At 36.8% G+C, this 144,179-nt stretch overlaps 2 protein-coding genes and 1 long non-coding RNA gene across 7 annotated transcripts; all 3 read left to right on the plus strand.

The window, feature by feature from the left end:
- Window positions 1–7,525: 7,525 nt before the first annotated feature.
- TMX3 (thioredoxin related transmembrane protein 3) lies at window positions 7,526–33,539 on the plus strand. Of its 3 annotated transcripts, XM_080581581.1 has the most exons (16): window positions 7,584–8,242; window positions 8,415–8,475; window positions 12,331–12,370; window positions 13,438–13,561; window positions 15,092–15,137; window positions 17,285–17,365; window positions 18,213–18,312; window positions 18,549–18,626; window positions 20,041–20,107; window positions 22,313–22,411; window positions 23,232–23,289; window positions 24,057–24,110; window positions 24,412–24,468; window positions 27,214–27,343; window positions 29,538–29,606; window positions 30,607–33,539. In XM_080581581.1, exons 1-16 carry the CDS (start codon window positions 7,810–7,812, stop codon window positions 30,862–30,864), a joined length of 1,755 nt encoding a protein of 584 aa, XP_080437707.1. In that variant the 5' UTR covers window positions 7,584–7,809; the 3' UTR covers window positions 30,865–33,539. The 3 variants fall into 3 exon arrangements, with proteins under 3 accessions (XP_080437709.1, XP_080437708.1, XP_080437707.1); XM_080581582.1 differs by lacking the exon at window positions 30,607–33,539 and having other exon boundaries at window positions 7,535–8,242; window positions 29,446–29,586; XM_080581583.1 differs by lacking the exons at window positions 27,214–27,343; window positions 29,538–29,606; window positions 30,607–33,539 and adding an exon at window positions 26,790–27,196 and having other exon boundaries at window positions 7,526–8,242.
- Window positions 33,540–55,838: 22,299 nt separating this feature from the next.
- LOC308189381 (protein-glutamine gamma-glutamyltransferase 5-like) lies at window positions 55,839–72,052 on the plus strand. 2 transcript variants are annotated; one of them, XM_080579356.1, is made up of 13 exons: window positions 55,839–57,369; window positions 59,858–60,082; window positions 60,338–60,580; window positions 61,497–61,615; window positions 62,117–62,245; window positions 62,481–62,658; window positions 63,577–63,709; window positions 64,757–64,860; window positions 64,972–65,214; window positions 66,237–66,563; window positions 67,482–67,639; window positions 67,955–68,088; window positions 69,073–72,052. In XM_080579356.1, the coding sequence occupies exons 1-13, from the start codon at window positions 57,363–57,365 to the stop codon at window positions 70,763–70,765; spliced, it is 3,693 nt and encodes a 1,230-aa protein (XP_080435482.1). In that variant the 5' UTR covers window positions 55,839–57,362; the 3' UTR covers window positions 70,766–72,052. The 2 variants fall into 2 exon arrangements, with proteins under 2 accessions (XP_080435482.1, XP_080435483.1); XM_080579357.1 differs by having other exon boundaries at window positions 55,841–57,369; window positions 59,858–60,037.
- A 22,556-nt stretch (window positions 72,053–94,608) lies between these two features.
- Window positions 94,609–121,572, plus strand: LOC308189383. 2 transcript variants are annotated; one of them, XR_013946337.1, is made up of 5 exons: window positions 94,609–94,778; window positions 95,502–95,539; window positions 115,694–115,775; window positions 117,606–117,633; window positions 119,591–121,572. It is a non-coding gene; the product is annotated as an uncharacterized lncRNA (long non-coding RNA). The 2 variants fall into 2 exon arrangements; XR_013946338.1 differs by lacking the exons at window positions 94,609–94,778; window positions 95,502–95,539 and adding exons at window positions 109,305–110,799; window positions 112,410–112,538 and having other exon boundaries at window positions 115,697–115,775.
- Window positions 121,573–144,179: the final 22,607 nt, after the last annotated feature.

A 144,179-nucleotide genomic window follows, 5' to 3' on the forward strand; every position in this document is an offset into this window, starting at 1 on the left:
CTGATTCGTTCCGGGGCTGTAGGATAAATGGGCTGGAATCTTTACATAATCTTCAGTGCACCAAATTTAGTCTGTTTGTTGCTTGACCAGCAATATCTGATCAGCAGATATGGCTCCACTCGAGTGTTATTTGTGATACTTGCTGATACAGGGTACTGCTATCAGAAGCAGCCAACAGCCACAGCGGTTACCACCGAAGGGCATACAGAAAGGGCCGGAAGGGCTGAGAAGAGTATCCCTGGGCTTGGCACTAGTGATGACTCCCCACAGGACACAGTCCCTACCACCCATTAGAAGAACTACCCCGGCACAGCAGAGACTCACCTGGAGCGAGCTCCCAGAGAAACTGCAGGACTGTGGATGCAGGGATGCGGCTGCAGGGATGCCTGGGACCTCTTGCTGAGGCTGGGGCAGAAAAGCACCTTGCCTGCCTGCTGTCTTCTTGTGCATGGGGGAGAATGCTGGTACTTCGGGATCTACGACTGTACATGTGCATTCTCTGTGGCAGTCTCTGTGGCCAGCTGTGTCAGCGTCTTTGGATGTCTGTGTGGGTCTCTGGGACCCACATTCAGTTTTGCTGCTGGTAGAACATGGAAATGGGAAAGCAGCAGCCACATCCATCAGCTCAGAACAGAGATCCATGGCAGTCTGGGCACAATGGGCTAGGCTCCAGCGGTCAGGCAGGAGGAACCCCTCTGCTGGTGGAGGTGATGGTCATTTACAACATTTCTTAACTATTGGGTCTTCTCCGAGACTCTCCAGCTTCGAGAGTCTGAACGTTCAACAGAAATGATGGAGGTGCATGTAGAGTCTGTCCTTATCGGGTTGGAAAATGGAGACTACTGTTTCAGGGCCTGTGTCATGCTTACATTTGTGTACTAGAATTAAATGAAGAGATACCGAATGATTGTTCCTGGGTATTTTTGTTTGTCTGATTGATTTATAGTACTGCTGTCATCACATGAGATTGTCCAATCAGGTGGTCATCAGAATGACAGAAAAAAGACACAAAATGTTGTTTATCATCCAGGAACCATCGTTTTAATAACTTCATCATGTCAACTGCTGAGCTACTGACATAACTGCTTTACTTACTAGTGCTAAGGAACAGTAGAACTTTTTGTTTGTTTGTTTGCTTGTTTGTTTTTTAACTGATACAATCTAATGGGAAAAGTGCATTCTAGTTTAACTAGGCTAAATGGTGTGGGTTCAGAGGGTATGGAACTTATACATCATTTACTCTGTACTGTTGGAAACCCTCCCCTGAGTAAGTGAGTGCTGATAATGCAAGCTCACTCTCAGAACATGGAGTCTGCAGAGTAACATCAAGTTAAAGAAGAATGTCTTGCCAAATGAGTGAATGTAAATTCCAAAGGCATTATTTCCTTGGCTGCAACTGTTTTTCTGTTATTGAAAAACAAATACAGATCTTCAGTTTTCCAGACAAGGTTTCAAAATCATCAAGATAAAAACGTAATCTTTGTTTTAATTACTGTGAACCAGGTCTTTAAGAATTCACTAATAGCTTTGTCTGTGTGTCATTTCAACTTGTTGCCTGTCTTCTAACCCAAACTATAAGGTTTCTATTTGCTGGGCAGCATCTGCTGCATAGGAAGAGTAGTTCAAAATTTATCTGACCACACTATTACTAATATGTTTTGACTTAAATTACACCATCAGCTATGTTAACTAACATTAATTCAAAGCATATACTCCTTTGTTTTCTTGTTCTTTCATCTGTTATTTTGAATATTTTTGCTAGAAAATGATGTTACTAAGTTGGGGAATAAATAGTATTGAGTAATGCTTTATATTTCCTGTGTATCTCCAAAAACACCACAAATCTGTTTTGTTCCTATAGTCAGAGTGACGGGCACGTTTTCTGGCAGCCAGCAGAAGAGTGAAGGTTAAAGATAAATAGAAATCTTGCTTAAGACAGCTCCCTGGAGTTTTATAACTGCGAACCATATACTTTTTTTTTTTTTTCCATGAATTATTCACTTGGAATTTCAAACTGTATCAAATCAGTGTTGCAATATACAGGAAATCACTGCATTAAGAAAAAAAAAAATCAGATGTGAAAACCATTCCTCAACTGAACTGCAGTAATTGTTAACATTGCATCAATCACCTCAAAGTGTCTGTAAACTTTTATTTTACAAAAGACTGCATTAATTAGCCCTTAAAGACTGTAAAATGACATCAAGGGCATGGGCTTGATGCATGCAAAATTAAAAAAAAAAAAAGTAAACATAATTTCCAATAAAAATAACCTCAATGCCAATTCTGTTGCAATAATGTAGAAGCCGTAAAACAACATTCTAAATTTGATTTAGAATGTTCCTATTTTACTTTTATTTCTGGAAGTGAATAACACCCATTTTAACTGCAAATATTCAGCTTGTTTCCCACCCACTCACACCCTATGTCAAATAAAGATACCTAGCATTTAAAACTTACTTTTGCATTTGTCCACATTGAAAGAGTGGGCAGGAATTCTGTGCCTTTTACCTAAAAGCCAGCCGACCTGGTTGCTGGTTAAGAAGGCTGTGGCTGGAGGGCACTGCCTGTGTTGTGCTTGTGTTGGAGGCAGTAACTCTGCCAGAGCTGTGGGTATGTGCTGGCAGGGTGACTACAGGGGTGGAAACTGGAAGGAGCTGCTGCAACACCGGACACACGGCTCTGGGATCTGATTGACAGCCTGGGCATGCTGTAAGGAGGGATCTAACATCAGTATCCTGTGTGATTATCTATTATGCTGTGGAATTACCTGTAATTGCCTATTATTTATGAAATACCACATTCATGGAGTATTATTAAAGCTTTTCTATGGTAGCAGAATTTGTCTTTTAGTGCTATTCTTTCCTAGTGTAGAAAGCACTTCCTTCTCTTTTATATATGTACACCTAGACATTACACTGGTTCTGGCATAACTTTTTGGTCATCATTTTAGTCTCTTAGAACAGACATATCAGGAACAAAACACATAAACTGAATACTGAAAACATGAAAAACAAATACTGATTACTTTAACATGAAAATTTTAAACAATGTATTTTTACTTCATGTAGTCAGCCAACAATATGCCCAAATATCTCCTCCATATACAGATGAAAGTGAAGACAAATGAAAAATATCCATGATCATGAGAAAAAATATCAGGAATATACTGATATATATTTATACATATATTTATATTCTAAATGTAATTTTAAAATGACACAGTAGCATAATATGGCAGGGTCTATACATGAGTGATATATTATAAATTACAAAGTAAAGGCAGACAAAATAAGGAGAAAAAATTTGTAAATACACTCAAAGACCACCAGATGTCTCTGTAATAAAAGTAATGCAAAAATGTAGTAAAATAAATTTTTCAGCCCACCAAAACCACACAGACAAATGGAAAGCCTAATGAACAGTTCAAACTGTTATAAAAACTAAAGCTATATGGAGGTGAAATGTTAATACAGCCTAGCCAAATTCTGTTGCCAGTGTCAACACTTGAATGCCATAAATGAATGCCATAAAAAAATCAAGGTTTTAATTCAGATTCTACTTCATGTTGCAGCTTGCAAAGTCTGTATTCGTGCAAAGCATGCAAGGAAAGTGGAAAGGTGCATGCAATTGTCTATTCTTCTAATTAGACAAAAAATTATTTCACTACAGTTATCACTACTTTGAGTTGAACTCAGATTAATGACAACCATACTAGCAATTTAGTTCATTCTACGAAACAGAGTAAAGCGGTACAAAACTACTATCATAGATTCAGTTACTATGGAAAGATATTACATATCAGTAAAGCTTATTCCTGCAATGGAAGAAATAAACAACAGTAATGTAAACTCTGTAGCAATATAACTTTGCATATTGTCTGTTACAAAAATCAGTACTGAATTATACAGATACTGCTATTGTTTTTTATAATAGTAGTTGTAATAGTATTACACATGAAGACAAATATTCTCTGTAGCTTGTATGTAGTTGCAACAGTGCATAGATGTTTTGCAAAAGTGTAATGTCTTTTTGTTCACAAATGTGCACTTATAACTTCAAATTAAAGCATATGTCCTCCTTTCCTCTTTGGTGCTACAGTGCATCTGGTTTATGTGGAAAAGCCACTTGAGTAGCATTTGTTTTGAATTTTGTTTTGCTTGATGTGTCTTTGACAGCAATTCTTAAGTGTGAGTGAACACTGTAATCTTAACTGTTTGATAAAAAGTAAATACAAAGCAGGTGAATATCCTCCAAGTACAAACTACCTGTGCATTATTAAGGAATAAAAAATACATACATTTCTCTATACTTTCAATAAGAAACATATTTTCATTTTGAAATTACTGTTAGTTCTGCGAATACTTCTACTGAAATTAAAATATTTTTCTAAACAGTCTCATATTTCACACAATGGCAAGTAAAACGTGAAGAGCTAGAAAACACGTTTTATAAAAACCTCATATAAATGTTTAGAAATTGTATTTTTGGAAAACATTTTTATATTCACACAAGTTTTATGTTATTATATAATAGCAAATATATTTAGCAAAAAATGTAAAATGAAATAAAAATATACAGTAGCATTTATATTAAATATAGTGAAATATACACAAATGCAGTAGCAACATCTAGAGATATTACTCATGGCAAAATTAGAAGACGTGAATTTTTCAGTTTGTCTTCTTCATTAGATAAAACTGATTCTCTCTTCAGCATCTCAGCTTCATGGCTTTTCAGAGCCTAAAACTTCATCTGTCCGATCATAAACTTTTGATATGGGCTGCATTGTCATCTCACCACTGAATCCAGCTCCAAAACTCTTCAAATGCTCTTCTGTCTTCTTCTATGCCTCTTTTCCTTGTCCAAAGTCTCATTTTGCTTTCTTTCCTGTTTAATTCCCATCGTCCTCTCTACACTTTCATTCTGAAGCTTCCCTATGACCTTTCATGCCTAGCCTGGCAGTTCTCAGAAGTCTGTTTTAGCATGGTGTCACAGATACATTGTTTGCCCATATAAACCCTGTTCACTGTATGATAACGTGCACATAAGATGTGCATAAACAACTTTAATATTCTATGTAATTTATTTATGCCTTCATGTATTGAAACAGATCTTCATAATCTGTTTACAGTGTTAATGAATCCTGGGCAGAAAATTGTTTGAAAGAGATTATTGCTGTTAAGATAAAATAGAACTATTCTGCACATTCCAGTAAAAATAAATCTGTCTTGTTTCATTTAGACAAAGTTACAGATAAGTGCTTTTCAGCACTTCACAAAGGGCAAGAATGGACAACCTGTACAAACAGCCTGAAAAGCTCATAGCAGCAAAAAAGCTCTGAAAAAGTAGCCTTTACCAGGCCAAGACACAAAGCTTATATCTTGCCTTCGTTGAACCTATCTATCAGATTCAAAAACCTTCCTAGAAAACCTTCTATGAAAATTGTCTTTTAAATTTCCAATGCTTCATTGATTGCCAACCTCAAAACAGTATTCTCTGTGCTTTTTGTTTCTTATTCTTCTCTCCTCTTTTTTTTCATACCTCCTGCTCAGTTTCCTTATTTTCCAGACTTCCCTTTTCTTATTATCTTTCTCACACTAATCTCCAGTGAGTTTAGTAATCTACAAATAGTCGTCTATTAATCCTGTCTTTTTTTCAAATGAACATTTCATTTCAAATGAAATTTCATTTCAAATGAAATGAATTCAATTCAATTCAAGTGAAATTTTCATTTCAAATGAAATGTTCATAGTAGATATAAGACAAAGATTAAAAAACTTGATTTTTCTCTAGAACTCACCTATCATTGTCTTCTTTCTTTCTTTCACATGTTGCATGCATTTCCCATAATACATTGTTTCTTGTCTTCAGTGCAAGACCTTTTATATGCAAATCCCATTTTGGGCAGTAAACCCCCACTATGAATTGTATAAATAGATACAGTGTAATATTGTGCATGTGGGTGTATACAAATTTAGTTAAGAAGTAAACATACAGTGACTCCTTAAATCTCAAAATAATCTAGTTCAAGAACAGTGTACGTGCTTGCCGAAGAAGAATTTAGCTCTTAAAATGCAAAAGACAGAACAATCATATTCTAATATTTGCAGAGAGAGTAAACTTCAAAGCTTGATAAACAGGCCTTAAAGGATGTGCAAATAGTTTTCATCAACTCTATACCAAACTACACAAAATGTTCCTTTCAGTTTAAAAGTTATTTAAAGCAAACTGTGTCTGACTAAGAGAACAGGATTATATTAATTTAACAGTTATCTGGCTAGTCGAGTTTTCTCCTGTAAGGATTTTTTTTTTTTTTTGCTAAAGGATTGATAGGGTAAATTGTTTTCATTGTCTCAGTCTAGACAGCAGCTAGATTAGGATCAAGACAGATGCCAGTTCTCATTTGGTTGAGCATACACTGACACCACTTAGCTAACAGTGGTATACAGAAAGTGAAATGCTGTGGAACAGAAAATCTACGTATTCAGGGAATAATTTTCACAGTTTATTCATTACAGATGTTGGCAACTCATTAGTTCTCCCACTGCCTGTGAAAAAAATAAAGTGTGAAACAGTCTTATTAAAGTGCATAATACTGTGTAATTTTTCAGAAAAACTTGAGTAAGAAAAAGATGCCTATTGTAGGCCAGAGTCAGATAATTTAAATACTAATGTGAGCTATGACATGCACTTACAGGTCTTGACCTATTTCTCAACCAATAAACTTATGACATGGTAACTGGCCTTTCCAAAGGGCTGTAAAATTCTTGGTATTATTTGATGAGTCCAATATGCTACAGCCACAGAGCATTATTTTATTTTTTATGATAGAGAAGTAGCGCATGTATCTACATATGCACCTGGCTTACACACAGAGGAGCCCAAACATGAGGCAACTGTAATATTTGCTGCTTGTAGACCCTGCCATTAGAAAAAGAGACTTGAAGGCTGAAGTCAGAGGAACTGAATTCTCACTGGAAGGGATTTATCCTTCTCCCCATCATAACCTCAAACGTTTTCTCGTATGGCTGAGGAAAGTAACCCCAGAATGGGGGAGAAAAGCATGTTAGCAGTTATCCACAAGGAGGCAAAAGTGAAAAGCAACAATAAAACAGAATCACAGAATGGCTGAGGTTGGCAAGGATCTCTGGAGGTCATCTGGTCCAGCCCCACTGCTCAAGCAGGGACATCCAGAGACCAGGACCACGTCCAGGTAGCCTTTGAAGACAGAGGATTGATTGATGGTCACCTGCACAGCACAGAAGTGCTTCCTAATGTTCAGAGGGAACCTCCTGACCTGTCTTCCAGTCTGTGCCCACTGCCTCTTGACCTGGCACTGGGCACCACAGGAAAGAGCCTTGCTCAATTCCCTTTAAACCTTCAGCTGTTTATATACATTAATAAGCTTCCGTCTGAGTCTTGTCTTATGTAGACTGAGCAGTCAAAGATCAAAAACCTGCCTTTTTTTTTTTTTTTAAACAAAAGAAGTGGTATGGAAGGTATGAAAAAGATGCCTTTTTAAAGAGGTTTCTTAGCTGGATTGCTTGCCCTTCCAGGACTTGCAAATCTGTACTGAAAGCAAGCTAGCTGAGGATACGACAACCTGTAACAGGTTTCAAAGGATGAAGAAAATTAAAATGAATGACATAAATAAGCAGTAAGAGAGCCTGTGTTTTTCATGAATGTGATGAAGGAGGGCTGCTGATATATCAGTAAGCAGTACAGTATGACCTTCTACCGCTCAAAGACATGGTAGAGATCAGTTGAAACTCACTTTTCAAGGAATTGGAACATAGTTTTTATTTAATGCGAGGGTATGGAGGCCCCCAACTCTGCAAACCGTGGGTGAGATCACAATGCCGGGTTCTCGGCAGGCTCTGCACCGTGCAGCCTCAGAAACGAGGGCAAGCCTTCCACCTGCAACCGAAGGCAGAGACCGTGGGGATGCTTCAAGGCCTGAAGAACCAGTTTTCGAGTGCCCCAGCTCTCTGCGTTCCCAAACACAGCTACCCAAACCCGGCGACACCCTCAAGAAAGACAGGAACCAGCCCTACGGCTGCCAGGGCCGGGGCCGCCGCTACCCCCTCAGGCAGCAGCCTCCGCCCGCCTCCTGCGCCCATGCGCGGCGGTGAGAGGTCGGTGCCGCCGCCCGCCGCTTCCCCTTCCGGCCCTGCCGGGGCTCCTCGCAACATGGCAGCGGCGGCGGGCGGCCGGCTGGGCAGCCCCCTCTGGGCGGCAGGTGGAGGCGGGGGTCTGCGCAGGGAGCCGGGGCTTGGGGAGGGTTTTGGGGGCTGCGAGAGGGTCCCGCGGGAGGGTCCCGGAGGCGCAGGGGGAGAGGGAGGAAGGAGGCGGCTGCGGGAGCTCGCAGAGCTCGGCGGGGATTACTGACGGTACGCTTTTCCTTTGCCTAGCGGTGGTTGCGTTCGCGCTGGCATCGTCAGGTGCGGTTTTTGTAGAGGACCTGGATGAATCGTAAGTGCTGGGGGGGTCTTGAATTAAGTGTTGGATGGCTTTTGGGGGCGGGGTGGAAAAAACGTACCTGGACACATACCCAGGATCGATGGTTCTGTGCAGCGTGTGGTAGTCCAGAAAATTACACCGCAAAAGTTCATTTATTCCTTAAAATGAATAGCAGAAAGGCTGTGGCTTGCATTTAGTAGCTGTCATCAACTAAGCTGGGGAATGTTTTAGTTTTAAGGGTTTGTTTTGAGGTATTGTTACGGGTGCCGTGTAAAAGTGTTCTCAGGCTTTCTTGTATTTATTCCACTAGAAAAGAAAGAATGCTGGTGACCCGATAGCCATCCCAAATTAAAGCTGATTATGCTTCACTAAATTCTGCATTTGCCTTTGCCATGTGGCTGCCACAGGGAGTTGGAAGGAAGGGTAAATGTGTGTTCATGCATGGCCAGAAACGGAAGAGGAAAAAAGCAGGCTCGCTCAACTGGCCCATGGCTGCTTGAAGTGCCAGTTGTGTTCCAGTGTAAAAACATGCTTTTACAGCAAATGTAGCCCTAACGTGGTGAAAGTGTTGAAGCGGGTACTCTGCTCTTAGCCTAGTTGTGTACTGCCTTTATTTGCTTCACTGTAGTAGTTCTGTGGCGATGTACTTGCTGTTCCCGCTAAAAACTAACTTTCTGAAAATGAATATAACTTTTTTTGGTCAGATCAGCAAGTTGGTCTGAAGTACTAGAAAGCAGCGTGATTATTAGGGTGGAAATAGAAAGTATAGGAAGTATTTTCTGTCAGAGAAGGCATTAGATAGCAGCTCTGTAATAAACTTAAGTCAGTCACAGGCAATTTCATGAGGCTTCAGTCCATGATAAATTGCCCCATTTAGCTATGGGGTCAAAAACCATTCACTTGTGTTTTAAATGTACTGCTGATTCAGCTAGAGCAGATAATCATAGGATCAAATGAGTTGCAATGAAGTTATGGGGGAGGGAGTGGGAATGTATTGAAAGGGCATCAAAGAGAGATAGATACCTCAGTATCTCTGACTGGGGTTTAAAGTGTTATGAAAGAGTAGCTGGAGCGCAGGAACCACTTGGAGTTGATTTTCAAAGCTTGTTTTTGTTCCATACCTCATATTTTCATATCTCATACTGAAGGTAAAGAGACTAAGTGAATAAAGTAATGTGCATCTGCTCCCACATCATGTTCCCGTATCATGTTTCCACAGGTGTAAATTTAAATGTAATTGTTTGGAGTAAAGAAGCATAATTCTGTAGTCATGTAACTTTTGTGAAATAGCTGATTAAAGAAAATCCTGTTTTAGAACTCTTTTCAACTATTTAACTATAGCAATGCCAGAGTTTACAGTTGGGAATAGGAATTAAGTAGTAAGTTGTTCAGGATAGCTTTTGCTTTTTAGCTAACTGGCAAATTGTGGGGGGGAAGAAAAAAAAGAAGAAATTGTGAGCAGTGACTGGTAAAAGTTTCTAGTTTCCCAATTTTACGGATACCCAAAATATATGTAGTTTTTGCTGCTAATGAAAGCTCTTTAAAAAAAAATAAAATGGATGGTTCCTATCAATTTATTCTAACCTTACTGCTGGCTGCCTCAGATCAGTACTCATCCTGCAATACTTGCTGAGTTGTTGCAATGTGATAATGAAGCGGTAGTGACCTGACTGAAAAGGAAGTATTTTTCACTGTTTGTGAGGATGCTGTCGGAGCTTGGCCCAGGATCAGAATCATCAGAAATGGTGCAAGAGAAGTGAGAAGGGAGAGGGGGGAGTGGAAGCAGCAGCTGGGTTGGTTTTAAGTCCCTTGAAATTTTGACGGTCTTCTTTATGGGGTATGTATTTAAATGGCGGTGAGGGAACATTTGATTACATAGTATTCCTCCAAATGTTGGGAGGTTGTATGTTTTTGAGACAAATCATTTTGTTTCAAGGATATGCAACACCTGTATCATCTTTCCACCACTATGACTATACCTGTGTCTACTGACTGCAAGAGGATTACATAGGACAGTTAACAAGGAAACACTAAAATTTTGTTCTTGGGAATGTATTTACAGGGCCTAGAAACAGCACCTGTAGAAAATGCTGAAATACCTGTTTGTACAGATAATTTTTTCTTCAACAGTGTGTATAGCTGCTTTGATATGGTCTAATAATTTAATCATTGACAAAAACAACTGTCAGGCTAGTTTTGGTAATGTTATGCTTTGGATTTTAATTTCTGTGGATGTTGATGTTTTAACTAAATAGATGCTGTTAAATCAGCTGTACAACTTGTACTACAATTCTAATAATGATTAGTTTTTTCTTAGGCCCAGTGAATGTGTTGGCAAAATTACTAAATTCCATTGGAATGTACAGTCTTCAGGTGGTCCCTTTCTTTCATTTTCTTGCTGTATACTAGTTTTGTAAGACTTCAGCCTACCTTTCCAAGTGCTTTAGTGTTCTGTACAATTTCAATACAGTTTCTTGGAATATAGTCATACTGTGACAGGGAGAACAACTCATTGTAAATTCTTGTTTTTACATGCTAAAGGTGATGCTCTAAATGCAAGTTTAGCCCAGTACCTGATGCTTCAGTAGCTGCTTTCTGCCTCTTGCATCATGAGCAATTATTTGTATTCATAATTGGAAGGTAGCTGGAGCTTCATTAGAGTTCTCAAGAGATGCTAGGCTCTAACTAGTTCTCACTAGCTCTGTAGCACGTTTTTAGTGAGATAATGTACTAAAGTAATCATGACTTTAAAATGTTGCTTTACTGTAGCTATTAGTCACTAAAAATACCTTTTCCACTTTAAGTGTTGCAACCTTGATATGCCATCAATAAAACAAAAAAGGGTTCAAATTACCACCGTAAGTTTGTAATTAAAAGTTTCAAACGGCTCTGTAATTTCTCCCAATTCTAGTCACTTTTATGAAAGCCCATCTTTTTATAACAAGAAACAACCTTACATAAAAAATGTAGTTTATTTAATTCTCAAAATAGAAATAGTTAAGTAATGAGAGAATTTCCATGATTTTTTTGTAGTGACAACAGTGCAGTGAAATGTGTAAATAACGTTTCAAGAGGTACCCTGGGATTTTGACGCATCATGTTCTATTTTTGTTTGGAGTTTTTTGCATTTAGCGACAGATTTGTTGTTAGTAAAGATAGTCAGTCAGTTCACTAAGATGTCATTGCTCTATCATTAGAGTATTCAATAGTACCAGTGTATCCATGGTTTTCATCAGTTTTATTTTCAAATTATTTATTTTCCATTAAGTTTTTTCATTTAACTTTTATAAAAACTTAAACTGATAACACCTGTAGTGGATGAAAAGGAGTAGAGAGGTAGAATGTTGAAGGATGTTGAATTAAAATTGCTCTGCATGTAACACAAAAATAATTTACTGTACATTCAGTAAAGCTAAGATTAACAGTGTAAACCAATGTCTAGGAAAGTGAATTAGTTCATCTACAAAAGTGTTATGTATTCTGAATAGTTAACAGTATGCAGTGTTTAATATAACAAGAATAGCAAGAAAACACTTTTCCTGCTTAGCTTACATATCGTAATCAAATTTTTTTTGAGGTTTTGATATGTTTTTTGGGTTCTAGTTTGCTTTTGGTCTTGGCAAACGGTCATAAAAGCATAATTGATTTAAAAAATAGTTGTGCACATGCAGAAGCTGTTATAATGAAAAAAAACTTTCCTCCTTTTCCACACCTTCTCCCCATTCCAAGAAAGAAACAAAACAGAAATCTAGTATCTGTAGTTTTATAATGGATTAATTGTAGACTTTTACTTCTTTGCACATACAGTTCATATATTTATTTCCAGATATATTAATATATTCAGATATATTTTTTCTTCCCTTCTAGGTTTAAAGAAAACCGTAAAGATGACATTTGGCTTGTAGATGTGAGTATATGAGGAAAAAATTGAAGACTTGCTCTTCATTTCATACCAAGCTAGTAAAAATCAAAGCATAAAATGTATGATGTTACTCTGTAGTAAGGGTGCTTCATCATCTGGAAATTCATTTGTATGTGGTGCAGAAAAATTACGTGACTATTCTTCTGGCAGGATGGATAAGCAATCTTCCTGCATTATTCAGAATGAAACAGGATTTAGACTGAGTATTGAATGCAGACAGGCTTCATCCTATATTTTACAGTCCTTAAAAAGGAAAGCAGATTGTCTAACACAGTGAGGAGGTAATTAATAACCTGCATGCAGATTTTTTTTACAATTCCATTCTAGCTACATCAGCTAATTTGTGCTAGATATTTAGCGCTACAACATCAAATATACGAAAGGTTTCTTTCTTTCCAACACACTTGGAAAGATAATAAAGATATGATATTTGAGTGGTGAAAACCATATATGCTGCTTCAGGATTGATTAGACAAAATCCAACTTCATCTGCTTGCCACCTGATCTTGTTATACATTGAAATTTACATTGGAATCTTCCCTGTTAATTTTACTGAGGTGTTGCAGGAAGGCATAGGCAGAAAGATAAAGTGAAGTCTCCCAGATCTGCTTGGCCTTGACAAAATGGGATTGATTTTACACTATGTTTGTATAAAGGTGGTTCCTGAAAAAAATGAAATCCAGAGGGACAGCTTTGGGAAGTATGCATATCCTCTTACATTTGGCAAATAAGTTCATATTCCTGGATAGATTGATTACATGATGTTTTAACTTTCCAGAAATAGAGGAAAGTATTTTGAGAGTTTTTTTTAAATAGTTGCTACACAAGTTTCTTTTTATAAAGAAGAAATGGTATAATAGTGCAGCAACTGAGTGCATTCTTTTCAAACTTCTGCTTTCATATTAAAAGCATCACCAAATCGTAAAAGCTCAGTTTGTCACTTCAGCCTTGTAAGTAACGTGCAGGCTTAAAAATAAATCTTTCTACTGTATCTGAGGGCTAATTAACTTCTCTCCTTTTTTTTTTTTTAATGCAATGTATTTCCTTCTCAGTTTTATGCACCTTGGTGTGGCCACTGCAAGAAATTGGAGCCAGTGTGGAATGAAGTGGGTATAGAAATGAAAAACATGGGCTCTCCAGTAAGAGTTGGGAAGATGGATGCAACTTCCTTTTCTAGTAAGTATTGTTTGGTTGGGGGTAATGTTTTCCCAATCTAAAGGCTTTATGAAATCAAGGTAATTCAACCTTGAGAATATCAGAAGGAAATGCAGCTGGGCGCACACACATGACTGTGAAGGAACATGAGTGGTTAGCTGTAAATAATTTGTATTCCCAATGGGAATGTGAAGCATCGTGAACTATCTGAACTTTGGGTAGCTTGTCATCAAATGTTGAGTTGGAAACTAAATATATATAACGCATTCAATAAATTTTGCCTCTGGTAGCTATATGGAATGAGGATACAGCAGTTATACCTTACCAGGCGACTATTCTGTTGCTATCACTTGAATTTTTGTGCAGGTTTGCCTTAGAAGTCCACTGAATGCAATCAAAGGTAAAATAAATCATGCTTGGGAGTAGCATAGTTGCTACTTTTTGCCTATACTGCATTCTTCGTATCACCAGAAGATGATGAGGGTGTAAATAAATCTCTTCTGTGATGCTAAGAAAATTTTAGCAATCTCCATGGCTGGAATCTTTTGAAAACCCAAACAAAAATCAAACCTGTCTATTCTGTAGTTTTTTCAACTGTGCTTTAAGATCTCTGCAAGGGGAAATAATCTACCTAACGACAGCTCTTGTGATTGAATATTTTAATACACATAATGTGTTCTAGTTTTTTTACAAAACAAATATGAGAGGAAAGGATCAGAATGAAATTGAGCATAGTCTGTGTGTTTCTTAGATCGGTCTTCTTTGAGTTAGATGCAAGTATGTGAATTGCTAGTTTAATTTGTTGTTCTGTGCAGTTAGGTTTTTGACCCAGGCAAACAATCTTAAGACACAATTTCTGAATTGTTATGCATAGCCCTGCACACAGGTCCTCCCATATTTGCTCCTCTGGCATCTGGTTGGTAGCTTCAGAATGTTTATGCTTAAAAGTATGGAATTTTTGTGCATTTTTAGTGCAGGTTTTTGGTGTTTCCTGCCCCCACACTCGGCAGGGAATTGCAGAGGCATTGTTAGAAGTTAGACTTATTCTAGATTTTTTTTTTATTTTAAGAGTGCTTATTTTAACTTCTGGAAAACACTGAATTGACTGGAAGGTATTGTTTAAGGTGGCAGTTTGCGTTCACAACTGGAGAGGATATTGCAAATTATATTGTAAATGACAAATGTGAGGCAGGGTGGGGTCTGGAAAAGTGCTGCTATAGTCTTTTTTTCTTTTTTTTATCAATTAGCAAGCAGCAGGTAAGTGACTGATTGTTTAGAAAGCCTCTATTTCTGGTGAAGTTGGTTCTCATGCAATTTTACTTATGGCATCTAAATCTGGAGTCTATGCTGGGAGCCTGCAGTACCACAGAAGGAGGTCCCAAATGTAATGAAGTTTTCTAACAGCAAATTTTGAAAGGAAATAATTAATATTGAACTCATTGGTAGGCTTTTTGTTTATTTATGTGGCTTGAATAGTAAGCACTGTTTAAGCCTGAAGTTAGGAGAGCAGGAAACATTTGGTTCAGTTTGGCATTAATGCATGTATTTCAGGTATTGCTTCTGAATTTGGAGTGCGAGGCTATCCAACAATTAAGCTGTAAGTTGATGCTTCCCATTAAATTATTTTTAAGTTACCTTTCCTAAAACTGATCTCATAAAAGAAAGTGTTCTCTATTTAAAAACAAACAAAAAAAACACAAAACAAAAAAAGCACCATCCCCTTTTGATGATATCAGTGATTTTGGCTGGACTGTGTTTTGCTTTGAAATTCTAATCAAGATGCTTGATATTACTGAATTGTTTTTTTAAAAAAATAGTTTAGCAGATTTGGAATTCATTTGCTTTCTATTTTATATGCAACTTTAAAAGTGTCTATAAATATATATTTCATATATATGATAAGAATGAAATATTAAAATGAATGTTATGTGCCAATTTTTTTTTTTGCCTTAAGAGTGATTCAGGCAGTAAGTGCATACCTAAGTCTTCGCATTTATTTCTATAAGTTGCTGATTACACTTTCTTATTTTTATTTACGACTCCCTTCCCTTAAGTGTTCCTGAAAATCTTATGTAATTGACAGTAGTGGTTACTGTGTAGGGTAAAATGTGAGAGCAGTTTGGCAAAGGGCATATATGTGGCATTTTTTTCTTGCTTCACTAACTGAAAAACTGATGGAGGATAATATTATGGCGTTTTTTTCTTTAATGTTATTATATGTACTTATAATATGTGGAGTGTATAGTCTAGTACAAGGTCATGTCAAATAAAGAGTTATTAATTTTGGCTACTTTTCACTGAATATGTTGGGCTTTAGCAGTTCATTGTTTAAGGAAATAGTATTTATAATATATTTTTTCAACTTAGGTTTCTCAAAAATGGGTCAGACGTTTCGCATATTAATCTTTAGGGATGAAAACTTTATTGACGTATAGAATCATAGAAAATTGGTTTAACGGTTGCTTTCTTTATGTGGATTTTCTAAAGTTATTTGGATTCAAATAAAACCCTGTTAGAATGTAGTAAATCTTACTTGAATACACTTACAGTGCAAACACATTGCATTCCCTGCCAGCAAAGAATAATAAACTGACCAACACTTCATGGAAGTGCTTAGTTTAGTAGATATATTTAGAAGGTTTTGCAGATCATTTGGTACTTTTCAGTTATTAACAACAACAAAAAAAGTGATGCTGAAGTTTTGGTGTTTGTTTTTGTTATTGTATTACAAGCAAATGTTCCTAATGACGGGTGTCTTTACAAAGTAAACGACTGCTGTGCACTAGGAAAAAAATAGTAATTACTTTTAGAAATCAGTAAGTTAGGTATTCTATAAATAAATTTTTACTCCATGATTCCATTAACGAGTTTTGGTTTTTTGCTGATAACTTGTTTTGGCTGATTATTTGACAAATAAACTTGTTTATCACTTGCTAACAGATGACTAATAAAAGTGTGAAGATCGAGTAATTCTACATAGAATAGAAGCATGGAATGGTTTGGGTTGGAAGGGACCTTAAAGATCATCCAGTTCCAACCCCACTGCCATGGGTAGGGACACTTCCCAGTAGACCAAGTTGCTCAAAGCCCCATCCAGCCTGGCCTTGAACACTTTGAGGGATGGGGCATCCACAGCTTCTCTGTGCAAACTTTTCCTCACCACCCTCAGAGTAAAGAATCCATATCTCCCTTCTTTCATTCAAAACTGATCCCCCTTGTCCTAGCACTATCTGCCTATGTAAAAAAGTCACTCTCCATCTTTTCTTAAGCCCCCTTTAAGTAGTGAAAGGCCTCAGTGAGGTCTTCCCAGAGCCTTCCCTTCTGAAGGCTGAGAGAACATCCCCAACTCTCAGCCTAGGAGAGGCGCTTCAGCCGTCTGATCAACTTGGTGGCCCTCCTTTGGACCTGCTCTACCAGGTCCACATCCTTCTTGCGCTGGGGGCCCCAAACCTGAACACAGCACTCCAGGTGGGGCCTCAGAAGGGCAGAGTAGAAGGGGACTATCACCTCCCTTGACCTGCTGGGCTCTTCTGATGCAGCCTAGGACGCACTTGGCCTTCTGGGCTGCAAGCACACACTGCTGGCTCATAACGAGTTTTTTTGTCCACCAGAACCCCCAGGTCCTTCTCTGCAGGGCTACATGTGCAGCTACAGCTTTGTTGGTTTTACTCTGTTATTCAGAATTTGTGGCTTCTTAATATGTGCTCGTTCTTTACATTTTTTTTTCCTTTCCTGTTTATCCAGCTTAAAAGGTGATTTGGCATACAACTATAGAGGACCTAGAACAAAAGATGATATAATTGAATTTGCTAATAGAGTAGCAGGGTAAGTATAGAATTCTGTGAGACTACTTCTTGTGACTTCTGTAGGATTTTGAGGTGGGCCAGAAATGCAATTAATTAAAAAAAAAAAAAGTCATTGGCATGAAAAGTTATGTGCAATATACACGTGGTTGCATGTGAGGTTGTTGTTGAGTGGCATGGAGAAGGCAAATAGAGACTGACTAGTCATACTTGCACTTCTTTATGGTGCAAGAACTAAGAACTAGGGCTTTTCAAAGTAGTGAAAAATATGGATAAAGGAAACTCATGGAAGCCAGAGACAAGGATACTGACCTAAATGTTGGCTAATACATAGAGACATTACTAAGACAGAATCATTTTAATACTCATACTGAGAGGCCTTTGGGGAGAAAAAAGAATCAAGTTACTTCCTTTCATCCTTAGATATCAAGTGACATTCATATGAATTTAAAGTTTTAATTACTGTTGAGAATTCTGTAGTTTAGGAGTGTCTGTGATCTCTAATAACTAGAAGCTTTAAAGAATATTTATTTAGAAGACTATGTCCTCTGCCTGCTGTCCTTACATTCAGAAATTTTTCTCTCAAATGATTGTACAGTTGGTAAATGGCTTGGATGTTAACATCGTGACAGCGTTTTGTACAAAGATACTGACTTGAAATTTGTGTGTTATTTGAGGAACGTAGCAAGGTAATCGGGGGGGTGTTTTCAGTTTTTAATAGAAACTGAAATAATAAATTAAATAAAATGAATTTGAATAGGGAAATTTAGAAAAAGAAACCACCTGTGCATTTTCTTGGGGATTTCTATTTGGGTTTTTGCAGCTTGCAGAAACTAAGATTTTTTTTTTCTTTTCTTTTTTCTTCCCAGACCTCTTATCAGGCCACTTCCTAGCCAGCATATGTTCGAGCATGTGCAAAAGAGGCATCGTGTACTTTTTGTGTATGTTGGTGGGGAATCTCCTTTAAAGGTTTGAAACTTGATTAAATAAAGTTATTTATTTTGGCTCTCCACAGACATAGTTTAAAATAATGTCTAAAAAGTTTAGAGACTGGAGAAAGTACATGCTTGTAATAAGTGTTTTCACAATCTTTTGTCCTAACCATATTTTCTAATGAGTCCTTGAAGATAAGGTAAGTTGCAAAGCATTCCTTTAAAGCATACTCAAAGTTGAGACATTAAAAAAAAATGTTTGTATTTTTGCAGGAAAAATACATTGAAGTTGCTTCAGAACTAATTGTTTATACATACTTTTTTTCTGCCTCAGAAGATGTGCTACCTGAGGTAAGCTGTTCAGCTCCTACTATTTCCATAGAAATGGTACAGCTCTCCTGTGCAGGTTTTGGTAGCAAGAGATTGCTTACTGCAGTATATTTGTCTTTGATAAATTTCAAACTAATTACACTAACATTCCATTTTTTTGTCTGTATGAGAAAAAAAAAAACAAAGTTTGTTTACTTACATTTTATTGCACAAATGGCTTGTTCGGTAATATTACTGAACCAGTTAATATAAAACCAGTTAATAAACTGGTTAAATCACATTTATGTTAAACCACAAACCTACTCAAAAATATGTATAGTTCATTTCTGAGCTGATGCAAAGCCCTTGTTGCTCCTGGAAGCCCTTTCACCAGCCACTTTTATAACTAGTTTGAGTGTCTGGAGTGTGGGATGCCACTGGTAACCATGAGTATCAGGGAGTTCAGTGAAAAATAAGTTCTTCACAGTGTGTGCAATACAGCTGATCAAAACACTAGTCTGTCCAGTCTGATGGCTGCAGAATCCTACTATAGCTCTTGGAAGATTGGGTTCTTTGATGGAAAGGAAATAATTTTGCATTTAATCACAAGGATGAAAAAATGCTACCACTGTTGTTAGTCTAATCATTGTTACTTAAGTGCTGAAGCAAAATCAAGAGGCTTTTTCATTTCTAGTTATCTCCAAATGGGATATATGTCTGCTCAGAATCTGACAACGTATAACCTTGAAATTACTTTCAGATTAGCAGAGTGTGAACTAGCATATTTTTTTATAGCCATCTATGTATTCCAATGTCTAGAATTAACCTTCTTGCTCATTAATATGAGCTATTACATAACAGGCTGATTAGTTTTTACATTTTGTTCCAAGAAAGATAATGCAGAATGATTACAGAACATGTGTCAATTAGAAAAGTACTCATGATACTGTTCTTATATTTCCCAGAAACAACAAATGTCTTTGTATTTCCATTAGCCTGAACCACAGGAAATATAGCCCAGATTTAGTGGGACATGTTATCAATGTTACTCTTTTACTATTCAGTATTGTTGACTGACCATTTAGTAGAAGCAACTGTATGACAGGTATACTGACAACAGCACAAATTGAGATCAGAGAACAGTACAGGATTGATGGAACCCTCATGTTGCGAGCTGTCTAAAGTTAATGTCAAACTTTAATAAAACTTTCTTCATGCTGTTGCAGATACTATTAAAAATCCTGCTTGGTTTCTAGTTTGTGAGACCTACCTGTCAAAACTAGGTTTATGTTGCACTACTTTGTGATAGTGGAAAATTGGGGGCGTTTATGTTTATAAATGTACACAGAGAATGTTTCAAAATTTTCCACTGGGCTACATTTCCACACTTCTGAGATGCTTGTTTAAAAAAAATTCTACTCTTCCGTGGATTAATTGAAGAACATCCCTCTTTCAGTATGTGATCTTGCCTGAATTGCCTGCTGTTGTTGTTTTCAAAGATGGAACTTACTTTGTATATGATGGTAAGTAAAAGTGTACACTACCTTAAGGCAAGATACTGAAAACATATATGGAGAAACTGGAAGAAGCGGAATTTTTATGAAGGTCAAGTTGGGATGGTGGGAAATTCCCCAATTTTGTGATAAATAACAGCTATTTCATGAAGGAATAGAGAAAAAATTACTTACGGAACAAAATGCATTTGAGAAGGAATTGGTTTTTATCCATACTGAAGTAGAAGTTAAAGGGGTTACTTTGTGTTATTCAGTGAGACACAGCTTCTAATATTATTGCTTTGCTGGCATTAAAACACATTAAAATGGCATTAAAATGTTTTCCATCACTCACTGTCCAAATCAATTACATGAAAAGTAGAAGAAAACTCTTGCTGAAGAGGAGTCACTTAACACAGGCTTTGGGAAATCCAGATACAAAGAAAAACAGTATCATATCTAATAGATGAGTTTACTGTTCCAAACATTTAATCAGATTATCTCTAAATAGTCTTTCTGACCATCATATCTTTCTCTTGAACTTAATTTGATTTGTACTTTACTCCAGTAAAGTAGCTTTTTGTGTATTGATAATACAGGCTGTATAGTTAGTACAGCAATTCTTCCTTTAAAAACTGTGAAGGAAACTGATCCTGCCTTTATTCTCAATATTAAAATTTAGAGAGACTTAAATGACAGCTTTGAGCATATGTGACTTTTGTATTTGTGTTACTTATATATTGGTAGCGGGAAAGGATTAGGCAGCATAACTTCTCCCTAGATAACTGATCAAGCGTGCACAGAACAGTTGAACTTTCAATCTGTGATTTTTTCCATTTCTGAAAATGTGCCTCCCAAAAAGAGGTGAAGGCGATGTGAACTGTTACTGCAACAGTTGATGCATGATTTTAGGTGGCATAAACTATTCTGACTGGCTTGTTCAGCTTGTAGACTCTAGAACGTCCACATGAGAATAGTACTGTTTCTGAAATGCCACTGACAGAATGCCTATCATATAGATAAAAAGAGGATATGCGTTTTAAGCTTGCTTTTTCTAATGTATTTTGTAAAAATTTTACTCATAAAGGACTAAAAATATACTGTTTGCATAATTTGATTTATACTATAACAGATTGGATAAAGTTATACGTGTAACATGTTATGAGAGGCTGGATAAGGTTGTATGTGTAATTGTTACAATTGAGAAAAAAGTTGAAAATCTCATAAAGGAAATGGTTTAGCAAAATTCATTTCTCAGTTCTGGCCTCATCTGTATTTTTTCCACAGTAAGGGATGTAGCTCCGTGGGAAGCTTTATACTTGAAATTGCATGCTACAATCTTATGACAGTTCAGCGTTAACCTAAAATTAGTGATGATTCACTCTACCCAATGTTAGGATTTAATGCAAATTTATTTAATATACATTTATATATGTATGTATATATACGTGCATCATATGTTTCTTTATGGGTCAGAACATCTAGCATTTGAAATTACAGTCTTCAGTATAACTGATTGTGAATTATACATAAATATTTGTGTTTACATTCACAATGCTGTTAATGAATCTACCTTTTCTGGACTCCTCTGTTCTATTTAATGTTCACAAACATTGCTTTGTGTATTTTTGTATCTCTTCTCTTAGTCTGAAACTCTTCTTAGGGTTTTAAACTGTTCCTTTCTGTAGTGGGTCACACTTGTCTCCTAGAACAGTATTGTTTATCCTTGACGTGATAAAAAGGAGTCATCAAATCAATTTTTCATACTTTTTATTTAATAATTGAAAATAGCATGAGAAGTTTTAAAATTGATATGTCTAGTAATGTGTCTAACAACAACAAAAAGAAGCGGGGGGAATGCTGTTTGCATCTGAAGTGCTGACATTATTTCCATGAATAAAACTTTGACATTTAATGTGCGGAGTTACAGCCTAAATCTTTGGTAGAGTATAGGAAATACTTAATTATTTCTCTGCCTTTCACTGCTTTTGGAATCTTTGGGAGGGAACAGGGGGGCAGTTGAGGTAAAGTCAGCTGGTCATGCAATTGGAGCATTTTAGCAATGAAAGTAGTTTACTATAAACTTAGCATTCTGCCTAATACTAATATTTTAGGAATGAGAGCATACTGCTCACTGGACATTAATAAATCCAATTGCTCACCTTACAAAAAAAAAAAAAAGGTATTTGTTAATTCATGATGTGTCTTTAACTTCTAACGTTCTTTGTTTTTTAGAATATGAAGATGGTGACTTGTCATCCTGGATAAATCGAGAAAGATTTCAAGGTTACCTTAATGTAGATGGCTTCACGTTATATGAACTTGGAGATACAGGTGAGATGCTGTTACGTTTGAAGTCTGTGATCTCTGAAACTGAACTTAAGCATTAAGGAAAAATAAAGAACGCTAAGAAACAGCACTAAAACGAAAAACTGCTTGTTCTGAAAGTTAGAGTTAATGATGTCTGCTGTTTTTTGAAGTTAGTTAGACCTTTTCTACCAACTAGAGTCTTCATCCAAAGCCTGCACTAGTCCTTTACTCACAACATAAAGATAAGTATGTCTAATCCTGTGGTATTCACAAAAGCTAAGTAAGGCTTTTAATTGAACAGCAGTGTAGGTTTTGCTTGAATTATATGTTAACTCTTGGAATACTGATGGTTTTATGAACATACTTTAAAATTTTGTATGTGGATGAACTTAAATGTATGTCTGATTCAGATACCTTTAGAGTAGATATGGTGAGGAAGGAAGACTACCAAGTGCCAAAATGGACCTCTGTTTCAGAATACTTTAGCATTTCTTTGGTAGATTTTTTTTTTCAAGTTAAATGAGAGCTTTGCATGCAAGTGACTTCTGGAATGATTTCTACTGCTTTTAAAGGCATGCATATACTGAAGTAGCAGAAGAAATGCTATCCCTGTTGATTCTTTCCAGGTCAGGATACCTTATAATTTACCTCCCATTTAAAAAGAAGTTTATATTCAGTGCATGCATTGACTTGTTTGAGGTTTTAAAGGTTATAAAATGTCTGTGTTCTTACATGGTTGTGAAAAAAATAGTTATACCTATATTTCATAGAGTATTTGCAGAAATGTTGCAGTATTTGCGTGTTCATTTTTAAACGGTTTCAAGCATTCTATTCCTTATTTTAGGAAAACTTGTGGCTATTGCAGTTATTGATGATAAAAACTCTTCACTGGAACATACCAGGTACAGAATTCAGTATTGGTGACACTGTGGGAGAAATGTGCTCATATGGTGGAAAACTACTTCACTGATTTACAGAATTTTGGAAGTTTAAGTATTCAGAAATGCTAGGCTAAGTGGAAGGTTTTAACTTGTGAATGTTCTCTAGATTATGACTTCAGCATACTGACTTGACTCAATTTATGGCTCTGAAGCTCATGTGAATTTTCAGGGGGGTGATGCATGTTTCTGGATCACTCTTCTCCCACTTACCAGTGAAATCACAGGAACAAACAGTGATTGCATAACTTTTTAACATGGAAGACAGTACTTGAATGCACATAATTTTGAGATAAACTTGGTAAAGTTAAACAAAAGACTTCATCTCAGTTGCATTAAAATGAATTTAGTGATGGTTGACAATTAACTTGCAGAACTTGCATAAAAAAAGTATTTTCGATTGAGTTAGAACTTGCTGAAGAGACTGGGAGGAACAAGACTTTCCTCTGTCTCTTTCTGATTGCACACAGAAGTAAGCTAAGAAAATACTCAAATACCATATATACTATTTTCCCAGATCATCTGGTTTTTTTTTTTTTTGGTTGTTTGTTTGTTTTTTCAAGTTTGGTAAAGGCAAGATGAACAAGGTGTTTTTTTGTTTGAGGGGTAGCGAATCCTAAGTGCTGTTGAGATACTATTCCCCACTTACTGGGGAAATCTAAATGTTTGGATTTTAATGGAGTATATACTGGATTTTCAGTGTTGTTCTTTTTATTTTTTCCCCCCTCCAGACTAAAATCTATTATTCAGGAAGTTGCTAGAGATTATCGGGATCACTTTCACAGGTATGCAGACGTTTCTACAATATCTTAATTTAACTTCTGCATTAACCCTTCCAAGACGGTTATTTTTTCACCTGAGAAATGTTACAGTATCTGTTTTTTGAATTTGTATGCTGATTTTAATAAGACCATTCCATTAACAGTGTTTTTAGGCGGCTGACTGTCCTGCAGCATTGTCAGTTTTTTCTGTTATATTGCCGAGTGTTTGCTCTCATCTTCAGTTGCAGTTATTTAAACGCAAATTTACTTTGATGCTGAAATCCATTATTCTGTTTTGTTTCTTTTTATTATGCATTTCTTATAGGGATTTCCAGTTTGGCCATATGGATGGAAATGATTACATTAATAGCTTACTAATGGAGTAAGTAAATTCTTATTTCAGTATTCCTTCTGCTTGTATTTGTTGCTAATTAAATATAATTTAAAACAGCCTTCTGAAGAAGTCCTGCCTTTCATGGATTAAAAAAATTCTGTCCTCAGAAGTCAGTATATAACATAGTATCAGTTGTTTGTTAAATTAAAGCTGTGTAATTTAATGTTAGAAGTTTGGCCTTCTGGTAGTGCTGATTGTCGGTGTTCATCTTTCAGGTTTACTTTCGTAAATTAACTACTCTATTAGAACTTTTTTTTCCCCCTTGGTTAAATTTACAGGACACTAGCAAAATCAAAAGTTATGTCATGTTGTAACAGGACATACAAATGTTTATTCATTAGCTATGTTTTTTATTTCTGGAGAGGCACGTTTGTTCTTATTGGTGCATTTTTAAGGCTGATGTTTAAGTGGCTCTTGCTTTATGAGCCATCGTTTTCTGAAAAGCAGTTGAACAATGAAGTACAGGATTTGCCTGAGATTGTATAAGATGTCTTCCTAAACCCAGAGATAGGTGTCTTAGCTGTTCAGAAGCTGGCACTGGAGTATCAATTAACAGATATCATTAATTCCTGGTTTCACCATGGATTTGAGAGTTGAAATGGCACACAAACATGTACATGTAGGCAAGCAGTATAAAATGCATAAATGATTCTGTATGCACCTGGTATGTACTTTTTACGTTTTGAAATATCTAAATAGCTTAACAAGATGCTTCACATTTGACCTTATTTTCCAAAAATACATAATTGGAGAGTTAGGTTGCTTGGCATTTATTGTTTACCACTTGTTCTACTCTGGCCTTCTGAGTGAAGGAAGAGGGTAATGGATTGATACACCAGCTCTGTAATGGGAGAGTATTCCAAGCCCCACTCTGAGAGATCAAAGCACAGAGCCTGAGTATCTGCACTAGTATACAGTGTCTGTCTTCGTGTATCTGTCTGATCTTGCAGCTGTTGCGGATGCTAGATCTAAGACCACAAGAGGACTACAAGGTCAGAATAACAAACTGAGATAGATATGCAAATATTCCATTCTAAACTGTGCAAATGTGTTTGTGCTACTAAAAGTTCTAGGAGATACATGGAGAGTCTGGAGGCACTAAGTCTGTATTTCTGTGTAATGCGTGTAGATTCAGATTAGTACCTGAATAAAAGTAATTTGAAAACAGCTGTGTCTAAATTGAAGTTAAATGGTATGATTATTGATATAGTGCTTTCTAGTTGTCAAAAATGAGACCCTCCTCACTTCATTATTGCCTTGTCTGTGCAGGCTCTGATATCTGACTGTCTGCTAAGATGTGTCAGCTTGTTTACCTGGTATAAAAGCATTTGTTTTTCTGGCAAGGAGATATGGGGGGTTATTTTGTTGATTCAAAAAAAAAAAAAAAAGAAAAAAAAGTCTTACTATGTAGTCTGCTGAGTACCAGAACTGATGTGCAAAGGAGCTAGAGAAGGAGATGAGACCCCTAGGAACAATCAAATGAAGGGAAAGAAGACAGAACTGCTATTTACAGCAGTAGTGATCTGGTAATAATTGCTAGATCTGTTCAACTGGATTGTCGAACTTAATCTACAAAATGCGTGAATTTATAATTTGTTGTGTTTTTTGGGGGAAGTTGCTGTTAACAGGCTTTTACTTTATTTTTGAATGAAACACATGCATTTCCAGCATAATTTAACAGCACTAAAAGAAAGCAGCAAAATCTGTTCAGTGATAGAAGTGGTTCACATGGTTACCTGAATAATTTGAGTAAAAGGTTATTGCCAGTCCTTCAATTTTCCACTAGATGGCAGCAAGTGGAAACAGGTAGAAAAAGCCTCTGGAAGCACAAGGAATCTATTGCAGAATACGTTTTATTCTTGTAGATGTGCATAGCAACAAATTCCCTTTCTTCACAAAGGACAGAATAATTCCACCAGTAGTCCCTGGTAGAAATACACTTATTGATTTGCCTGTAACTCCACTAGTAGATACTATCATTTATCTCTGTCTTCAGCAGTGGATGAGAATGCTTCTGTTGAGTTAAATGATAGTACTTAAAGCTGTGCACAAAAGAAGAAAGCAGAATATTAGGTATTTTACTGAAAGAAAAGATGCATCTTTGTGGAAGCTGAGGTACGCAGCATCATTGTAATGTCAGCTGTAGGTGTCTTGGAATCCTCACCTCCCTTCCTGATTCTGTGATCGTTAGCAATGATTATGCATGTGAATGTCAACTGATGACTAATAATGGTTTAAAAAAATCTGTAGTTTGTCTGCTATATCTAAAAACTATGTAATAGAACTTCAGTTGGTATGTCTTCCTCTCTTGACTTGACACACACAAGTTGATTGATTAGAGCTGATCAACTGGGACTGAATTTTTGGATTAAAGTTTTGCCTTTGTGCACTAATGTAGTGTGTTGTACTAATAGTACATTTCAAATGCAAAGCTACTGTGAGATCTTACTAATGGGCAAGTCACAAGCTATCTGATTTACAGTCACTATGGGCATGTAAAATACAGTAAGCTTCAGTAGCTTCACTGGCACAGATGAGAAGGAAAATATTAATGAGAAACATTCTTGTACCATTAAGTTCCTTCTTCCTTCTTGTCTTTAAGGAACTGGTATAAGGAACACACGAAGAGAGTATTAATGATGTAGAATGCCATTAAATGCTGTAGAAATTTGAATTGCAATGTTGTAGGCAGTATTTCTTTAAATCTCTAACCTTTCTGTTTTATGTTTCTAGTGACTTGACAATCCCTACTATTGTTGTTTTGAATACTTCCAATCAGCAGTATTTTCTACCAGATAGGCACATTGAGAATACAGAAGACATGGTTCAGTTTATTAACAGTATCTTGGATGGCACGGCTGAAGTAAGTCTTCATTGTGACTTCAAATGTGTAGCTGGTGTTTATTTAATTAGATGTTAAAGTAGGAAAAGAATTTGGTTACTCTAGTTGCCATGTCGTGTTTTTTCTTCCTGTTCTGCCTTCTTGTCTTGGGTACTGTCAATAAATGCATGATTCTTAGTTCTTGAGGAGTGCCTTTGCTCATAGTTCTGACTGTAGTACCTCAGGTAGAAAGCAAGAGTGGCTTTATTGCGTAGAGCATAATGTTAACTTCTCTTGATTTCTTTTACTGTTGTCACTGGTAAATGGTGAGCTTTTTATTCTCCTGTTTTGCCTTAAATATTTGTTTAAAATTTCTCTGGAGTACATAATTGAACTTCTTTTTTTTGGCAATGAATTAATAAATCCAGTAGCTTGATGAATGGTAGGTTCAAATTCAAAAACAGTGGTATACTTCCTTTGCATATTTCAGACACAAGTTTACTACTATCTAACTGCTCTAAATAATCTTTTAACAAACCTCATCAATCCCCATGGAATTGATGGCTTGGTCAATTTTTTCTTTTAATGTTGGCAAAACAAACTCAGGTTTGCTTGTACATTCAGTGGACTGTAAATTGGGCAGAAGGCTATGTTATGTGGATGAGTAAAGATTGTGGATCAGAGCTCTCATTTGTGCTTACAGAACAAGACAGCCTGCAATGAAGGGAGGCAGTGCTAACAAATCATTCGGCTGACTTCTGGAAGAAGAAGCCTGTGTTGGTTTAAGACAGTTCACTTTGTATTGAATGCTTACTGTGTTAGCTGAATCACACAATCACATTGTGTTATAAAAGTAGTTTTAGGTTACTAGATGGTGTAATGACAAGCAAGGCTGTAGGTTGTTTCAGTCATATGGAGTAGTTTGGTTTACTCAGTCTGACAAATTGATGTAGCAACATAAAATATGGGTAGACTTATAATATGCTTGCTGTTCATGACTTTACTGGCCATGTTTCCAGTTGCAAGGCGAGGAGTTTTCTAGTAACTTATTTGGTGGCTCTTTGTTCTTCAGTTCTCACTTCTTTAATATTTTTATTACACTTTAAAATTCTGAGTTATGTTTTTATTACATTTATTTAACTCTATTTAAATATCGTTATGGTGAGAACAACAAATTAAACCAGTTTTTTTAACTTCGAGAAATTCTGTATTTGTGATGTCTTGTGTTTTTGTCATAATATCCCTTATGTCTTGTTTACCATATTTCAGCTAGAATGATTAAAGTTGTCTGAATTCACATCTTGTACATGTATGTGAGAGGGCTCATATAGGATGTGATTTCATTTAAGCTGGTGTCTGTAGACAGAAATGGTATTACTTCAGCCATGTTGAGGCCCAAGAGATTGTATAGCTTTTGAGGAATGACAGTCTTTAAAGTACGCTGGTAAACTAGTATAGAAAACAAACTTTCTGAACCACAGTGAAATTTTGGAGGAGTATAACATTCCCTATCTCCCTTTCTTGGGAGGTGTTGGATTATTCACCTTGTTCCTTTCTGTATGGTCCTAGGTAGCTTTGAGTCTTTCATTTTTATTTGTAGTTTTGGAGGGCTTGGGTCAGGGTCATGCTCTGATTAGTTGACTTCCTCCAAAATGTAAATTTTCGTCCTATTTGTTTCTTCAGCATGTTGAGAAAGGTGAAGACTCATCCTGTTCAATACACAAATTACCTTCAGACCTGTATAGTATTTTGAAGGCTCTTCTAAGTTAGATGGTAACACAGGTAGAGTCTATCATTGCTAGACAAAAGCTTTTTTTTTTTTATTATACCTATATATCTTTTTATTGCTTCGTAGATTTTTCTTACTGCTTCTGTCATTATCCATAAATACATATCATTCAGCTGCAGGAAAGTTCAGAAGATCTCTGCAATTCTGTAATTGTTGCATTGGAACAGTTGGTAATTTCTTCTAGTGTTTCTCTATGTTGAGATGTGTTAGAGTGACAGTTGACTTGGAACCTATTGTCTAAACCAATTGTGAGAGAATTTTTTGAGGCTGTTGAAATGTTTATCCACGCTTGAGAAGTTGGAGTGTCTGGGCAGCATGAGATGCAAGAGTAATTACTTTTCATTTCCTTCTAAAGGGACTTAACATTGCAAGGTCTGAAGAATGAACTTTTGGAATCATAACTGCAAAGTGTCAGCAGTTTTGACATGGTTCCATTTAAAATTTCAGGCACAGGGTGGTGATGGAGTTCTGCAACGAATCAAGAGAATAATCTATGATGCCAAGTCTACTGTAGTGGTAAGTTTTATTTTTTGTAAACAAGATGATAACCTTGCCAGTAAAGATGCAAACCTTTTTCAGAGAGTTTAGAAATACTTTATAGAAACATGTTCCTATATGCACATGTGCGTGCACACGTAATATATGTGAAGTTTAAGCCTAATTAACTTGGTTAAAGTCTGAATAATATTTTTCAGTGTGTTAGATGTTGAATATATGTAGTTTCTTTATTTTTTTCACTCCCTTTCTGTATTAAAGTATGACATTTTAAAGGATAGAACAAGAAGAATTCAAAATCTTCTCCTTGACCTTCTTGTCTTCCTTAGACTGAAAGTAATAGCACTTTAATGTTCTGAGAAATGTTATGGTTTCAATTTAATTAGTTAAGGCACAGGGGAATTAAACACTATACTTGATGTGGTTTTGAAACAAATATTTTTATAATTCTTCTTAGAGGTTAGCAATGCTTAACAGAATTTTATTGGGAAAATGTACGTAAATTTGTTCATTTGTCCTACACAAACAAATGTGCTGTGAATCTAAATTGAAACTTGCATGTTTCTTTGTGTAACTTCCAAACTTCTGTCAGCGTGTAGTGTTCAGACACTAGTTTCTGAAACCAAAAGTCCTTCCTCTTGTTCAGTGAAGTCTTTCAAGCTACTCTTTAATAGGAAGTTCTCTAATAACAGTGTTTCTCAAGATCATTTGTGATGACTCAAACTAATTTTTGAGAATGAGGCACAAATAAGAGTTAAAACTGAATGTTTTAAAGTGTTATTTTAATGCTATTAAAACAATTGTTTATCGAGCTTCAAACAATAAAATATGTAGTTGGCGTGTTAACATTAACCATCCTATTGGAATGTTGTAGTAATAGTTAAAATGACACCTCCTTTCTGCAGCAAGCTCACTCAGTTCAGATGTTTCTGAATAAACGTACAGAATAATAAGAGAAATAATGTGGTAATTTTGAATGTTCAGTGAAAGTTTTTTTGACTTCAAATTTGTGTTCCAACAGTCAGTGTTCAAGAGTTCACCGCTTCTGGGATGCTTTCTCTTTGGGTTGCCCTTGGGTGTCATCAGCATTATGTGTTATGGAATCTGCACAGCTGATACAGATGGAGGGGTAGATGAACATGAGGCAGCTAAAAAGGAGAACAGTGATCGGGAGCTCACAGATGAAGGCAGTGAGGAAGAACAAGAGGAGGAAAAGAACGAAAACTATACAGATGGAGATCTTAAACAGAAAGACCTATTGGAAAAGAAAAAAGACTAGTTGAGCAAAAAATTCTCTAAAATTTCCAAATAGACTTATTTATTGAAGATAGTCATTTATTGATGATCTTCATGAAAGAGGACCTTTTTGTCTGCATTATCGTAGTTTTGACTTGCATGTGTTCAAATTTGCTCAGATATTGATAGGAAAAAAATTGAAATATGGATGTTCTTTATTGTCTTTAACGATTATCAGAGGAGGAATTTGCAGGTACGACTTGATACTTTTTGTTTTGGAAGGTTTGGATTGTTCATTTCCAGAACATCAAGATAAAGATAATGCAACTTGACCTTAGTATGTGATTAGCTACTAATAATGTAGCCCAGCTAAACACTGATAAAATTAAGGCTGAATACGAAGAAAGTTTAAAAGAGACCTGTAAAGTCTTTCAGAACCTGATAGCTAAAGACAACTTAGAGTTTTTCCAGGAAGTCACATGTTCTACATGTTGCACATTATTTTGAAAAAATACTTTATCAAGTTAAATATAAATTGTTATAAATTAGAGGACTGTTTTATCATGTACTAATATAATTATTGTCAGTCAAGAATGTCTAATTGATATAGGATGTGTTAGCAGTTAAAAATATTGGAGGACTACGTTATAAACCTTTTTGGAGCAAGATTGCTTGTTAAATTGTTTTTGTATGAGTGCTTACACAGACTTTTAGTAGAAATTTATCTTCACTTTTCTGAAACCACAGTACAACTTGATAAATTCGGCAATGGTGTATAAGCAAGCACTGTTTATCTATTTTGCCAAACTCCCAAGTGACAAGCTTTTTGAACGGTGTAAACATGTTTACAGTATTTAATTGAGATTGTTATGTATCTTTGAGGTAGTTGGTGTTGATATTTCTGTTTGAGACTGTTACCTACTTTGAAAGAGGGAGTTAATGAAGCATAATATTAACATTCATACAGATTGGTCAGTATAATGCGTTTTTGTTACCTATTTAGTTATAAAAGTCACTTTTAGCTACAACCCAGTGACTGTGAAAAGGATTAGTTCGTATCCGGGGTTAATCTCCAAGGATAAAATATAAAGCAGCCTTTGGTGTTGATGTCACAGTACCATAGAAACAAAACTTCTGTTGCTTCTCCTCTTAGTCTTCATGCTGTTTTTTTCCTCTTTTAAGGTAATATTTCTGTATAATGCAGATTATTTTCTCACATAAGGCAGCTTGATCACACAAGAAATTACCATACTGTAGCACTAAGTTAAGGAATTTTAAATTAAGACATTGGTAATCTTAAATAGACAAGTTCTGATGGTAATATAAATCATAATCGGCTAAAATGTATTGTATAATTTTTCCTTGTAGGAAAGAAATTTGGTTCTTCTGGTTAAGTAGCTTGGTAACAGCTGGCTTAAAGTTACAGTGAAGGGTATAATACATAGATGCATGAGTTGAAAGAGTTTTGAAAGAGTTTTGTTACTGTTGTAAAGTTTAAGGAGATCAGGGAATTTTTTTGGAAAAATTCTGTGTCTGATTTCGAGTCAACCCTTTTTCCTTTTGGGAGGAGAAGAAAAGATGAGTTCATAGAATTTTGAATAGCAGGTGTCTGATAAGTTCCTTCATTTCTTTATTTTCTCTGTGAATTGCCTTTTTTTAGTTTTCCATTTTATTTGCATAGTTGGTTGTAAATAGTAAGTTGAGTTCCTTGCTTTTTAATGTTTTTTTTTTAAATCTGCAGAATACTTTGAGAAGTAGTTTTAGCATGTATGTGAAGAGTGAGATGCTTAAAAAATGTGCTTTATGTCTTTTACTTGATGTAGAGCTGTGTTATGTTTAAAGAAAAAAGAAGTCATTTAAGGACAAACCTGTAAGTTTCCTTGGACTTCAGCACAAGTCAGTGCTAATAATCAAAATGCTGGACTATTAAGGCAATAAGGTGCTTTATTCATTTGTCTCTTTTCATAAGTTTTCAAGTACAAATGAATTACGTTTAATTTTGGCTGAGGCTGGAAACCTGTGGCTTTTGACTAAAAAAAAGAAAGTGGTCAGTGGAACACCACTGTTTATTCCATAATGTGTAATTTAAAAAAAAAAAAAAACACAACCAAAAAACCACCCACAAAAAACCTGAATTCTGCTGCACTGCAAGGAACTGTTTCAACTGTGAGCTTTCATTATTGTGGTTATTTTTGTGTTTATAATCAAAGTAGTATCCAAAGACCTTGCTGAGAAATCTTCTGAGATATGGACCTAAAAATTATAAATACCGTGTAAGAAATAGATCAGACTGGGATCCATTACAATTGTAACATTCAACTGCAGGAGTCAAGACAAAAACATGTATCTCAGGCACTTCTTAATTGTATTATCAATCAGATGTGTACTGAACTATTGAAAATTTAGCTTGAAATGTACTGCCATTTTCACCAAATCCTTTTCTCAGCTGTATTCAGCAAGGCATAGGGAAAAGAAGAGCATCATATACTGGGTATGTCAGAAGTGATATGCAATTAAGGGATTTATTGTGGTCATGCAAATAGTTTAGAATGCTATCTGAGGGGAATCTGACATTTTACTTTTTTTTTTCTTGAATCTCAAAAGGTTTCTTAAAGCAACTTCACTGTAGTAATTTCTTCAAATTCATGAAATACTGCTGCTTTTTGAATTCAAGTGTAAGCCTTTTATTTTTTTCTATAATAAAAACATACAAAAGTGCTTGTTTCTTTTGCTTAATTTGCACTGTGTGAACTTCAGATATTACGTATTCTGTAGGAGGTAGTATTTCCTAGAACTCCTTATAAACGTACTTTAGGCCCAGAATAACTCAGTTCAGAAATGCAGCTGGCAGCTTTTAAAAAGAACAATAGTTCATCCTGTCTGATATCTTCTCTTAAATATTTTGAAAATATTCTCCAGATAAAGGAGTGAATAGTTTCTTTATACATCTGGGATGCTCACTAAATAAATGCATTTTTGAAAAAAATTTGAATACCAATTCATTCTATTAGCATACTTGTGAATTTCTACAGTGGTGTCTTTATCAAAGGGAACCCGAGGTAAATTCTTCTATTATACATTTTGTTCGGAAATAAATTGATTTAGGGTAGTCCTGACACTTGGCCATGTGCAATCTGTTACTGCTTCAGTGTTTGTCTGGGTTGTCTTGACAGATGCTGTCCACACTGTGGTGCTCACTGCTAAAGGATGGCATAATTATATTTTGATAGATCTAATGTGTTGAAGACTGCACAGAGGTGCTTAATTTTCACAGAATGTGTAAGTGAAAGGTTTAGCTTGCTCTGTTTTGGCCCAGAACTAATTTACCCATTCCATTTTTATCAGCACGTTTGTAGAAGTTCTGCTTGGATGGGAGTTTTGATGGCAGCCAGATGCTCAAGTCAGTGAAAAGGATGCTGCAAAACCAGAACCTCCTTAAAGTTTTGCTAATATCCCATGAGACTACAGATGTGTCAGGTTGTATTATACTGTGACAGAGCGGTTCTGGCACTAAGATCTTTTCAGGGAGCACAGCAGCTTTTTGCTGTTTTGTTGTCATCACTGAATATATTGCTAACAGATTGAATCGCATGAAACTGCTGCATGTTATATTGGTATAACCGGTGGAGACAGTTTTGACAATCTTGTGTTGAACACTTCTGTTGAACTCTTAAGTTGCAAGGTTTCTGTAGTCTGCGTAGGTGGTGTAGCTATTCCCAAAACAATATTCTTCCTCTGGTTTCTAAAATTTTAACCGTTTTAAAGGATTACTCCTACTATCCTCTATTTTGATTTACTGACGCAGAGAACCATTTAGCAGCTGGTGCAAACTTCCCTGATGCCCGCAAGCTTCTTTCTCCTTATACACCAAGGAACTAAAAAGTGTTTGCAGTTGTTTAACAAGGATAAATAATCTAAGGCTATTTTACACAGAGCACAATTGAAGGGAGAATTGTGGCTTTTAACAATAAAACCTAAAAGGTCTGGAAGATCCTTTGAAGAGGAATGAAGAAACCTTAAAGACTACTAATAGGGAGAGAAATAATGTTGTTTTCTGGCTGAATATCCCCATAAGTTTAGTTTGGAGAAGAGAGAATTATTTACGTTAGCTGACAAGATGTACACTAATTCAGCAATTTTACCGAAATGTGGTGTTGCTTTCATTGTGTTTGCTTCTGCCACTTCACTTTCATTGCATCACTTCTGGTACTCAGCAACTCTTACTGCTAGGTTGACATAGTCTTTGGTTGGGCTAACAACTGTCATGTCTAGACAGGTGGACAGTTTTAGTCTCCCTTGAGTTAAGAGATGGAAAGCTCAAGGGCTGACGTGAAGGGGATGAAAATGCATAGAAGTGGGAATGGGAGAAGAAATGGAGCAAGGTCCATCTATTCTGTCTGTGATTTATGTTTTGGTATAGCTGAGCTATGGTTAATGTAAACAACCTACTAGCTATGCAGATAATGTAAGTCCTTTCAAAAGAAATAACTCCATTTACTTTAGTAAAGTTTTAGCTTGTTCATCCAGTTTTTATCTACGAAGTAAACTTTTGGCTGGGTAAGTTTGCCTGACATAGTAGCATTACTACCCAATCACTATTATTTTTAGATGTTTATGCTGTTTCTCAGCAGAAGCATACATTGCAAGTCACTCAGTACTGTACCTTGATGTTCTTCATCCGAAGTGAAAAAAAGAAACAAAAATAGCTCTTCTGTTTCATGTTAGGTTGCTACACCACTAATTTAAAGGAATGCTTAGACTATATATAAATATAGGCAAAGTTAGCAACTTGTAGTCTTAATGCTTCCAGGAATTAGGGATCTAATCAATAATGTGGGATTTGCATTTTTACCTTAAATAAAAGTTTTTTTTTTAAAAAAAAAAGTTGCAATCGTTGCTGCAAATTTATTCTTGTTACTTGTGCAATAAATGTTGACTTCTAATCCAAATCAGATGATGTACTTTTGACAGACTAAAAACTTCTCAGTGACTCAGTGTTTAAAAAAAAAAAAAAATGGGGAGTGGCTTAAAACCATAGGCTAAATAAGAATATGACTTTAATACCTACATTTTTAAGCCACTCCCAAAGTATTTTTTTTCTTTTATCATTGAGTCATTTGGGCTTAGAACTGACTAATTTTTAGAAGTCTTTTTTTAGTATCCTTCTCTAGAAGAATTTGAATATCCTGACAGTACACTGTAATCTAATAAATAATTGAAATGTAGACTGATGCTCTGGTTAGTCACTGGCAAATTTTATTTTCTTTGCTTTTGTAAAATATCTCTTTTGATCTTACATTTCTATATTGAGTCAATTGGGCTACTTAGGGCATCTTGCAAGACCACTGAACTCACCCAATGTATGGTGTTGTCCTCAGGTATATGTTAAATGTGATTAAATAACGTTTTCTAAAAACAGACTCTGCAAAAAACAAATGTGATACTGAAGATATTAAAATATCAGAGTGTTTACATAAGATATTTGTAGATATTCTTTTTATCAACAAACATTTCAGTCTTCAAGTATCAGAGTAACTTTCTTGTCCCAAAATATATTGTTTGGTAGAATGGGAGGAGTTATAGAAAAAAGGTGATCCTGCATCCCAAGGAGGTGAAGACAAATTCTTTATAGAAGCTTAAGGTTTCTAGGAACAGAATTACTGATTGGGGTAAAAGATCTTTTATTTCAGGTGGTAGAAAGCTAATGCTTCCTTCTTTTTAATCACAATGAAAATTGTATTTTGGGGTATTTCCTGGTATACAGAAGATAGGAGAAGTACTTGCCGGTCCAGACAAGTCCCTGGCAATGCATTAGTTTCTCCTGAGCTGACAAAAGAGACTAATTGCCTTCGGCAGATTTACCATTAATAGCTGTGTCCAAGTTTCAGTGGGGGGAAAACTATAAATTACGCTTTGCCTTCATGCAAAGTTATGCTTTATGCAAAGAAAAACACTTGAGAACTGAGTTAAACCTTCACATGGAAATGCTATGATGCATATCTCCCCTTCCTTTTTTCCCGAACCTCTTGAAAATAAGTATTTAAAAAAAAGAATGCATAAGAAATGCATATTTTAATTCTTTGACTCATCTATGAAATCCCCAAATACTTCAATCATGTCCTAAATGCCACAAGTTGCAAGAGGTAACACAGTATGTTGTATATTTAGCTTTTCAAAATTTTATCTGGTCCTGAGAGTTATGTAGTGAAGTAGGAAGTATGAAGAGGCTTTCAAAGGAGGTTGAAGGAGAAGAAGCGGTATTTTTCCAAAAGGTAAACAGAAGTATTGTTCTGTGTTGAGTGTCTCTGACATACAGATGTACCAAAGTTTGAAAAATATGCTTTGGAATGGATCTTTAAGTAGCTGGGAGATTCTTGTATTATATCATACTGTTATGCTTTAAAATAGGATTTCTAGCAGAGTGGGAGTAATACTTGATTTTTAGAACAGGTTTTAAATGCAGTTATGCATCTTGACCTGAGAATAGCATATTTATATATTTACACTTTGCAACATGCTGTTAAAATTTGAGTGGGTTTCAAGAGGAAAGCTATTAGCACATTCAAGTAAAGTTTTAGTTTCTTGTGAGCACATGGAATTCAAGCCTAGTGAAGAAGCACGGTATTCTTTTAATGGGTCATAACAGTGAAAGAACCTGCTGAGACGACAGTTGTCAGAAATAAAAATGCTTGCATGTGCTAGAAAGAACACTTCCATTTGCTCATCTAGCTTTGCAAAGGCTCAGGACATATATAGAAAATCAATCAATTTGCAGGCGTTGTTACCTAATGCAGAATTATTATCTACAGCATAATCCCTGGAAACAAGTCATGAATATATTTGTAAATAATTTGTAAATAATGTTTGTGAGGTGGAAGGAATTTTCTCATACTGACATCTATAACACTGATGTCCAAAAGGTGTGATCGTGGCTAGAAATGTGTGGCAAGACTTAGTGGAATGAAGTTCACAGTGAAGTCTAAAGGCACGGTGATCTAAAGTAAGAATACTAATGTTAAGGTGCAGTGGGGACTTGGGAAAGTTGTAAGGACAGTGCATAATAAAACAATAAAGCTTGTAACATTCACATTCAAATAATATATTAATCTATCATGTCAGTCTTCTTAAAGGAGTGTTTATAAGACTGAGCCTACGTGAGGATATGAACCATGTTGGAAAGAAATAGTGAAAAGTTTCAGTAACAGTGGGAGTTCTCCTCATTTCTTCCTTTTAGAAGGAAGAAAAGCTCCAGTGCAGATTCTCAGTGTGATCCAGTACAGATGGGCTCCAGCACTGGTTTCTTGTCCGATGTAATTTCTAGAACCAGGAGCTTCTGCTGAGCAGGAGCTTTGTTACCGTCCACTACAAAGGCATGGGTAGCCCCGGTGATTGGTCTTTAGAAAGTGTTGGAAGTTGGCCACAATGAGCCTAAGCATGGAAGTAGCAGAGATTTCAGGAGCCTCAGCTTTGACGTGCTGGCTGTGTGCTGCTCTGGGTAGTTTTAATGACTGATTTTAATTTCTAATTTCAGTTTTAATGACTGAAGACATAGGGAAAAGGACACTTTCAACACACTTTAGGAAATAGTCATTGCATTGCTGTGATGATGTATCATAATAAATGAGCTATGGAGGTGAGGAGGCATAGAAGCCTGTAAGCTATTTCCTCTGTTCAGGCCCATGCAAGCTTGGTTGACATGAGGACATGGCCACTCTGTTTTGGGGACAGTGAGTTCATGATCACAGATGCAGGCTGGTCTTTGGGCAATGAACTTGCCCTGTCATGTTTAAATTAGAGTGTAGACATGCCATGGAACATTAAGCTCAGTTTCTAGCCATCTTCCTTTGACGTGGAGTGCAGTTTTAGGCAAGTTGCATAGGCCATAGTTTCATTATACTGCAGCTTTAATGACAATGCTGGCCTAAGGAGTTTCTATCATCATGCCTTTGTACACTGCCCTTCAAATTAGGGCTGTACAAACTGTTGGAAATGCATTACTGTAAGTGGATGAAGGAACTGATCCATGTGAGCATAGTTCCTTGGACAGAACAGCATGCCAGGGTAAGAGACGTGGATTTGGAAGCAGCAGAAGAGTGGGAAACTTTTTTTTTTTCACAATAAGCTGACTTTCTTGCTTTAGGTATTTACTTCATCCTTTGCTTACTTGGTATTTATTTCATCCTTTGCTTGCTCCATTTGGAAAACAAATGTGATTTGACTGAGTCTCCACAGTAAAGAAACTGTGGGTTGATATTCCGCAATCCCTCCCTCAGCACTGCAGCAGTATGTTTTATGATGTATCTTAACATCAGCATGCCAGGAGACAGTTAAAATGGAAAAATCTGAGTCCTGACACATTAGACAGAACACATCTTGCACAGAGTATAACTAGATAGGAGCAGGAAGGACACACACACAGAGTGTAACCGTGGGCAATCACTGTCACAGTGATAGGATGACTCACTAAGTTATACATTTGTAGATAAGTTCTGCTTTACAGTTCTGCAAGTACATTTAAACACGCAGACTGCTCGATGTCTGAGGCCAGATACAGCAATCCTTTCCATTTGTGCATGGCCACCTTTGCAGATAACAGGAGTTGCATTATGAAAAGGAACAGGATTTCCAGACCTGCATTTTAGGAGAGAAATCTGTCAGTATTGACACATTATCTGTATTGAGAGATAACTACATGAATTTTAGACTATCTAGTCTGGCATGTAGCAATTACAGTTTTTGGTGGAATTTTCTGTGTGAGAATATAAGAGCTTTGTGAGGAGGAGAGATTTAAGAACCAGGTGCATGGGAGGATCAAAGAAAAATCTCAAATGTCTTCAATGTTTTATTTTGGTAGTACTTTCCCCTCTAACCCAAGTTAGATGAGAACATTGTGGTTGTAATCTTGGAGAAACATAGGATACTATATATGCATATTTTGTTCCTAGTAACTTGACAGAAAAGCAAAAGATGCCCTTAGCCAGTAGCAGCCAGAGATGCATGGTGATGCGTTAAGCAACAGCTTCCACAACTTGGCTGAAAAGATTGCTTTCTTCAACCAGTTATTCATTTATATCTATTAGTTAGCGTATCTATTTTGCTTAATTTCTCTTATTTTCCTCTTTCCTCTAATTTTCACTGTCTCCTCTTTGTATTGTGCCCTCTAACAATCTTACCACGTTTCCACTGCCATTTTCTAGGCTTTTTTGATTCTCCTTTCTTTCTCTCTCTATGTAGCAGCAGTCAGAAATATACAGAAAATGTCAGATGATGGAGAAACAATCTGTAGTTAAAAATCTTCAGAGTGCTGTGTGGCCTTTCAGGCTGTTTCATAATGATGGTTCTTCTGTAGTGACCCAACATGTTGGCAGTCTGGCATCTTACTTAGGTTTGTGCATTAGTTTGGACTGGCCGAGAAGAGATTAATAGAATATTTTATTAAAATAAGGAGAAAACTTGTTACAAGTAACTTACACATATGGATTTGAGATTTAACATATCTGTATGCAGTAAGTAAACATTTTTCTATGAGCCTTGGGTATTTGTTAAATTTCAGTTATATATTTAGAAACTGATAACTTTAAATTTGCCTCTTTTGAATTTTTACTACAGTTATCGAACAATTTAAGACTTCCTTTCAATGCAAACCATGCAGATAAGCAATTGCTAATTAATTCTGTCCTGACCTAAGATGATAAACATGCTCTTGCAAATTACTTCATTCTTTCTAACCAATTATTAATTTATATGATTAAAATACTGTGCAAACAAACTTATCTGCTACTCCTGTTGTTCATACAGTCTATCTTTGGATCAGCGGTTGATACTAGTTAATTAGAATAATGATGCATGGCATATATTTTTCAGACTGAAAAAAACACTGATTTGTTTTTTTGAGAGCTTTTATTTCCTCACCATCTCCTGTTTTTATAGTTTTGAGTGAAATCTAGAGAAAACAGATATGAATGTTATCTCAAAGTGAGCCATTCTAATGTAATGACACAATGTCTGTGGTGTAAACAATTGTTATTACTAAAGAACATGTGTGTGTTCTCTTGGCAAAACTATTTTAACTGAGCATAATTAATATTATATATTCCAGAATGCTGTAACAACATTCTGATTCTCATCCAGCCAAGGTATATCCATTGAGACATCTTTCTCCTTCCCTTTCTTTCTTAATGTAAGCATCAAAAGAAACAAACTAATGGGCCAACTGTATGTACAACTAATGTTGTACAACTGATTAGCTATATGGGTAATTCATATAATGAAAACATCTCATTTTGTTTGTTTTAAACATGACTAATGCTTTTGTAATATTGTCAAGAATAATTCCAAATTAATTCAAAATGTTTACATTTCAGCAGAACCATGAGGTCTCTATGGATTCTTCAAAGCTTTCTACCACTGTAGTTTGCTACCATTTGCAAGATAATTTTTAGGGGAACTGTTTGTTTGTCACAGGCATTATGTTAGCCAAGTTCTAGTTGTGCAAGTTCTAAATTTCTGCCTATAGAAAAGGATAGCAAAAGTGATGATTCTACAAAGTCTACAAAGTCTCTCTCTTGTACAATGAAAGACCTAAACATCACAAATTAAAAGTTAATTTGCCTGTGATTATTAAAGTTTAGGCATTAAGACAATTAGCCACTAAGTTCACAGAATTTCTGGTTAGATAGGTGTTTGTTTTCTGCAATGAGCTGAAATGGTTGATTTTATGTAACCAAAATAATGAGTGTAATTTAAGCTGTGCCACAATTCAGGTCTCCCAGAAAAATTGTAGTTGTCTGGTCCTGCAGCATCATGGCTAAGATCTGATAAACTGTGGTTCATTTAAATATTTGAACCATGGTTTCTGGAGATGAAAGACCTAAGATGGCAATATCAGATTAAGTTAACAGATTGTTAAAGAAAAATAATATCTCCCTGTCAACTCTGTAAAACCTAGCTGTAAGAAACAGAATTTTTAGACAATGTTCTTCTATCTCAGTGCTTTTGGATTCCACCGATTAACAGGCTGTTCAGCACTTTCATGCTGTTCTAGAGTAACTTGCTGTGTAATGGTAAATAATCTACATTTATAATTTTACAGACCTCATGTGTCTGCACGGTCACTATGTGACTGTCACTGTGATTTTAGGTGACCTAAAACTTAAAAATAAGTTTACCACTAATAAAATCTCATACATAGATCATATAGGTGTTACTAGATTGCAGATATTTTTATTAAACAACAATGATAATGTTTCTTTAATATTTGTATCTTTTCAGTTTCGTATATTCACACATAAGAGCAATATCAAAGAATTGTTTAATTATCCATTCTTTCAGTTGTCTGAAATCAGGAAAAGAACCACACTGGTGAATAAAAGTGGGGAAAAAATATCATAACCATCAGTTGTTTGTATATTTCAATTTCTTAACAGCATGTGACTCAATTACTAGGGAGGTTAATAGGGAAAATGCAGATTGTCTTCTCTGACAAATAGATTTAAAATACCATGGGTGGTCTGTTTCATAGAAAATTAAAAGAGCATCTCTGAAGTGAACAATATGCATTTTTAAATAACAACTAAGACAGTTCTGGACTGTTCCTTCTGAAAAAAGACTATTGAATTTAATTGGGATTTCAAGTCTTAACCTTCCAGCAGTGACTCTCTGTAAATATGGTAATATTAGTAAATGCCAAGTGTCTGAATCTAGCTCAGTATGTTAATGTGGAATCTTAATTATTAACAGTCTAATCCAATTCTTCTAGTGCAAGACCACTGGAAGTCTCTGAAATATAATTACACATTTAGAAATAATTCAATGAGAAAAAAAGCATAGTGTTTTTCAAAAGAATTTTTGAAAAATAATATTTTCAAGTCTCTGCCTTTAATGTTTTCTCTTTGCAAATGGTCTAACATGTTCTCCTTGTGAGCCCCACCACTCACTGGGTAGAATGTGCTTTGTGACTCAGCACTTACTACAAAGTAATAAAGCCCAGAAGTGGATTTCAATGTTTTATGTTTTAAAATAGGCTATGCAGTGTAAAATTCTAATATACACTCTTCAATTAAAAAAAAAAAAAAAGGAAAGAAAAAAAAAGAAACTAATCAAAAGATAGACTACATTAGGAAAGAAATACTTACTGTGAGGGTAGTCAAACACTAAAACAGGCTTCCTGGAGAGGTGGTTGATGCCCAATGCCTGTCAGTGTTCAAGAGGCATTTGGACAATGCCTGTTAATATGCCTCATTAATATACTTTAACTTTTGGTTAGCCCTGAAGCAGTCAGGCAGTTGATGACCTTTGAAAGTCCCCTCCAACTGAACTGTTCTATTCTATTACTACTAAGAATGATTTGGTTCAGCTCTAAAAGGTGTTTGATGAATGCTGTGTTTAACTGACAGAAGTTTAAACTAATGTTGCAGTATTAGCTGTAGAGCCAAGTTATCTGCTGTTATTTGATTTTTATAAACAAATTTTCTAAAATGCTGAGATTACCATCTTGAGCTGTTGCTTGAGTAATCCAAAATCATATCTTACTACAGACAGGTATAACAACTGCATGCATGTAAAATGGTGAATTTGCTTGAAAATTATCCTGCTGTGTGGTTCCAAGTGGGCTTTCAGTATGTTGTGGATAATGCCATTTCCAAACAAACAACAACAACAAAAACAGCCCTTATTCTTTTAGAGGGTTTGACTACTGTAACTTAATGCATTTGATGTTACTCTTATGGCCCATCCATGAATATGCTATATTTTTCCATGCTGGGATACTCTTCAATCCTCTTGTTAAAACAGAGGCTGTAAAACAAAGCAGACTATATTTAGATAGTTATTAGTTTCAGTATTTTTTCCTTCTACTTTTCTACTCAGCTGAAGTTTGTAAATATATGTATTTCTAATATAAATATACTCTATTCTGTTCTAGAAACATTCCTAATGCGATCCATCATGTAATTACCATAAACCTGACTGTCTAGGATTCTTAGATCATATTTTCTACTTAAATGCAACTTCATTGGAGCTGCCTACTAATGTTTTTTATGCTTTGAGCCAATGGAGTGTTGGCTTGTCTTTCCTCATTTTTTTCCAACAAAACTTTTAAATTCCTTTTCTGAGAACTTAATAGAGCTGTATGCTGTAAGCCAGCTTCCTTCATTAAAAAAGGAAAGGCCAATGTAAAGGAAGTCAACAGTCTCAGCTTCTCATGTGACTGAATGTTGTTCATATATCATGTTTTATGTCTGTATCATGCTTAGAACGCACAGCAGTTGGACACTTCAGCAGTCGGACCACGATGAGTATGACTTTCATACAGGATTTGCTTGAAAGAAGATAAAAGCATTTATAATAGTGGATTTTTTTTTAATCACAATTTTTATTTTAATGCTGTACTAGTTTCATGAATAGAGGAAGAAAAAAAAAAACAGCAGCTTGATTATGCATTTCTGTGTTATAACCATTTTCAGCTACCTCTTTCAAAGTTATTGGTAATCATGTTGGACAAAGAAGTCACCAAAAGATTCAACAACGTGTCCTATATGCCTTACTTGGCTATGTTTTTTCTTCACTTCTGATTATAATGAATGCTTTCTATTGTATCATAGCTTTTTTAAAAAAAAAGTTTTGTTTTTTTTCATAGTGGTGTTTAGATTCACATTTAAGCTCACTGTCGCATACTGGTTATTTAATAAAAAAAAAAGTTATATTTAGATTCTAACTTACAGTCTAATTAGCATTAAAGTTTGATTAAAGCATTAGTCTTTTTTTTTCTGCTTAATCGAAGGGATTTTATTTTATAAAAAAGTTGACTACTTAATCTGTTTAAATTTCTCTTTTCTGAAGTTTGGGAAGGAAAACTCGGGTTCAGAGTAGGTCTAAGAAGAAATAATGCTATTTTTCTGTTATGATCTGCCTAGTCAGTTTTACTTCTATTACTCCAAGAATTTCTGAATGCATCTTTAAAAACGAACTTGAAAGAGTGTTAACTGAGTGTTTCAGAAAGTTAAGTGCTTAACATGCCAGAAATATCCAAACTGTTGTATGTCTTATAATATGTTGATGGATTGTCATAAAAGATATTTTTAAAGGTCAGTACAGTAGCAGAATACAGATTTAAATGCAGATTTTTTATGGTATAATCAAAGACATGAGAGATGAATTTATAACAATAAAAACTGGGGCACAGGAAAGCATAATCTAACTCTCAGCAAATTATAAAAGACTCTAAAACAAATGCGTATGGTGCATAACTTCAACATCGGTTCCCTGAAATAGGGACTAAAAGCGTGTAGGAAAACCATGTGAAAATATATTTTATTAAGGGATATAGGCAGCATTTAAGGGGTATGTTAGATTTACTTAATTAAAAGATTTAATCTCCGCTTTCCAGTGCGGAACATTTATTGCAATTTTGTTATATACACAAAGGGGAGCAAAAAGGTAGTGGAAGTTAGGCAGTACTGGAAAACACTGGTAAAGAGTGTATCTATCCTTGTATAACATGAAGTATGTAATATATGATATGTTTGTCCATAGATTTTTTTATTTTTTTTAAATACCATCATAATGACAAACCTGTTCTTAGAGCCAGATCAGTGTTTTCTGAGATTGGAAGCTCTTTGATGTACTAATGAAGGCAAATGGAAGTTCAGTATAAATGTAGAACCTGTTCTACAGGAATCCTTTGTTGACCATGGTAAATGACAAATGTTAGATAGCAAAGAGTTAGCACCTCTTTGAGGTGCTGCTAAACCTCTCCTTTCTGTGCATGAGGCTTTTAAAAAGTGTTTGTTATTACTTACGCACAGCTAAAATGGATTATCCCTGTAATTACAGTTTTGTATGTCAAACATCAAACAGTTAAAAAAAATATATATATATATGGTTATTGTTGGGATTAAACCATGAGCTGTATGTTATTAGCTTGCTTGTAGTGCTTAATGCAGGCTGTAAGTAAGGTGTTTGTAAATCTTGCATAATGCCTTAACATGTTATTGTTGTAATCTTGTGTCATATCTTCTTATATTATTTTACTGTGTTTTTGTTTAAATTATATTGCTGCAGAGTGTTATCAGTTTTAGAAGTTTTTATATCGTGAGCATGAGTAGCAGGCATCACATCACACCTTTGGAATTTCTTCAAAGTGAGCAAGTAACATGCTTCAGGAATATGTATGAACTTGCTTCATCACGATGAGGTTGATGAAATGTGTTGCTCTGTGTCTTAACATGCCCACGGTTTTTACGCAGTATATTGGTTAACAAATGCAAACCCTGAACTATATTGTTGCTTTCAGGAAGGAAACAAATGCTTAGAAGAATAATCAATTTTGAATAGATTTGACATCCTTTATTTGTTTAAAAAAAAAATAAAATATTTGAAAATAAAAACTTTTTTTGTTGTTTGTTTTAACTAATAGTTTCTCAGTCCTTTCTCCTGTCTCCTCCTTCACAACTTCTTTAAAGCTTTCATTGGGGCCAACGTGTTCTATGTTCTAAAAAATATTTTCTGAACAAGTTAAAAATTAGCTGTAGAGGAAAACTAGTGGTTTTGACTGCAAAGTTCTAGCTAATGGTGGGGGGATGAAGCGGGCAGTTCATAAATTTGCTGCAATTGAGATTAAAAAAAAAAGTGAGATGCATATTTAATTAACACTGGCTTTTCACCTATGTGATGGAGAGGGGAAAACTTTGTCATGAGGGCTTTAGATTACATAAATGCACTTTGAGAAATAAGAGTTAGTCACACAACTGTTTGGTTTGAAGCAACCTCTCCTATAACTCTGGAAGCTGCTTCTCGTAAGTCCCAAGAAGCCATTATAATTGTTTCACTGTTCATATAACAGACTGGCATCTATCATTTGAAAAAGTGCAAAGAAGGTTCCAGTTACCCTTGCAGTATTAATTTAAAAATAATAAAAATAATAGTAAGAGTTGGTACAAATTAATCTGTTTAAATATTTACCTGACATTGAGACAGTAAATTAAATAGATTAATTAAAATAGCTCCAGATTCTTGTTGATTAGTTACTTTTTACCCATGCGTGTAATAAGACTGATTCCTATTTTCAGGGCAGTGGAGCAGTGATAAAACTCAGTTAATTTTTTCATTCCTCTTGGCAATCTGTTCTCACTAGTATGCGAGTATTAAAAATTGATCTAATTAGGAAAAAAATAAAGTTGGTGATGATTCTTGGTTTCAGAGAGAGAGGTATTTGCATGCCTATGCTTTTAGGTATTTGTTTAAATTATTATAATAATCTTAGATACATAGCTACTTTTTGTATGAGCGAGTATTTGACTCTCTGCTCTACGTATAAAGGATAGTCTAATTTAAAGATGTTTTCACATATCAGTAAAGGGAGAGGAATATAGGAGATTTTTCTTTAAATATTGCCAATAATAAATTAAAAGATAAATTAGTTGTATTTGTTTTCTTCTCCAAAGAATCACAGAATTGTAGGGGTTGGAAGGGACCTCGAAAGATCATCGGGTCCAACCCCCCTGTCAAAGCAGGTTCCTTACAGCAGGCTGCCCAGGTAGGTGTCCAGATGGGCCTTGAATATCTCCAGAGAAGGAGACTCCACAACCTCTCTGGGCAGCCTGTTCCAGTGCTCCGTCACCCTCATCGTGAAGAAGTTCTTTTGCATGTTGATGTGGAACTTCCTGTGCTCCATCTTGTGGCCATTACCCCTTGTCCTGTCGCCACAAACCACTGAAAAGAAGTTGGCCAAATCCCTCTGTCTCTTACACCTCAGGTATTTATACACATTGATGAGATCCCCCCTCAGTCTTTTCCTTTCTCCAGGCTGAACAGACCCAGGTCTCTCAGCCTTTCTTCATAGGGAAGATGCTCCAGGCCCTGTATCATCTTTGTGGCCTTCCGCTGGACTCTTTCCAGGAGATCCCTGTCTTTTTTGTACCGGGGAGCCCAGAACTGGACACAGTACTCCAGGTGAGGCCTGACCAGGGCAGAGTAGACAGGGAGAATCACCTCCCTTGACCTGCTGGCCACACTCCTTTTAATGCACGCCAGGATCCCATTGGCCTTCTTGGCCACCAGGGCACACTGCTCATGGCCAACCTGTTGTCTACCAGGACCCCCAGGTCCTTCTCCTCAGAGCTCCTCTCCAGCAGGTCGTCCCCCAGCCTGTACTGATACGTGCGGTTGTTCCTTCCCAGGTGCAGGACTCTACACTCGCTCTTATTAAACCTCATTTGGTTTCTTCCTGCCCAAGAAGAAGCACGAAGAATTTTAATTTTTGCAACATCATGCTTTCTCTTGCAAAGAAAGAAGGCAGAGTTTCGAACTGGTGCACAAGGCTGATGACAACCTCTATCCACAACACCCTTTGCCATTTTTCTTCGAATGATTTACTATTTGGATGATCATTAGCTGGAAAGGAAAAAATGTTTCCCTAAGCATTCAAGACATCCAGGCTCATATTCCTAATTACTATTCTTTGGAAAGATGACGGCACATTTCAGTGTAATTATTGCTCAGCTGGATATGTTCTTATGAAAAAGAAGACTCATTTTACATTATTGTATAAAATGTTAGGATGACATTCACTAACACATGGTGTTTGAATCCAGCCAAGAGTAGACTTGATATTCTTATTGATTTCTAAGGAGAGCAAAATTATGTTCAATAAATCTTGTGAATATTTATTTTTTTTGTATAGAAACTGAGAAATTGATGTTTAATAAAAAACAAACAAACAAACAAACAACAACAACAAAATTAAAATATAATTGAAAGCGGGATTGGACAAAGACATTACTGAAGATAGCTGGTAGCTTAAAAGACAGCAAACTAAGACTGGCTACTGTAACTCCAACAAGGAAAGAATCCATATTTGTATGTAGAAAACTAGCCCAAAGTGTTTTAGTATGTCCTTAACATATAGTACTATTTAAAACCTGACAAGAAAAACTGGAAGGTGCTGCTTGAAATATGTGATACCTGGGTGTGTAGAAGTCTTCCTGCTTATTTTCATGATGCAATTAAATTGTCATTCCACTTTTTTTTTTTTTTTTTTTAATATTGTGTTAGTAAAGTATTTTCCACTGTTCTGATATTGAAGTGCTAAGACTAAAGGTATGAGCTAGATTCTCCTTCTGTATATCAAATGGAATTTGGGAGGTTTGTGCACTTAGAAATTTATTAAAACGTCTGTAAAAGGAACTGAAAGCAGAATCTTACTCAGAACTTTCCACTGAAAATAATTTCATACATAAACAATTCAGCATTATGATTTTTTGCTCATATGTTTTAGGTGAAGACTTTGCCTGAGTGTAACAGGGAACACTATTTAGGCAGTCAGATATGAATTACTGGTGGTCTTGGTATAATAAGAAGCACATTCAGTTCTGTGCTACGTTTTTCATAATGTGTGAGAAGATTTCACTAAGAGTTTCATAAACAACTTGTTTATGCGAATTTTCAGGATGAACCAAAGGATGGACAAGTTCAGCAGGCACCTTACTCTTAACACTTAATATTCCCTCTAGTGAGTGTAATGACGTTATCTAACGTATCCTGATTTTTTTTTTTTTAAAAAAAGCTATATGCTTTTGAATTATCTAATGTGTTTTGATAGTATAAATTGATGCTGAATCAAGAATAACTACTTAATGTTTTGCCAAAACACTTGTACTGTGTGTGCTACAGCTTTCCTATACATAATGGTTACTGAATAAGAGTTGCATTTTGAATCTAAGTTAATGTGTTAGTTCCATATATTTTTTTTATTATTATTATGAAAATGGTGACACCTATGTAGCTTTAATAAAATGTTAATAATTATTTTGTAAATTTATTATTTAGTAAAGCTTTATAAGAATAAATTGCATATCAGAAACTATTGGAGAAAAGATAAAAAAAATGAAATTGTATTGTTAAAAATTTTATTGTAGCCACTCTATATTAAGTTGTTAAATGACATATCAAAGATCATCTTGTCAAAAAGTAGGGATATCAAACAAAACTAATAATTTTTTTATTTATTTATTTTTTGAAAGAAACAAAAACTATTGACTCAGGAAATTCTGGTAAATGGGAGACTAGAGCCTTCAAAAACAGGTGTGGGTTTTTATACCTGTTTGTACAGCTGTGTTTGTAAAGGAGTTGGAAGTATTTGCTGCATCATTCTCATATGATGTTTGTACACCATGCTTTTATAGGAGCCGGAAACATTTACTGCTTCCTATGGAGGCACATCATCTGTCTTCATGCTAGCCCTGGCTTGTGTTTTGACCATCTTTCAGACACTACCATTAGAGCTGAGCTCCTTGCGACACAGTAATAATCTAGTGGCAAAAATCTGTTGGAGGAACAGAGCTTGAACTGTATGACCAATCCAAACTGGAATGGAGCCTCTTACATATATAAAACCAATACATGAAGGTACTTCCAGCACCTGGGAGCAGTCGTTCTCTCTTTGCCTTGCATCTTGCTTGCCTCCGCCTAAACCAGCACTTCCATCTCCTTGTCTCTCTTTTTTGTGCTTAGTGGTGCGGAGTCTAATTGGAGGCCTGTGCTAGCAGTGTCACCCAGGGGTCAGTACTCGGTCCAGTCTTGTTCAGCTTATTCATCAACAACCTGGACGATGGAACGGAGTGTACCCTCAGCAAGTTTGCTGATGACACAAAGCTCAGAGGAGTGGCTGATACCCCAGAGGGCTGTGCTGCTATTCAGAGGGACCTAGACAGGCTGGAGAGTTGGGCCAAGAAGAACAAGTTCAACAAGGACAAGTGCAGGGTCCTCACCTCGGGAGGAATAACTCCAAGCACTCGTACAGGCTGGGGGCTGACCTGCTGGAGAGCAGCTCTGCAGAGAGGGACCTGAGACTCTTGGTGGACCATGACTCAGCAACGTGCCCTTGTGGCCAAAAAGACCAATGGTATCCTGGGCTGCATTCAGAAGAGTGTTGCCAGCAGTTCAAGGGAGGTGATCCTGCCCCTCTACTCAGCCCTGGTGAGGCCACACCTGAACTATTGTGTCCTGTTCTGTGCTCCCCAGTACAAGAGGGACATGGAAATACTGGAGTGAGTCCAGAGGAGCGCTACGAAGCTGATTAGAGGACTGGAGCACCTGTTGTACAAGGACAGTCTGAGAGAACTAGGCCTGTCTAGCCTGGAAAAGAGAAGACTAAGGGGAAACCTCATCAATGTATATAAATATCTGACAGGAGGCTGTCGAGAGAATGGAGCCTGTCTCTTTTCAGTTGTGCCCAGCGACAGGACGAGAGGCAACAGGCACAAACTGAAGCACAGGAAGTTCCGGCTGAATATGAGGGGGCACATCTTTACTGTGAGGGTGACAGAGCACTGGAACAGGTTGCTCAGAGAGGCTGTGGAGTTGCCTTCTCTGGAGATATTCAAAACCCACTTGGATGCCATCCTCCACAATGTGCTCTAAGTGATCCTGCTCAGCAGGGGGTTGGACCAGATGATCTTCAGAGGTCCCTTCCAACCTCAGCCATTCTGTGATTCTGCGAAACCTTCCATTCTGTACGTTGTGCTGTACTTACACTGCTGAAAAGGGAGCTCCATGATTCATAAAACCAATTCTTAATCCCCTACCATTGGGAAGGCTCTGAAAGCTTATGCAAATGTCATTAGAGCAATGTCATTACCTGACATTCCAGCAACTGTGTTGCCTAGATCTGCTGTCTAGTCTTCCTGAATGAGCAGAGAAATCACCAGCTGCCAGGCCCAGCAATCTAAAAGTAAATAAATAAAATAAGTTTGCAAACAAATTGAAAAAACTGAAATGTCTTTGTTTCTTTAGACATTCCCCCTCGTCCCTCCTCAAAATCTTTGTGGCATTGGAGCCTATAAAAAACTATGCTATTTCTCATTGAAGAAACAGTGTCTGTATTTATATACGTGTCTGTATGTGTATATATAAACTAAATAATATTTGGGGGTTGCATCTCTGATCCATTGGGTCTTCCTTACTCTTTGTACACAATGCTGTCTTCTATATACACCATGTTTTATATATATGGAAGATATATTGTATAGAGATTTGAAACAGGACAAAGAATTTTAAGAATCTCTTCCAGTTAATTTTAACTTCTGATTCTTCTACTCCCTAGTGCTTAAAATAAAAACAGCAAAGAACTGTGTTTTATTTATTTATTTATTTATGGAGAATAAGTAATGCATGGGCAATCTTAGAAATCCTGAAAAAGCTGTGTCAGATATTGAACTCAGGTTGTCAGAACTAAAATACTTTCTTGCCTCTGTTTTTAACATTAGAGAGTTCTCAGGTGAAAACAAGAGCTCTGTTTAGTGAAAGTATCAGTACTTGAGACTAATACTTCTGTTTGTTTGTTCATTTGCTTGCTGTGATGGAGATCTACACTCTAGACCTGTTCCTTGGGATTCTGAGCTCTAGTCTTACATAAAGAAATTTTAAAGGCAAATCTAGGAAAAATCACAAGAGTAGAAGATATGTTTTTAAACAAGAAGTAGACTTCATTCAAAGTTGAAGCTTTAAATTAAGGTGTGGAATAGGAGCCAACTTGAATTCTTCAAGATAGCAAAAAACCTCCTGTGATCCAACCTAATAAATGTCCTTCTCTGTTTTATTCTTTGAACTCACACTGCTCAAACTGAATCTATTTCAAATTAGCATTGCCTGTCTGGGTAAGAGATCCATATCTACTTCATTGCTTGGGAAGTTAGGCCAGTGGGTTGTAATCACAGGCCTGGTGATTTATAGATTTCTCTGTGTGGGAAAGTTACTGTTCAGTGACCTGAGGTTTGAATTTACAGTACTGGTAGCTTATTCTACTTCCGTTTTTAATACGGTTGTGAACAAGCTCCTTTGAAAGTGAACCTACAGTGCTCAAAGTATTTAACCTAGCAAATTACTAAACTATAAATTCTAGCTTATTTATGAACTTTTTATAGAGAAACCATTTTTTTTCTTTCTGTTGAAACTTATTCATTGCAATTTTCGCAATTTATATATATATATTTTCCTATGAAGTTATCCTAGTTACAGTTGCTACTGTTAATAAAGTACATGAAAAAAAAAAGAACCAATTAAAAATTTACTATGGAAGTACTACAGAGTGAAGTTGAAGTGCAGAAGTAAGGCCTGCAGTATGACTCAGGCTATTATTTTACCTTGGCTCTGTTCTAAATGCGATGACATGATGCCTTAAGCACAAATGATGTTTCTTCCTTTTATGAGCTACACATAGTTGTTTGACCTTTCTGTGTTCTGCATATGCTGCAACATTCTAGGTGTGTGTCTTTCACGTTGGCACTGTGGACACTGGGAAAAAATATCCTACCAAATGGAGCGAAAACAGGGGCTTACACAGTCATTGTAAGCCCAGTATAAGTCTAAAATACAGTAGACCAAGCAGCTCGAGCAGAATGCAAGGTAAGTCCTATGAACCAGCTTGGATGGGAGCTGCCTTGAAGTAGTTTCTCTGTATGAAGACTGGTGGTTTTGTTGTTTCAGAAACCACCTATAATTATTTAATGCTACTAATTTCCTCCAGGTTCTAGAAAGACAAAGTTGCCCTATACACCTTGAAACACACTGGCTTCTTGTCTAAGGCTTCATTTGAAGCATTTCTTCATTGTAATTCATCTGTAAACAGGGTGTTGTAATACTTGCTCACACTCAACAGAGTAGTTGCCAGTGCTTTCAGGTTCTTTAATGAAAGGCACCCTCACTGCAAATTGATATATGAATTTTAAGAAACTTCTGGGTGTGTGCTGTAACAAAGTTCATGTTACTTTGACAGCCTATTGCCCTTGTAATATGAAAGTTTTTAAAGGTCAGATGTACTTTATGCAGATTCCTAACATCTGTTTTTTTTTTTTCTTTTTTTTTTCTTTTTTCTTTTTTTTTTTTCCCGTCTCTATTCACATTTCTCGTTAAGCATGAATGTTCCTGAAATCTTGGGAGCAGGTAGTGATGCAAGTTAATGGCTTCCTCAAATATCCATACTTGTCAGGTAAATTTTTATTCCCTCACTTACTGTTATTTCTGCAAAAAACACTTACTGTTATTTCTGCAAAATTGTAAGTTTAAGGTGAACTCTAGGTCCAATGATCAAAGGAATACAATTATAAGACCAAGTGCAAAGAGTGAACATTAGGGCTGCCTAAGTTGAGTAGCTAAAATGTGCCTAAGTTGAGTAGCTAAAATGTTTTGTAACCACTGTAGTTGCCCCAGCATCCCACTAGATGACACTTTCACCAAAACACATTAATCACAATTCACATACATGCTGATTCTTCCCTTAGTCCCCTGTTCAGCTGTCATTTTGTGTTCCCTTTCTTGAAAGGATTCCTTGGATGCTTGATTACTCTGACTTTACTATTGTTCCTGAATATGTTAGTGACTCTGTGGAGCTGCATCAGTGAAGTTCATAGGTATTCTTTCTGTGATTGCTATGCCCTCATCTTCAATTCTTGCCCTTTCCTAGTGACATAATGGGCAATTGAAAGTTAAGAAGATTTCTGATACTTAGCAGGCACTCCACTTGACTTTGTCAATGTTCAGCATATGTCACTCTACAGTAGTGCAAGTAATATATAATTTTCAAAGTACAATAAAAGACAAATGTAATCCATACTATTTTAATAACAATTACTCCATAAATTAAAAAAAATCTCAAAACTCTTACTGCATAGATGATTGTACAGTAACGTCCAGAGTCAAAATATTAAATAAATTTAATAGTCTAAATAGCTTAAATTCCTCATAAATGTGTCATTTTGCAGAAATTTCAGGCCTGCTTCAGGCATATCATCTTTGTACATTTCAGGGGACTGCTGGATATGTAAGTAAGACACTAGTGATGTGAAGAGGACATCTTGCACAAACGATGAGTGAAATATTAGGGAAAGAGATGGATGCAAAGGGGAAAAGCATCCCCCGCTGGGACTGAGGGACTATCAATGTTTGTTTGGTGCTCCTCACTGTTAGGCAGGTAGAGGAGACATTTCTGTCCAGAAGGAGACTCAGCTCCCTTGGAGGTCAGCAGTCAGGACACATCAGCTGTTTAGACAGGCCGTGAACTGAGTGGCAAATCCTTTCCGTAACTCATATCACTGTTTCCTGTTTGTGCTCAGTCTCCCACAGCCCTGGGTTTTTCTTTAGGGCAGTGGCCCTATTGCCTGAACGATCTGGGACCAACTTGTTTGATGTTGGCGAGGGCTTGGAAGGCAAGAGGGGTAAGAATAGACTGAGAGCAGATAGAAGGCTAGTATGCTATGATTTTCTCCCTTGTTAAAGATTCTTCTTACTCTAGGCAATTGGGACTCGGGCTTGAATGAGAGGACCAACCAGTCTGATAGCTGTGAGCTGGCAGTAGCAATTGGATGGCTTTGCACGTACTGATAGGCAGGAACCTGGCCATCTTAGAGACTTTGCTTTGGGGCTGGGTATCTGTAAAGTGATCCTGCAGAGACAGATAGGCACCAAAGCAGCTTCAAGGATCTAAGCAAGCATACTTACTAAAGTCAGTGACTCATGTCCATACAGAAAGTGCTCAGCTTCTGATTCAGTCCTTTATTATTTTAAACTCTTAATTAAGTCTCTTTGAACCCACAGGTGCAGCAACTTACTGATGCATATTTGTTTTCTTTTATTTGTCACAGGATTTCATTTACCAAAATATTTTAGGCTGGTGGTTGAACTAGAGATATTCCAGGGGATTTAAATGTTTTTTTAGAAACTCTGACCAGCTTTGGTCATTTTCTGTTTATAGGTCTGGGACTATCATTTTGTCACCTAAAAAGCTCCATCAAGATCAGTTTTTCTCTCTGGACTTTAGTATAAGCGTACATTTGTAAGTAGGTCTCTGATGGATGGCTAGACCACTTCCATTCCTATTTTACAGGTTGATTTTAAATTGATTATGTGTTTACACCTGTATTATTTTCTATTTTAACTAAATGATTTCTTATGCAATAGTATATATATATATATATTTAATTTCCATTAAATTGAAGTTTTGAATATTCAAATGAAAAACATTAAGAAAATGAAATTTGGTATATCTGTACCAGTTTTCAGATATATACTATTTCATGAGAAATGAATGTAATACTTACCATTTGCACATATTTTCATAGCTTCCAATTGATTAGCCAAATATTTGCAAGTTTTGAATATGAACACATTAAATTTATGTTTGCTTTCTAATGAATCAGTCGTACAACTATTTCAGTCACTGTTCCAAAACCACCGCTGGTGCACTGATTTGTTTTATTTGCTGTAGCTTCTGTGAAGTTATTTTGCCACACGTGCACTTAAGTTAAGCTTACTAAGTCATTTCAGTTTTAGTTAAGCTGTTTCATTTTATGATTTCTTAAAGAACTGACTAGAATCCAGAGAGTTATCCAAATCACTAAACTTCAGTCATTGTGTTTTTTGTGTATTAATGATTTTATTTTTTTAATTTTAATTTTTTTTAAATCCAAATTAATTAGAGGGATTGCAAGTGATATTTTGTGGATTGAATATTCAGGGCAAGAGATATAAGAAAGATAGTTGACAACTGTTAAAAATGTTCATCCTTGTTTTGGTAGAGGAAATTTGAATCCATCTTTCCTAATTGCAAGCTGATGTCCTCATCCATGAGTGAGCAGAGAGAACACTGTTGTACTTTTTGGGTATTATTTTATTAAATATGCCTGGGATCTAAATATAACAACGCATCTTGTATCAAAATATTTAAATGTTTTCTGGTCACAGAAATTATTGGAAAAACCTCAAATGCTTTTCAGAATTTTTGGAGAAGGAAGCAAACAAGCTGAGATATTGGTTGTGTGGTCTCACATAAATATGCACAAGGTATAAATAAATTCTCTAACTTTAGATTAAGCTTTAATGTCCATTTCAAAAACATTTAATGCAGCTCCTCTGTTTATTTTACAGTTTAGCTGGGAAAATTTGCAACTGTTTGTTATACTCTGATCTCCACTTGGAGGTAGTGCTATGCAGACTTTCTGAAAACTGGGATTTCTGCTTATAATAAAAATGTCCACTATTGGTTGAATGAAAATAATTTAAATTTAGCTTAAGTCTAGCATTCCTTCTTGTTTTCTTACAGGTGACTGAAGGTGTCTAGCCACTAGGTGCTGATACTTGTGGGAACTTTAAGTGGCTAAAAATCATGGCTTATGCTGAAATGTGTTCAGATTCATCCTGGTCTTAAAATATTTTTGAGACATGCCGAGTTGTGGTATGTTGAGTGTACCATGCTATAGGTGAGGTACCAAGATCTCTCCTTCCCTTCAACCACAGGACTCTCCCTAATAATGCTGGAAGTGAAAATGAATCATTTATGAGCATCAGTAGACACATGGGTGGGGCCTCTTTGTAAACTGGTATTTTGTTGATGCAATATGTGTGACAGCCTTTTAGTTCTGAATATAAATGTTACTGAGAGGAAATTAGGTTGGTTCGCAGAGATCAGCCAGACCTTGCAGTGCATCTTGCTGAGGAGCAGGTACCGCCAACCAGCACTGTGCTTCAGATACTAGTACATGCAGGAGGAAAATGGAAGGTGAGTGCTTTGAAACTTTACTATCACTAGACACAGGACTGAGAAAGGAAATAAACAGTCAGGTGTAAGTACGTAAGGAAGTGTAAATATTGCTGTGTGGAATCAAGACAAGGGATTACCTCTAAGGTTTAGATTTTATTATATGTGGATTTAGAAAGAAAAGAGACATTTTTGGAAAAAAAAAAAAAAACAACACAAAAAACAATAAAGGAAAAAAGGGAAAAAGAGAGTTATGGAGAAGAAGCGGTGAAACAACAGCCATTTCTGAGAATAAGAAAGAGCATGGAAAAAAATGTATTTTATTTCCAGCACAAAATAAACAGTAATAGTTTTCAGTATTCTTATGTTAGAATCAATTATTTCACAGTAGTTACCTGAAGTATTCTCTCTGGAATGAAGGCAAACTGTGAATTGCTAGAGAAAACCCGTTGACTGGTATTAGAGGTAGGGTTTCTATCAGAGAAAGAGAACCCATAAGAGATGTGAAATTGATTAGCCTTTAGTATTTTCTCTGAGCTGCCTTTGCTTAAGAAGGCAATTGTTAGCTCCTTTGTGATCCAGCGATGATAGTTAACTCCGATAAGAAAACTGTGGGCTGACTTTAGACAACTTCCCTGGGAAACATATAATATCTCAACTCCCTGATGTTCCAGTTTAGCTGGATTCATGAGTCAATGAAATGTAGTTGTCCTGGTTTATAAACTCCTCCAGAGGATGGGTGAGGATCTATCAGGTTCTTTCAGTCAGTGACCACAGGAATTTGTCATGTGTGCTGTAACCACCTCTAATCCTTCTGTTCAACCAGAACACTTTGCATTGTGGTTGACAACTCTCATTAAGATACAAGATTTTCTGTGATTCTGTTAATCTTTCTTATTCAGCAGGTATGATGCACTCATGAGCAATAATGATGCAATGCATTGCTCTGTTTTATTTTTATTTTTATATTTTTTATTATTATTTTTGATAGTGTGCATGTTTTTAGGATGGGTAATGCCTAGGTCTGTGTTTCTTTACTGATCCTTGCTGAAGAGCTGAATGACCAATTCTTTACCAAATTTCAATGGGTAGATGAAATATGATATTACTTTTTTTCAAGGAAAAAATCTTTTTTTTTTTTTTCCCTTCCCCAGACCTTCCCTCCCCAGTTCATTTAATTTATGGTTTACTTAAGAATGCGATCCTGGGAAACTCAATTGGTTTGTGTTAGAAGTGTCCATGTCCCGTGGGCTTAGCTATAAGTCTTCTTTTAAGTGAATACACCCCTGGTTCTGGTGGGAAAAACTAGTTTCCCCTACATACCAACTGTCTATTCAATTTAGCACCAATTTAGCTAGAGAAATTGCATTGTTTGGTTGTACTGCAAGTTTAGCAGGACCAAACTTAATCTTTCAGAATTAAAATAATATCCAAGTCTTTGTAGTTCTGTGAGCCCAGTTTCCAAAACTGCTGAGAATTCGTGGCTCCCATTGCCTTCAATTAGAGTGAAGCACTTTTGAAAATAACATGTTGTATGCAAATAAGTAAAAATGAATGTTGCCACCCATCCTTCTGGCACCAGGATCATAATTAGCCCTGGGAAATGGCTGATATCCAGGCAGGGTGCCGGGGGTGTGGTGGGGGCGGATCATCCAAGATTTTAGTCAAGCTAATCACAGCATTTAGGATAGACTGTCAGCATTTTTTTTAAATCATAATTTATGAATATCTCCTTTTCCATCAAGTTCCTCAAAGATGTCTCAATTTGTGTAATAAAATGGGTGTCTCCAAGCCTTTTATAATTTTGGGAAATGTAGATAGAAACAACTATGTATGCATGCATATTCAACATTATTTGCGATTTGGGGGTGATATTTATTCACACTTTTTTCATAACTTATTTGGAGTGCCATTTAAGCCTTAAAAAACATGCATTTGTTATCAAATATTTTATTTATTCAGTTTGCTTTATTATTTTCTTCCAACTCTCATCTGATAGCATGTGAAAAAAGTTTGCTGTTTAGATGTGGTTGAAAAGTAACTATGTCAAAAGCCAGGACAAAAAGTCTTTTGGTGAGACAAAAGACAAAAGTCTTTTGGTGAGACTACTACAATATAGAACCAATCTTTCAGGTAGAGATACTAATAAGTGTCCTTTGACATCAGTTATTTATAAAGCATAAAGGTGCTATATAAGAGAAGTGAAACTTGTAGCACAGCTTTGATTTATAAAGCATTATACAAGTTTCTACCTGCAAGCTAAGGAAGTGGTGAACTTCTAAGGATACTTTTATGGAACTATGTCTCCATATAGTTTCTCAGTGTTGCCGAAATTTGAACAAACCCTTGACTGTTTGTTTTTTTGTTGTTGTTGTTATTTTGTTTTATTTTTCTTTTCAAAACAGTTATCTGTTTCATCTATCTCCTGTTTCATGTAATCTTGACCTCATCCAGTGATGTGGCCTCAATTATTTGGTTTTCCTTCTGTATTTCTTTCTCCATCCTGCAGTCATCGAGCTTGGAGATGTTGACCTGAACTGTCCTTCCAACTGCCAAATTCATAACACCCATTTCTTCGGAACTGACAGACAGATAATAAGGAGAGGGCAAGCCTTCAACTTTTATGCTCGCTTCCATAATCGGGAATGGGATGACTCCATGGATCAGGCCATTTTCACCGTGGAGACAGGTAGTCACACCCAAAATATGTGTAGTCTTTCTCAGTCCATTTCTGGTAAGTAATATTTCCCATAGTCTTCAGTGATAAATACTATCTACACATTCATTTTCTGAATGAACAGACTACCCTCCCCTAGCTAAGGCAGTGCTTCTACCATATAAAGTTTTCTCACCCTGCTATGAAAATTACAAGTGAAAAACAAATCCACCCTTTGGAGCTTTAAATTGCAAATGATTGCTAAACAAATTACTTGTTTTTTACATGTGCTTTGTTTACCCTGATTGAAATTGTACTTATTTTCCTGAAAAGGCCTCAGACCCTGCGAGTCAAATGAGACGAAATGTACATTCCCAATGGGCAGATGTCTAGATCAAACCTGCTGGAGTGCTTCCTACAAAATTCATCAACCAAAATGCATCAGTATTAGTGTGTTTCCTCCCTCCAATGCCTGCATTGGCCGTTATATTCTCAATATGCAAATCACATCTTGTGGTCACACATACCAGCGATGTCTTGGAGATTTTTATGTCCTTTTTAACCCATGGTGTGCAGGTGAGAACTCCAGTGATATTGAGATAGTTTTAAGAAAAATGCTAATGATTAATAAAAAATGTTGAAATTATTAATTACTTAGCTGGTAAGTAAGGGATGAAGTCACAGAAATCACAGGAAATAGAGAAGGATTTTTTTTGTTTCTTTTTCCTGTATATTCAAGGCTGTCTCAATCCAGTGTTTTGATTTAATTTCTTAGTGGTAGTACTGATGTGATATAATTTTCTTTTCTCCACTTTTAAAATAGCTTGCCAGGAAAAGAGGCTATGTGCACAAACTGAAACAAAGGAGATTCTGTCTGAACATCAGGAAAAACTTTTGTTACTATACAGGTGAATGAAGTATTGGCACAGGTTACTCAAAGAGGTTATAGAGTTTCCCTCCTTGTGTATATTCAAAAGCCATCTAGACATGGTCCTGGGCAACCAGCTCTATGTGACTCTGCTTAAACAGGGGAGTTGGACCAGATGACCTCCAGAGGTCTCTTCCAACACCATCCATTCTGTGATTCTGTGATATCACCATGACAGCACAAATACGAATGAAGTTCAGTAAATCTGATTTGAGAGGCAGCAAATTGTGAAGTTTTTAAGACTTTGCCAAAATCATTAGATGGAAAACATTTACATTGTCCATTGATTTGATCAGAATTAAATACCAAACTCTAAATGTAGTGTTTGACTCCTAGGATTGCTTAGGGTGAAGACAAATTGCAAGCTCTGTAATTCAGGTGTATCACAGCAGAGTGAGGCTTAATAAAGGCAAAACCTAGAAGTAAACAGAAATGAATTAAATCTGCTTAAAAGCATATGTTTAAAATAGATAGGAAAAGAAAGAGGGATCCAGTGAAATAGATAAAAGATATATAAGTGCTAGAAATGAACATCTTGTCTGATAGCTCTTGCATCTTTTCCAGATGACCCTGTATATATGGACAATCAGGCTCAAAGAGAAGAGTATGTTCTGAATGAACATGGCATACTGTATGAAGGAGTTCACAAACATATTACCTCTAGACCTTGGCACTTTGGACAGGTATATTTTGAAGATTTGTTCAGAAGTAGTTATCCATATAAGTACTAAGGAAGTGTTATCCATATTTTGCAGAAATGCATCCTGTTATGGAGTACAAAAGATTTTTAGGTCTAGTCCAGAACATGCGTGCAATGAAAGAAATGTTTAAGAACGTCTCTGTAGCTCAAATAACTACAAGGAAGTTTTCTGTAGTATAGAATTATGGAAACATCAGAATGTTCTTGGAAAAAGAAAATTGTGCTTCTGAAGTTAAAATGATTCAATTAGTTAGACATAAGCAAGGATAACATGCTTTTTAAAAGAGACTATCTATCTTTGATCTTCCTTCAATCAGACAGACAACATCATGCAGACTACTAGAAGCTAGACTTGATTTTAAAGAAATGGTAGGGGAAGAGAGAGGGAAGCTCATATACATGAGAAAGCCTGCAGTATTGACAAGAAAAGTGCTTTTTCAATGTTAGAATACCATGATGTCTGTGTTAACTTCTCTTTGATCAGTTTGAAGATGGAATTCTGGATATCTGCTTGAAGATTCTAGACATGGGTGCAAGTTACCATCACGGCTCTGATCGAGACCATTGTTGGCGCAATGATCCTGTGCATGTCAGCATGGTGGTAAACCACATGGTAAGAACTAATGGTGCATGACCTTTGAATAGATGGGTCACACTTTGTTTTTTTTTATAGAAGGATAAATTACACTGTAATGAAACAGTACAAGTAGTAGGGAAAATCCTTTTTGTGCTCAGATTCACAGGAAAAAGTAACTTGTAGCATTGATCTTTGATAATTTTGTGAGATGCTTAGGATGTGAAGACATGGTCAGGTATTTGGAAAAGTTGTTTTTCTTTTCTCTCACTAGATAAGCAGCCATACCACTAACAGCATAATGAAGATTCCAGAAAACAATGATTACCTGAAAGGAACAAAACCATTTTCCTGGAATGGAAGTGTCCCTATTCTTCAGCAGTGGTATAATGGCAGATGCAGACCAGTCAGATATGGGTACTGTGGGTCTCTTGCTTCAGTAATGTGCACAGGTATGATATCTCAGTCTTTCCTTACCTAGCTATCCAAATGAAAGACAGAAAACCAGGATTAGAAAATTCTGACCCTAAATATTACTGCAAGCATATTCCTCATAAGTATTTTACTAGAAAAGAAATGGAGTATTTTATCTTGTTTTGATATGGCACGGCTGCCTACACAGTGTTTATTATCAACCTGTTGCTTTCCTATAAACTGTGATGAACAAGAAGAAAAGTGATACTGTCCTTTTTGACCCTTATGCAATGTAGCTCTCAGTATTGCAGTTTTTATTAAAATACGGAGCAAACACAACCTCACAGAAGTAAAAATTTATCCTTTGGGTGAGGCTTGAAGGATGAGTAAAAACACCAACTTATGAAGAGGAATAAGACTTCTACCACCGTCTCGTCCAAAACACAAAAGCAGCAAGCTTTTGCTACAAAGGAGGAGATAATAGTGAACTAAATGATATGGAGGAGGTGGGAAGAGTAACAATGTTACACCATTTACTTCCTGAAGCTGCTTCTGCATTGAAGAAAATTAGGTTGATACTATACAGACAAATCTATAAACACTATACTATACTTATAAAAAGTATGGAAATTTCTGACTAGTGTTTTATTAATGCAGGGTCTGGAACATTATTTCTGTATTTACAACAGGTGTATGTATTGTTTGTTTGTTTATTTATTTATTTTTATGCTGGAATAATATTGAGTCATTCCTTTCTGTTAGGCTCTTTTCAAGTTACTTTTCAGAAAAAAGAAATTCTGAAGACAGAATTATGACATCCCAAATGTTATCTCCTATGCATTTTGTTTATATGATGGCAAAGTAGAATGCAAGATAATTATTTACAGAATAAGTAAAAGGCTTGTTTGATTAATTACTGTTTATAATGGCTCTTGATTTTCTTTTTTCCCTTACAGTGATGAGGTGTTTGGGAATTCCAAGTCGTGTTATCACAAACTTCTGTTTTCCATGCTCAAATGAGAATCCCCTTGGTATCAATGAGATTTTTGACTGTACTGGAAAAAACCTCTGTGGTAAAGACAAGCTATGGTAAATAAGAAAAAAGCAATAATATATTTTGGTTTTGTGAAAAGCTAGATGATAGGAAGACTAGTGTAAATCTAGCAAGTCAGTACTTTGGAATTACATAGCCGTTCATTTTCCTATTAATGCACTTCAAAAGCATACAGTCATTGAGGAGGCAGTCTGTTCAATCTACCCTTAAAAACAATAACAAGAAGAAAAAGCACACTTTTGAGAATTGATACTATCTGCTTATCCTTCTCAGTTGAAGCAATAGGCCATCCATCTCAGTAGATGCAAAAATATTAAGTGAACATAAAATTCAAAGAAAAATTTATGATAGATTAAAATTATTATCCTTGGTCATAATCACTTGGTTGATAATTATGTTGTCTTCCTGGGGTTCCTTACCATGAATCGCTTCATTCTTGTCAACCTTTCAACTCACGTTCATATAACTATGACATTATAGCTTATCAAAGTACAATTTGTTGTTTTTACTCTTGGCCTATGTTCATAGTTTAACTGCACCAGAATTTGCTTGTATCCAAGCCTAATCTGTGAGAGCTTTCAAATAATTTTTTGATCTTTCCCATGTGAAAAATATAAGATCAAACTGAAATGCTAAGGGAAAGAAGATCCTATTTTGGCATTTAAGTCTTAAGGGTTTCTTCTTTGTTAGTCTGTTAAAAAGACTAGGACAGTATTTTGTTTGTTTGTTTGTTTGTTTTCTCTAAAGAACTGGGCAGAAAATGATAGGAAAAATTGACTATTTAAAGAAAAGAACTGTGCTGGCATATTATCAACTGAAACAACAACAACAAATAAGCAAAAAGATAATGGGCTATAAAAGGAACATTTTGCAAGCAGGTTTGCAGGATTCAGGAACAGATTTTCAGTCTTAGGGATACAAAGCAAAGCAAACAACTCCTGTCTTGAAACATCATTAACAATGCTAAGACAGAACTATTCAGTTGCTTAAAGGTTCTCTATGATATTCTTTTCCTCCATAGAAAGGCATTGAACTTATTGACCCAAGTGATGTTTTTAATCCTATATTCCTCCACCCTACAGGCGGTACCACTGCTGGAATGAATCTTGGATGGCTCGCAGAGATCTAAATCAATGCTGTGGTGATTGGCAGTGCCTGGATCCAACACCTTTGGAAACTGGCAGAGGTAACTAAAAATGTTTCCTATGATTGTCATCGTTTGCATCAGCTTATGTTTTTGTTTCTATACTACTCAGGTTACATCCTGTTACAACATTTTGGTTTTCACCTGGCTTAGGTTCATCTTGCAGTGGTCCTACATGGGTTCGAAGCATCAGAGAAGGGGAACTGGACTTGGACTATGATGGTCATCATATGTTTTCTCGGCTAAATTCGAACTATGTTGGCTGGCTTTCCCAAAACAATGCCAAAAAAACAAAAGTTTTCTGTGACACTTGGCCATGTGGACAACATCTAAGCACTAAGAGTGTTGGCAGCGAGCAACTGGAAGATATCACTGGGAGTTACAAATATGAGCTAGGTATGACGAAAAATCATTAAATGGGTTAGAGGCAATTTAAAATGTTAATTGTACAAAATTTTCAAAGTAATTTGTCCTGTGTTAAAATGAGTAGAACTATTTAAAGGTTGCCTTCCTTCCTTCCTTCCTTCCTTTCCTTCCTTCCTTCCTTCCTTCCTTTCCTTCCTTCCTTCCTTCCTTCCTTCCTTCCTTCCTTCCTTTCCTTCCTTCATTCCTTCCTTTCCTTCCTTCCTTCCTTCCTTCCTTCCTTCCTTCCTTCCTTCCTTCCTTCCTTCCTTCCTTCCTTCCTTCCTTCCTTCCTTCCTTCCTTCCTTCCTTCCTTCCTTCCTTCCTTCCTTCCTTCCTTCCTTCCTTCCTTCCTTCCTTCCTTCCTTCCTTCCTTCCTTCCCTCCTTTTTGAGAAAGAAGGGAAGATGCCTTTCTGTTGAAATAAGGTCTAAGCGTATTTAGATGAATCAAAGAAAACAATAGCAACTGCTTTTATTTAATACCACTGTTTTTATGTACGTGATTTGTTCTCACCTATATACGAGTTTCAAATATTAGCAGACTTTGGATAATCTAACAAAATAAATTCTTTTAAACCCAGGATTAAATTCTTCCTTATTGACTCTTGCACTAGCTCTATCAGGAAATATGCTCATGTACTAATTTCATGTATTATTAGGACTTCCTGTTGTTATCACTTTTGGTTTACTGATTTTCATTTTCCAGGAATGTAGGGAAGAGTTCAATCAGCAAAATTGCCTAAAAGAATGTAGAGTAGATTAGAGCTGGTTGTAAAAGTGCAAATTTTGTTTCCTGAAAAGGAACAAAAAAACCTTCATTTGAATGTTTTATCTCACCTTTTGTGAGAAAAAAAAATGAAACCTCTTGTGGCTTCATTTTCTGTTGGATTTGTTTAACACCAAGCCACCACATTATGTTTCAGGAAGGAGTAGGAGGAAATTTAATTATCTTTATTATTTAGGTAGATATTCCAGACTTCCAGAAGACTCATTATCATGTATCTCCTTTTCACAGGTTCTGTGAAAAGCAAAGAAGCCTATTACCGGGCTTACAGAAGAATTCACCCAGGGTACTGCAATGCTTCCAACTGTCATATAGATAGGGAGTTATCATCTCTGAAAAACCCATTTTTGAGTGACAGCGGTATTAACATGAGGCTAAAGATGACTAACTGTCCAATGTATGGTGAAGATGTCCAACTGCACTGGCTGCTTGAAAATTTGCGTAGTGAACCCAAAACCCTGAAGTTTAATTTGTGTGCACAAATAATAACATACAATGGTTGCCCAATGGATCAATTTTGGAAAGACAGTGTGTCTGTTACATTGGGTCCGAGAGAAGGTAAGAAGGTGGATTTGTCTAATGCCCTTCTGACCACAGTTCTTTTCAGGAGACAGATAGCAGACAGGAGACCGACAATCTTCTATAGGATTAGTGGAGACTTAATACTCGTGGGAAGTGAAATTAATACAATGTTAAATATTGATAGCTGAATTGCCTTCAAGGTGATCCCTCAAAAATCAACACAATATATACTCTATGTGTAATCAATTACATGTATAGTAACAGGTTAACTGTAGTCTTTGCTTAATTTCTCAAGGTTTAGAGATTTTGATGATCATTTAAAACTTCTTTCTGTTAAAAGTTCAAGTCTGGATTCTATATTCAATACAAAAATAAAATTGCAGATGCTTATCATAAAAACAATTCATTTCCTTTAGCCAGAAGATATTAGTATAAAATATCCATATTAAGCACTCAAGTGATTATTTCCAGATACAGCACAATATGCTGGGAAGTGCAATGGTGTGTCACAGCATAAGCACTTGTTTTAATAGTTACCTCTTTTCATGAAAGAAAAAGATCACTTTACTTAAGTCATATCTATAAGAAGAAAATTAGTTCAAGATATTTACATTCTGTTTTACCTAGCTTTAATTTGACTACATTCAAATTATTGCTTTAAGAATTACATTGGAATTAAAGTTTCAGAATTTAAGTAAATAAATAAATTAAAACTTCCCTATAAACACACTAGTATAGTTAGAGTAATCAGAAAGTATGCAGCTGGATGTTGAAGGTAGCAATGTATCATCCTAAGCCAGAAAAGTTCATGTCTGGTTTCAGAGATGCTGTGATAGCTTAATATTTAATTAAACCATTTTAATTGCCAGTTAAACTTTAGGAGGAATGGAAGTAGAATATTAGCCAAAAATAATTAAACGAATAAATAAAAACTTAAATACATTTGTTTTACAGTGAAAAAAATCCCACTGTGTATATCATATAGTCAATATGGACCTTATCTCTGTGATCACAACATTATGAAAGTAGTTGCTGTCTCAGATCCAGAGTGTGGAGAAGTTCTGATGGTTAGCAGGGATATTGTGATCAACAGGCCACCTGTTATTGTTAAGGTAAAGAACTTTAACTGTGCACTTTGTGTTCTAAGGAACAGTTATGGACTCTTATTGTCCACTTCCTATGTATAATACAGAAAAATGTGGAACTCGTTTTTGTTTGCTTTTTAGCAAGATCAGTGTGATTATAAGTGTATAAAAAATTACTTAGAGTGATGCCTAAAGATCATAGAAGTAAACCAAAAAGAAACGTGTATATAAGTATTAATATTTTTCTTCTGTTTAATTTAATGCTAATTTTGTGAGGTTAAAAAAAAAAAAAGTGTTTGATATTTTAAATATTTATTTGTTCGTTTGTTTATTTTTTACTAGCTATTGAGCCAACCCAGGCTGAAAGTACCATGTACAGCAGAGATCTCCTTCTGCAATCCTCTCCAGGAAGATATGAAGAACTGCATAATGACTTTAGAAGGCTGCGGTTTATTCAAAGAGCCAATGACCATTGAGTAAGATCATCAATTATTTAAATGGGGATAATATTGGGGGTTGACTAAGGTCTGCTAGGTCAGAGCAGGTTTTGAGGAAGATGATAGTTATGATACTTCTGGTATTTAGGCTCTGAACATGATTTTATGCCCCTTAATACTTTGAGACTCCATTACAAGACTCATTCTTCTTGAAAATCACAGTGTTGGCAAGATATGCTGTTCCTTCATTTTTCTTAAGTCTAATCTGTGTGTGTTACAAATTTATATCTGAAAGGGAATGTACACTTTTATTCACAAGAAATTTTAGCTGTGTCCCCCAGCCCTTATAATCCTATTGAGTTTATAAAGATTTCCTCTAAATATTCATGAACTTGCATCACTTATGTAAACAATTAGAAAAAGACAGAAATAGTAGCGTGCATTCTAGGCTCACAACAAGTTAAACACAGGAAACTGGAAATTTTCATGATGTTATAACATCCTAGGAAAAGGAGCTTTTCATTAATATGCATTGCTGTTCTTCATGACAAGGACAACTGACAGAGGTGTGACTAGTTTTGAAGGGAAGCAACTAGGAATTGTTCTCACTGATGATAATGAACTTGGTACCACAGAGCTCCTTGATCCAACTTAGATGACTGGAAATGCGAAGCATCATGTATATCTTTGAGGCAGAAGGGTACTATGTTTTTGAAGAATTTAAGTAACTTACTTACTCCCATACAGTATCATGAATGGGTTTCCAGTTCCAGTTCCAGAACTAACAGTGTGAGTTTTCCGTGGGCAGAAGTAACAAATCTTTTGAGACAGAGTGAAATGGTTACCACGCTATTCACAACACAGGATGATTTCGGGAGAGCAGGGCAACTAACAAAGTGGTCATAGCAGACTGTCTCTGAAAACGTGTCATAGCAATCAAAACATAAAATATGAAGTCATATTCTAGTGTTTCAGGTCTTTGAGCTACCTAAGGCTCTAATTCTCTCCCTCCTCTTGGTGCAGTTTGGGAACACTGGCTTCCAATCAGCAGGCACGGACTATTGTGGAGTTCACACCATACAGACTGGGCAGCCACCGGCTCCTAGCCAACTTCGGATGCCACAAATTTGCCTACTGCAAAGGATGTGCCAAGGCTGAAGTGTGTAATCCTGTGGGGCAGAACGGCTCCCTGCCCGTGGGGCAGAATGGCTCCCTGCCCGTGAGCCAGAACGGGTCGCTGCCAGTTTGTGAGAATGGGTCCCTGCCCGTGAACAGCTCTGGGCCAGTCCCTGCAGGGGACCCTGGGTTCAACTCCATGTGTGAATACATATGCATCCCTGTGTGCAACCCGAACTGCAACCCAGGGGGCCCGCCTGTGTACGACTTCGTGTACCTTCCTGCGGGCCATCCCTTATGCAACACCATCTGCAATCCAGGCTTCAACCCAAACATCAATCCTGGTTTCGACCCAGGGTGTGATCCTGGCTTCCGAGTTATATGCGAGACCATGCCTCCCGCTACGTGTGCCCCGATGCCTCCGCCCATGTACGGCTCTATGCCGGTCCCATCGTCCAACCCTGTGGGCCCCCCTATGCCACACGTGGTGTTCGAGACAGGGCCCACTCCTGCACACCAGCCTGGAGGTGGAGGGGGGCCGATGTCCTATTCTGTCTCTGTCCCGGCAAATAATGCGGTGAGTGCCCTGCTGACCCATTTCATGGCTGGCCCCAGTCCCACTGCAGCAGCCCAGGCGGTCCCCACCCATCTGCCAACCCACCCTGTGTGCTCTCCAGTTGCCAACACTGTCGGCAGTCCCATGCCACCGCCTGCAGCCATTTCAGTGCCAGCTGCCTCCCTCTCCCATGTTGTCTGTGGCTCCGTGCCCTCTCCCACAGCCCAGCCTCCCTGTGGCTCCATGGCCACCCTTCCGACCCAGCCCTTGAGTGCCCCAGTAGCCCATGCTGTGTGCTCCCCAGCTCCCTGCCCTGAAGCTTCTCCGGTGCCCCGCTCTGCACGTAGCTCTACCCCTGCAGGGCTTCACCTTGCGGGCTCCCCAGCCCCCCGCCCTGTGGGACCCCCAGCAGCTCACTCGCTGTGCTCCCCAGCCCCCCGCCCCGTGGGACCCCCAGCAGCACACTCACTGTTCTCCCCTGCCTCCATCTCGGTGGGAGCTGCAGGGGTCCGCTCTGCGCGCTCACCCACCCCTTGTCCCGAGGATTCGTCAACCACCTGCTTTGCATCTCCCCCAACTCCCCGGCCTCTGGCAGCTGCCACAGCCCGCTCCCTCTGCAACCCTTCCTCTCGCTCGGTCTCCCGGGCTGTCTGTACCCCAGGGTCTCGCTCCGTCTGTGGCCCTCAGTGGGGGCCATCCTGCACTACCACCACCACCACGTCCCGCTCAGGCTCCCACTCCACGTGGACTCCAACCTCCCGCTCAGCATGGAGCCTCACAGGGCGCTCGGGCTACATCCCCTTCTCCCGCACCTCCTACAACACGCTCACAGGCCCTCCCTATAGCTCCTTGTCCCGCTCCTACAACACTTTGTCCCGCTCAGCCTACACCACCCTGCCCCGCTCTACCTCTCCCTCTGCTTACGCTACCCTGCCTCGCTCTGGCTCGCGCCCCACCGGAAGCGCCCTGACCCGCTCTGGGGCCCGCACCCCCTGGAGTCCCAGCAGGGGTACTCTCTCCTACTTCAAACGCAAATACCTGTAATTGAGGGCAACCCACTGGGGAAGAGCCAAAGTGAGTGAATTAAAGTCTGTACACAGACACTTTGAAAAAAGGTTAGAAATAGGGTGATGGAGAGCAACCTGCGTAGTTCTGAATATTTGTCCAGGCATTTGAGATGTGTTGGAAAGCAGGCTGCTAGCCAACCCTTGAGAAGTGCATTTGATATAATGTTCATGTGTCTTGAGATACAGTCCAGTGGAAGTGACAAATGAACGTGCTCCCCCCGGAGCCGTAGTGACAACAGCTGCACAGTGCAAGTAATCGGACTAGCTTGCTCAGTCAAGCCCTTTTATAAATGATCTGCTTTCATTCTCTTTCCTCTTGATTTCTTGCAATGTGTATTTCTCACAACCCCCTTGGGCTACAAGGCTCGTTGCACATCTCCCTCCCCACGTGAGATGTGCTGTTAACTGGTGTTCTGCTACCACAGAGGTGGTAGAAGGACCCTCATGACATCTCCCCAAACACACCATGGCCCTCGAGCTCTGATCTCTTTGTGGCTAAGGTCAGTTCTGCATGCACTTGTATTTCCTTAGTTATAAGGTAATGAAAACTGTGGTGGTCATGAAGTAACTAAATCATTGCAAATCAACTTAAGTGTTCAGAAAAAAAAAAAAAAAAAAAAAAGGAAAAAAAAAAGAAAAAGGAAAAAAAAAAGTTAGTATGGTAAATTTGGTATTACTACTCTGGACTTACTACCAGTCCGGTATCAGGAAGAAAGGCCAGAGTAGAAAGGCTGAAAAACTCAATGAAGATTTAATGCCATTTAAACAACATCGGCTTTCACAGCCAATGGTTTTCTGTAAAGCATTTCCCAAAGTTTTCCTCTTATATATTATATGCATTTAAGTTTACAGTACAAGCTCATGTTCAAAGCCTGTGCTTTTGTGATTCAATATAGCTAGGGAACTTTTGTCACCAGACTTGAAGTAGAGAAGGAAGTGTGATGGTATCATTTCTTTCCAACACCTAGCCCTTCCAAATGGACAATTAAATGAAAGTTAACTGGTACCATTTCAATGCTAACCTTCTCCTTTTCTCTTTTCTTTTTTTTTTTTGGTATAAAATAATATATTGTCACAAAGGAACTGTCCCTAAGTTTTACCTCTCCTTTGTCTGACCCTCACAAGAGCTTTGGATTTGGTGACACACCTCCCACCCCCCCATTGTTTTCCTCTAGTGCTGTTATTTTTAGTAGCAAGTGTTAGTGGGGTTTTGTGGTTAAATAATTTTGCTGGTGCTGCAGAATCTTCAATAATGTAGTGATAGTATCTCAGTAGTATCACTGTAGTTCACACCCCTGTGTTTTGTGATGAGATTGAGTAACCTTCTGGGGATTTTGAAAAGGCGAGGTGTCAGATGCTAGTTATGAATATACCAACTGTGCCAATTACATAATAATTCTGAGTATGGTAGAAGTCTTTTCCTGGATATTGTAGTGCAGTGTTCAATTCTGTGGCACAGTTCTGTGACTTTTTTTTTTTTTAATGCAGTTTCAGTAGTTCCTATTGGGTATTTGCTGACGATTTCTTTTCCTGACTGACAATAAAAATAGAAATTTAGAAAAGAAATCCTGTAACTGTGTTTTTTTTCTTCTTGTAATATTTCTTCAAAATGGGGGGAAATATTCTCCAGAGGCACTAGAGCATGAAATCATCCTTCCACTGTTTCTGTTGTATGTCCTCTTTATTTACCTTTGGTTAGAAATCAAAGCTCCAAAATAGGTTGTGAAGTTAGGGGAAATCTACAGATTTCCTATTTTATTTGAAATACTCAGTTTGGTATTTAGATAAAAAAATCAGCCATCTTCTTTGCTCACAGTAAAATGTTCCACTTACACATGCTGCATGATTTTTCCCTTTGCTTTCATGGTCTGTGAAACTTATCATCCACATAAGTGCCAAACTGAACAAATCTTTCAGCGACAGAGGAAGAAAGATAAAAGATACCAAAACTTATGACTCTTTTTTTTTTTTTTTAAGAAGCTTTAATAATAAATGACAACTACATTATTATGAAATAACATTTCACATTTCTTGTTCCACTTGTGCTTTGACTGCTCTGATTTTTCCCATTTCTGAGAAGGAGCATGATTCCATATGCCAGAAACTCCAAAGATTTGTTCCCAACCTTTTAATGTCACTGGAGTTATACAGTGTGTGCAAATACTACTCCCCAACCCTTCTTGCTATATATACCAGATCACTGTTTCTGAAAACTGTAGCAAGTTGTTATAACTAAAGCCATAGAAGATAACAGAAATCCTTTAAAGTTGTGGTGGTTTTACCCTGCTGGGCAGCTGAACTCCACCACAACCACCCTCTCACTACCCCTTCTCACCAGAAAAGGGGGTAGGAAATATTATGGAAAAGGCTCAAGGATTGAGATAAGGACAGGGAGAACACACCAATTATTGTCACAGGCAAAACATAGGGAGATTAACATAACTTATTGCCTATCACTAGCAGACTAGAACACTGAGAACCTAAAAGCAAACTAAAAACACCTTCCCCCCATCCACCTTCTCCTACATCCTTCCTCCACACGATGCAAGGGAACAGGCAATGGGGGCTGCATTCAGTCCCTAACGCTTCTTCTCCACCCCTCCTTCACAGTCACTCTCTGCCCCTGCTCCACGTGGGGTCCCTCCCACGGGATGCCGTCCTTCCCGAACTGATCCTGCGGGGGCTGCCCACAGGCAGCAGCTCTTCAAGAACTGCTCCCACATGGCTCCGTACCACGGGGTCCATCTGTCAGGAGCAAACTGCTCCAGCACGGGTCCCCCACGGGCGGCAGCTCCCCCCAGACCCCCTGCTCCTGCGTGGGCTCCTCTCCACGGGCTGCAGCTCCGGCCCGGGGCCTGCTCCTGCGGGGGCTCTCCATGGGCCGCAGCCTCCTCCAGGCCACATCCACCTGCTCCACCGGGGGCTCCTCCACGGGCTGCAGCGTGGAGATCTGCTCCGTGTGGGACCCGTGGGCTGCAGGGGGACAGCCTGCTCCACCAGGGGCCTCTCCACGGGCCACAGGGGAACTTCTGCTGCGTGCCTGGAGCACCTCTTGCCTTCCTTCTGCAGACCCTGGTGTCTGCAGGGCTGTTTCTCACTCCTTTCTCCCAGCTACTGTTGCACAGCATTTTTTTCCCCTTCCTTAAATCTGCTCTCACAGAGGCATAAACAACATTGCTCACTGTCCCGGCTCTGGCCAGCGGAGGGTCCCTTTTGGAGCCAGCTCTGATCTGACATGGGGCAGCTGCTGGGCTCTGATCAGAGGCTATCTCTGCAGCCCCCCGGCTGCCAAGCCCTTGTCATGTGAACCCAATAGAAAAGTTTAAAATGATTCTAACACTAACCAAATTATCAAGAGTGTTCTCTTGATATTTACCTGCAATAACAACAGGTAGTTATTGTAATAACTAATATGTAGTCTCCTAGGAAAGTCTATTTTACTGCCACATATCCATTCAGGGAAAGAACAAAATTAAAGAAACAAAGAAACAAACAAGCAAACAAAACTTTTCACACAAAAACAACTACAAAAAGCACTCAAACCCTGGATTTAAATTACCTCTTTCTTAAAAGTTTGAGTGAAGGGCTCCAACCTATGTTTTATAAGGTATTTCCTATCACAAGAGGCCTGTTTTAAATTTCCACACTTTTTTTTTTTAATTTTTTTTCCTCAAAACTGACATATTTGGCTGTCTGAAATAATTTTTCTTGTAGTATAATGCCTTTTTTTAAATTTTTTTTTCTTATTTTGTAAAACATATTGCAAGGCCAGCTCAAACATGATAACTATCATAATCAGATATTGAATACAGTACTGTACTATTTAAATGTTCGGGGGAATATTTTTATTTTTAAACTCAATTCAGACATGTTTTATCTATGTTTTTGAGCAAAATTTATTCACTTGTTTCTAGGCCAGTGAAGATGAAAAAGGCAATTTCACATGCATTACTATAGCTGCCCTTTCTATGATTTAATATAATAAATAGGAGTACCAGAATTTATTTTTGTGCAAAAGTAAAACAGAGTTATATTTCTTTCAAAGATGAGACAGAATCTAGTAGGCAATAATTTTTAGTTTTCATCACTAACCGTTCATTAAACCTTCTCAAGTCTTTAGATGAGAAGTTATGAAGATTTAGCTGCAACTTAATAGTTTCAAACTTTAAATGCTTAAGGTTTCTATTTCCTTTGCCATTTGCTAGTTACATAGCATAAAATGCCGGAGTGAAATGTGATTCATTTGTATATATTCCATTACCTGCAAGAACAATATTGAAATTTATAACTCAATGAACCAATTTCCTACCAAGCATTATTTATAAAGGTAAATTAAATTTGATATATTGTATCAGACACAAAGATTAAATCAGGGAAACACTATATTCATTTTACTTAGTGTTAAAAACAAACAAAATCATTTGGATAATAGACTATGAAGTGTCTAAAAAAATGGAAATGAAGCATCCTGACCAGGAAAAAATGTGAGAATATTCAAAATGCAAAAGAAAGAAAAACTTTTTTATTTTCTTTTTGTTATGCTGCATTTTTGTGTCATTCATTGTACATTTCCATTATATCTGAAATTTCAAAACTATTTTTTCATATTGCGTATGGAGGAGTGTTTTTTTTTTAAGAGAAAGTCTTCAAACACTTTATAGACTATCCCTTATAATAAAAGTGTATCCTACTGAAATGTTTTACAGGCATCCCAGTTCTTTTTCTCTTTTGTTGTCTAAGATGGGAGGAATTTCTTTCACTCCTTTGTATGTTCTTCCTGGATGATCTTAAAGCTTTTAAAATCTTCATTTTTGAATGGCAAGGTATGTTATGTAATAATCACACGTATACTTATTTGTATTGTATAATTATCTGGCTCTGTGACTAACATCAGAATAAAAGTTTTGTGCAGGAGACCAATGCAAGACAAAACAAAGTGCTCCCAGCCCAAGCATCAAATACGTGTATGACTGAGCCTTTGTTACTATTCTGTTGCTAGTTTATAGTAATAATTTATAGTAATAATTTGGTCTTCTACCACATTCATTTGGATTTTTAATCTATTTCTTTGAGTTACACTAACTGGCCACACCTGTCCAACTTTTCAACTAACCAAAATTTTTTCCCCGCTATGCTCTCCTGAGAAAAGTTGAATTTGATGGCACTTTGTAGACTGCATTAGCTATTTGAGCTATTTGAAAGTGTATTTTTACGTATGTTCACTTCCAACCATCGTATATCTAAACTGCATGTGTGTTTTCTCCATAAGGTGTATGTTTAGTACAGGCTATCTATCAGTGTTACTTGGTTTGAATAAAGAACATTCACTGGTAAATATGAATCAATTACAAAAAAATAATAAAATAAAATAAGATAAAATAAAATAAAATAAAATAAAATATAGAAAAAGAGGAGTAATCTGGAAAGAAGGGAAAACTTTTACTGTATAAAGAAATGTTATCACTATGCACCATTTCTTTTTAGCAAATCTCTTCTGTGATTCTGGTGATCTCTGATTACTTGTACTGAATATCAAATCCTCAAATTTTATTTAAGCTATAACAGAATTTCATGTTAGCTTTAGACTAATAAGAAATAGAGGAATGTTGATGTTTGAGGTAAATATTACTAGGAATCCTTGCTACTCCAATATATTTAACTATGCCAGTGAACCTAATCCATCATCTGCAGCAGTCTTTGGGTCTAGAGATTAGATTGGATATTAACTCTGACCTACAAATATTTTTGTTCCAGCTAAATGTTGCCTCTTGATTTTCTATTTTTTTCTATGTTCTATGTTTTCTATGTTCTAATTTTTGCTTATCTTCTAATTTAATTGTGGCCTTTTTTAGCTTTCCTCCCTTTTCCATGCAGGTAGAACAATTAGAATAGCTAGAAGCTGCTCAGATGCAAATATCAAAATCTCTGCAACAGCTTTCAGTGGACATTTGAGTCTCTAATACGGAATTCTGTCTTTGGAGCACAAACAGAGAAAGAATATTGATTTTTTTTTATAATGATCTTGTTTCTTTCCTCTGGTGATCTCAGTTGATTGTATAATAGCGTGAGTCATTAGGGGTCCGACTGCACATTAGCAGAATACTAACATGCTTTTTCTGCATCACTGACTGAGGCCGTTTGCCAAGGACAATGTCAAAACAGAAGGAATGACAAACAGGATTCATTGCGAACTGGTCTGTAACAACTTCACAAAGAAACTTCATAAAATGAGGTACAAAGACTATGGATCAAACATAAATAAGATGTAGAAGGGTTATCCGATACATGAGGCAAAAATTAGGCACTAACTGCCCAAACAGTAAATTTCTTTGTCTTGGGAGGGCATTTCTGGGGATGAATGACACATTCACCTTCAGTAAGTAAATAATCAAATGGGAAACAGCTTCTTGATGGAGATGTTCCAGACACTTGATGTTTGTCATTTAAAATAAAAGTTTAGTTTTGTTCTGATGATTCTCAGAGGAATGGATGTGGCTTTTCCTCTGAGAGAGGTGCATAATCCCCATAGCATAAATTTTTTACACATGAAGATTTCCTGAATGGTTTCTTCTTGACTATCTCTAAACAGGTGAATTCAAACTGTTCTAGCTACCTGCCATCCTTTGCTGGCTTCTGGTGTGGGCCACCAACATTCTCACTATCCATGGAGCATCATATTTTTGATTTATTTTAAATGAGTGATTGAAAGGGAAAAAGTTTAACCATTAACTGCTACACTATTACGTAGAAGTACTTTTTACAAAAGAAAAAAAAGACATTGCCTGCTAGGTAGAGCTTTCCTATTTGACTCTTCCCATACAAACTGGATTTGGAACTTTCCTCCTTAATTCCCAGGAAACATATTCAGTGAGGAAAAACATAGGTCAGTATTTTGTTGATGCAAACCTTGTAGTATGAGATAACTGAGCTACTTGCACTGTAGCAAATGAAATTTACAGAAGGAAGGTTGTCCAAATCAGTCATTGTGGGTTGGTTTAACTACTGAACGTTTTCCTTATAAGCCATGGCTACCCCAAAGAGACGAAATTGTCACCTATCCTTTTATGAAGATGGTAACTATTCTGATGTCTGAAAGGAAGTTTATGCCAATGAAGTATGAAAGGAGTGAGGACTTTCAAGCAAATGCAGGTGTTCATATGAATATAAATAATAAATATAAACATGTAAATACTCTTCTTCCACAAATATATTCATCTCTCAGTTACTTCCTTTAAAAGCTTGATCTACATGCTGCTACTTAACAAGCTTGTTGGATGATGGGGGAGCAGCAGATATTGTCTTCCTGGACTTCAGTAAGGCCTTTAGCAATGACCCTCATAGAGAAGACTCCCCATGTTTCTGCTGTTTCAGGAGTCCAATGGACTTGAGAGACAACAAGAAGACTCTCCCCATAGAGAAGATTGGATGAGCAGACAGTGAGTTGGATTGAAAACTGGCTGAATAGCCAGGCCCAGAGTGGTCTGTGGTGCAAAGTCTAGTAATAAGCAGTGTACCCCAGGGGTCAGTACTAGGTCCAGTCCTGTTCAGCATCCTCATTAATGATCTGAATGATGGAGTAGAGCGTCATCATTTGCAGATGACATGAAACGGGGGGGGGGGGGGGGGTTCATTCACCAGAGGGCTATGCTGCCATTCAGAGGGACCCTGTCAGGTTGGAGAGGTGTGTTGACATGAACCTCATGGACTTCAACACGAGGAAGTACAAAGTCCTGCACTGAGGAGGTACAACCCCAGGCACCAGTACATGCTGGGAACCACCCAGCTGGAAAGCAGCTCTGCAGAAAAAGACCTAGGAGTCCTGGTGGACGAGTGAGAAATGTGCCCTGGCCACTAAGCAGGCCAACAATATTCTTGGCTGTATTAGGCAAAGTATCACCTGCAGGTCAAGAGAGGTGATCCTTCCCCACTACTCAGCATTGGTTAGGCAGCGCCTGGAGTACTGTGTCCAGTTCTGGCCACCCTGGTATGTGATTCTGTGACAAGATTGTCTATTGGAAGCTTTAGTTTGTAAGTATGTACATTTTTTGAGTTGTCTTTAGATGTAATATTTAGATTCTCTATCTTGGTGACTGAGCTTTGTAAAGCTGACAAGGGAAATCATGGTAAAAAACATCTCCCAGAAACTGTCTTTCACGATGAAATTGTTTTTACTACTAAAAAAAAAAAAAGTACTTCCATCTGCATAAAATGAAAAATTCAATAGATAACTGTTAAATATATAACAATTCCTCACAGCATCAGTCTGCAGGTATTCAGTCAATGCAGAGTAGTCTCAGTCATTTACAAGGGACTCCAGCTCCATTAGTCCTGCTACTACCATGGCTAAATGATCAACATGCACAGGTTTATGGACAGAGAGGTGTTATTATCTAGAGAACAGGCAAATCTTGAGGATAATGACTTGAAATTATTTGTAAATCTTCATTTAAGATGAAGTGGTAGAAATATTAAATAGTTTATACTCGTGTTATTTTGGTTATAGAGAAGCGCTTATAATTTAACTTCCTTTATTTCTCCTGGTTATTTGTTGTTTCAGTAGAATAACTGATTCAAATAATTTAAATGAGGGAGAACAATACTGCTAATAGTACTAATAAAAGTAACAAAAGACGTTGTTTGTTGTCTTAGGACACAGGTAGGAATAACTCAAAATTTGACAACCTATACTTAACAAAACCAGACTTTCCTGCGTTAATTGAAAAATTAAAGAGGCAGTCTTAATTTGCATTCCAAACACTAAAATTCTTTTTTGCCAAGCCTTTATGTGAACACAATAGTTTTGTCAGGAACTATTAAAGTGTAAATTGTAGCTAATAAACCCCCTAATATTATTATTCTGAGAAAAAGAACTCTTCCTTAATGAGAGCTCTGGGTACTGCCTCATTATATGTCACAGTATTGTGTTTGATTAAAAAATAATGAGATTTAGGAAAAAATCTATTTGTATTTGAGTTGCTATTACAAATCATGATACCTGTCTTATAAATCTTTGTTAAGTGCACCTAACTAAGATAATGTTTAAGATAGCAAGAACTATCTTCATCTCTCATTTGGACTTAAAGTTGCATTTAAAATACAGCAACTGTTTAATTATTTGACTGAATCCTACATAATGTAATGCTACTATTCACCGCATGGCTTAATAAATACCTTGTAAATAAGGTGTGAATGCTATGTCTGCAAAATAAAAGAGAAAGTGAAATAACAGCATTTCAATTTCAAACCATATGCCTCAGATATTAAAAGAAAAATCACTAGTAAGTGGTTAATAATGCTGGATTGGAAGAACATAAAAATTTGGTTTTGTTTAAAAACAATATAGTCTGTTATAAAAATGCTCTGTATTGAGTATTTTTATGGCATGAAGTCTGACTGAAATAATTACTAAGAAGAAAAATGTCAACATAAACACATATATTTCACATATATTTTTATTCTGCTCTAACTAGAAAACATGGTTTCTGCTGTTTCAGAAGTCCAATGGACTTGGGAGACAATAACAAGATATGTATTTTTGTCTTAAAATTTTTTTTTGAAGCGTAGCAATATAATATGTGTGAAGTGATGCCAAGGTCACAGACGCCTCCTCTAGCTGCTGCAGCCCAGGACCGCTACTGCACAACTGTGGGGGCCCAGCCTGGTGCCCAGGGACCCGGGGTCTCTGCCCAAGCTGGAGGAGGCAGCTGTTGCTTTCCCCGTTCGTGGTTTTAACCAGTAGCAAAGCTAAGCACGTATTATAGGGACGCAAACAAAGAGAGACAGGACACTGACACAACTGGTCACACAGGCTGACCCAGCCAAGGCCTTCTTTCAACAGCACTTTCACACAGGACTCACATAAAACAGACACAAACAGCAGAGTGCCCTTCCTCCTTTTCTGTCTGGTAGAGATGGGAGTCCACTGGCACACACACAGTACTCTCCAGGCACACTTGCAGACATGCATTTGCAGATCCCTCGAGTACCATGCACAGCCCCCCTGCCTTATCTACTTCACGGTTTGTCCACTTGCTGGCTGGTCCAGCTTGAAGCTCATTGTAAACATGCAGCTCACACACTTGTCCCTCATAAACACCATATTCACAAGTCCCCCTGGGCATACCAGCATGGGCCACCTGCCTGCCTGATACCTTGTCCTGGACCCAAGGCCCCCGCTACTCACCAGCTAGTCCAGTTTACAGTGTGCTAGCAAATACACACGCACACCCACCAGGTTTGGGAAAGATATAGAAACTCACCACCCCAGCAACCAGCACCAGGCATGTGGGCTGACCTGCAGCACCACTCCAGCCACCATTGTGAAGATCTCACCTCACTCACATTGTGATTTCACCTCACCTCACATTGTGAAGTTGGCACCACAGGCCATGGGGACTACAACGCAGGCTTGGATCTGTAGCTGGCACCAGCCTTCACGCACACTCACTCAGGCTCCACCAGTAGCTGGCAAGTTGACCTTCAGCACACATGCACACAGGAGAGAGTGAGAATACACAGAAAGCGAGTTAAGAAATGATTTAATGAGAAAATATAAGAAGATAGGATTGACTGGGGTTATCTGGCACAGGATTCAAGCAGACAAGTGCAGACTGGCCCTATTTTACATGTGACTGGCCCTTTTCTATCCTTTTATACTTAGTCCCCCCACCCCCCCCCCACTCCTTTGTTCCTCCTGCTCCCCCTTCTCCCAGTACAACTCCATGGGTTAGCAGAGCTGTGCAGTTTCTGCACCCTCCCAGTCCAGAGCTCCTTCATTCACAATCTTGTCAGCTGCAAGGTTCATCCTGGAAATGATGAAAAGCTTGAAAAGCTTGTTAGCCCACCAATTAGTGAGTCTGGGAGGTTTGCGTCTGGTTTATCGCCTCCCACCTTAGAAGTCCTCCATTGGATAATTTTGTTGACATAAAGATTTCCACGTTCTCACATGCTCTCATAAATTAATGTGACTGACCAGACTTGGTTCCCTTTGCTGCCTCCCTTTCTTATTATCCCTTGTTGCCTTGGAAAAAGTCCTTGATCAGGTACCCTCAAAGAAACAAACATTCTCCTTCTACATACCCTTACAATATTAAAATATTTAGAGTTTGAGTGTGAAAGACCTGAAAATTAAGCCTTACCAAAATAATCAAATCAAACTATTCGGGAGGAACTAATTGAGATTGTATCATGGGCTTTCCTAGTTACCAAAATCAAAATATTATAAAACCTCCTTTAATGTAGAAATTTTGGCTTCTGCTTTTCAGTGTCTGGTAGATTGTAGATACTCTAAAAAATTGAAAATACTTGATTTACCATTAAGAAAATCTGCCTTTTTTTTTTCTTTTTTTAAACAGAATTGCTACTGCAATTTTTGATCTCAGCTAATGTCTGTTGATGTTAAAATCCATGGTTTTAAATTTGTTGGATTATGAATTTTGAAGTATAATGAGTCTTCATTTTATCTTATTTATTTCCAAGATGACTGAACTATTCTTTTGACAGATGATCATTGGGAATAATTCTCGTTATTAAGACTCTAAGAAATTTTAACTTGTGTAGTGTATATGTGGTAATGTTAGTTGTTCATCTTTTTGCAATTGTTTTGGTATCTAGTCCTTCACTTTGGAAATGTTATCTCATAGTTTATGACCATATGACTAAAACCCCCAAGAATAGCACAAAATTTCAAAACCTTCCTGTGTGCAACTCCCCCTACTCCACCATACTTAACACTTAAGGTCTTGCCCTTGGCATCACCTGAGCTACATGGCAGGTACCCCTGAGCCTCCTAACTCCCATTCCTCATCCTGACCATTATCACATGCAGACTGATGTCCCAGCCTGACCTGAGCCCATCTCTGTCCACATGCCTGGCCATCCCTGGCAGTAGATACCTCTGTTCCCCTCACTGGTCTTGCTCTGCCCCCCTTGCTCAGAAGCAGATCCCATGCTGGTGAGGTCCCTGCCTTGCTGGCAGTGCTATCACGCTGGGCTGCTGACACTCCTCCCCCACAGGTCCCTGACAAGCACACAGACCTTAGTATGGAATTTTAATTTCTCCTGTTTTCTCCTAGAGATTATTTTTCCAAATATTTCTTTGACAATCTGTTTTTATTTCGAACCTGACATCATATAGTGCAAGCTGATGACACTGTAAATCATGTTAGATGTCCTTCTTCCACAACTAATTCACAGTATGATACGTTTTCTACAGACATCGGTGTTCAAAGTCCTGCTGGATTCAGTGGAGCAGGAAGAAACCTGTGTAACTGTGGAGGATGAGCTCAGTGTGTATGAAGGGGATATGAAACCTAATAATAATGTCTGAGCACCTGAGCAATGGTATTCTGAATTTAGTATTCATTACCCACATTTCAGCAAGGCTTTCACAATGTTTTTTTTTTTTTTTTTTTTTTTCAGTAGCAATATATCAATTTTGTCATTAGCAATATATCTTGTACATAATAAGTATTTATTACAATCTCTCTCTGGGCTGGAATTATCTTTTACAAATGATTTACTGACACAGAAATATACTAATTACTGACAAACTCCTGGAAAATTGGGATAACATAGAGCTCTGGAAATGAGATGTTAGCGTCCCTACCTCCAATAAATTTCCAGCTTTGGTATGTGCCTGTGAAGAATAAATATCAGTCAGAGCTTTGCTCATAATAAATACTGAGAAAGCCAATGTGCCTCAAACTAAATATGTACGTAGTAGAACTTCTGAAAAATGGAGTAGAGATATAATAATAAACTGATTTTAAACTCAGACTGATCTATACTTGCTTAACAAACATCTGTTGAAAAATATTGTTATCTTCTTGAAAGAAATGATTTTTAAGGAGATCTTTTTTCCTCTTCTTTCAGAATTTTGTTCTATAATAATGATTAGGCTTTTTGATTATGAATCAGTTACTATTTTATTATTCTTACTATAATAATATTTATTATTTAGTCTGATCTGGACATTTAGCTCCCCCCCCCCCCCCCGATGTTTTACAGAAACTGGCAAGAATAAAGACAGGTGCTTCTCAGATACACGAACTGGTTCAGTGCTGACTTTTTAGTGTTCTGATTCCCCAAATGGAACCAAACACACTAAACAATAACATAATTTACCACACAATGGAAGGTAGAAATCACATGTCTCAAAATTATCCCATCAAGCTCAGCATACCAAATGACTCTGGAACTATCTAGTAGGAAATACTGAGTAGAATAACAAATTATGGGGGACTATAGATGACTCAGCCTGAGATACAGTATGATTTTGTAGTGTAAAGGCTGAGCTGGAGAACGCATCTAGTGCTCAGCACCATGTCTATATTTTACCCAGTATCTTCTAAAACGTGTAAAAAAGTGAAAACATAAGATGATTTTGGAGTGGGGACAGGAGAACAAGGCTTCTCTGTTCCCATGTTAATTCCCTAAACGTTTGGTTATTTAGACTTACTCATTGCCACTTTATAGCTCAGAAATTCATAGCTCTTGCATTTCTTTCATTTTGGTAGCAGCTTCAGATTGAGAGTTGAAACGTATGCCACACAAAAGAACCTATGATGAACTGCTATTTCAGTCTAAGGATATTTCCATCTCCTGTATGAGCTAGCCAATAGTTTAAGGACTAAAAGATCTAACACCATCTCTTCCTCCTTAAAGGAAAACAGTAGCTGCACTTTATAGGAAGATCAACCCCATCAGTGCCAAATGTGCTGAAGAATGCTTAGCTTGTGGATCTTGACCTGGTGTTGGTGCAAGCTATCTGCTTACATTGCTCAGGTATGGCAAGAGTGGGATGTGCCCAGAAGTGTGCCTGCAAGGTCTGGGGAACTTAAAAAAAAAGATTAGACATATGAAACTGCAGTGCTTCCAAATTTAAGTCCTTGGAACTCTGCATGTATTTGTCAGTGTCTCAGTTTAATAGCTTAAACCCGTTGTGAAATTCACCTTCATTTCAGGAAAAAAAAAAAACTGATGCTGAGGACAATTCCTATGACAGAAGATAACTGACTGTTTCCTCACTTATGCTGGAAACAGAGTCTGGATTGCAAAATCTCACAGCTAATTAACTTTTTTTTTTTATTTATATGAAATCTTTACAGTTTCCCAGCTTCTGTGCTGCAGTTTCATAACCAGTTTTTCATAAAATCATAGAATGGCTTGGGTTGGAAGGGACATCAAAGATCATCTAGCTCCAACCCCCCTGCTATAGGCAGGGAAGCCACCCACTAGATCAGGTTGCTCAGGGCCTCATCTAACCTGGTCTTGAACACCTCCAGGGATGGGGCATCCACAACCTCTCTAGGCAACCTGTTATTATTATTATTATTTTTATCTATAGATATATAAGCTGACATTGCATAGCATTTTACTGCTTTTATGTGACAAGGAGTCTATATGACCCATTTTAATAACTTCAGATTTTATTGGCTTACTTCAAGCCACACTATTTTCTCTTTGTTTTGAGTAGCATTGTACTCAGTTAATAACTCCTTGAGAGTGTGGAATCAACTGAGAGATGATGTCACTGTTTTATGTTAACTTAAATCCAAGTGAGATGGCACTACTGCCTGAAAGTTTTGGAAGCTTTTTCTTCCTCAGTGTTTTTTCTTGTGCTGTCAAGGAAAGGAAAGGAAAGGAGAGAAAAGGAAAGGAGAGGAAAGATTAGCTAGGTGAACAAGTGTCCTTGAAAAAACACCAAGCTGGGAGAGGGAGGTTTAAAATGTCTCTTTTATTTTTTCCCAGGTTAATGGGAAAACATCACATCACTTCCCTGAGGTAGTACATCATATAGCTGCATGACTGCATGTGCCTGCAGATATGGGTGGAGAAATAAGCACCCAGGATTGAGGGGTGGTGAGATGACTGATGCTTGAGCAGGCTTATGTCATATTAAACTGGTTCTGAAACTGCAGTGTAATGCTGCACCATTTAAACATTATAACCAGTGTCTTTTTCTACAATTTGTCAGATTCTACAACAGCAATGTGTAAAAACAGGTATAGGAAAAGAATTCAGTTACACAAATGTAGTCGTCAATAAAATGATCCCACCATTTATTTTTGAATGGATTTTGGTCAATAGACAGACATACCTAAGATACACGAACTGAAGTTCAGCGGGCAAATAATTGTTTTCTTTTGTTGTCTCAGAATACCTGCAATTTTAGTAAAACTTCTCATTCAAACTTAGATTTTTATTATTTTTTTTTCCAGCAGGATACCTGTGTAATTAGTAACTCCCCCTCTTCCTGTTCATTAAGTTGGTAACACCTGCTCTGTGTTTTGAAGAGTTTAATGAGTATGTTTACTACCATAACATCTATTTAAACATTCCTCATAGTCTGACTCACTTTCTTGGCTTTCAGCTGAATAGTATAGAATATTTATTTACAGAAAAAATGTAAAAAAAGACTAGAATAGAAAGATAGAAACCCGCCCTCCCTCAAGGAAGTACATTGCTTTCATTGCAAATGTGAATATGAAGTTATAAGTTTATACACCTATTTTATTGTGTAGAATATATAAAACTTCAAAGAATATTCCTCAGAAATGCTTTTTTTTTTTTTTATATATGCAGGTAAGCAGTCAGAATAATCAGAATGCATTCTCTAATAAAACGTGTAGGGTAAGTGAAAGCAGAAGGCATTTGCAAGTGTTTATTTGAGTAAGTCAGTCTGAGTCACTTGGATAATGTTTGAAACCATTCATCTTAAAGAAGACAAAAAAAACACAACACAGTACAAGCACTTTTTAATCATAGAATCCTTAGAATATTTAAGATGGAATTTGTTTGTGAATACCCATGCCATTTAAAACTTAGTTCAGTTGTATGTTTGATCTCTGAACCTTTCCAGGGTCCTTCCTCTGCTGATAAATATTGCAGTCGGCCAGTACTGGAAAAATGCTATTTATTTAAGGCAAATGAAGAGTACATGTAACAGTAAGTTAAAAATATCTCATAAAATGAAACATTCTACTCAACCATGTTCATACAATTTTGAATTTAAAAATAAATAATAATTATGAATCAGCCTGTGCTTTGCATTTTTCCTATATTAGGTGGACCTGTACTGGAGTACTAGGACATAGGTATGCCTTCTAAGGCATATACTAACCTCACTGGATACTGAAGAAGCATTGTTGAGTACAGCCTATATAGATCATTCTTTGTGCCCTTGCCTCCAGAAATTGTCTATGTAATCAAAAAACGCAAGTGAATAAAAGTGAATTTGTAAAAGTGAAAAGTTAATGCTGAGGATCCAATATCCCAAAAATAGATGCTTCATGTGTCCCAATAACACTTGGCAAAGTAAACCAAAGCTCATAATTCAAATTTGAGAGGTTAGCTTTAAAAGCATACCTCTGATTCATAATTCTAGAGTAGATGCATCCAAAATACTATAAATGTGTATGTATCATATAGCAGTCTTGCACTGCTGAGTATTAACTTCACTGCTGTGCAATGCATTCACTAAGGTCTCTGCCTGCAGCCAGCTGGGCATCCTTCTGTCTGCACTTGGTTTCATTGTTAGCTTCACAGCATGTTAAAATATTAGGTTATGAAATATATATTTCCATGAATACTTTCTAGGTTCTTCCCTTGACTGTGAAGCAATTGTTTGTGGCTGCTTGAATAGATATGATTTTTCCCCATCAATTCTTCACAGAGCAGACTATGTCATGCTGTGTCCTGTCAGCGTACCATTGAGAAGTGCTACAAACATATGCATTCACCAGCTGGAAATACTGCATATGCCATGCTTTGAACTCACACTCCAGTAAGGGAAAATGATTTCAGTCAAGTTAAGGGCCTGTCAATCACAATAATTCCTTAGTCTCTCAAACCACTTACCTGTGCAACTTTTTGTCAGGATTAATTCCTTACTCTATATGCTTTTTAAGAGAAAGAATTCAAATTAAGTATTTCTTATACACACCATTTTGCTGCAAACCTGAAAAAAAAAAACCACCACATATGGTTTACATTTTGGAACAGCTTAAACCTACACGATGATGTCAAGAAAGTATTAAGTGTAATGATCAGGTATTTAAGCCACTGGGAACTCCCTGCCAACCCATGCAGAAAACTGTGCCAAAATTTCCTCCCTGCCCTACCAGCAAGAAACAACATTACTCTCTCAGGCAAGTTTACGAGCATTAGCAGGCACAGGGCATAACATCACTCTAAATATTTTTATTTTATGGACATGACATACATTTAGAGCCTTCTATTTTGGAACATAAATACCCCTAAGAAGAGACTGGTAGCTGAAGCTGAGTCATCAAACAGATGATCAGCAACAGCTGCAGAGAAACTGAACCAGCTGTATTTCCTGCTTTGAGTGTAATGTACTGCCAGCAGAAGGTGAAGGTGGAAATATGGTGGAAAGAAAAGGGTGATAAATGAGCTATCACTTCATTTTTGTCTCTCCATGTATATAGGAAAAATCTATGTCCACTCCTATCAAAACGGTCTCCACATTTGTCATATTCAGACTTGATTTACCATTTATTTCAGCCTAAGAAAGGTGTAGTTTTTAAGGCACATTCACGTAGAGTATTTTGCACAGACATGAAATTTTTGAGTTAATAGAATAAAATGGAATTGATACACCTAGAAAAGTATGTAATCTACTGCGGTTTCTGTCTTCCAGTCAAAATTGATCTTCCTCTATGAAATCAGTAATGTAGTAAAAAGGTGTGGAGGCAACAAATAATTTTTAGTCCCAGTGTAATTTATGAAACTGGACAGGGATTGGTGTAATGGTTATTAAGCTACAAAGGAGGGGAAAGCAGCTATTTAAGCTAGTTCTGGCCAAGAAGGCTTAGCAGAGCATGGAGAGAGAGTGATAGGAGAGCAATGAAACATAAAGCACCAGGGAAAAGCAGAGACAGGATGACATGACAGCAGGTAATGACAGGGAAGGAGAGGGAAAACAGTGAAACAAACGATGTGTTTAAAGCACAAAATGAAACAAGAAATGTTTCACATTCCCTGCTGGTGTACAAGAGGTGTTTTGTTAGATTACCTGTTATTTGTTAGAGAGAGAGGGACCAGGGAGTGCAGGCTGAGGGACTGAGTCAGCAGGGTGCTACCAACAAGGTCGCTGGAGGGACAGGGGACTGAGCTGGGAACTCTGGAAACAGTCTTTGCCTTGCAGTGCGTAAGAAATGGGCTTTATGTACTGCACAGTGTGGGAACCACATGCAGACTGTACCTCTCTCTTTTGTGGTGCTATGAATTGGTTTCAAGTATATATGCTAACACTGGAAAGCAACTTCAACTAGTGAACACACAGAATTCAGTCTTTCAGTTTTCCCAATAAGGAAAAGGTGTAAATCTGATTCTAACATAAAGTTATCAAAGTCTGGAATATGAAATCAAAAAGATTTACTGCATTCTGTATCTGACAAACCCCTCTAAATGTCAGTGTACAAACATACAGCTTTTAACTATGGAAATTTGCAGCCCTCCTTTCTATAATTTTGCTTCTTAAAATTTCATTTTCCTCTGATGAAAGCACAGAAATAATTTGCTTCTGCAGCCCTTTTTTTCTACAAGCTTTATCTTGGCATGCTGACAAATGCTGCTATGTGCAAAGAAAGGAAAAGAGTGGTTGGGATGGCACAAGAAGTAAGGCGTTGAGACAAATGTTTATTTACCATCTGTACCATCTTTATATATCTAATTGTACAACGGGATGAGAGCACACACTTGACACTCAGAAGGAACTTTTTGCTGCATATTAACTCGGACACTTAGTTTAGATGATATGATATCACCCCTTCCTCTATAATGCCCATCTACCTTCTATCCTGAAGAGTTTATAGTGGGATTTTTCTAATTTTTTTTTAGCCACAGCTGCCATATCATTCTCAGGAAAAAAAAAAAAAAAAGCATGATTGGCCAAATGTAGGACAAATATACCTTTTTTTTTTTTTTCAAATTTTTGCAGATAGGGAAAACAAACAAAAAAGAGAAATACTGAAATTTTTACTTTTGTTTCTGAAAACATTTAATTAGGACAAAAAAAAAAATCCCACTTCAAGGAATCCATTGTGGTTCTCCAACTCTCACAGTAGATCTGCAGTGTTCTTTAGCACATTTTAGGTTTTAGTTGCTGTAGCTCATACCAGCTGGCAGCTTCTGCAATGGGATTATTCAGCAGCTAGAGAGAGTCTGAAGTCAGTGTTTGCAGCCTGGCATAGTTGCAGCATCACCAGTGCATCTGTTGTAAAGGAGGTCAGATGCATTATTCTGTATGTTAAGATCTCCCTTTGGCTGGGGGACTCACAGCTGCCTTAATCAACTAATTTCTAGCCTTGTGCAGCTTTAGACCAGTAAAATTACCATGGAACAAATGGGAACATCTGCTCAGTGGTTTATTCAACGTTTAGTTCAGTTTTTCAAAGAAAGATAGCCCCAGTATTCACTGTATTGAGATTTCTGCACATTTGATATGAGTGGGATGTTTTGGTGAAACACTATAGCCATGAATGAAATAGAAATTACTAGTTTAGCATATGACACGTGGTGTTTTTATGATACTGTGGTTTGTAGAAGACTTAATAGGTCCTGCAACATGGTATTTCTGACTCTGATGACTATCTAATATAGTATGGTAAGCAAGGGGTTTTGTTTTGTACTGAATAATAATATTGTTTATGTTACTGTTATATTTGATCTAGAATCCTGAATTTGGAACATTTGATCCTTTGTTATGCTATCTTTTCTTTGTAATTTAGTAACCAGCTTAAGCTGGGTGGACAGGCTAAGCCGCAGCTAAGAGCATAAGTGCAAGACAAAGTTAACCAGATTTTCAAACATGATCAAATGTTCGCATTTTTTTTAAAGAGACATAACATTCAAGAAAATTTAACAGAGATGTATTAAAGATGGAGATGGACTTAATCTTCAATGCAATTTAAGCTGGTAAGAAAATCGTACATTCCATTAATATAACAGTTAGTATCTCATTGGAAAAAAAAATAATATATATATATATGTTCATTGTACTGCCTATTATTTGTGAGATATTGTTTGGGCTATTTGACTTTTTCCTTGAGAGATGAATAATAACATTCAGTTAAAACAGAGAGACAAGTTTGTTGTGCCAGTATATTTTCATGAAGTCAAGGAGTAAAAATGGAAGTAACCTTTTCCTTCATAAATCCAAGATGTTGCTTTTGGATGCTGAGATTACCACAGAGCAGAGCCTGCATTTGGGGTCCACAAATGTGATGTCTGCAAGACAAAGAGCCTTCTCTTCTTTAGGCTGAACAGTCCCAGTTTTCTCAGCCTGTCTTAATAGGAGAGGTGCTCCAGCCCTCTGATCATCTTTGTGGCCCTCCTTTGGACCTGCTCTAACAGATCAACATCCTTCTTGTACTTCCCAGACCTGGATGCAGCACTCCAAGTGAGGCGTTACAAGGGCAGCATAAAGGGGAACAATCCCCACCCTCCACCTGCTGGCCACTCCTCTGTTGATGCAGCCCAGGATGCAGTTGGCTTTCTGGGCAGCGAGTGTGAACTGCTGGCTCACGTCGAGCTTTTCATTCACCAAAACCCCCAAGTCCTCCTCTGCAGGGCTTCTCTGTCAAAAAAGTACAGAAATACCCTCCAGGAATATACATAATCGAAAGAAACTTCTATGACTTCATATTTCAATTTTCAGATGAGCTTTTTAAACTGCATGGAGGCATAACTTTTTTGTTTGTTTGTTTGTTTTGGTTTGGTTTGTTTTTTGTTTTCAGAAAGAGCAGAATAAGGCAACTACTTCATCTTGTATCTTTTAACTGCCCCAACTGGGCTACTATACCATTGAGTGGTTCCAAAATATATCTGTCAGTTACAGCCCATTCTGGAAAAATGCTTTTGTGTCTAAACTGCAACATCCTAAATACCCTAACAGTGTCCACCCTAGAGAGGGTATCACCTGGCAGGTGACGTGGAGGTGTATGGAGGCCTACTTGTGACACCAAAGCTCTCATAAGAATTAGCTCATCTTACCTTGTCTGTGCAGCTCACGTGTTGTGACCTCCATCCCCCCAACCCCAAATTTTCTTGTAAATATATAGTATTACTCGAGCTGTCAGCAGCCTTGGGACATCAACAGGCTCTAATAGCCCTGGCTGGTCTGTGACATCTTTCTTAGCAATCTCCTTTTGTAGCCTCTTCCCCTGCCACTCAAATGACGTTTCCTTCCTATGCTCATGCTCTGCTCAGAGATCACAGAATCACACAGAATCACAGAATTGTAGGGGTTGGATGTTGTAGGTGTAACCTTGAATCAGATAGTGCTGTGAAAACACCCAATATGCAAGAGAGAGCTATGGGAAGCCGCATCTGGTGCCTCTTGTGAGTGAGGCCCTTCCCTGCTGGCCATGCTGTTATCCTGAGGTCCTGATTCACCTTCCCTTGCAAAGCCACTCACCCCTGCTGGTCCCTGGTACTCTATATCACTCACCAAAGTAAGTGAACTTCAACAACTTCAAATTTATTAGGTCGGGAAGCTGGAAACCTACAGGACCTCTGGGATGTGATTTAGGCCTCAGGAACATGCCCAATCCGTACATTTTTTTTTTTTTTTTGGTGTGTGTGTGTGTGAAATTCATGTCTGAGAGAGTTGTCCTGGGTTGTCCTGGAGCCTAGCCTATGATGCATTAGCCAAATCCCATCTATCCCAAGATGAGCTGATTGCTACCATGCACTTGTGTTCAGATGTATCTGAGACACTCTGGTCTTGCTCTGGGTACCTATCTCGCAGAAAAGTAGTGCTTATTTCTCTTCATCCAGGGCAGCTGAACTGCTGACTGCCTAAAGCTTTTGGGGAGAAGTTCTGGTAGCTGTTCAGCTCCACGTAGGGACCATACCCTCCTTCGGATAGTGGATTTCTCCTGTGAATGAGAGCTCTGTTTCAGGTTCATGTTGGCTGCTTTGCCCTTGAAGGAGGCCTCGTACGATGCTGGGTTAGTAATCCTTGCCAAACAGTGGTGCTCTCCTTGCTAGTGGAGGAGATTGATATGTTCTGACTTTGTCACTGATGTTCCCTGTCAATTTACTTCAGATGTGGCCTAGAGGTTTTCTTCCCTTGCCTCATCAGAGTCTTTTGAGAAAAAGTCAGACTTTAACCTCCACATACAAATATTCTGTGTGATAACATGGTATTATGTGAAAATCTGTCAAATAACAGTTGCTAGGAGTCCAGCCTTTCACACTAGCATTACACGTACATTGGGAAGCAAATTACAGCCAATGTTATAATAATATGTTGAGTAATACAGGAATATTATTTTAAATAGAGCACCTATCTAATGACATAAAGACTGTAGGATCTCATAAGGACATAGAAACATTTGCAGCCAGCCTCAGTCTTCTTAGGATCTATTATGCTTTCTTGTTCATGTTTTTTCTTCTTTAGCACAGTCATTGAATTTATTCCCCACTGAAATGGGAAAACACTGAAAAAAAGACTTGTGCAGAACAAACCATTGACTGTAGTTGGTGTTCTTGCTGTGTTTTGAAATTGCACATTTTGTGTCAGCTATTTACAAGAAAGATATTAGCAGAAACCTCAGTAGAGTAGTCATTATCTTTGCACAATGACAGCAAAACTCTCAAAGCCACTCAACTTTTCAGGACCTAGAGCTCACCTATTTACTGAAAAATCAAAATTCTGAAGGTGATCAAAAGTCTATGCTGCAAACGTATTGAACAAACATATCATGCTGGCATTGGCCTTGGCAAATGACCACATCATGTTTGTGTATCTGAGCACATAATTCAGACAGTATTTCTCAAGTGCTTCTGCCATTAGTGTAATCTACTTTATCAGGGTCTTGTCAAGGACTTCATGAGCTAAAGTGAATCAGCACATATTGGACAACTGTTGTAGTGAATCCAAGTCATGTCATTATCATGGCAATAACTTCCCTCAAGGCTGGAGGACTTTCTCACTTGCTTTCCTCATTTCTGTGCCAAATTCTCTCCTGAATTTTACTTCATCTTCTCACTTGTCACATTGTTGCCCTTGCTATAATAGTGCGTTCTGTTCTTTCAAGCTTTCTGTTTTAAGAGAGGATGAGAATCACAATTGCTTACTCATTTCATATGCTGCATATCTAAGGTTCTGCAAAGCTGTTTTTTTTTTTTGTTTTTTTTTTTCATTCCTATTTGAGGGCACCTTTTGCTTGTATGTATAGCTTTCTTACCTTGCCTACCTATAGTGATGATTTTGCTGAATGACTGAAAAGTAGATGAGTTGTACCATTGTAGGCTTATGATAAGTCAGGTCAGATAAATTTATCTTTGTATAACAATATGATTAGATGCAGGTACTTTCTGCCTGCCAAGAATTAGAAAAACATTGCCCTTTTTTACGGTTTTGGAGGATCTCTGGCATATCTTTTATTGCTGCCTCTGTTGGTTCTATGGTCTCTGTTAAGATTTTTTGTTTGTTTGTTTGTTTGTTTTTAAGAGAGTAGAGATGAAATTTAAATAAAATGTTTAGAAAAGACATGCAATTCATGATATTCTCTTTACAGCTTTTCAAAATAGAAGAGAACTTTCCTAGTGTTAGCACAAGTAGGTGGCAGTAGAGACATACATATAATGGCACAGGTGGTAGAGCACTTGACAATACCAGTTAAGTAGTAAGGTTACATATTTACACATCATGCAACGACTTTTGATAAATCAATGATAGGTCAATAATGCCACACCATTATGCAGATGCAAACAACTGTGACTTTCTGGTTAATATTAAAGATGCTTTCAGACCTCAGTGTTTAGCTGTTTGGATGGTGAGGTAGATCCAGAATCATTTAAACTACATATGGGTTTGTTCCATCTCTGGGATCTAGCTTAGCCATTACTTCCTTGAGAGAGAAGGAACTTGATTATGAAGTTTTGGATTTGAAATCCGGACCCACTGTTTTTCTCTTTTCATGTTGAGTGGCAAGACCAGAGCTCAGAAGTAACAGGTACGTAATACTTTCACTCTAAAATGCCAGACAAAAGCAAACCTATTGGTTTAGAACATTTAATCTGAGCTATAAGTGAGCATATTCTTTAAAAGAAAGATTATTTGTAGTAATTATTATTATTAATAATTATTACAGGTGTATGAAAACTTAGAAGTTTATAGACTTTCTTCCTCGCCATTTTAGGATTTGTTTTTCTCAGTTATAAAGTTACTGTGACAGGGTGTGTGAATTACAACACACATATGACTTCTGTTTTTTAAAAAATTGACAGGACTTCTGAGTTCAGAATTTTATATATGTACATAAATGATTCACAGATGATTTCACTAATCCCTATAGCGTCGAGGCACAGAAACACACGTTTGTTTTTTTTTCTTATATTATTCTTTTATTTCACGTGTTTATTAAAATGTAACAAAAGATTTGTATAGAACAGAATAGCTAACTGGACAGTAGCTAGTTTTATAGAATGAAGTTCTATCACAGAAAAAAAAAAAGAAAAAAAAAAAGGGAGAGCATGGCAGTAAGAAGAACAGCAGGAGAAGCAGATGTAAAACCTTCTGCCAGCTAAGTTTGCCAAAATGCCAGATGTTACCTCTGGTAGACTGTGTTCCATTGCTTTGGCATCTGGATGGTCTTTTTTAATGATGAAAAACTTTTGACAGTTACTACATTTTGTGAAGGTATGTGTGCTTGTTTTAACTCTGATGGTTTTTGCAGAAATCAAGCTTCAAAAGAAGCCACCACATGAAAAATAGGTAGGTAGAAGCCTTTGAAAAAATAAAACACAAACAGATAAGGAAAATATTTTGCATACATTAGTTGTAATTCACTTGAGGAAGAGGTTTATGTAATTTTTGTGTTTTTATAGTAAGGCTCTATGGGAGTTATATATAAAGTACTGCTGTTTCTCTCTGAACAATTGTGCTAAATAAAATACAAAGTACGTCTTAGGAGGCATGCAGAGAATAAAATTAAAGAAAATTTGTTATTCTATTTATGTAGATTATAGAACAAATCAGAAGAACAGAGTTTAGGAAACAAAATATTCTGTCTGGACTGAATAAGAAAAGAGTTAAAGAATAAGCTATATAAAAATACACCCTTAGAATATTTTCCAAGCTACACAACAAACACTATGCTAAGTGGAATTATTTACTGTAAAAAAGTGAGAAAAGTCTGTGTTTCATAAGTTCTTCTCAGAACTTCAGTACTTCTGTCAATACATAGGCCTAAGGGATATTCAAATACCATGATAACAGACAGCATTGCACCTTTTTGAAATATAAATATAAACATTGCAGGAAAAAAACAGTGCTGAAGTGTAATAACGTGTAATATCATAGAAAAATTTAGGGCTTAAATTTTCACAAGCCCATCTAGAGATCCAGAGTGTTGACTGTCTCACTTTAAACACCTCTAAGGAGCTGGTTTGCCATCAGAAACTCTAAAAAATATGTTTCCTGATTCTCAAGTTAAGAAAGAAGTCAAAAGCATTAGCTGCTTGATTTATTATTATTATTATTTTCAACTTTTAACACAAGTATGAATATAAGAATTCGTCCTATCATTAAATGTGCTTGCACTGAAATCTTGAGCTAAAAAATAACATTTTTTAAAAAAGTTCTCTAGTTCTCATTCCTAGTAATAGATTAACTTTGTCAGAATAGTGGACCGAAGGCACTTCAATGGGCAGATCAGGAGCATAATATTCCTTTGTATGCTGTTACTTCTTTTTTTTTTTTTTTTTAAGAACTGTTGAAATTTCAAATATATTCCACACTTTGGTGATTTTTCTTACTATCATAAGGTCTAGGAATCAGAACCTAGACTGCTGTTGTTGTCGCTGAAAACAGAAAGGCTCTGAAAATCATACTGCAGACACTGAAAGACTTTCAAATGCTCTTTCAACCTTCATTTTGCAAGACTTTCTATGCCAAATAAAAAGCTCTATTCTTCCTGACTTAAGATGGACTGTCAATGTTATACATTAAAAAAAGCCATGGGCAATGGGTGGGGACAAAAGGCAGCTATTATTAAAACTGGGTGTGATTGTGCATGTGGGTGACATTTTGTATTTTTGTTCTCAGGTTTTTTTTTTGTTGTTGTTCATCTCTGTTTGTGTAATAACTAGCTAGCACAGAATGTGTGTAACTTACGGGAAAAAAAAAAAGAAAAGAAAAAAAGAAAAAAAAGGAGAATATATGTTCAAGAGAAACTCCTCTGTTTTGCATCCTTATTTGTCTTGCTTACAAACACTAAAGGGTGTTTTAATTCATTAATCAAACTCTAAACATAAAGGGAAGATTTTAAGTCAAGCAGAAGGGGATATTATTATAAACAAGGTGTTGCATATGAATCTACAGAACTTGGACTTGTTTTAAAGCTGCCAAAGTGACTGTTAATGGATAATTGGAGGGTTAGAGCAAACAGTAAGAATGAAGAAATTGATGGAGGCTGTGAGGAATTTCACTACTGGCTGGCTACAGATGTTCTAGTAAGATGTTCTAGTTAACTTGAATGTCTCTCAGCAGATAGGGTATACATTTGTGCTATTAATCTGTGGTGTAGGTGAGCCAAGAGAAAGGACGGCTGTTAAGAAATTTGTAATTAAAACATCTATAATTTGTGTCAAGATAATTAAAGGGCAACAGTGGCATGTCAGGTTTTAAAGCAAAATTCTAGCTAATTCCATCCCCTGGTCATTTAGCAAACAACTTTGTAATTTAGCAAATAAGGTTGACCTGTACTGTTTGTCAGCAGGACACCACAGAACTTTTAAAGCAAGTTTTATTGTTATTATTTTTTATTTTTAACTCTGTGAACCTCTTGTAACTTCTTCAAAACACTGCATCAAAGAATAACTCTGATATGGAAAAGACTACTAATTTTACAAGCTTTGTACCAAAAGACCATACTAATATGGTTCTATAACTAAAGTTATATTTTATGTTGTTTATATCTAGAGAATGTCTGTCTGGGTACCCGACACCTTATGTACTTTAGCTGTTTCTTTCATGCTCAGTACATTGTGTGTGATATTGTAAACAAACTGATTAAACAGCAATAGTTTGGCAAGCAGGAGTTTAAGTTCTTCTATGCTGCATTTTAACTTAAAAGCACACCTTGTGCCTTTAAGGATCAAATGGTAGCACAATGATATTTCCCTCCTAAGTAGCTCAAAGTATATTCAGTAAGGGGTAAGTTGCTTCAGACAATCAAAGCATGAGACAAAACCCTGAAGTTATGCTCAGTTCTAATATTCTTTCTCCTTCACCCCTTTTTACTCTGGTTTCAGTATAATTCCTTTACTCTTGGATGAGATGTTTGCTGCTAAGAAAGCTCAGCAACATTTTGTGCAAAGAAATCTATTTCTTCCAAACCTTAGCAATGCTCCCAGGCAGCAGTAGGTTAGTTTCTTGTTGGTTTTTTTTTTCTTTTTTTTTTCTTTCAATGTTTGTGATGCTATTCAGATGTCTTTTATCTTCCAGGATCAGAAAACAATCATATACATTACACTGAACTACACTGCACAGCATAAATGGTTGGATTTTAAAATATTTCCTCTGAACTATCTTTTGTGGAGCACATTTTTCCCTTTCACCTCTGCCCCTTCTTGTTATAAGCATATTTCTCTATGGGAACAAGTTAAGAAAGGAAGGAGAGAGAAGTTATGTTAGTGAAATGCAATATTTCAGCGGAAATTTGGAGTGTAAAGTATCTGAACTTCTACTTGCGTTAGCCATCATGTAGTCCTATGGTCAAGGCTTGTTTGAAGGCACTGTGTCATTTTGAAAGAGCATTTTGTTCTTTTAATCACTTTCATGCTACTGTATAGCATCAAAAACAACTTGTTATTTCTTCTCAAAGGAAAGGCCCCCATGGGCATTGTATTTGCTTCTTCTCTTGAATTACTTAGTGATTGTAAAAATTAGTGTCCATAGTTTGGACATAAGTGTTTCTCAGATAAACCTCTAGTTTCTCATTACTTCAGTAACTGGTTTTAAAAGTCTGGCAATTGGACGTTGAGGAGAGGGATCTAAATAATCTCTGAGGATGCTTGTGCCAAGCAGAGGTTAATGATGGTGTCATAATTCTTTGAAGCAATACCTCTGAGGTTGACCTACATGGACAAAAATAAAGCATTCTGTTTAAAGACAATGGTAAAACTAATTCCCATCTTCACTGTCAAGACGGATACATGTAAGCAAATAGAAATCTTTTCAAGCATACTGGGAAAAGATTGTTTACTAAGGAGGATAGAGTGGAAGAATTCATGCTAGTTGTAGTGGAAGGGCAGGTGATGAAACCAATCATAATTACTTTAGTTAATTGGAGGTTAAATGAAGGACACAGGCTTAGAATGCAATAATACATTTACTGTTTATGCAGCAAAACCTGCAATTTTAGTCTTTATTTAGCGTTTCAACTAGTGACTCTTCTCATTGATAATTTTAGGCCTGTAATTAACAGCAGACTGTATAGGAATCTAAAAGACTTCTTGATGGCATTTTTTGCAATGATTGCTATTGGGGTGGGCTCAATTAATCATTCTCCTTTGCTTTTATTCCTTATGAATACGTGTTTTTGGTTACATACATCTTTGGAGATCAGGTGAGTTACATATGAATACTGCTTAATGCTAGCAAAGGTCTATCCTTGGCTGAACCTCTATTTTGTTGCCTGATCTGTGCTAGTTCTTGTGCAGCCAACTGCATGGGGCATTAGCTGGCAGGGTCTGGGTAGGGAGCTGCAGGGTAACCCTCATGGGAGGATGCCATGAGATGCCTGTGACTCACAAACAGCCCCAAATAGCTCTGATGTCCATGGGAAGAGCCCTGCAGCCCACTGGGTCTCCCTGGTACCTTGTCCCTGAAATATTTAAGAAAGAGCCAAAGCCACTGCAGGGAGGGGACTTGTGAGGAGACAGGTGAGGAAAGTGGAGGGGCTGTGGAGGGGCTGTTGCTGGGGACGTGACTGGAGACACACTGTGGGAAGGGACACCCCCAAGGTGGGGGAGGGGTGATGGACTGAAATTAGTCTGGGGAAGGGGCACAAAAGGTGTTTCCCTAAATGATTCTTTATTTTTTTGTGTCGTTGGATTATTTTTTTCCCTCAATACCTGAATCATTTAGTTAAAAATGTCTTTTTGACTGTCAGTAATTTAAATTAAGAAAAACTCCTCAAATTGGTACTGTTTTGGCCATGATACTGTCTGCCTCAAAAGAAAAAGAAGATAGGGCAAAAAGAAAGGAGGCCACAAAAGGTGCTAATAACCTCTCCATGAAAACAAAATAGTTAGTTTTTGCACTCGGTTTTTCCTGTCCCCATACGAAAACAGGATCCAGTGTACTTACTGGAAACAATGGACTTCAAAAATCACCATCCTTTTTTTTTTTTTTTTTTTTTTTTTTGTGTTGCCACAGACCACACAGACCCAGGCCTAGCCCATTGTCTCTGACAGAACAGGGTCACAGCCAACAAGTGCTTTGATTAACACAACAGATAAATCTCTCTCCAGCAAAGGCATGTTGTGCCATAATCCATCTATTTTGCTACTCCTTTCTCACCTTTCAACATGTAGCTTATTTCCTTTGGCCCTTATTTCTTTCTCTGTTTCTTATTCTCAGTTCTCTTGTCTACCAGCAGATTTCTTCCCCTTAATCCGTACCAGCTATGTCCCTTCAATTCCTTCATTCCTTTCTCAGCCCTATCACCAGTTCCTCTCCCTCTTATCTGCAGTAATGATGGTACTTTAAAAAATAAAATACATTACCTTCATTCTCAATCCTTTCATCTTCTCAGACTCCTCAAATGCTCCTTAGCTGGAAATAGGACAGGTACATCTGATCATGAGCCTTTTAAAGGGGATAGAGCTGAACCTGTTCTTAGTCATTTGTCTTGCTTCTTGCTTTCCTCCTTCTTTCTCCCCCTTTTGCTTTGTCAAAAGGAACCTCCGTGATTTAAAAATAAAGGCAGAAATTGTGCTCTTTCACCTTTGTTACCTATTTTGGGGTTGACTATAGAAGGATCTGAATATGTAAAATACCAGCTAGTGACATTCGATGGAAAAAGGACATGCAATACAGATCTAGTGGAGGTTCCATTGTCTGCCTGGAGAGAGTAAGAATTTTGCCCATGCTTAGTTACTTGGTTTTAATGCAGATATTCTTGGCTGAACTTTTGCTGCTATGGCCAGTTCCTTGGATTAACTGAATTGCCTTGGGCAGGGGCAGTGCATATGGTGCATGACACTCTCTAGCCAGTAGGATTCCATTCCCCTCTGCACATTCATTAGCTACATGCACCTAAAAAGTTTCATTTTGTATTTCCTCATTGGTCATATTTCAATTTCCTGGTTTTCCCTTCTTCTGAGAAGAAATAATAACCCCAAAGTGCTGTTTAAAAGGAATGGTATGATTTTCTTCTTATTATTCTTTCTTCTTCCCCCCCCCCCCCCTTTTTTTTTCTTCCCCTTGTCTAATTGGACATATTGAACAATATGTCCAACCTGAATTATGCATGCATTCTAGGGAAAACAAACAAGCAAACAAAAACCCACAGAAAAATGGCACTGTCGTCATTGCTGCTGACTTATGAAATAATTACTTGCAACAGCTTTTGTTAAGGCCCCAGTGTACTGTGTGCTAGTAAAACAAATTAAGCCAGAGTAACATGCTTCCACACAGAAAACAATGGAAGCGGGTGAAAACACGGTCTTCTTTGAGGCTGCTCTCATAAAGAATCTGCTGAAAAAAAAAATGATTACACAGTGGTTCATAAGCCTTACTTTCCACCAAGTCAGTAAGAGCTTTTTGGCATGAAGGTCCTGAGCTGTCACCTGATGTCGATTTAAAGAGACAGGTGATTACCCACAAAGTGAAAAATAATGTGCCATTATTCCCTGAGGTATAAACTCTGGCAGCAATCAGAAGAGAGGAGAGAAAAGGGGGCTATTGTAGGGTGGACAGAGCACAGTGCTGACAGTGGAAGAGATGAAGTGAAGTAGACAGAGTTTCATTTCAGAGTTGGCTGTGCTGATGTGGCTTCAGTAGTTTTGTCTCAATCCCAGCTGTCAGTTCCCTTCTGCTCCTTTCACCAGTGAGTTCTGAGCTTGTCTCTCTTATGCTCTCCTTTGCTTCAAGTCCCCATTTACAATTAATACTTTAAATTAGCTCTTTAATGCTTACTATATTTTATAGTAAGAATGACTTTTTATTGGGGGCTACCATTCTCTTTTCAATGTTCTTCTTCTCATCTCTTTCTCCCCAAATCTTTCTGTGCCACTACTTTATAAATTATGAACAACATTCCTGTTGCAAGAAAGCTAGTTACTGATTATCTTCTGGGCTGGCATTGAAAAAACATATAAGGAAGCAGTTGTGAAGAAAAGAAAGCCTGAGGATTAAATATTGTTAGAAAAAAAAATACAAAAACCAGAAACCTTAAAATATTACCGTCTCTGCCGTCCTCCTTACCCCCACTCTGTTGTAAATGCTCTCTCAGGTACGTCAGTAATGAGTAAATTTCTCTGTGACAAACTCTGGATGTAACAGGAAATTTTCAAATGGGTAATTAGTATTGTTATTTTTAACTAAAGACCTTTGTATCCCTATTTAAAAAAAATAAATAAAATCAAGAATTCCATGAGATACTACAATGTGAAATAACCTTTTATCTTGCAGTCAACAACATACTTACCTATCAATCTGTCTTTTTGCCAGAAAATAGCATGGCCATTCTATTTTAAACATCAGAGGAAATGTAAGTAGAGTAAGGTTGTTGTTCCTATCTTTAATTCAGGATCTTTGTGCAACACTTGATTACAGCTTTTTGCACAGATTCATGTAAGGTGGAGGTTTCACACATTAATTCTACAGATTTGTGCTCTCCAATATATTAGAAAGAAGAAATAATATTGCACTTATGTATGTCATCCCTGTAGACATGGGTATCAACTATAGTGCTAAACAGAAGCAGTTTTAGATCATCCTGATGGCAAACATACATTTTATTGTAATTTTCTTACATGAGATGAATGTTAATATTTGACAAGGCTAAGAGAGGTATAAAATAAACTCTTGTTTACAAAGGGTGATGTAGCATATGGAATTCTGGTGAGGCTAGAGCTACTACCTGCCTCAAAATTTAATGTGGACAATCTGTGCATTTTCTCTTTTTATTTTGGATTTGTTTAGCCTGAAAATTTCATCTGATTATAAAGCTGAGTTAATGGTCTTGCATATTCTCTGCTGTCAATCATAAGGGATGGGTAAACAGAGGCTAATAATAGTCTTGTCTTTCCATAGTTCTTCTGAACCCATGAAAGAGTTCAGATTTTCCCCTGGCATTCTTAGTGCTTGAGTTATATTGAGAGAGTGTGCAATGAAGTGTTATTGTTATTAGCAGCTGTAACTTTTGTTGTCTTGTTTTTATGTATTTGATAGGAAAACTTTTTTAACCAGTGTTGCCAAGGGGAGAATTTGACCTGTTTCATAGTCTTTTTTGCCTATTATAGACAGAATTCTCATTAACTGCCTGATATTTTTATTCCTGAAGCATCTTGGTGTTCCTGGAAGCATATCAATTGATAATAGAACACCTTTAAAATAAATTCATTATTAAATAAACACCTGTTCGTTAAATCTGTAGCACTGTCCATGTGGTTTGGTAGCAGATGCTGTGGCTGCTAATGATACAGACTGTTTGACAGGCGAGTTGGATCCTAATGGAACTACAGATGAATCTGGATGCTTTAGAAGATTATATGTCAAAATAAACTCTGTATTTCTCTCTGAAATAAAACAAGCCCAATCTGCATAGAGGACTGAAAAATCATTTTTGGTTTAAAAAGATGTTAAGATCTAAACCATTCGCCAATAGTTGAACTCGAATGAACTCTGCAAGGGTTCTGGCATTTCTTGAGCCTTTTATTTTCATGTGTGTAGTCTTGCTTAAGGAGGTACCTGGTCAAGGGAAATGCAATTTCAGTGGCACAGCTAGAAAGTGGAGTTTATTGTGATAATATTGAGACATCTAGGTAAACCAAGAGATGCTGCTAGTCTTTTTAAAAGGCTTATATAAGATGCTTAGACCAGACAAATGTCCAAAGTGCATTCATATTTAGCCTTTTTTTTTTTTTTTTCCCATAGATGCAGGAGTAGCATGAAAGTAATAAGAAAGGTCAATAAAATTGAATTTTTCTACCTTAAGAATTAGGCCTCAGGGCTTGGCCACATTTAAAATCATTCAATAAATAAATAATTTTTCTTTTTTTTTTTTTTTTCAAGAGAAAGCTCTGGGCAGTGTCAAGATTTCATTTGTATCCCTGGGCTGAGGAATATTGCCACTGAAGGACAACTCTACTTGCTCCTACTGCAAAATGGCTTCTGCTCTTACTCCCTCAGCAGCCATCAGCTTAACTTCCAGGTTTTTGCTGTTAGTAAGAATGGGCTGAGTCTGCTGACAAACACAGTCCCTTACCTTTGATTATGTCTAGAGCCAGCCCTGAATGTATTTCAATTCCCCAACTTCTTCTTCTAGGTATAAAAGTAAGACTGGCTTCATCTTAAGGAAGACAATAACAATTAAATGTTACCTTACAGGAAGCTACTAACATTTATGAACCTAAGCTTCTAGGAATAAAAGAAAAGGTCCTTAAATGGATAAAGCATAAAATTCTTAAAAATGAGAAATAAGAATAAATGTTCATGTTTCCCAATAGGGGTTTTCACTGTGCTTTTCGGCATATTCAGTTATGATTTGGAAAACGGGAAATATGGGAAGTAAGGTGAAAAAGTGTCCGGACAATGGAAAGTGTTCAAAAAAATAAAACAATCAAACAAACAAAAAACCCAACTGTGTTAAACATCAAAAGAATTTCCAGAGTGACCTGGGGACAAAATGGCAGAAGAAATTCAATATAGGTGAATGTGAAATGATTTACGGAGAGGCCCCACCCAAACCTCTAACTTTACCTGTGCAGTGATGTGGCTTAGCTTTATCGTTCAAGAATGAGATTTTGGAGTGCTAAAAAATAGTGTGTGAAAATCTTAAATGAACTACATGCCCAATAGTAATCAGAAGCAGACATGGTATTTTAAATTCTCTTTCTAAAATAGAAGCACAATTAAAATATACTTATGTTTTTATTTAAAACATGGTGCACCAACATCTGTTACACTCTGTTGCATTTTGTTTTTTTCTCCTCAAAAATATTATAGCTTCAAAGGGTCCAGGGAAGGGCAGTGAGAACAATCAAAGGTATGAAATAGTTTAAAGTGAGTGAAGACCTAGTATTCTTCTGTCCTATAATTATACCCTCCCCAGGGCATTTCATATAATATTCTGTTGGGGACGGAGTGTTTGTCTATGTGGATCTTTGATGTGGCCTAGGGTGGCAGTGCTATGTCTGTCATGGTGGGAGGAGTACAGGACCAGGGCAAACTAACAAAATTAAATTCCATTGAAACACTATATCCACCACTGCTTTCCTTTGAAGAAGTGCCGTTCTTCTTCCATAAATAAGTTGAGAGTGCATAAGACTGCAAAGGAATTCAGAGTAAGCACTGCATCAGACAGAAGAGTTCAAAAACACATTCCACCTCTAAGGGAATTTCCTCCCTAACAGGCTGGAATTAAACCTATTCTCCAAATAAATATTTAATCTGACTTTTGAACAGAATTTTGATACGTCTTCATTAGCAAGTAGTGCAGCAGAGTAGGAGCAGATTTGTAGAGGAAGGCAAAAGGAATCCAGTCTGTGTATCAGAGAGAGCTCCAGAATGTGAACCACTGCATGGTAAGACAGAGAGCAGAGTTTCACTTCACAGTCATAACCCTGGTACCACACTGGACAATAATGTGGACATATCCTATCCAAACCTAGTTCTCAAACTTGTGAATGAGCAGGCTAGTCATGAACAGGAAAGTGACAACCCTTTTACTCCTCTCCTACAATAACTCTTGAAGTGTTTGTTTGTTTGTTTGTTTTCCTTCAGTATAGCAGAATTTGTACAGAGGGAGGGGTGCATCTGTAACCAAGTACTAAGGACAGTCAGCAGAGGATGATGATATGGGTTTGAGTGCCTTCAGACTGAAAATAGCACTGGTCAGTGGAGTACTTTTGAGGCATTGAACTATTACCCCATTACAATCAGGATGGGCATAATCCCATCATCTTCAATTGAAAATGTAATTTTAGGCAACTACTAGGTTTTTATGAATCCTAATAATGTGCTTGAAGCCCTCTCATCTTCTTCCTGAAAGAAGGTGGAATTGCAATACCCTTCATTTTTTCCAGTATTTTCTAATGTCTAGTTCTAAAGCTTGTTAAATCCCACTCTGAGGTGCATAACTTTCCTTAGAAGTTACATTACTTACACTCAGCATCAGAAACTAAATTATGAATTTCCCTTTAGATCTGGAGTAGAGACATCTTTGTTTTTACCAAACAAAATAATAATAAAAAATAAAAATAAAAATGATATTCATCTAAGGTATTCCTGTCATATTTGACATCTGAAGGTCTTCCTTATGCTTACAATTCTTCCTTTTGCTTTCAATTTCTTTCTCAGTTTTATTAAATGCTTAGATGAGTTGCTAGAAAAAGCTTTTCCTAAAGTACATGTAACCAGGAACTTGTACTTCACCTATATCTGGCCTGGCTCATATTGTAACTCAGTGCTGATGAAGCCACATCAATGGGACCAAGAGCCATTTCACCTTACATCAGCCTGAATCTTTTTATACTTTTTTGTTGACTTGAATTTTGTAGCAAGATGTTAACCCTAAGGATATCAAAACAACTATATTAAATACACAATGAAAATGTAATGCCTTCTTCTGTTATCATTTCTGCAATGCTTATACTGTAGGTTAAAAACTCATTTGAGCTTAAGCTCCTATAGATCCTACTGTCTTTAAATACTGGAAAAATACTTCTGATCATTAAGCTCTGTCAGGTTTACAAACATTTACAGACAAAGGCATTGTCTCTATTGGTAGCCATTTCCTGACAAGGATGGTGAAATTAAGAGTTTTGACAACAGCACAAGTATATCCTCAGCTCCATATGGTTTGCTACTTCTTTTTGTTTCTCTCTCTCTCAATCTCCCTTTTCTCACAGCACTTTTAAGACTATGTTTCATGGCACAGTTCATCAACTATCTCCTTTAAAAACATAATTTCAGTGTAGGATAAAATATTGTTCCGATCAGATGATTTGCTTCCAGAAAATAGGATGGTTAAGTGCAGCGAGAGCATGCCTCAAGTCCCTAACCAATCCATGTGAATAATGAGGGCTTGGTGTATGACACTATATTCATTGCCTTATGTGAGGAATAAGAGAGATTTTGTTGTCTCTAAACTTTTCAGAAGGCTTCCCATGGTAGGCAGACATCTATCTAGCGTTATTACCTACTTTTTATCTGCTACTAATTTTTCCTTTGGGAGAGAAAGCTGGCTGGCTGACAGAATAATGTAGTCCTCTCTGCTTTGATTTCAGTGGAGAAATAAGCACATCAAATGAGCTGGCTAAAATATTTTCCCATTAATACATGTTTGAAATAACTTTAATATTTTTTTTTGCTATTTTTTTTTTAATGACCTGTAGTTAAAAACATTTTTATCTTAGGTTTCACCTTAATTACAGCATTAGCTTTTGCCTCACAGTATAGACCAATGGTAAGCCTATCATTTAAGCACTTTAAAAGGAACTTCACCGCATTCTGAGTATTTTTCTAACACTTTTCTTGCATTATAGAGTTAAAATAGAAATTGGAATTGGAAACCATAATTAAATAGATTTTTTCAGTCTTTCTTAAAACTAAAACATTGCTCAGGAAAATACTTAATCCTAAATGTATTATAGATGCTTTTAAAACCAAGATGTATTACACTTTCCAAGAGGCATAAATGCAGAGCTAAATACAATAGTCTGAAGATAGCTTAACTAATGTTTAAATTTCAATTTCACAGAAAATACAAGTCTTTTTTTCAAGAGTATGATGTTCTATGAAAATTTGTACCATCCTCATGACAAGTCATTTATACTGAGATATCCTCTGTTTTACAGAATTTTGGAAATTGATAAATAAACACATACTGCAAAATCCCTGAAAATCAAAACAAAGCAATATAAAATGCACTTTTCCAACTTTAATTTATGTTTAATTATAAAAAAGTGCTTTTGTGTTTATTAGTGTTTATAGCATTTTCACATAAACTTGATTTATAATATTTGTTCTGGTAATTAACATAAACCTTAGGCATGTTAAAGGAAAGAAATGCAATTAAAACCTGAACTATGAAAATCTGTGTAAAACCTATATAAATGTTAGATAAATATTTTGTAATTTATAATATATTTTGCAAATTCAATCTTCTCTACCCATTCAGTAGAAATTTTAAACTGTTCATTTGTATAAGCATTTGTAAATTATCCAACTGCACTTGAGAAGCAGATTTTTGTAAAATATAAATTTAATTATACACATAGGCATAGCACAGGTCTTTAAAATTTGCATAGTTTCGTGAAATCTCCGTAACATTAAGCATCTGAGAAATGGAGCCCTTGAAGTCCCTTAAAATTAGCCTACAATTAATAAAAATGTCACCAATTAGATTGATCTAAAGCAACTCCTATTCCATTTCAAAAACAGATGTTTGTATAATAAAAGATAAGGAAGTGAAAGTCCTAAAAGTTCAGTGGAAGGCAAATGCTGACATATATTAATAGCATATGGATAAAACTAACATTTACACTACAAGCCTGCATGTGAAGTTCTTTGAAGTCAAGGAATTAAATCCTTGTACTGTTGAAGTCAAACTACATTTCACAAAGAAGAGATACTTAAGAGAAAGATTTTTAATTAGATATGAAAGACAGGAGAAAGAGAGGGCAGAGTGATGGGCCAAACTTGCTTTAATTGAGGCAGTTGGTCATGTACCTTTAGCTGTGTCCAGATTCTCTTTGAAGTGAATCCCCCATGGCAAGAGGAAAGATGGCTTTATTGTATGTATTTCATGCTTGTCTGGATAAAGGAAAGATACTGCTGTATATTTATATATATATATATAATTCTAGGGATCCTGTTTCCTTTTTTTTTTTTTTTTTTCCTTCGTTCTGTACTTGCATGATTGGACTTAGATTGTGGAAGAAAAAATCCTGCTGCCTTTGTCATCTCTTTCTTCTTTCTCACTGTTAATACTTTACCTTGCTTCTGAAGATTAGATATCATTGCAGTCATAGTGATTTTACAAATCTAGACAGTTTGTTTACTCCCTCTGGGTATTTTTTAACTTATCTCTTTAAAGAAGTTTTTTTTTTTTTTTTCCCCTCCTCCACTAAGATCAAGAAGAAGAGACAGTAAAGAAGAGTCCAGAGACCATTATACTGAGTGCTCAATTCCTTGATTTTAGCTGAGTGTCTCAGTAAAGGTAGAATTTTAACCATTAATTTTAAGTTCATGATGAAGTATGATTTCGCTTCATTTCTTTTCCAGTTATTTAATTACTATATTCACATTTAATATAATTATGTTTTTCTAAAGGGCATTAATCTTTTACCATAGCATTTTGATATTTCAGCACTTTCTCACTACAAAATATGAACTATTTATCTTCAAGAGCAGAGTTTGCTTGAATAGTCAGATAAACATGCATACAACAGAGAGTTCTGAGCATAACAAAGACCTTAAAAAATCTTTATTACTTCTCAGTTTCAGTGACTTTACTGTGAAGTCAAGGTCTGCATTTTATCTCTTCTCACTGTTTTCTTTCTAGCTATTTGGATATATATTAAGTATAGCTTTTACAGTAAAATTGTGACCTATACCCTACTGATATTTTGGCAATGCATTTTTTGAAAATCACTTCCATGTGTCATTCTAATTCAAAATCAGATGGTTTTTAGAAAGCCTGAAAATGCACTGCACTTTTTCATTACTTTTATATATTAGATGAATATGACCATATGATCATGCTAAAAATGAATACGGAATAAATGCGTTTGAAATTGTGGGACACTTGTAACTTTACCACAAATGGAAGAAACAAGGAAGAAACCCACCATCAAATGACTTTGATAACTTTATTACAAGTAGTAGAATACAGTTTTCTCCCAAATTACAGTTCCATTCTCAAACACCTAACAGTACTACTGAGAAGTCCTTCATACTGATGAAGTAGTCTTTCAGAATATAACACTATCAATTCATAGAATAAATTGTATTTAAAATACCGGATCATTTGAGTTATTCCTCTCATGTAAAGTTAATGATCTATTGTAGTTAAACTGTTAGAGTAGTTAAAATAATGAAAGTTTCAATCAAGTTCTGTTTTCCTGCAGAAGGATAAAGAAGAATGAAGATAATTTTTAAATGTCTATTTATCCAGAGATTGTGCCATGTTAAAAAAAACTTTGCTCCTTTTTGATTCTGAATTTCTGACCAAATACAAAAGATGGAAAAAGAAGAAATTTGAAGCATGTGATACATTTGAAGCATGCTTAAATTAACTTTGGTTTCAGAGACTATCTGATGAAATTAACACTTTTTCATGTAGGTTTTTTTTTCAGGAAAAAAAAACCAAAAACAAACAACAAACCTACTTCTGTTTTATAGATTCAGCAACAGATAGCCAAACTAATTTTTGTTTTCAGTGTTACTATTCTCCAGTTCTGTGTTTCCACATAATACACATAGAATCCACACAGCTGACCCTATTCAGCTTCAGATCAGTAGTTACAATCACAGATAATTTCTTTAAGTAGAAGAGCTCCTCAGAGAATGTTAATCAAGTGCTGCCTCTTATCTAGATTATATTTAAGAGCAGATATTACTGTTACATAGTAAGGAGACTAACATACAGGGTTTTGAAGGTTTTCGATCCTCTAGAGGGTTTCAGAGATTTACATGAGTAAAGTATGAATAGAAAAAAGTAAAGAAAAAACAGTAGTCTCAGCCTGCTATGAAGTTTCTGTTATAATGTCCTAACTTTTTAGTTTGCAATTTTATAGGTAAATTTCTTTTTTTGTATAGGTTTTCAAATACAATATTAATTGTTGATCACTAGATAATTATATACGTTGAAAACTTGAATATATTAAAATATTCATATATACATTCATACTCAAAGCATGTAAATTTATTTTTATATGCATATATAAAACTCTAATTTTACTTTTTTTTTGATATCATAGAATGGCCTGGGTTGAAAAGGACCTTAAAGATCATCTAGTTTCAACCCCCCTGCTCTGTGCAGGGTTGCCAGCCAGTAGAGCAGGCTTCCCAGAGGTGCCTCTAGCCTGGCCTTGAATGCCTCCAGGGATGGGGCATCCACAACCTCTCTGGGCAACCTATTCTAGTGCCTCACCACCCTCTGAGTGAAAAATTTTCTGCTAATATCTTACCTAAATCTCCCCTGTCTTAGTTTAAAATAATTCCCCCTTGTCCTATCAATATCTGTCTGTGTGGAGAAAAAAATAATAATAAAAAAAATCTTTCAGCTGAGTGATATATTGTGTCATAACATTATAGTGTCTCTCATACACTCTCATTTGATTGTTATCAGGAAACTTTGTTGCTTTATATATAATATAAATAATATATAATATATTAATAATAATATATAATATATATGATGTCAACATTATATTATATATAATATATATATAATATATAATATATATTATATTAATATATAATATATAATGTCAACAATCATTTTGGAATATATGTCTGGTACATAATTAAGAAATTGCTTTTTTTTTTATTTACATACTAGTTCAATATTGCATGTATGACTGAGGTGTTTGGAAAGGATAGTAGATAAATCTAAATTCTCTCCCTTTCAATGGTTCATTATCCGTTATACTGACTTATTTACTCCTGATTATGAGTCAAATATACGTATAAGTGCTTATTACCTACAGCGTTGGAAGATTCTGTTTTATACCTAATTCAAATTTCTGTGAGACTGAACAAGTGTTACAATCCTGTTTGAAATTAGATTGGATTTCTACTTATTTTCTTAGTGTGTTTGTTTGTTTTAGACTGACATTGATGTTATTAACTACAAAACTAAGTTGTTTACAGAATGGCATTTAAACAGGGCTGATATTTTTTTTCCTATTTTTTTCATCTTTTTTCTTTGGCTGGACATCTGGTGGCCACTAACAATCAAACATCGTGATGGGTTACTCATCTGTGATGATATTGCACAAAGGATTTTGCCACCTGTTCAGTTTTTATTCACTACTTTAAAATACATTTGAATGTATTTTTGAATCTTTTATACTTTTGAGCTGATTGTGAAGGACATCGTATCAGAATATGTAGTTCAGCAAGCAGAGATTGAGAAATATACTAAATCTCACAGTTCTAAATCTCATGAAGTTTTCTTCTTCAGTGATGGATTGCTTGCAGTCATTTGGAACTGCATATTTGTTGGTAGACAAAAAATACCCCATTGAATAAGTCTTTGTCACAGAAAGTATAGCTTATTTTTTCCCCTCTGGTATTTGAAGGCTTGTATTTTTAAAATCAGAAAGATCCCTAGTGCTGTCCCTACTATTGCTGACCTACTAGCTGGCACTGATTATTCCTTGTTAATTGTGACTACTGACAGAAGAAGTTGTGAGACTTTTATATATTCTCCAGAGGAAGACTAAATACCACTCTCTTACTGAATAACTTTGAAGTCAGTCTACTCAAGATTCCTGAAGACCTTTTATTCTTCCTATGCTACCATTCACAGGTATAGTAAGGATTTATTAAGTCCGAAACAGAACAGTGGGTTCTAATTAATAGCGCTTTTTTTTTTTTTTTTTTTTTTCTCCAGTAAGTGCAGCTTTTTTAGTTTCATGAGGTTGGACTAGGTGACCTTGGAGGTCTCTTCCAACCTAGACGATTCCGTGATTCTGTGATGTATATAAACACCAGAAGGGCCAGATTTTACTGGTGCTATCCTTCCTTACAGCTTTCATGACTTAAACTTGTGTGTTTTTGTGGTGTTTATTTGCAAGAGTTGCTTATTGCTGCAAGCTTTTCATCTACTAAACAAATAAAATTTGTTCTGCTTTCATAACTGTACTTTATCAATAGCACACAGTGTCTTTGGTATTTGCTATTTCGAAAATTATTTTAGAAATACGTGTGGTGTTTCTTAGTGAAATTGTTGTCAATAAAAGAGTTAGCAGTAATGGCATTTAGATATTTATAAAACCTACTGCCTTTCAATAAGATACGATAGTCAAAAGAAACCCTCATGTATTAAACACAATGTACATCTGATCGGTTAAGTGATAAAATGTTCCATTATTTCACCATATATCTTCTGTCAGTAGGTTTTGTGTTGCAAATCTATGACTAGCTGCCAAAATGTTTCATTAGCTAAATGAAGTATGATAGAAAGTAGATGACCTGCGTGTATTGGTAATCATTTATGTAGTTTGTGAGGTGTAGTTCTGAATCATCGTGTTGTTACATAACTTTTCCTTAACACTTCTGATATTTTGAAAGCTGTTGCAAAATGCAACTCTCTGGGTAATGCCTTGGTTATTTTCAGCATGTAGGATATAAATTAGGGCTCCTCTTCTATTGAGAAAAGGTGGGATGAGTATATGTTTTTGTTGTTGTTGTTCTGATTTATTTATTTTTTGTAACTTTGTAAATCTGCTTAGAGCTATTTATTTATTTATTTATCTACCTGCTCCAAAGGCTACAGTTAGAAACAGGTCAAATAAGATCTGTTATAAATGTAAAAGTGAAGCTCTCTGATCCTCAGTAGCACAGTGGGTATTCGCACTAGCAAGGCATTAAAGTACAGCCTTCCCAAATACATGAACTTCTACAGCTGAGCTGGAGTAGGGTACAGGAACACAATAATGTCACAGTCAGGGCTGCTGTAGTACTCCCAGAGAAAGAATCAGTAGGAAAACGATCCACATTAGATAGAAAAGATGTCAGAACATCTACATAACTGTACTCATTGGGGTTTTGCTAATAATTTATCATCATCTATGGCAGTGCAAACATTTGTCAGTCTTCTGTTGTTAGTGTATATCTCATTTATGCAACTTCTTCAGATTTGAAATTAGCCATTGTAGACATTGTTGCAGTCTACTTTGTTCTTAAATTCTCAGGCGTTGCACTACCTCCATAAAGAGTGTATATAGGCAAGATTGAAGTACCACAGAGGCTTGTACTTTTCCCATCTTGGCTGATTGACATCTCATTTTTAATATTCAAATGTTCTTGATAAAATTTATGATCTTCCATTGATTGTATTTCTAATAAATATATCAGGAATTATTTCCAGATTTATATTTATTTCTTATATGATCATTCTTATTTAAGCGTCTTAAAGTCTGCACTTAAACTTTTCAGACGCTTTCTACAGATGTCTCTTTTCAGCTCCTTATAATTTTGTTAAAGTTTAATCAATTCAATCAGATGTTTTCAAGAAGAGGTTTCTGATACAAGCATAAAGTTTAAAGGAATAGTTCAGATAAAAAGATTTGACATTTCTGAAAACCAGGTTAGAGAAGAAGTATTCGTATATCTATGTTGGAAAATAGTTGTTCCATTTTATGTTGAAAAGTTTTGTTGTTGTTGTTGTATATTTTTGTTCCCCCCTTTCCCCACTTGAAATTAAATAGCATATTAGTAGCAGTAATGTGATTCGCCCAGCTTTGGTGACACTATAAAACATACAAATATCTGTGTGATCACATGCCTTTTTTTTTTTTTATCTTACCTAAACTACGAGAAAATGTAATTTTATAAGTATTGGAAGGGCTGTATCATACATAATATTTCTAGGCTTTTTTCTGTTTTCTTCTTCTGATTGTCTCTCTAAGCTGTTACTGTCCATGTCTGGGGTGAAATAGCTGAGAAGGGTTGGAACGAGTCTTTGTCTTCATTTATCAGTAAATCTGCTGTTGGTAGTCAGCAAGCATAGAGAAGAGAAAGAATGTGATGGGAAAGGTGAGAAAGGAGTAATAGACAGATTTGGAGAGAACAAGATGAAAAAGTTGCAAGGACAAGAGATAGGAAGTAAGTAAGGGTAAATGAAGGAATATGATATAAATTAGGGCAAAGCTGAGAACAGAAAAGACAAAAAATGGGAAGCTGGGGAATATAGGGTGGGACTGAAGGAGGATGTAATTATGCTGCATAATGGCCAAAAAACAGAGAGACAGAATAGGCAGAAAGGGCAACATAAGAGGTGGTAGAATAGGCTAAATGATTGTTGATCATTGTGGAAAATTTTCCTTCAAAACTAGGTATGGAATTTTATATCTACCCTTTGTTGTTGCTAGCACGTATTTGCGAAGTCTGGTAATAAGATTCATGTCATTAGTATCCCATACCATTTTATGGGAAAAGCATGTTGCTGCTGCTAGTTATTTTTGTTACTTCACTGAGTTCCACAATGTGGAAACAAAAATTTCCAAGTCTGATGGGCTGTCTTGCTCTTTTTATTTTATTTTATTTTAGTTTAGTTAGCTAGTTTTAAGCATTAGGTAATTACACTTTAATTATATAAATTTGGAAATAAGCAATGTTAAAGAGACATTAATAAATCTGTTTTTTTTGAATCAAGAATTATTTTAGAAAAATTTCCTCTGAATTTAGTTTGATTTGTACAAACACGTCTGTAAGACACTCTCCTTAATTATATGATCAAATATTGTTTTTACAAACATCCTTGTGTAATTCAGTACACAAAATGAAATATTTTGGGGCTAAATTCAAGGCATGTAGTGGATGAGGCTATTTTATTACCCATGCTCAGTTGCAGTAGAGATATACATAATGTAATATATTATGTTTTATCAACTCTACATTACACAGGTGAAGAAAATTTGGTTTCATGGCTAAACTTTAATTTTGTTTCTTCTTTTGAAGCAGAATTCCTGGAGAAGACTGCTCAGTTCATACAAACCAAACTTTTTGGGACTGGTCACTGCCCACTTGCTGGGTTTTCAATGTATGATACCTACACGCTTTTTTTGAAATCGTTTCATTAAAGCAACTCCATAACAAATAATGTACAAGGGCCCCGTTCTCTGAAATATCAAGTCCTAGTCATTTCCAACAGAGTACTATGAATTCCTGGATATTTAAAATTATTTCTTCTTATTTTCTCCTAGACTCAGTTCCGTAGTTATAAAATCCGGAATTTAATCTCACTGATGTTCTGTAAAGAGAAATATATTAATGCATGTAAAATGGCTAGTTTCTATGCTAAGAATACAGGATAAATACGTGTGAAGAAATTAATAGTTTAATGTTCAACTTAGGTTTAAAATACTATGTTTAATTGGTCTAGAGCTATATACAGAGTCGGGACAATCATAATATTGAATGTTGAAAGAAAAATAGCAAGACAGAAAAATAATGTACCAGGATACAGTTGCAAATTATATCAAAACACATGAAAGTAAGAAGACTATAAAGTCTGAATTTTGAAACTTAGATTATTATTATTATTAATTATTATTAGTATTATTATTTTTATCTGTTGCTTTTAGTACTGCCTGTTGCTCTTAGTACTACTAAGTAGTACTACTACTACTGCAAAATTCAGATTCCTCTTCTGGCCATTCAGAATCAAGAAGCCTGAGATTTTTGCTGCTTACAGTTCCTATGACAACACACACAGACTACTGTTTTTGTAATTTTTTAATTCAGTCAGCAGGTCCTTTTTCTCCCTTTTCTGTTACCTGTAAATATACAGGTAAATATGTTACCTGACATATACAGAGAAGTACCAGGGATTGCTCAGTTCTTAATACCAGACAGTATAATATGTATAATATTATAATAATTATAATAATATAATAATTATAATAATATGTATAATATGTATGATATTATGTATGATAGTATAAAATAGAGATATTAAATGATGTAGCCAGATTATACATTTGAAGACTATGGACGCAAGGGAATAACACTATCGAACTGTTCTTGTATAGAAAGTACTCTGGGTCACTTCTAGCCAGTGTTGTGGTAAATGCATTGAGCATTAAGTCAATGGATATTACACTATTTGTTGCTTCTCTAAAAAATGAAGTAGTGTTACTCATTTGTGGCTGGCAGATAACTCAGATTTGAGATCTTCACTGAATTTACTATTCTCAATTTAAGACATGAAGAATGATAACACATATCATAATAAAACAATCATTAAGTAATCAGAATGATTTAGTTTCCTAGCAACATATAAACATAGGATAAAAAAATAAAAAATCATACCAATAGGGCCTCTGTAATTATTTATTTTTTTCCATTGAAAGGTTAGATATAGCTCACCAATAATCTCTTCATGGCAGAACAAGATTTTCTTTGCAATAAAAATAGCTTTGTGACTGAAATCTGACTGTAGCATTTTGACAGGCAGTTTTACAAATCAGTTCTTGGGTTTGAGGTCTATTTCTACAGTGTAATAAACTGTGTAATATAATTAATAGGTGCTGGCATCTTTATTTTTAATAGAAAAATATTTTTCATTAAAAATATGTCATGCTTCTTTACTGTGTTGAATTTTTGGGAATGTAGGCCAGAAGAAAGGCCTACAATGCAAGCAACACTCTGTTCAGAATAATTCATATTTAGCCAGGAATATTATTATTATTATTATTTTTAATGCAAGAGCTTTATGAAGCAATCATATCTCACTCCAGGCTCTTGTAAATGTTTACATGCTTCCAGACATGCCATTGATTTGCAAGTGAATACAATTTAGTGGATGCACAAGTTTTTGCACAATTAGGACCTCAATTTTAAGAGCATCATTTTCTGCTTCCTTTTTTAGGAGCAAGACAAGTTTTCCTCAACAGCTGGTAAGACTGAAGGCACATTTTTGGTTTGGTCTTTTACAGTAAAAATTTTGCTAGAATGTTGTAAAAATAATATTTTCTGATGAACATTGAATGGATCTAGTCCTGTGGGCCACAATCCTGAAAGCCCTATTTAATGATAGATCATTTTCTGAATCTAGTAAATTGCTTCCGGTCCATTAAACTTCACTTTGTTTAGCACCCCATCTGTGGCACTGTCTTGCCACACTCAGAACTTTCTTCATTGTATGGATGATAAAATTCCTTTCCCCACCCCTTTGCATTTTTTATCAATTCTTCTTCCACCAGAAACTAAATAAAAACTCTACTACTACTACTACTACTAATAATAAACAGGACCTAGAAATCTAGATTTTTCCTTCTTTTTTCTTTTGTTTTCCTGAATTAAACATTAAAAATTTATTTTCATATCTAACTGACAACATAACCACGGTGCTTCATAATTAGTTTTTACTTGGTGCTTCTATTTAAGCTTCTACTTTCATTTTTACTACTGAATTCTGAGTTACCTGGCCTTAGAAGGAAATTAAGACTGGGTTGATATTTGCCATCTCCCAAATGGCATCATGGTGTTAGAGATTGCTCTGTGATTGCCCAAAGGCTGATTCCAAATCTCTAGAAAAATGAAAGTTACCTTCTAATCTGAGATATATTTTTTGTTGTTGTTTTAAGGAAGGATGGCTTCCTGCCATCTAAAATGTATTATGGGAGTGTTTCTATTTCTCACTTTAAAAAATATTACAGTAGTTACTATTTTATATCTTATCTAGGTCAGAGACTACCTGTATTACTCTTTCATTTGTAGGAACTTGTTTTTTCTCTTACAGATTACTTCTGTGTCTGTGTTGGTTATCTGTAAGATTCCGCTACACTATCTGCCTTTAAAAGATTTCTGACTGCTGGTTTTAGAAATCATCTAAATTCCAGTCATCCTAGTAATTTACATATCACACATCCCCTTGTTAATCCATTACAATCTCATACTAGGTTATTATTATGCTCTATCACTTTTGACTTAGTCATAGAATAATAGGCTATGAAAGTATGTTGACATTATGTCAGTTTTTGAGAAAAAAAATAAAAGATATCCTTTGAAATTGTTTGGTGTTACTAAATGAAAAAGCCATGAATAAGTTTCAGTTAACTTTTTATCCATATCTGTTTTAATTTCAAAGCTATTACTGAAAGAATAATGACAATTTGGCTTTATCAGGGTAATTATCCCCTGCTTTGGTGTATTCTGTTTTCTATTGTTTTAATTGAACAGCATGTAGGGATAATGAATGTATGCTTCAGAATGCATCATAAAAGAGACATTACATGTTTAAATAATATCTGTTGATATCTAAAAAGCTCATTATTTTTACAGACATCAAGGCAGTCCATTTAATTCGTTCTTAATTCTAGTACAGTCCAGAAATATTTTTTGACTGAACTCTCTAACTTCTTGTTTATATTTTCTTAAAGCTTCCCTAGGAACTTCAGGTTATCTTTAGACTTACTGCCAGCAAAGGAATCTCAGCTCACTTTAGGCATGGTTGCAACCAATTTTATGGCTTGTGTTGGGTTCATTTAATGGTGCCTACACTTTAAAGTTAACAGTCCCCATCTTTGATATGAACTGTTTTGCATCCACATTTCTCTAGGATAGCCATTTCTGTAATGCACACAGAAGAAGAGGCAGGCAGAAGAAGGTGGCGGGTGGGGGGTGGTGGGTGGGGGGGAGAAGGTGTTGTTTCTAATTTGCTTTCAGTTTCTCACTGCCCTATCTGTTAGTAAAAGACACTAAATTTTTAGGCTGGGAACACACCCAACTGTTACCTATTTCATTACCTTTTCAATGCTCACACAGAATATTGTAATAAGTGATTAATATACAAACTGTACAGAATGAAACTGCCATCTGCAACATTTATGAATACGTCACATGCCTTTCCAGCCTCCTGTTCCTCGTCATGTGATTGTGAAACAGCTGGCTGCACGTACAACAACATCCAATAACCAAACAGCAGGCTGCACATAAGACAACATCCAATAAGTTGCTGGCACCTCTAGTGCTCCTGACTTGCTTTGTTCATTGTGCTCAGGGAGCCACAATATGATTTCAGTTGTGCCTCATTCTTCAAAATGGAATTATATGAATTACTGCTTCATGACTGGATTTTTCATTCTGGTACAAATATTGATCCAGAACTTGCAGAATATGGAAATTAATTCCCCTGCATCCTGTGGAGAGGCCCGTGGTGGAGTAGGCTGTCCCCCTGCAGCCCATGGGTCCCACGGCAGAGCAGATCTTCATGCTGCCAACAAACATTTCCTGTTTCCTTGGATTTTCTGTCAAGTCCATCCACCAGCAAGACAATAAAGGAAAGAGTATCACCACTGATATATAGAGAGATGATATAGTGAGATCATAAAAAATTTAAATGGAGCTCAACATTCTTTGAGCAATTGATATTTTACTTAAAAAGTTTGCTAGCTGAATCAAATATATTAAAAAGAGTCATGTTCATAATACTGAAAAAGGAAAAATAAAAGTAAGAATATAGAAACTAGACAGCTTTGAAGACAAACTGAAGAATTCTTACATTATCAGAATTTGTATATTGAAACAAAGACTAGGGGGAAAAGACTCATACTCTGTTTAAACAGATAACTCACAACATACCTGCAAACAGTCACTGTAAGTGATTGTCCTGGTTTCAGCTAGGATAGAGTTAATTTTTCTCCTAGTAGCCGGTCTGGTGCTGTGTTTTAGATTTAGGATGAGAATAATCTTGATAACACACTGTTGTTTTAATTGTTGCAGAGCAGTGCTTACACTAAGCCAAGGATTTTTTGGCTTCTCACACTGTCCTGCCAGTGGGCAGGCTTGGGGTACAACAGGAGCTGGGAGGGGACAGAGCCAGGACAGCTGACCCAAACTGGCCAAAGGGGTATTCCATACCATATGGTGTCATGCTGAACAATTAATATGGGGGGGCTGGCAAGGGTGGGGGGACGGGCTGCTTGGGGATAGGCTGGGCATTGGTCAACGGGTGGGGAGAAATTGCATTGTGCATCACTTGTTTTGTACATGTTGTTATTAGTGGTGCTGTTATCATGATTATTATTATTATTTTTCCTTTCTTTTCTGTCCTAATAAACTGTCTTTATCTCAATCCACAGGCTTCATTTTTCTGATTCTTTCCCCCGTCCCAGAAAGGGAGGGGAGAGGGTGAGCGAACGGCTGTGTGGTGCTTAGCTGCTGGCCGGGTTGAACCACAACAGTGATAAAATTGCTGTATATCTGAAAGCTGAGCGGGGTATATCATGAAACTGTTGAACACACAGAATGCTTTTATGATTTTTCCTTTGCAGAGGTGTTTTGAATGATGAAGTTTCTGAAAAGAAATGATCACAGTTTTACTTACGATCATATTTTTAGTAATGTGAGGTTTACACATTTACATTTTACTTGATTAACAAACAGACCTAAAATTTAGAAATACAGTCTTTCGAAATATGTACAGTGCAGCTTAGAGGAAATTTTTAAAAGATTTTATGTGTTTGTGAACTGCTTACTCAGTATTCTGTAATTGCTATTCATGCAACGTTTGGTCATTTAGGACATTGTTTCTGTGCTTTGTGTGGATGAGTGAATGTCTTAATATATGACAATAACAAATGATTTTTGTATGATTCATAATTTCTGCAACCTGAAACTTTCCTGGCCTATTAATATTTTCCAACATATCAAAAAATCATCCAGAGAAGAACTATTGTCACTATAGGGAAAAGCCTTTTTGTGAATTATAAGGATGTTCTGAGGTAAGAAAACTTACAATTAAAGTCATTGTAAAAGAACCAACAAATCTAGGTGGCATCTTGTAGACCTAGAAAAAAAGCAAAAGATAAACAAATTCAGTTTTATAACGCCCCCCCCCCCCCCCCCCCCCGACTATACTTTCAGTTTGGGCACTGGATTAAAAAGAATGATTAATAACAATATTTCAGGACAATTGATTGAACCTTAACTGTGTTACATCTTGTAAAATGCTAGAACAGCTCTTCGCAGAACAGCAGGAATCTGACTCCTGAAATAATATATGGTAATAAAACAAAAAACATGATCACATGTTATTTGGCTTTTGCTATTGGACTGGTTTGTTATTATTCTCTGTGCAGATATACTTTTCCTCCTTAACTATCAGTCTACAGCAGGGAATTCTGGAGTTCAGTCTGTGTAGTAGCAGATGAAGTTATTAACAATTGCATCAGTCAGTATATTGCCAAATGTGTTCCTGTGGCAAGAAAAACTTTGAACAACAGAGTTCCCTTTCTGATCATTACTGCTGTCAGAAACAAAACATATGCCTAAACATAGATGAACCTATGGTACAGAAAAATAAGCTATGTTACAAAATGTTGCACCAGGGGAGGTTTAGGTTAGAAAAGAGGAAACATTTCTTCTCAGAAAGAGTAGTCTGGCATTGGAATGAGTTGCCCAGGAAGGCGGTGGCATCACCGTCCCTGGGGGTGTTCAAGGAAAGGTTGGACCTGGCACTTAGGGACATGGTTTAGTGGGTGATATTGGTAGTAGGGTGATGGTTGGACCAAATGATATTGAAGGTCTCTTCCAACCTTAATTATTCTATGATTCTATGATGGTGAATAATTTATATTTTATTTGACTAAAGAATATTAAGCATTTTGACTTTTCTGTTTTTCTCTCTTAAACAAGCTTAATATCAGTTGTAATCTAGTCCAATTACTTCTCATGTGTATAGACAACACAGAGAAGAGACCTTCCATTTTTTCTTTTGTATGTGTGATTATCTATATATATACCTGTGGTGACTGTTACAGAATTTAAATTATGGGCATCATCTCCTGAATATTTAGTAAGAGGACTAAATCTAAACAACACACAAGAACCATAATTTTCATTTCCCCTGGTACAGAGGCTATTTTTCACTTTAATAATGAGAAAAAAATAATGTTTCTGACCGTAGATAAGAACACAATATGAACAGGATCTGGAAATGCATAGGCTATATTATAATCTGACCAAAACAGTACACTACTAAAATATTACCAGTCCTGGAACAGGTTGCCCTAGACCATTAACACATAGCCACACTGCTTGCTAATGAGCTATTCTACTGAGATCAGCATGTAATGAATGTTACTATTGGAAATATAACTCAAAAAAGTCCTTTCATGTGAGACATTTTATGGCTGGATTTCATCTAGGCTTCTTTCTCATTATATTTAAAGTAAACTACATTCATTAAATCAGCGGCAAATCATCCTCATGACTTGATTTGACTAAGTTAGAAGCACCATTTTACATGAAATGAGCATTTTGCTTTGCTAAAATTGTTTGTGGAAACAAGAGAAGATTAAGATGATATGTTGTTGTTGTTATTATTATTTTTTTTTTCCCCCTGAACATTCTTCTTTAACAGTAGTGTAACACCTAAACTGCCTTTGTGGACAGCACCTGAAAAAAATCCATTGCTCCTTACCAGTTGGTGTATTATTTCCACACTGCAGAACACACCTTCTCTAGATCTTACATGGCCTTGCTGTTTTTCAGAGGCAATATTTGTTAATTTTTATCCTAATTTTGTTGTATAAAATAATTAGATGCCTGAGTTGTAGTTTACTAATTTTTTTGGTAAACTTTGTTGCATGGATTCATATATCTAGCCTTGTGTGTGCTTGTTCTTCTCAGTTGTTTTTAGCTTTATACTTTTTCTCATCTATTAATACAGGAAAATTGAGTGAAACTGGATGGCAACTTCTGGGCAAGCTTGCATAACTCAAATCCATGCTTCTTAGCTAAGTGATTCATGTACTTCACAGATAGTATCTTTATGCACTTTGACAGAATGTATGAAGAGAGAAGACAACATTCTTGACTTAATGAATGTGCATCCATACCCACCTCCTAAAGGATGATGTTGATAGCTGTCTCTCCCAAAACCAATGGAAACTGTGTCTTTGGATATACACAATTACAATTCCCTACGCCCCCCGCCCCCCCCCCCCCCTTTTTGGTAAGTGAATGTGACATTTTATTGAATTGTTCAGAAATTTTGGGAAAGTCAAGTAACATTTTTTTTTCCGTTCTAATTTTAAAGAAAGGGTTTCCAGAAGATATTGCAAATGATCTTTAAAGAACACTTAAAAAAAAAAAAAGTGAAAAAAAAAAAGTAAACATTTCTTTGAGATGTGGAAGTTAGCTCAGGGCATGGTCATAAACTGAACTAGTTCTTATAACTGAATCATATAAATGCTTTTTTAAACAACTTTTTTTTTTCATTTTTTTCTAAATGACATCATTTTCCAAACGACTTTCTTCTAAGACATCTCCCACTAATGCTGAAGAAAGATGGCTTTTATTGTATAGGCTGTGACACTTAAACTCCACATCTGGACTTCCAAAATAGACCACACACAAAAATACAGTATAACATTTATTTATTTATATCCTAATGAACATCAATAGATTTTTTTTTCTAATGCAAACATTTTTCAGCAAAAAATATTTTGAAAAACTATTTTTTATGGTGTTTTAAATAAGATTTTTGGTAATTCTTTGAATGTGATAACAATGAGAGACAGGGAAGGAGGCAGCAGCTTCATGACAGGGTGTCCTATAGAAAACAGCATTGTCACTTAGAGTTACCTCTTTCCTGCCTTGTTAAAAATCAGATGTTATGTTACTTCTCCAAAATAATTTTCAATGAGTTGCTCATTCATTTTATTTTCTTAAACTGGAATTTTAAAAATACAGGATCATGATAAAATTCCAAAATATTTTGTGCATTTGAAAAACCTGTTCTGCACTGTCAAAATTGCTTGTTGCAGTGTATTGGGTCTAGCTGAGATGGAAATAATTTTTCTCATAGCAGCATTTTGGATTTGTGAATAATACAATGTTGATAACAGACATGTTTTGGCTCTTGTTTAACAGTGCTTGCACACTATTGTGGTTTTCTTTTTTTCCACTTTTCCATTTCTGTCTCTGCAGTGAGTAGACTGGAAGTGTGCCTCCAGGACAGCTGACTTGAATTGATGAAAGGATATTCCATACTATGTGGTGTTGTGCTCAGTGATAAAAGCTAGAGCAAAGTGGAAAAATTGTAGCTATGGTGTTTGTCTTCCCAAGTAACCATATTGTTGAAATAATTTTCTGCCCTTTTTTTTTTTTACATAATTTTATTTTTTTTTTCCTTCCCAAAGCCCCTTTTACTCTTCCTGGTAAAAGCAGAAAGTATTTGACTTTCTTTCTAATTATCTAAGTATCCTTTTTAAAATTCTCTTCATTTGTCTGAATGCAAGTTACATTGGATTTAGAATCATGGAACAGTTGAGGTTGGAAGGGACCTCTGGAGATTGTCTAGTCCAATCACTCTGTTTAGATCGAGGTCAACTAAGACAGACTGCCCGAGGTTGTATTCAGTCAGGTTTTGATTATCTCCAGGGATGGCGATGCCACAACCTCTCTGGGCAACCTGTTCCAGTGTTTGACTGCCCTCAGAGTGAATGAGTTTCTTCTAATGTTCCAAATGAAATTCCTATAATTCTGTTTGTGTCCATTGCCTCTTGTCTTGGCATTGGGCACTTCTGAGAAGAGGCTGTCTTCCTTTTCTTTACTGCCTCCTAACAGGTATTATACACAATGATGAGATCATCCCTGAACCTACTCTTCTCCAGGCTGAACAAATCTAGATCATAGAATCACAGAATCATAGAATATCCCGAGTTGGAAGGAACCCATAAGGATCATCAAGTCCAACTCCTGCCACCGCACAGATCTACCCAAAATTTTAGACCATGTAACTAAGTGCACAGTCCAATTGCTTCTTAAATTCAGACAGGCTTGGTGCAGTGACTGCTTCACTGGGGAGCCTGTTCCAGTGTGCGACCACCCTCTCGGTGAAGAACCTCTTCCTGATGTCCAGTCTAAACTTCCCCTGCCTCAGCTTAATGCCATTCCCATGGGTCCTGTCACTGGTGATTACAGAGAGCAGGTCACCTGCCTCTCCACTCCCCCTCCTGAGGAAGTTGTAGACTGCAATTAAGTCCCCTCTCAGCCTCCTCTTCTCCAGGCTGAACAGGCCCAGTGACCTCAGCCACCCTCATATGTCTTCCCCTCTAGGCCCTTCACCATCTTCGTCGCCCTCGTCTGGACACTCTCCAACAGTTTAATGTCCTTTTTGTACTGTGGTGCCCTGTAGTGGGTTTACGTGGCAAGATTCTGGTAGCAGGGGGCCATAGGGGTGGCTTCTGTGGGAAGGATCTAGAAGCTGCCCAATGTTTGGTTAGGGCCCCACTGCTGACCAAAGCTGAGCCAATAAGTGATGTTGTTTTGCCCCTCTGTGAGAGCATATTTAAGACAGGAAAAAAAAAAAACAACGCTGCGCCACACAGCAGCTGGGAGAGTGAGAGGAGTGAGGAACAGCCTTGCAGGTGCCAAGGTCACTGAAGAAGGAGGGGGAGAGGAGCTCTAGGCACCAGAGCAGAAGTCCCCTGCAGCTTGTGGTGAGGACCATGGTGAAGCAGGCTGTCCCCCTGCAGCCCATGGAGTACCACGGTGGAGCAGGGTTCCACGCTGCAGCCCATGGAGGAGACCACGATGGAGCAGGTGGACCTGCACCGATAGAGGCTGCGGCCTGTGGAAGACCCCTGCTGGAGCAGATTCCGGGCTGGACCTGTAGCCCGTGGAGAGGAGACCACGCAGGAGCAGGTGACCTGGCAGGAGCTGCTGCCCGTGGGGGACCCAGGTTGGAGCAGTTTGCTCCTGAGGGGTGGACCTCATGGTACGGACCCATATCTGGAGCAGTTCTTGAAGAGCTGCTGCCTGTGGGAAGCCCACATCGGCTCAGTTCAGCAAGGACTGCATCCGGTGGGAGGGACCCCACAGCACAAGGGACTTGAGTGATCAAGAAGGAGCGGCAGAGACGAAGCGCTATAGACTGACCATACCCCCATTCCCCTGCGCCATTCAGGGAAAGGAGGTGGAAGAGGGCGGATGGGGGGGGGGGGGGGGAAGGTGCTTTTGGTTTCTTTCCTTTGTTTCTCACTTCTCTAACTTGTTACTAATAAGCAATAAATGTTACTATCTCCCTATGCTGAGTCTGTTTTGCCCGTCACGATAATTACTGCGCGATCTCCTCAACCCTTGAGCCCTTTTCATCGTATTTTCTCCCTGTTCCTCTTTGAGGAGGGGGAGTGAGAGAGCGGTTGTGGTGGAGCTCGGCCACCCACCCGAGTAAAACCACCACATGCCCAGAACAAAAAAGACATTAAACTGTTGGAGAGTGTCCAGAGGAGGATGACGAAGATGAAGATCCCTTAGCTGACGAAGATCCCTTAGCCTCTTCTTATATGACAGATGCTCCCGTCTCTTAATCATTCAGAAACTTGCTAGCTATAAGTGAATGTAAATAAAATTCACATCTGGTACAAATGCAAGGGAATTTTTATTTATTTATTTATTTATTTTCATCATGTTTATAGATTCCATTTGGAGAACTAAAATAGTGGAAAATTTTATTCTGGGAGTGATAACTGAAAACGTAGTCAACACTTGAAAGATGTAAAGCAAATGGATAATATGAATTAATTGCTCATTGCGAAGTAAATAAAATTATTACCACGTCTTAAAAATAGAAATTCTTTTAATGCTATGACATAGTTAAAGGAGATGAGTAGGCATTTGTCCATCTTAATTTTTGTTATCTGCATGAGTGTAAATTCAATAATATATCTTATGCATGGACTGTTTTTTGCGTGCGTGTGTGCGTGCGTTTCCTGGTATTGCTTGACAGTATTTATAAAGAAAAGAGGAAGAAGAGGAAGGCCAAATTGAAAGAATGGAACTTCCTCATGTGGCCCAATAGCATTAATATTAGCAGGTGGTTATTTATTTTTTATCAATATTTTTCAGGCAGGATAACTGTTTGTAGATTATTTATGCTAATCTGTTCATTCTGAAAAATCTACTGTAAAAGAAATTCCACAACTTCTCTACTATTGATTTTTAGCTTAATAATTAAAAGCTGTTATAACAGCTAGCGAATTTTTGACCCTAAAATATTTTTGTGAAATTCTTTTGTCCTCCTTTACATGTTGATTGAGATATAGACCACAGTTAAGAACCATTTCTATCAACATTTTTAAAAAATATTTTTCTCTAATTGAATCATAGTTCTCTGTTTTCTTGAGAAAATGTGAGATAATCATCAAAACAATACTGAGGAACCCATTAATTTCCCTATATATTTTCCCTAAATCTCTTACATTTTTGTTGCTGATCTAGATTTTTCTCAGCTCCTTTAATATCCTTTGTTAGATACCCTAGATGTTTTCTTTCAAGCCAATGTCCCAGACTTGGAGTAGTTCTTGTGTAGAGTTTTAATTAGCCCGAACATGGTAGAACAATGACTTTCACTTGTGCATTATTCATGACACCAACAGATTATTTCCTGCTATCTTCCTACTTCCATGTTTGTGCTTTGGTTTTCATCTCCTACCTAAGATACAACAGTACATGCTTTGTTGAAGCATTGATCACTGTATTTGTGTATCAAAACCACATTGAATTCTGATTATGTCTTTCTGGTTTGGTCCATGGATATTTTATTGCCTTATCCAATTTGTTAATAAATTGAACTAGTCAGAAGCAGATTGCATATGGAAATTCTAAGTCTAAGGCACTGAAGATTAGCTGAGGTTCTTCCTGCAGATAAGTAAATTGGTTATACTTTCAAATGAAAATTCCAAACATCTTTCCTTTCGTCTTGTTTATAATGATGAACCAAAGCTGTATATTGGAGTCAGTATTGGCCTTTTGTACTTTATGAAGAAATTAAAAATAAGATGGAAAATTTTAATTTCAAATGGATTTAAGGCATATCAGAAATGCACCTGTGAACAATTAATTCAAAGTCGTTAGTTGTTCCAAAGCAATTAATTACAAGGGACATTTTATTTATCTGTGAACAGTATTGGAATAAATATGAATATAGAAGTTCAATTTATGCTCAGTGGGTGAAGAAATCAATATGTCCAGGGCTGAATCCATATGTACAGTCTATTTCCTCTACTGAAATGATTGAATAAGAAGCATACTTCTATCTCACTGGACCCAGAAACATGATTTTCCAGTTTAACAGATTGGGAGAGAGACTGTGTACCTCAGCACCATGTTTATAGTAAAAAGCTTGGTACAGGAATTTTATCTGACATCCTGGCCTTCTAAGACTTATCTTTTCTTCACATTAATCTTGGTGGTCCATACTTCAAACAGATTACTTCACTTTTTATTTCACCTTTAGTGAGATTTAATGTCCTCCTCTAAACATGAGCAGTGGTAATGAAACAACAAATCTATTTATTGGCTTTCTTGGGTGTTTGGAACATAAAATGCCAAAGGTGATGGTGTCGTTGGAAAATGTCTACAAACTTCACCACTGAAAAAATGCAACAATTCCTGTTTCAGTTATTTACCACAAAATAATTACTCAGTTTCTCCTACTATTGTTGTCTTTTTTTTTTTTTTTTATAAAAAACAAAACAAAACAAAACTATATTTCAAGTAATCTGAAAATTTCCCTGTTATGTCTTATGGTAAATATTTGCCCATTCATATATATATATATATATATATATTTAACATTTGTACAAAAAGTCTTAGTAACAATGGAATAAGAAATAAAAGTAAATAACTTGCACAAAATTAATTTATAAAATTCACTGGAAAAATGCTGACATTAAGATCTGACAACAGTAGAGAATAGGAAGCTCTGCTTCTTGAAAGTAAGAAACTCTGTGCTTATCTGGACTGTTACCTCTTATGAAGTATAATGTTAAATTGAGACATGTACTTCTACCTTTTTCTGTAGAGTTTTCTTCCCATTCATATCTTAATTATCACAGCATTTTAAGTGTCAAAATGAATGACAGATAGATATAAGGCTACTTTGAAAGTCTGGCTTTAAACCCTGTGCCTCTATTTTACATCTCTTACACAGCCACATATTGTCTCTTGGAGTATTAATATTATAAAGTCACAAATCAGAAATCTTGGAAGACAGTGACATAAATATGATTATTGAGATATTAAATTATGCTGGTATTCTTCATGGACTGGTAAATTTATGTTCAGAATTTCCAAATATTTGGTATTATATCACAATTTTTGCAAAAGGCAAAGCAAAAAGAGGCTAAAATCAGAAGTATCCATTAATTTAGGTTTCCTATTATAAATAATCTGAAATATATTTTTCAAAATGTTATATTGATTTATAATATTTTTCTTTTCAGTGCATGAACACTTTAGCCTCAAGTTCTTGACATACAGAAGAATACAATTACCAGGCATCCAGGCAAAGTTTAATCTTAGGTGTTTTTTTTAATTATTATTATTATTTTTTTTCAATAACACACAGCAATTCTGTGCAAACCTAGAAAAAAAATTACAGTTTTCCAGGGCAGAACTTTACTTCCTAATGTGTAGGGCTATGGCTTCTTTTCTTAATTCTGTGTGCTCTTACCACCTTTGGTGACAAATTATTCAACCCCAAAGCACAGTCCAATCTGTGTGTTGAATGAAGAATCAATCATAGCTTGTAGAAAATTAGTATGTGAGCTCATAAAAGCTGAAGGAGGAACAGACACAGTACACAATTTTGATTGCGTAATAAATGTGTTGGGCATACATTTCTCATTCTCAGTTCATTTAAATAGATGCTTTAAAAAATTTTCCTCTGAAACTGTGGTTAAAATGAAGGGACGTGCTTAGTCTTTATCTTTTAATTGTTATGTCCACAGCCTCTCAAATTCACATTCACATTATTTTGTTCTCTCTCTGGCATATATGCAGGCAAGCACAATTTGTTTGATGAAAAGTGTTTAAAAGGAATAGTTGTTGCTATTCTTTTCTTTTTTTCTTAATATGGTAGTTCTGCTTGTAGGCATTACTTTAAATAAGTTTGATTAGTAAAGGAATAGATTATTATCCACCATTCCAAATTAATTGTGTAGCAACAAAAGGATGAATAGCACCAAACCAAGGGTCTAAAGAGGCTGCTAATAAACTCACCATAACCTTACTTTCCTTTAATTGATTTGGTGGACCATGTCTAAAATGACAGCAGAAGCACCAACAATCTGTGCAATTGAATTAAACAAATCACATTAAATGATTAAACATTAAGATTTACTTCCTTATATTTCAAGATAATATTAGACTAGCCCAAACTGACACTGTTAGCAATAAACGATATAAAGAATTTTTATTTTTCCTCTGATTTTTGGATGGGGCAATATTTTGGCATACAACAATCAAATCTGTTTTCAAAGAATATTAGATTTAACTGGAATTTTCCAGTAGAAATAAAGGAGTTTTTATGACTAAACTATTTATTTATTTTTTCTCTCATACGTATTTGAAGAAAATATTTACGTTTTCTCTATTTCAGAGATCAGAAGTTTAGAAATTTAGTAAACATATATTTCAATCTGAAGTGTATTTACATATGTACTGAATGTCTTTGCTTTACAGAAATTTCTCTGTTATAGATTTTGACTGAAAATTTTCATCCAAATGAAAAGTTTCCCTGTAGTTGATGAGTGTCACAATGCAGCATCAATTTAACAAAAGTTTTATTAGAAGTACTGTTATGTCTGCAATGTAAACAATGAAAATAGAGAAGAAATGAGGAGCTATGATCTAAAATGCGGAAGACTGAAATCTACCGAATGTACTGATGTTTTTTAAAATATATTTTCCCCTTTTTTTCAGTTAATCAAGTATCTTTTCATTGTAATTATTGTAATGAGAAAACAAATAATTGCTTTGAGGAGAATTTTCAGAGTTGCAGAGTGTCATTGGCAGCATGTTTAAGCTAACAGAGACAATTCCACTATAATTTGCATTAGGTGGCAATCTAATGCAAAAATGCCAAAAATAACAATCATATTTTTCCATTGGTCTTCACACTGGATTGTGAACTGGAACTTAAGAAGTAGCTTCTGCAGCATGTATCCCAGAATCTTTACAAAAAATTTCAGTACTACAGGTACCACTTGCAAGAGAATTTCTAAGCTCTTGATGTTATCCAGTACGTTCAGAACAACCGTTTCCACTTCCTCTTCATTCAGATTTAATATTAACCTTAAGAAAAAAAGTCTTCTTCAGTTTCAGCAGATTTTTTTTTTTCTACCAAGTTAACAGGAGGAGAAATTAACGCACTCAACATGTAAAATGATAATAGCTAGGACTTATTTTTGTCCTTTTGTCTTACGTTTCTTTGCTATGAAATATCTGACAAAATTCCTGACAGCAATTGAACTTGGAGGAGGTAAGTTCTATTGCTTGCAAGTTCTATTGTAAATTTCATACACCTTGGGGATAGACTTGCATTTTCATTTCTGTATTTTGCATATTTAAATTAGCCCCACAGTGTTCTGCTTTTTCTCTCTCTCTCTCTCTCTCTCTCTTTTTTTTTTTTTCCCTGTGAGCTTGCTTAAGTATTGAGAGAGGATCAATATCCTGTTGTGGATTCAGCCAGTCCACCTTGAGCAGAAGCAAATCTACCCACAGTGTACATTCACTTCATGCTGGTTTGCATCCTGATTTCAACTGGGAAAGATACTTCATAAGCAAGCAGCTGCTTTTTAAGTGGAAAATAGGTGCATAACAAATTCACTTTAGATACTGATTGTGTCATTGGGTTGTTTTATACAATACCATAGAGTGTAGAGTCATATATACTGTTTATTTTGTATTTAGTCAATTTAAAGCCAATCATTCTTTCTTTTCATTTTTTTTTTTAATTGAAAAAGCAGTAAAAAGCAAAAAAAATCACCACATCCCTTCTACTGAAGTTTGTTGATGTCTGTTTCACATGCAGTTATATTTGTATTTTTGAATGCTGTCAAATAACTTCGTATTATGACTCAATAAAATCTTCTGGAGCAGTGTATACTGATGATGATGTACTTAAAGTTTTGTAGCTCAACTTGTAGCTCAAGAAGGTGTGAATACAAGACACGTATTGTGACACATATTTGTCTTTCATCATTATTACGTATTACCAATGTTAGTTTAGCTTATGGCATTACTTTATAGATAATAAAACAGCTGCTACATTTCTAATGAACTCCTGAACTGCAATTATTACCTTAGCAGCAGCATGGGAATGACTGGTGACAGCCAAGACTCCTTTCCTGACCAGGTTCTGTTTCTCTGTCATCCTCTCACAGTCATTCTTCTGTTTAGAACTTATTATTATTATTATTTTTTAACATATATATATATTTAGAATCTTCTCTTAAACGGAGGAAAAAAAAAGTTGAAAATCTCATTAAGCATGAAAGAGAAAAATGGAAACTGGCTGCTAACCCTTTGTCCTGGTTCCAGTTAGGACAGAGTTAATTTTCCCTCATAGTAGCTGGTAGGGTGCTATGTTTTGGATTAGGATGAGAAGAGCGCTGATAACATGCTGATGTTTTAATTGTTGCAGAGCAGTGTTTACACCAGGCCAAGGACTTTTCGGCTTCTCGCTCTGTCCTGCCAGCGAGCAGGCTGGGGGTGCAGCAGGAGCTGGGAGGGGACAGACCCAGGACAGCTGACCCAAACTGGCCAAAGGGGTATTCCATACCATCTGACGTCATGCTAAACAATATATAGGGGTGGCTGGCCGGGGTGGGGGGCTGGCTGCTCGGGGGATAGGCTGGGCATCGGTCAGCGGGTGGTGAGCAATTGCATTGTGCATCACTTGTTTTCTTACACATTATTATTAATAATACTATTATCATTATCACTATTATTATTATTATTGTTATTATTATATTCCTGTCTTAATAAACTGTCTTTATCTCAACTCACCGGCTTCACTTTCCCGTTTCTCTCCCCCATCCCAGAGAGGGAGGGGGGAGGGTGAGCGAACGGCTGTGTGGTGTTTAGCTGCCAGCCGGGTTAAACCACAACACCCTTAAATCATTATGTGGCCAGAAATTTATCCTGCAAATTGGTTTGGATTTTTTTTTTTTAATTTTATATATATATATATATATATATATATATTGTATAAGGTAGGAGGTAGGATGAGCACCTTCTGGTCCAAGGCTTTTTGAATAGAAAATTTAAGACAAAGCATCTACAAAAGGGCTTAAAAGTTGTTCCCAGTGTTCTCAAGAATTTGCAAATAGATAACTTATTAGGATCCCTTTAAATGACCAATCAAATATGATAATCTAATAACACATAAGATGTGTTTCACAAACTTAGCACCTAAAAAATATTTTCTAAAACAGAGTTAAGTTTAAAAAAATAAAAAAGGCTTTATATTTGTAGTACATCTTCACATTGATCTCAGTAAGCAATTTTGAAGGCTCCACAAGCATGCAACTCTGAATTTAGTGGTCTGACTTTGAGTGGAAAAGTGACATTATTGTCTTTTATTTTTATCTCAGATTTTTCTCTATTTCACTCCAATTTTAACACCTCTATCCTTTTCTTTCATTCATTTATTATCAGTAACAACTTTCAAGCACCCAGCTTTAATGAAGTACTTTTAAGACTTAGTATATTCATAAACATTTCTTCATCTTTTTCCATTTTTCACTCACAATACACAGCATAAGAATGCAAAACTCTACAAGGTAGAAAGATTCAATAATATCTAGCTGCTAAAGTGACTTTTGTTTGACAATTTTTCTGAAGACTAGAGGGATATATAAACATACAACAGTCAAATAGGATCCACAGGGACCCCTTTAAGATCTTTATGAATATTTGAAAGGGCATCTGAATCCATGGCTACACAGGGCAATCAATTGCTATGAATTTTTATTTCCCCAAGCACTCAAAGGGAATGGCATGATAGCTATGTGTTATCAACAAGCTTCATTTAAAGAAACATGGGGCTTATTTGGGTAGGACCAGAGGTAATGCAAAAAGTCACACATAAGTAACCTCATTTAAATTGAGCTAGTTACTTAACTACCACAATTATGGTAAAACTGAATGCTTCCTATTTTTAGATGTTGTATAGTCTTTTTTTTTTTTTTTTTTGAATTCCAACACTACTTCTTTGGAAATTTGAAAAGCAGTCTCAGGAGCCTGAAGAAATGAATAATGAAAAGGAACCTTTTTACAAGAACTAAAAATCAGATTAGATATTGGGTTTTTGAAAGTGTCCTTCCTTCTACAGAGACTACTTTTCAAAAAACACTGAGAGAGAAAAATTCAGACCTGTAAGCTTATCTTGTCTTTCACCACATATTTTAAAGTTAGAGATTGTGTAAGAGGCAATTTAAAATGTTATTGTGCGACTGGAAATCCTATTGTTACTATATTGACATTCATTTACACATATCTTTTGTGCTACATATATATAGGCTAAAACACATCAATGTTAACTGTCTCACTGATACTTGTAATAAACCTGTAAGAGGAGGCAATATATTTTATATTAAATATATTAAATTTATATTAAATATATTAAATATATTTAAAATGAACAATACCACAGGGTACTTTCTATTTGGTAGTAATACCTTCTTTTTGGAAGACTGGTCAGGACCAAAATGTTGTTCTTAACCAAGATTAAGCTCAAATGGTGTAGATGGAACTCAGGAGATCCAAAAGGAAATCTCTATGTCGCAGAAATACAACATAGTACATGTTAGTTTATATATTAATATAGAAATATCATAATAGTGTACACAGTACTACAGAAATGAAGATTGTAGTTCACTGGTGTGGGTACTCAGTCCATTGTATTAAAGTGGCTTGTATGCAGCTTGCTTCTTTGAGATTTTAAATTCACTCCACAAATATAGGTATTTAGTCAGCCATGACATGACCGACTCCAGAAATATTGTGTGGGAGACACAGATGAAGGGCTTGATTCAGAATGTGTCACAGTTACTTTAAGATACCCAAAGATATGTGCTCCATAGATTTGTCATTCTTCAGTTAGCTCTATTTTTTAGGAAGGCTGTAATCTAAGACACATACTAGCGTATAAGTTGCTAATAGTGTAGAATAGTTGGTAGATTTGAAGAAGTCAATTTGCAGGGATTAAAATATGGGATAAAATATTTGTGTGGTGATTATTTAGGGTCCTTAGGGCATAATCTTGTCTGAAGTCTGTTTTCTTGGACTTTGGTCATAGAGAAAACTTTGCTTTCTCTACAGCATTTCTTATACAGAGGCCATTGACCATAAAAGGTTCTGAAAGGTGTTGAAGCTCACAGAATTTCTCAGAGCTCATGTCACAGCTGAATTCCTTGCCATTTCCCAGATTAATACCAGAAACATTATTTCTATAAATATTATATATATATATATGTGTGTAAATGCTTAAAGTTAAAGTATAGAACATACAGATCAATGATTTTAAGTAGGGTAAGAAGATGTACATTGGTAGTTATTGTTTCTGAATCTTGTGTAATGAGGTTTCTTCTCGAGTTATTTTTGATCTGTAGATAGACATTAAAAGATAGTCAACTTCTGCACATCTGAAAATCTACTTCAGTACTCAAATATAACTAATTCAGGGGTCCTCCAGATAGCAGATGAAGTAAACCAAGTTCAGAAACTTTTAATTATATATTGTTTTCAGTTTATTTTAATTAAATGATGTATTGTGTTTTTAGCTTCACCTTTTTGTTAGGAAAAAAAAAAAATTTAACTACAGATTACATGTTCCCTTCTATTTACATAATATAAGTATCACTCAGTTAAATGCTAGGAGATTATTTTTTAGTGGATGGTGAATTTAAGATTTAAATGTTAATATTGGCTAATGTGTGTATAAGGAATGTGTTGCTGTTTATGTCTTTTTGCTGATGGACTGAATACTTTGCCTCAGTTTGTTAATAGTGACCCATTGATTTTAATGTCTCTTGTTCAGAGTATATAACTAGAAAATGGTTTGAAAACTTGGAATAGCTTATATATACACATTCTCACACCTCACTTTAGCTGTTAAATTTCAATTTGAGAAAATGTCAGGAATAAAATTATGTACGTGTAGTATTTGTAGGGTTGAGTATTAAGCCATGCCAATCTGCTGAAGTTACTGGGGTTATAGCATGAGAAAAGCACACAGGATGAGACTTTTAGTAACACAAAATCTTCTTCAAGAATAACAGTTTCTTGCATCAATTTTATAAATCACTTTTCATTATTCAAATAATGTCAAGTAAGGTCAAATGAGGTCCTTTTCTTCTATAAACTGTACTGAAATACAACCCTGTTTGGCCCTGATGTTGAACAACAGTTAAGGGGCAGATTCTTCTTCATTACTTCTGGGTACAGTAAATACAAATTTTCTCTCTCAGGACAGAAGACATAAAATAATTCTTCTGCTTGCTTGTAGATCTAAAAAAAAGACAAAAATCTGCAAGGAAACTCCAAAAAAACAGCATACCTAGAAGAATTTTATTCTTCTGGAATAAAAAAAATATAAATCCCACCCTCTGGGGGAGCGTGGGATAAAAGACTTTGCTAGCACTCTGTCTATCTAAGATACTGATACATTTCACTTCATCACTTGAGCTCCTCACACAGAAATTTTCCAGCAAGACAAAGAAGGTAGCCAAAGATTTCCTAAGTCCAGACTAACATCTTGTCTCTTAGGTCACTTTTATTTTCACTTGTGGTGCAGGATATAGTTCTTTAAGTACTTCATATTCAATAGTGTAAGAGAATACAGAGACAAAGGTAATCCTGTGAAAAGATTTTTTTGTTCCTTTTCAAAAGTCCATTTCAATGGTGGAAGTGGAAGTCTGCTCACACAGAAAAAAAAAATAAAAATGTCGGGCCTGAAGATCAGAACAATAAACAGAAGATTCTGAAGTTAGGAATTAAGACATAAAAAATAAAAATAAAATCAGTATTGCTAACACCTGAATTCAGGTGAACATTATGGACTCTAAATGTATATTCTAAAACTCTATTTGTCTTCCTTTTGCTTGCAGTTTTTGAAAACTAAAAGATGTTTAAAAACACAGAAATATTTCCACGTTTTTAATTCCCCCTTCTGATGGTTCATTAGATATTGATTCAGTTCATATTTGTTGCAAAGAAAATTGTTTTCACTGCTGTGATTTTTGTTATCTGTGAAAAATATTTTGTTACACATTCATACAATGCAAGGAAACTACACTAGATTTTATTCAGACTTTTTTTTCCAGCATTTCTTTAATTCCGATAAATGATTTTGTACATGACTAGCCATTTTCTCTACCTGAAAACAATATAAGAGGACTGTGGAAGCTCTCAGCTAAGTTGTCAAAGGAGTATGACATATTAACTCAGAGATGGGAATGTTTTAATCATCTTTATTTTCACCGTAAGCTAACACAGTCATTTAAACAGGAACACAACTACTAACCTTGTTATTTGAAAACTTCTATACTCTTTACTATAGATGGAAACTGTCTCGCAAACTGTGATTTTCAGATCTTTTCTTCTTACTCTACAATTAGCCTGATATCAGAAATACATTTAATATCACCCTATAGAAATGCTTGATTTTCAATGATACTTCAAATCCTTGCCAATGATGTAAATTCTCATGTAGCAATCACTCTAGATGGGCAGAATTTGTCTTTGTGGCTTCAAAGAAAGCTTATGGTACATAGCTGATTAGTGAGTTGTGTTCGTTTCAATATATGTAGTGCACCACTACAACTACAGTGATTTGTGCATATTACAATTTGGAGGCTTCATGTAGCTAAGAATTGTGCCTTAAGACAGTGTTCACAGATAAAGTTCAGAGAAGAGCTTTGAAATAATTAAGATGAATAGAGCTAGTAAAAACAGTGCTAAAATATGAAACATTTGAACACTGAAGAAAAAGACGGTGATGGTTGTGCCACCACTTCAAGTATTCAGTCAGAGCATCAGAGCATTTCTTAGCATTTAGAAACACAGACTAAATGCAGGGATAAGAAGAGTTTTCTCCTACATAGTCCTGATGGCAAGACTGAGGCTATTTTTCAATCTCCTATCTCTCACTATTATTGCTATAGCCTCTTTGATCACCCTACCTTTATGTAAGATGTGACTGATTTGATCCTCTTTCAGTATTCTCAAGTTAGTCTCATTATTGATCCTTTCATTGTTCAGTCTTTTCTCACAGAAATTTTCTTAATGCTTTCTTCCAAATGAGAACAGTCACAATGGAATACTCCTTTATTCTGGAGAATTTGGCATGAAGACACACTGTGATAAAATATACTTGAATATTAGAGACTTTTAAAACATAAAATGCCTATATAATAGAAAGCAATAAAATAAAAGCATTCTGTATAGTAACTTCTTCACTACAAAAAGTCAAATGCTTTAATACTTTAGAGACAAGCAGGGTCTAAACAAAGCATATTGGCAGTTTTCCAGGCTCACACTAACTTCAATTCACAGTTTTTCTATGCAAAACTGTAACAGATGGAGAAACTCAATTGCAAGAAGAACCACAGGAGAAAAATAGACCATAGCAATTTCCAGCTCAGGTGTCTGATCATGTCTTCTTGTAAGTATATTTTTTTTGACTACAGGTAAACATGGAGAAAAGTTATGAGAAAAATTCACGTACCTGGGCGCACGTATAGTAATAGAAAATTACTATACAGTCTATTTAGAGTTATCATGTAACTTTTTTTTTTTTCTAAGATCCATTCATTTGGTAAAGACAGTTATCTAACAGCCATGAAACCACTAATCTTTCTGAGAAGAAATGTCTCCTCATTTCCAACCTAAACCTCCCCTGGTGCAACTTGAGGCCATTCCCTCTAGTCCTATCACTAGTTATCTGTGAAAAGAGGTCGACCCCCAGCTCCCCACACCTTCCTTTCAGGTAGCTGTAGAGAGCAATAAGGTCTCCCCTGAGCCTCCTCTTCTCCAGACTAAACAACCCCAGTTCCTTCAGCCATTCCTCATAGGACTTGTGTTCCAGATCCTTCACCAGCTTTGTAGTCCTTCTCTGGACACATTCCAGAGCCTCGATGTCCTTCTTGTACTGAGGGGCACAAAGTTGAACACAGTACTTGAGGTGTGGCCTCACAAGAGCTGAGTACAGGGGGACGATCTCCTCCCTGGTCCTGCTGGCTACACTATTCCTGATACAAGCCAGGATGCCGTTGGCCTTCTTGGCCACCTGGGCTCACGGCTGGCTCATGTTCAGGTGAGCATCAATCAACACTCCCAGGTCCTTTTCCTTTGCACAGCTTTCCAGCCTCTCTGCCCCAAACCTGTAGCCCTACATGGGGTTGTTGTGGCCAAAGTGCAGGACTCGGCACTTAGCGATGTTGAACCTCATACCGTTGGCCTCTGCCCATTGACCCATCCTGTCCAGGTCCCTATGCAGGGCCTTCCTATTCTCCAGAAAACTGATACTTACCCCAACTTGGCGTCATCTGCAAACTAACTGAGGGTGCACTCAATTCCCTCATCCAAGTCATCAATAAAGATAATAAAAGAGGATGACCAAACACTGACCCGTGGGGAACACCACTGGTGACTGGTTGGCAGATGGATTTCACTCCATTTAGCACTACTCTCTAAGCCCAGCTGTCCAGCCAGTTTCTAACCCAGCAAAGAGAGTACCTGTCCAAGCCATGGGCGGCCATCTTTTCCGAGAGAATATTGTGGGAGATCATGTCAAAGGCCCTGCTGAAATCTAGGTAGACTATGTCAACAGGCTTTCCCTCATTGACCAGGGTGTTCACCCAGTCATAGAAGGAGATGAGGTTGGTCAGGCAAGACTGGCCTTTCACGAAACCGTGCTGACTGCACCTTATCCCCCGGTTTTCCTGCATATACTGCATGATTGCATTCAAGATGACTTATTCCATCACCTTTCCTGGCACTGAGGTCAGGATGACAAGCCTGTAGTTCCCTGGATCCTCTTTCCAACCCTTCTTATGGATTGGCATCAAATTAGTAAGTCTCCAGTCATCCAGGATCTATTCGGATGACCATGATCGCTGGTAGATGATGGAAAAGCAGCCCAGCAATCACATCCACCAAATCCCTCAGCACCCTTGGGTGGATCCCGTCTGGCCCCATGGACTTGTGACAGTCCAGGTGGAGCAGCAGGTCTCTAACTGTTTCCACCTGAACTGTGGATGTTTCTTCTGCTCCTCGTCCCAGACTGCCAGGTCGGGAAGCTGAGTACTCCAAGGATAAGTGGTCTGGCTAGTAAAGACAGATGTAAAGAAGGTGTTAAGAACCTAAGCCTTTTCCTTACCCTCTGTAGTCATGTTCTCCCCTGCACCCAGTAAAGGATGGAGCTTCTCTGTGGCCCTCCTCTTGCCATTAATATATTTATACAAAACATTTTTTTTTTTATCCTTAAGCATAGCAGCCAAGTTGAGCTCATGCTGGACTTTAGTCTTCCTGATTTTTTCTCTGCATATGCTGGCAACTTCCTTGTACTCTGCCTGAGTTGCCTGTCCCTTCTTCCACTGGACATAAACTCTCCTTTTCTCTTGGACACTCAGCAAATGTTCCCTGTTTAGACATGCCAGTCTTCTTCCCCACCGGCTCATCTTATAGCACATGGGTACAGTCTGCTCCTGCACCTTTAAGATTTCCTTCTTGAGGAGCATCCAGCCTTTCTGGACCCTTCTGTCCTTCAGGACTGACTCCCAAGAGACCCTCCCTACCAGTGTCCTGAACAGTTCAAAGTTTGCCCTCTGGAAGTCCAAGGTAGCGGTTTTACTCACAATCCTCCTGACTTCACCAAGAATGAAGAACTCTACCGTGTCATGGTCACTCTGCCCAAGACAGCTCCCTACCACTACATCTCCCACCAGTCCTTCTCCGTTTGTGAACAGTAGGTCTAGTGGGTGCACCCCTCCTGGTAGGCTCACTGACCAGCTGAGTCAGGAAGCTGCCTTCCACGCACTCCAGGAACATGCTAGACTGCTTCCTCAGGCTGTATTGTATTTCTAGCATATTTCCAGGAAGTTAGAGTCCCTCATGAGAGACAGTGCTGGCGATTGCGCCACTTCCACCAGCTACTTATAGAATGCCCCTTCCATCTCTTCATCCTGGTTTGGTGTTCTATAATAGCCCCCCCACCAGGATGTCCGCCTTGTTGGCCAACCCCCTGATCCTTATCTACAAGGACTCTACCTTTTCGTTCCCAACCCCAATCTCAACAGCATTGAAACACTGTCTAAGACAGAGGGCCACGACAATGCCCCTCCTTAGCTTTCTGTTCCTTCTGAAGAGCTTGTAGCCATCCAATGCTGCACTCCAGTCATGGGAGTTGTCCCACCATGTTTCAGTGATGGTGACTAGGTCATAGTTTGCCTGCCACACAATGTCTTCCAGCTCCTCCTGTTTGTTACCAATGCTGTGTGCCATGGTGTAGATGCACTTTAGTAGCAAGACCAGCTATCACCCACGTACCCAGTCCCCTGAGCTGGAAGATAAGTATGGGAAGCATAATGAACCCCCCATAATCAAAGAGGAAATAATTAGTTACCTTCCACATCACTTAGATTCGCACAAATCTATGGACCCAGATAGGATCCACCCAACAGCACTAAGGAAGCTGTCAGAAGTGCTCACCAAGCCACTTTCCATCATTTATCATCAGTCCTGGCTACCTGGACTGCTTGCTAGCAAATGTGACACCTATCTACAAGAAGTGCCAGAAGAAGGACTCAGGGAACTATAAGGCCATCAGTCTGACTTTGATGTGGGGAAGGTTAGAGAACAGATCACCTCAAGAGTCATGTGGCACATACAGGACAAGCATGTGATCAGGCCCAGTCAGCATGGGTTTACGAAAAAGAGGTCCTACTTGACTAACCTGTTCACCTTCTATGACAAGGTGACCTGCTTCATGGATGAGGGAAAGGCTGTGAACGTTGTCTGCCTAGACTTCAATAAAGGTTTTTACCCTCTTTTCCACAGCATTCTTCTGGAGTAACTGGCTGCTTGTAGCTTGGATAGGTGTTCGATTTGTTGGGTTAAAAACTGTCTGAGTGGCTGGGCCCAAAATGTTGTGGTGAATGGAGTTAAATACAGTTGGAGGCTAGTCACTAGTGGTGTCCCCCAGGGCTTAGTACTGGAGCCACTTCTCTTCAATGTCTTTATCAATGATCTGGATGAGGGGATTGAGTGCACCCTCAGTAAATTTGCGGATGACACTACATTAGGCCTGAGTTTCAATCTGCTGGAGGGTAGGAAGGCTCTACAGAAGCATCCGGATAGGCCAGACTGAGGAACCAAGGCCAAGTGCATGAGATTCAACAAGGCTAAGTGATGGATCCTGCACTTGGGGTGCAACAACCCCATGCAATGTTACAGGCTGGGGTAAGACTGGCTGGAAAGCTGCCTGGCACAAAGGGACCTGGGGGTATTGATTGATAGCACAATGAATATGGGCCAGCAGCATGCCCATGTGGCCAAGAAGACCAACAGCATTCTGGCTAGTATCAGAAATGATGTGGCCAGCCGACTAGGGAGGTCATTGTCCCCCTGTACTTGGCTTTGGTGAGGCTGCACCTCAAATACTGTGTTCAGTTTTGGGCCCCTCACTACAAGCAAGACACTGAGGTGCTGGAGCGTGTCCAAAGAAGGGCAACAGAGATGGTGAAGGGTCTAGAAAACAGGTCAGATGAGGACTGGCTGAAGGAACTGGCATTATTTAGCCTAGAGAAAAGGAGGCTTAGGGGAGACCTTATTGATCTCTACAACTACCTCAAAGGAGGCTCTAGCAAGGTAGGGGTTGGTCTCCTCTTCCAAACAGCAAAAGATTGGCCAAGAAGAATGTCCTCAAGTTGTGCTAGGAGAGGTTTAGGCTGGATATTAAGAAAAAAATCTTAACTGAAAGGGTTGTAAAACATTGGAACAGGATGCCCAGGGAAGTAGTTGAGTCACCATCCCTGGAAGTATTCAAAAGAAGTGTGGATGTGGTGCTCAGGGACATGGTTTAGTTGTAGGCTTGGCAGTGCTACATTAACGGTTGAACTTAAAGATCTTAGAGGTCTTTTGCAACCTAAATGATTCTCTGATTCTATGACTGTATACATATATGCCAACTATTTAAAAAGGGAGGATGGTGAAAATGAAGAGGAAGAGTCAGAAGTCCTATAGGATATACACACATTAACTACTTTATATAATCCAGTAGCAGCAGACAATTCACTACAGTGATATTTTGATACTACCCAAATTAGTGAAATTCTGGATGAATCTTTCACTGTCAGTTTTTTTTTTGATTTGTGATCCACAAAGAAATGTTATATTTTGGTGTATTTATTGCACTTGTAATTGTATCAGAGTTACTGTGTTTATAATTGGTCTGTAATAAGTGATGTATTCTAAGAGGAAATAACTAGCTCTGTTACAAACCATTAATTTTCATGGACCAAAGTTGACACTCTACACATATAATTTGCAAGTATAATGTGAGATTTTTTCCCCCTCTCCTCCATCCACTTGCTCTTATCCTTCTGTCTTATTTAGAAACATGCTGGTTGAATTAATAAATAAA

This window comes from Anser brachyrhynchus, assembly GCF_964034855.1.
Source record: "Anser brachyrhynchus genome assembly, chromosome: 2".
Taxonomy (NCBI): Eukaryota; Metazoa; Chordata; class Aves; order Anseriformes; family Anatidae; genus Anser; species Anser brachyrhynchus.

What these genes read in the sequence shown, in the direction of transcription:
- LOC308189381 (XM_080579356.1), top strand. An exon ending in GACCTTGGCACTTTGGACAG is followed by an intron (nt 61,616 to 62,116) that starts GTATATTTTGAA and finishes CTCTTTGATCAG; the next exon opens with TTTGAAGATGGAATTCTGGA. An exon ending in GCATGGTGGTAAACCACATG is followed by an intron (nt 62,246 to 62,480) that starts GTAAGAACTAAT and finishes TTCTCTCACTAG; the next exon opens with ATAAGCAGCCATACCACTAA.
- TMX3 (XM_080581581.1), top strand. Translation starts at nt 7,810, where the DNA reads ATGCGAGGGTATGGAGGCCCCCAACTCTGCAAACCGTGGGTGAGATCA. An exon ending in GTAGAGGACCTGGATGAATC is followed by an intron (nt 8,476 to 12,330) that starts GTAAGTGCTGGG and finishes CTTCCCTTCTAG; the next exon opens with GTTTAAAGAAAACCGTAAAG. An exon ending in ATTAATAGCTTACTAATGGA is followed by an intron (nt 24,469 to 27,213) that starts GTAAGTAAATTC and finishes TTATGTTTCTAG; the next exon opens with TGACTTGACAATCCCTACTA.